The sequence below is a fragment of the Vicia villosa genome, unplaced genomic scaffold (genome assembly GCF_029867415.1).
Source record: "Vicia villosa cultivar HV-30 ecotype Madison, WI unplaced genomic scaffold, Vvil1.0 ctg.001282F_1_1, whole genome shotgun sequence".
Taxonomy (NCBI): domain Eukaryota; kingdom Viridiplantae; phylum Streptophyta; class Magnoliopsida; order Fabales; family Fabaceae; genus Vicia; species Vicia villosa.
Window position 1 is genome coordinate 44,452 of NW_026705559.1, and position 144,179 is coordinate 188,630.

At 36.2% G+C, this 144,179-nt stretch overlaps 5 protein-coding genes and 1 long non-coding RNA gene across 9 annotated transcripts; 3 read left to right on the plus strand and 3 right to left on the minus strand.

Annotated features, from left to right (window-relative positions):
* Nucleotides 1-8,169: 8,169 nt before the first annotated feature.
* On the plus strand, nt 8,170-13,118 carry LOC131634351 (nicotinate phosphoribosyltransferase 2-like). Of its 2 annotated transcripts, none has more exons than XM_058905003.1 (15): nt 8,170-8,382; nt 8,625-8,772; nt 9,108-9,227; nt 9,351-9,485; nt 9,577-9,638; nt 10,211-10,286; nt 10,470-10,571; nt 10,802-10,918; nt 11,300-11,358; nt 11,519-11,693; nt 11,897-12,031; nt 12,126-12,224; nt 12,373-12,481; nt 12,590-12,702; nt 12,781-13,118. In XM_058905003.1, the coding sequence occupies exons 1-15, from the start codon at nt 8,249-8,251 to the stop codon at nt 12,856-12,858; spliced, it is 1,662 nt and encodes a 553-aa protein (XP_058760986.1). In that variant the 5' UTR covers nt 8,170-8,248; the 3' UTR covers nt 12,859-13,118. The 2 variants fall into 2 exon arrangements, with proteins under 2 accessions (XP_058760986.1, XP_058760987.1); XM_058905004.1 differs by having other exon boundaries at nt 8,246-8,382; nt 9,131-9,227.
* A 7,824-nt stretch (nt 13,119-20,942) lies between these two features.
* Nucleotides 20,943-32,459, minus strand: LOC131634357 (DNA polymerase alpha catalytic subunit). The gene is made up of 31 exons (XM_058905012.1): nt 31,257-32,459; nt 30,666-30,833; nt 30,441-30,524; nt 30,251-30,325; nt 30,102-30,166; nt 29,734-29,824; nt 29,429-29,623; nt 28,540-28,703; nt 28,260-28,374; nt 27,599-27,778; nt 27,405-27,518; nt 26,948-27,067; nt 26,533-26,856; nt 26,292-26,384; nt 25,213-25,331; nt 25,040-25,112; nt 24,870-24,926; nt 24,661-24,753; nt 24,070-24,192; nt 23,894-23,991; nt 23,760-23,805; nt 23,349-23,462; nt 23,155-23,238; nt 22,915-23,028; nt 22,743-22,832; nt 22,573-22,649; nt 22,148-22,364; nt 21,899-21,952; nt 21,704-21,823; nt 21,515-21,589; nt 20,943-21,344 (listed from the first exon to the last, which is right to left on the minus strand). Exons 1-31 carry the CDS (start codon nt 32,388-32,390, stop codon nt 21,198-21,200), a joined length of 4,623 nt encoding a protein of 1,540 aa, XP_058760995.1. The 5' UTR covers nt 32,391-32,459; the 3' UTR covers nt 20,943-21,197.
* A 5,405-nt stretch (nt 32,460-37,864) lies between these two features.
* On the plus strand, nt 37,865-49,261 carry LOC131634352 (uncharacterized). The gene is made up of 2 exons (XR_009293524.1): nt 37,865-37,988; nt 49,004-49,261. It is a non-coding gene; the product is annotated as an uncharacterized LOC131634352 (long non-coding RNA).
* A 14,408-nt stretch (nt 49,262-63,669) lies between these two features.
* On the plus strand, nt 63,670-66,263 carry LOC131634354 (probable serine/threonine-protein kinase At1g01540). Its single transcript, XM_058905007.1, has 7 exons — nt 63,670-64,502; nt 64,612-64,716; nt 64,823-64,945; nt 65,032-65,202; nt 65,287-65,416; nt 65,494-65,703; nt 65,820-66,263. The coding sequence occupies exons 1-7, from the start codon at nt 63,793-63,795 to the stop codon at nt 65,976-65,978; spliced, it is 1,608 nt and encodes a 535-aa protein (XP_058760990.1). The 5' UTR covers nt 63,670-63,792; the 3' UTR covers nt 65,979-66,263.
* An 875-nt stretch (nt 66,264-67,138) lies between these two features.
* Nucleotides 67,139-114,593, minus strand: LOC131634355 (PI-PLC X domain-containing protein At5g67130). 3 transcript variants are annotated; one of them, XM_058905010.1, is made up of 10 exons: nt 114,438-114,593; nt 114,002-114,186; nt 113,833-113,910; nt 113,623-113,736; nt 113,402-113,539; nt 113,038-113,136; nt 112,583-112,886; nt 112,255-112,478; nt 112,052-112,138; nt 67,139-67,452 (listed from the first exon to the last, which is right to left on the minus strand). In XM_058905010.1, the coding sequence occupies exons 2-10, from the start codon at nt 114,005-114,007 to the stop codon at nt 67,264-67,266; spliced, it is 1,239 nt and encodes a 412-aa protein (XP_058760993.1). In that variant the 5' UTR covers nt 114,008-114,186; nt 114,438-114,593; the 3' UTR covers nt 67,139-67,263. The 3 variants fall into 3 exon arrangements, with proteins under 3 accessions (XP_058760993.1, XP_058760991.1, XP_058760992.1); XM_058905009.1 differs by lacking the exon at nt 67,139-67,452 and adding an exon at nt 111,561-111,934; XM_058905008.1 differs by lacking the exons at nt 112,052-112,138; nt 112,255-112,478; nt 112,583-112,886; ... (4 more) ...; nt 114,002-114,186; nt 114,438-114,593 and adding exons at nt 67,555-67,641; nt 67,728-67,954; nt 68,152-68,455; ... (3 more) ...; nt 69,224-69,328; nt 69,458-69,592.
* A 21,888-nt stretch (nt 114,594-136,481) lies between these two features.
* Nucleotides 136,482-137,417, minus strand: LOC131634340 (mitogen-activated protein kinase kinase kinase 20-like). Its single transcript, XM_058904994.1, has one exon. The coding sequence runs from the start codon at nt 137,415-137,417 to the stop codon at nt 136,482-136,484; it is 936 nt and encodes a 311-aa protein (XP_058760977.1).
* Nucleotides 137,418-144,179: the final 6,762 nt, after the last annotated feature.

The window sequence follows — 144,179 nt, forward strand, 5'->3', positions numbered from 1 at the left end:
TAATTAATTAAACATCATTCAGTTATGTCATGCATTCACTGAGGCAATCATCATCAATTAAAAACATTTCATGTTAACACAGCGGAAATTAAATCATACGGATTAAGTTTAACATCTTTAAAACTTATCCTCCAAAACATCAAAACATAGCCAGAGTTATAAACCACAAACTCTAAACATCGCGTCCCCAGTGTTACAAATATCAGAGCATGACACCTGATGCTAACCAAACAACTGACTCATGAGCTAATCATCACCGAGTCGAACAGCCGCTATCCTCAATCTGAAAATGACAACATGTAAGGGTGAGTCTCATCGCAATTAACAAATATTATTGCATCATAAATAAACACGTCATAGTCATATCATTCACCCAACTGTATTCATAAACAGACATTCAGACAAGTTTTATCATCAATAGCAACCAACCAACACATCATCAATAATTATAACACTGGAATACATCCAATCATGTTATAAAAATATGCACATGTATGAACTGACACTATGCATGTGGTACCAACATCATCAAATAGGAATAACCCATGACCGATCCAACATCATCAAGATACGGCCTTGCCAGCACAGATTCCACACAATGGGAATCATGCCCTTTGCTGATCCAACACATCATCATGGATACAACATCATCAATGAATATGAATGAATGCAAACATATATGAACATACTTATACCATCGTCAAGTCAATGAGTAACATCATCCAATACTCAATTCATCATCATCATCATCAAATCATGTTTACATATGTTAACGTCATTCAAATATTATCCAATCATCATCGTCAAACAACCAATAAATCGTCACATGATTATTGCTTCCACATAGCATGTATTATCACATTTCATCACATATATACACAATACATCATTCATCAAGCAATAATTCATGGTTCATCAATAATCAAAAGTTACCCTCATTTCTTCATTTAAACGCATAGGGTATGTTATGAAGTCTATCATACTCAAAACGGCACTCAAAACAGGCCAACGGTTCAAAAGATACATCATTTTCAAGTTTGGACAATTTTCTACACAGCAAGGTTTGCTCAGCGACGCGAATTCCTTGAGACCTCCGCTTAGCGGACCTCTAGCGATGTTAGACAGAAGCTAACTAGTTCGGGTCCTCCGCTCAGCGGACCCCCCTCCGCTTAGCGGACCTGCGATTTTACCAAATCTCAAGTCTGCGACAGACCCTGCGATTTCACACATTCAAGCCCCAAAATCAGCTCTAAGCACCACATACAGTCATACAATCACAAATTACATCATTATACATCATCATACATCAAAACAACACATTTTAATCCAACAATTCATGAAATTTCATCGATCATAACATCCCTAACCTAACATAAAAATCAATTGACTCAAACGACATCCCTAATCAATATTATCATCTAAAAATGCGATAATAGATGCTAACAGGAGAGTCCCCCCTTACCTTAGCCAAATTCTTGAATTGGGTCTTCTTCCTCTTTGGTTCTCCTTCACGTTCTTCAGCTCCCCCTCTTTCAGCTTCTCTTTTTCACGTTCTAACTTCCTTCCTCTTCTTTTCCTTATTTCATGAAAAATAAAACTTAACCTTAGTAAAAGGCCTCATGACTAACACCCGTCCTTTTACTAAACATTACCTTGGCCCAATTCTATTATTTTCCATAATTTTCAATGAAATGCCAATTAATTCCAATAAATAATTTAAATTCTAATTAAATTAATTTAAGGAAAAATATGGATGTTACAGGTTTCCCGTTGAAATACCCAAGAAGAGGTGTCAAAGGTGGTACAAGTGTGAGGGAGAGCATTGTTGGCTCACACTTGAGGGGGGTGTTAGAATAATAGTGCAAGTGTGAGTAAGTGGAGAAATAGTCTTACATTGGATAGGAATATGGTGACTTAAATATTTATAAGTGGGAGAACCCACTCACCTATCACCTTAAGGTTTTAGGTGGATAAGTGGTATACCTCTCACAAAGATGCCTAGCCTACACTATATATCAATGCCCCTAGTAAAAAAACTCCCCTAACAAATTTTATTTGATTTCGTCCAAAATTGATGCATATTTTGTTGGATATGATTTGGTCCACGAATATCTCAATTAAAAAGATATGATTTAGTTTGTTTCAAATTCAAATTTCCATTTAAATCTGATTTGATCATTATATTTGTCCAACAAATCATATAATCATATTGCTAAATAAATGCAATAAAATCTTTTGCAAAATCTCCTCCAAAACGCAACAGCGAGGCCTGTTGAGCAAAGGTCTAGATGTCGTACCACATATTGTGACATCGTGTCCAGCATGTGTCCCCTCTGCAATCTCATAGAACTTAAGCTATCTAGATCAATCTTGAACACTTTGAACACTTCTCCATGTTATTCTTTTGCAAAATGCAGCCAATCCAAAAGACCAATTCACAAAGAACTTCAATCTCTCCCTTTACTAAATTGTGGCAAAAAAACTCTTACAGATATAGCACTTTGTTCAACTTCTTCAAGATATAGCACTTTATCCATATCAGAACAAGTGAAATTTAGTAGAATCACTGGACTTTATCAAAGCATCCATCAACAGCAACAACATTCTTCTAGAATTAGAGCTAAGCACAACATCAACAGAAGAAGTCAGTAGAATCAAGATTAGATGCTTACACATAATATATCCAGTTGCTCCAAATCAAATAAACAATCCAACATACAATCATTCATAGACTTAGTCATGCATGAACCCAGTTAGCACATAGTTAGAAGCATACAATCCTACTAACTAAAAATCATTAGCATGCAATCATTCACAACTTAGTCATCCACAACACAAATAGTTAGTATTTAATGATTAGGATATGTAAAATCTACTAACATAAGTATACTAAGACTTATATTTGTTTACAAAGAAACAAGGGCCAAATGTCTTGCCTAATGCTTCAGCATGGAGCACAACATTAGTACTTCCTAATTAATCAATACTAAACAATCACCAAGTTTACCTACACACAGGAGATACACCACTTCTCACCATTACTCCCCCTTTTTGCCATAATTTGGCAAAGGGTTATTCTTCAAAGAAATCAACATGTATAGAAGATCGCATGCACAAGGTTAGTCATGCAAGGTTAGCATGTTAGAACATACACACCAGAACATGAGAAAAGTCACCAAATCAGCATCAAAAGATGCACAAGAATTATTTCATAATCCAGTATCAAGAGATCTTTGAAACCAAGAATAAAACATGTCCAGATAAAAGGACAAGACAAGAAAACTTGAAACATCTCCCTTCACTAATTAAGTCTTTAGTCTCCATGCCTAAATGAACTTGAGTAGTTCTCAAGGTCTTCATATGATTCAAAATCACTTATATCTAAATTCATTAGTTCTTTCACAATAGCCTCTATCTTCCTTATCTTTTTCAGGATTTAGATTCTTGATTAGAATCTTCTTAGTGCTTGTTCCACCAGACAGTTCAACAATTATGATTTTATTCCTAATCTCTGCAGCTTCCCTGGCTTTGTTCAACCACAACTGTAGCAAATTAATAACCACCTTTGAAGCCTCAATCTATTGGAAAAGTTTTCTCCCATCAGCTTGATTTCTATTCATGTTGAGAGAATGATCTGTAATTTGAGAATATGGTAAGGCAAGATGACTATTTTTTTTCTTGTTACGACAACCCAGTCATACCATGTCCAATAGATACAATGTCCAAGATATTTGCTTAAGCATTTGTCTTTGATATGGGTATTCTAGTTTCTTCATAGTTCCCCAGAGCAGCTTGCACGTCCTTCCTCTGATTTGTGATCTCAATCATCATCATGTTCCCCACGATGTCTGACACATCTAGAATGACATCTTCACTTCCCTCTTTGATTTCAGCACATTTACCTTGGAAATCACATAAGAAATTCTTTGTTTGTTTCTCTTGCCAATCATAAAGGTAGATAGGATCTCTACTCATTCTCACTTCAGACTTGAACTGCATTTGTTTAAAAAAAACTTTCTAACATCTTGATTGATATTCTACATATCACTATGGCTTCTCCAAGGATGAGAATTATCACATTCTCACTGTCTTCCATATGAATATCCTTCAAGATGTTGACACAACTGGAATCTTCCAGCTCCTGATCACTTTCTTTAATAGACAAAGTTTATCTTTGACTATTCTTTTCAGTAGATATCCACTGTAAATCCTCTCTCTTTAGCATTTGCTTGCAATGATCTTTAATGTGGTCATTAATCTTCACTACATGATCCTTTTCATGAGTTCTCTTCATTATGTTGGCACTAGGAAGGTCTTTAGCTTCCATATTCATCATTTATAAATTATGTGTTCTCTTAAAACAATTTATACTCGTTACCATTTTTAGTACAAAATCTTTCATTCAAACCTTCTCCTAGATTCTTCCCATCTTCAACACCATCAACCTCAGCATCTTCAAGAACATGAGCATAATTCTCCTTATGCACTTGAGGCTCTATCAACATGTCGTACAGGATGTCTGCCATATCCTTATCACCATCAGGTTTTCTTGAGTTTGTTTCTTGGTAATATTCATCAGTAAGTTTTCTTATAGACCCAAACCTAAGTAGAACAACACTCATACTTCCTCTAGAAGCTAGATCATACTTTTCAACAATAGAAAGGTTGAGAGAATTATCTAATACATAAATCTTGTGGATAGACCTCAGTACACCAGTTTTAGTTTCACCAAACAACCTATCATGTTTTTGGTTAATCATACCTCCAGACTTACAACCATCATTCTTCTTCAGATTCTTCTTCTGAACCAAAGTAGGTTGTTCAAAGTTGGGAGGATCTCCAGCCTGACCACCAGCCTTCTCTTTAATGACACATTCTTTCTTAAGTATAAAACCATTCTCAAGAGATGATTCAGACTCCTGAGGTAGATGTTAGACCATCTTGTTTAGCCTTTCCTTTTCATACATATTATCTTTATCAATATTGAGATCTTGCAAACCTATGATGTCTTCCTCATATATGACCTTTTTCATGAGAACTTCCTTACCTTTTTTGGTGTCATCACCTTTGATTTTGTAGAAGTTCATCCTTGAGTCTTCCCTTAGTACCACTACCTCTTGACCAGGATTGGTCAAATTCCTTAAGCCCTTGATTCTTCCCTTTGCTCTATATCCCAAACAATACATTCATTTTTAATACCCATACAAATCCAAAAGAGCATTGTAGTATGGTTGAGGGTGATTATATAATTGTTGTTGAAGTTAAGGAAGGAGAAACATAAGGACCACTGGAAGAAGAATTGCATGGTGAAAGTTACGAAGTTATCCAACAAACTCTACCCCAAAAGGAAGCATGACTTGGAGAAGTTGTATTACTTGTCTCTATAGGTATTATGGAAGTTGTAAATGCACTCTTTGACTCAGGTGTAAGTGTGAATATAATACATTTATCAGTAGCACACAAAATTGGTGACCTCAAAGTAGAGTCAATTGTAACAAAAGTGTAGATGGAAGACAAAACTTGCAAGAATGCTGCTTGAACTATTAAAGATATGCTAATCAAGATTTATAATTTCTCATTTCCTGTAGATTTTATGGTGCCATTGTTGGGGACTTGCATTAGTTTTTAAAGACTTTACTATACTTTTTCATTTTAAATTTTCCTGTTAATATTTGTGTGTGTGTGTGTCTATATATATATATATATATATATATATATATATATATATATATATATATTTATAGTCACTAACCTATTAATAGTATTAGCTAGTTGTGATTACTTGTTTATGTGAGGAAAGGATCCAGCATAATAACTTTTGTTCGATCCTAAATTCGAAAGAACCACGCATAAGGTCAAAAATGATAAGTTGTAATCTAAATTGCAAGATCTAGGAGAGTATTCTATTTCAAAACAAGAAAACATGGTTGATGTAGATAACAACAAAAATCATAACAACAACAATAACAATGGAAACAATATTTATGGCATACAATGCCATAATATCCCAAGAAGTCTAGCACACATAGCTAGACCACAAAGGAATGTGTGTCAAACAAAAATGAAAACGCGCTTGTTACAAATTCTTTATGCTAACCCTTTTGCGGGTTTAGACCATGAGGACCCCTACACACATCATGAAGTTTTACGAGATTTCTGGACGTTAGGAGTCTCAAAGACTGAAGAGGAATCAATATTCCTAAGACCATTTCCAAATTCACTAATTGTCAAAGCAAATTAGTGGTATCTAGATCAACTAACATCGACAATAACAAATTATGATATGTTGGAGGAAAAGTTCTTGAACATATTTTTCCTTATAACGAATTCATGGAAGCCAATACAACCATTTTGATGTTCTCCCAAGGCACAACTAAAACTGTTAGTGAAATGTGTGAGAGGTACTAGAGGAGGAGCATGCTATTGTAGATCATGTAGTTAATGTGTTGCCTAAATACCGTCGTATCATGGAGATTGGGCATGCATGTATAGATAGGAGAATCTTTCTGAATGTCTCTGAGGTGAGGGACGTTTTAGATGCCATTATGGGGGAGACACGAGAGGCACTGCAGTATAGGAGGCAACGTAGGAACAGGGGGCCGAGTCTGGCATATGCATTAGTATATAGTATTTGTATTAGAAGCACTATTTTTCGGCTCAATTTTATTTTGACTTCATTGTGTACTTTGAATTTGTTAACTTATATATGTCATTTTCATCTTATTCCAAAAGTGTGCGATTTAATTTATACAAAGTAAAGTCATATATGGTCAAATTCATCATAGCATCTCTAAATGAAAGTAAATAATTATTGTCTGGTGTAATTTTGGAGATGCATCTTCGAATTATGTCTGGTGTGAATACGGAGATGCATCTTCAAAACAATTTATGACAAAAGAAAATGTTCCACTGAGGAATGCATGGGGTGTACATGAAGTTGTTTTGGAGATGCATCTCAAGAATAAATTTTGTGGAAAAAAAAAGGGTGAGACTCAGTTGAAATGTGTTTGAGTGAGGCGCAGGCTGCGTCTCAAAATGCATTTCTGGAATCAAATGAGCAATTTTAAATTTTCATAGGGTGTTTTTCTACCATTTAGGATGGGATTAACAACTCCTTTTGTGTTATAACTAAAAACAAAAACCCTACAAACTCTCTTAACAAAAATCTTTATATTCTTTTCACTCTACTCTTTTTTTCAAAACAATAGGACACAGAAGTGAATAGGATACAAAAGTGAATAACTAATTGCGTATATAAAATTGCTTCATCTTACTATGATTTTTAGTTTTTTTCAATGTTCTTTATTTTTCATCTCGGTTATTAAATAAATTTTAAATATTTCGTTAATAAATATACTTTTGTTTGTAATTATTAAAATACTACATTTATTACTTTATATTTTGGTTCTTATCATTTTATTTTAGTTATTATGAAATATATTGATATTAAAACTGATTTGTCTACCATTTTTAATGATTAATTTTAATTTCTCAAAATAATAAATTAAAATAAATATTATAACACAATATTAATGAGTTTAAAGGTAGTGCACATACAGTATAAACAAATATTACACATATAATCAATTAAAATCTTTAGATTTTAATCGGGTCATATCAGTATTTTAAAATTTTATATATATATATATATATATATATATATATATATATATATATATATATATATATATATATATATATATATTTAATTAAGGAAAATGCTTATCAGTAAGAAAGTGGAAAAACAAGAAATACAAGAATAGATCACAACCATCCATTATCACCCCAACCCCATGATCCCTATTAAAAAGGAAGTTAAATTTAAAATTAATTTAAAATTTACCACTAAAATAGTGACACATACTCATTCTTGCATTTCTTCTTCAAATTGCTTCGTACTAAATAGCACCACTCTTTAATTAAATACTTGTTTATCATTGGTTAACAATTTTTTAAGTATATTTCTTTTTCTCTTAATACATATGGTAGGAATTAAAATTAAATGTAAATAACATTTAAAAGAAAATACTACAGTTACATGTCTAAATACATTGTCGATAAAAACATGTCTAAATACATAATTATGACATTAATTAATTAATTTTCATTCAAACCGTCTTCACCATAAAGTACCTGAGTCTATTACACGCGCGTGACCCCATGCTTTCTTCAAACTTTGAAACCGTTCTTATATATTATCATAGCAGAATCTACGTTGAAGAAGAAGAAAACCAACGCAGCAACAACAATGGATTCAAATGGTTCGGGTCGGGTCATACCTGGACCCACGAATCCAATGGTAACACCTCTTCTCACAGATCACTATCAATTCACAATGGCTTACGCATACTGGAAAGCTGGTAAACATCAAGAACGTGCTGTGTAAGTCATCATTATTATTAAGCTTTTAAAAAACTGTCGCTGTCGCGTAAAGGCTTTCGCGATTTCGGTCTGTGATGGAACACTAAATGCTGTCGTTTTAAAACCTTGATTATTATTATTATTATTCAAACAATTCTTCATTCTTCATTACCTGATTCAATTATTATTCAATTCTTATAGTGTGAATTTTGATACGTGATTTTATAAGATTTGGTTTATAATATAGTTTTTTTTTTTTTCAGGTTTGATTTGTATTTTCGTAAGAGTCCGTTTGGAGGGGAATATACTATCTTCGCTGGCTTGGAAGAATGTGTGAGGTTCATTTCTAATTACAAGATATCTGAAGATGAGATTCATTTTATTAAGGATAATTTGCCTGATTCATGTGAGGTAAATATATATAATCATAATCTGAATAATCTGAATTGCTTCTGATTTTGGTGTTTCATTATTTGTTTAGAAGGTTTATCAAACAAGTGCTTATGCTTTAAGTTATTTCTGTTACAAAAGATAAAATAAGTTAAACTGGTTATAAGTTGTTTTCATAAGATCTCTATGAAATAGTCTTACAAGTGATTATGACAGTAGATTAGTTCAAATAAGTCCTAATCATCTTAAACGTGCAAATTTGCTAAGATAGGTTTATGCTGCTGGCATTTTTATATTAGATTATGTCTGCAATGTGTTGAATGTGGTAATTATTATTGATTAAATTTAAATCATAGGATGGTTTCTTTGACTATCTTAGAGGAATCGACTGTTCCGACGTTGAGGTGTATGCTATTGCCGAAGGAACTGTTGTTTTTCCTAAGGTGCCATTGATGAGAATTGAAGGTCCAGTTGCAGTGAGTACTTGCTAGCTACCATTAAATACTCTCTTTTAATACATATACACTTATTACTTTTAAGTATTGTTTCTCTCGAGGATTATTCGTCTGTTACATTAAATCGACGTTTCTATTGTTCAGGTTGTTCAATTGCTGGAAACACCTTTTGTCAATCTAGTTAACTTTGCTTCATTGGTGGCTACTAATGCTGCAAGGCATCGTTTTGTTGCTGGAAAATCTAAAACTTTGCTCGAGTTTGGACTACGGAGGGCTCAGGTTACTCTGTCTTACTGTAAAAAAAATGGCAAGTTAGTTACGAAGAGACTCGTTTCTCAATATTCATTGAAAGAATGTTACTTTTATGCAGGGGCCTGATGGTGGAATAAGTGCATCAAAGTACTGTTATATTGGAGGCTTTGATGCAACAAGGTATTGTCAATTATACTCAATTTCGATTTGTTTTGCACGGTAATAGGAAAAACATGTTAATAATAATGTGTATATCTAACAGTTATGCAACTTGAGATTTTTTCTGGACTAAGCTTTTTACAGTGCCAGTATACTGCCATATTAGTATTGGTTTCAATTAAAAATATTGGATTTTTTAATACCTTGCAAGGATTCAAGAATACATAGTTAATGTCGATTTAAGATGGCAGGGCGTGATTTTGGCGTCATGGCATGTAAACTATATGCCTTATTAGTTTGTAGTTTGTAATTAAGTTAGGTTAAATGGCTTCGGTAAATCTAGATTCTTTTAGATTTTGTTTAAAATGTTCTAGTGAATCCAGGATCACATAATTTGGATTGTGGTAGAGTCAAGTTCAAACAATGATTGCCAACCTATCTTGATTAATGTATCAGCATTTGTATTGTATCATAACTATCATATTAATATGACAGTACATCCTTTAACATTTTGTTGTGCTTTATTGAATTTTTTGTTTCTTCTGTTTGATTGTATATAACTTAACTTGGCTTTTCATGTGGCACACCATTAGCAATGTGGCAGCAGGAAGGTTATTCGGGATCCCCCTTCGTGGCACTCACTCGCATGCATTCGTTAGCTCGTATATGGTGAGTGTATAACCATTTCATTGAATTTTTTTGACATATTTAGTTACCGTTTATGAAGATAGTTTCATTGAATACTGCTTGTCATTTCGTTTGTAATGCATAAATATATATAGTTTGAACTTGAAGAGATAGGTTGCTGTTTGATCTATCCATTTCCTTTGCTTACTTTTGTCTATCCTGCAGGGCGTTAACGAGATTGCAGATAAATCACTGCGGAAAAAAGATGGTTCAGGTACCTGTGAAGATTTCGCTGTTTTGGTTCAAAAGTGGCTGAATAAAATTAAGGTGACATGCATAACAATATTTTCTTGTTACCTCAGTTATTTTGGGAAGGAGTAGGGATTTGACTTGAGGCCATTCTGGTCGCAGTTAATTGTATCACCGCTTACCAGTGACGACAATAATGTTCTATCAAATTGTTACCATTCTTATTGCATATATTTATGTTTTGCACTCTTAAAAGATCAAAGATGGATTTGTCAGTGTATGACCTTTGTTATGTTTCCATTTTGCAGTGGTCAAATTCACTGTGTGGCATTTTTTCTGATACCAATCAAAGTGAGCTAGCAGCATTCACATCATATGCATTGGCATTTCCTGATAACTTTCTCGCCCTTGTAGACACTTATGATGTAAGTATTTAATATTGTATTAGGAAATTTATATATTTCATACCATAGACGTGTATAATCTCTGCATCAGTATAACATACATTGTTCCATGATTGTGGCTTAGGCCAAGTTTTAATTAGCCTCTAGCTTATGGGAGCTTCTCAATTAAAATGAATTAATGGTTCAACGCTTATATAAATCCTTTTATATATGGAGAAATTAGACGAAATAACTTCGAAAGAAATTGAGATGTAGAATTTAATAGCAACTTATAGAATAAGCCATTAATTGAAGATTTACTGCAAGATTCTTTTGATATTACGTAATTCTTAATCGCAAGGTTAGGACAGAAAAAAAGCTTTATCTGTTTCTGCATTTAATCACATTCACATCTGTTGGCAGGTTGTGAGAAGTGGAGTTCCTAACTTCTGTGCTGTTGCATTAGCTCTCAGTGATTTAGGGTATGCTGATACGTTTTTCGTGTCTACCAATATCATTTGATTATAGGGTTTACTTATTGATCGAAGTCTGAACTCTTTGTTTTCTTACTTTGTATCTGTGAGTTGCGAAAATGTTTTTTATGCAACTGTTTCTTACGTTGAGAAGCCTTTACCTGTGCAGATACAAAGCAGTTGGCATTAGACTGGACTCGGGCGACCTTGCATACTTGTCTTGTGAGTCAAGGAAGTTCTTTTGTTCCATTGAGAAGGAATTTGAAGTGCCCGATTTCGGGAATATGAGTATCACTGCTAGTAACGACCTTAACGAGGAAACATTAGATGCTTTAAATAAACAGGTAAATTTTATTTGGAAGCTGAAACTTCTAGCATATTTCTTAAATCAAAATTATACCAGAAAAGTATTTGTTGGTTTAAAATTCATACTAATTTTAACTGTTTATTCAAGCATATACTTATTTTAAATGTAACATTAATAGTTACATTTAGTTTCTCATAATATCCTACATTTCTTTGTATTGGATTGCATTTTGCATTGTAGGGTCATGAGGTTGATGCCTATGGAATTGGGACATATCTGGTAACATGTTATGCTCAAGCAGCTTTAGGTGTTGTTTTCAAGCTAGTTGAGATAAACAAGCAACCTCGAATCAAACTTTCTGAAGATGTCTCGAAGGTTGGAACACATCTACCATAAACGGAATCATCTATTCGCGTTTAATCATAAACTTATAATCTCTTTATCCTTTGTTATTTTATCTGTTTTTCAGGTCTCTATTCCATGTAAGAAGCGGGTTTATAGGTTATACGGCAAAGAAACTTATCCCTTGGTTGACATAATGAGAGGAGAAAACGAACCCCCTCCAAAGGTAGCTTTCGACTTAATCTGTGTGATCAACTTCAAATTACCATAATAGATTTATCATTACTGTTTCAATCAATTATTGAAAAATGGACTTTTGTTCTGAAATCAAAACCTTATAAGTATATGCATTTGCATTTTCTTTATTATGATAGGTAGGAGAAAGAATATTGTGCCGTCATCCCTTTCAAGAATCTAAGAGAGCATACGTAGTGCCACAGCAAGTTGAGGAGCTTCTAAAATGTTACTTTGCTGGGAGTTCAGGTAAACAGTTACAGAAGCTTATTCTGATATATTCAATAAATGTAGCTTATGACAGTATAAAAAAAAAACCATTTCTCTCTTATATAACAAGCTCTTTATTTATTGAAGATAAAAAGAGTGAAACTTTACCACCTTTACAAGACATAAGAGAGAGATGCATCAAGCAACTCGAACAAATGCGACCTGATCACATGAGAAGACTTAATCCAACTCCATACAAGGTATGTTGCTGTAAATTGTTCTATACTTTTCATTTTATACAACTATTTTTTGATATTTTTTCTTCAAATTTTTGCTAGGTTTGTGTCAGTGCGAAATTATATGACTTCATTCATTTCTTGTGGCTGAATGAAGCACCTGTTGGGGAGTTGCAGTAACAGGAAGATAAAATTTTGGGTAGAGACCTCTTTAAAATGTTTCAGAAATTTCATAGTGATAGTAGAAGTTTCATACAGTCATAGTGTACGCATGTGTACCATATATTCAAAATGTTCAAATTATATGTGTATGTATATTAATATTATGTTGGAGTAATCATTATTCTTTCAAGAATTTTTAGAAATATATTTTGGTTACACTTTCATGTACTGTAATAGGAGATGTAACAGGTGCAACCGGTTTTCCTTGCATGTTTTCCTCACATGTTATAGAAAATATGTCACTTTAAATTTATATATCTTCATTTATTTATGGCTAGTTTTTCTTTTTCATAAAAGATAACTTTATGTTCGATGTAAAATACTAGTATTTTAGAATATCTAAAAAAAATCAAGTATTTTTTATTATGGAGGGTAAAAATAAATTATTTCAATAGTTACTTTAAGAATCACGTTATGTTTGGTCGGCTCTGGGCCCAAGGGCTTAGCTTTTTAGTTTAGAACTTTAAATCTTAAAATTTACTCCATTCACTCTTTTTTTTATAAATAAATTTTGACTTTTTACGTTTATTGTATAATAATCTATTTATACTATATTTAAGTTAAATACATCAATTATTTAATAAATTTAAAAAATTAAAATTTACTTATAAATAAGAATGGATGGAGTAGGAGTTAGTCATCACACATCCCATGTGTTATTAGAATTAGAACCACATAGTTTTCAAACTGATCCAGTTTCCAAAGTCCAGATTTATTGCGAAGATTGAAATCCAGACGCTTATGTTTGAATAATCTGCGGCTTTTCTTCTCACTTCACATTTTCATTTATACAAAAGAGAAAAAATAGAGAATACAAAGAGAGGGTACTCATAAGCGATTAAAGAGCAATTTCTCCTCATTTTCAAACATTCTCATAGCTTATATCAATTACATTGAACTTTCTCTCCATTGCATTGGTAAATTGCTCATTCTCTTTCCATTTTTGATTTCACAGACATGCGTTACCAAAATAGACTATTGATATTATAATTTAGAATTAAATGCAATAAAAATACTTGTTGTGCTTGTCTTAAATCTTGAATTGTGTTTTTGAGCATTATAGCTTATAGGGTTCGCATGCTCAATTTTGTGTTCTCTGGTTCTGGTTCATACTCAGTCTGAATTGTACAATATAAAGATTGGAATTTGAATTTTCCTGCTATCTAATTTTTGGTTTGGCATCTTGTTTCTATTTTATGCTATGACATATCCCTGTTATGATTGTTTAATTGCAGAAAAATGTTTGACAACCAAGAAAGATTGAGACTTGGTAAAGTGTTCCAACATGCTTCTGTTTGTATGAAGAAAGTTAGACCCTCACGACCAGTTGTTGGAGAAACTTCTTTTACTGGTGAGGAATTGTCTTCACATGTTCACAAGTCTCTAACACCGTCTTCCTAGATTGACGTGTTTGTTGTTGTCCTAGAAACCACTCCTGCCCCAAAAGACGTCGCTGCCTCAGAAGGTTTCTCATAAGAACTTTGTCGTCCATTATGGTCCTCCCCGATTCGAGGAATTAGGGGTGGAAATAGGTTAGGCTAGGCTTTAGAAAGCATGAGTCTGGCCTGCGATAAACTTACATAGCCTGAGTCTGGCCTATGGCCTACTATAGGGTCTTTTTTTCGATCTGGCCTGACCTTTTTAAAAGTCGGGCCTGGATTGAAAGCCTATTTAAAAGTATGTTCTCATTAAGGTTTTCAATTAATCCATATTACTTAAGAAGCCTTATAGGTCGGCCTATATATATGCTTATATCGACAGGCCTATTTAGCTTTTTTTTTTCTAATATATATGCATATATAGGCCAATCTATTTAGCCTTTTTTCTAATATATATGTATATATAGGCCAATCTATTTAGCCTTTTTTAAAAATATATATGCATATATAGACCATCATATTTAGACTATTTTTAATATATATGAAAATATAGGTCGGGCTATAAGGTTTTATAGGCTTTTTTAATAGCCTAAGTCTGACCTATTTGATTAAATAGGCTTTTAAAAAAACCTAAATCGGACCTTTTTGTTAAATAGGTCCGGCCTGACCTGGCCTTAAATAGGCTAGGCTATAGGCCCCTGTAGGTCGTCCTGACCTATTCTCATCCCTATTTGTAGTTGCGCGCAGAGGCTGCCCGATTTCTACCTGGAAAAAAGTCTCTTAAACAAAATTAGTAAGGTATATATCCTTCTTTTTTTAAATAAATTATATATTAATTTGTAATTTTATTTTAGAATATATAATTGTATCACGAGCTTCTGGTTCTAGGAGTTTTGCTTCCACTTAAATTCTAATTGTCGTCATTGCGATTTATTTTGTTTTGTCAGCCTTAATTGAAACTTCTTTTGTTTGTCTTTCCTTCATTATAGTATTTTTGTAATTCGTAAACATTGTTCAAGAGACACAATTATTAACTGTTATAACTACTTATTACACGCATATTGTTTATTTCAACAACAATGTTCATCAAAAAGAATTATTCACTACGCACACATTGTTCATCATATAGGTAATGTTCACTCAACGTGCAGGGTTCATTACGCGCAGAATCTTTGTTATTATTTGCTCGCCTTTTTCCTTATTCTCTCGAGAAACACTTTTACATGTATCAACCAATATGGTTTAAAATAGAACTATTAATTGTGGTTTCTGATTATAATGTTGTTTATACCAACTCTAAGAGTACTTGGATATTTGGTTATGATGTCACTCATCACATAATATTTGATTTTGAATGTTTTTGAAGAATATTTCTCCTTCTGGAATTCCTTATATTATTCTTGTAGATGTGGTTTTATGTGTTGTGCATGTTATAAATTTATTTGAGGTCTCAAAGTCCAATCGATTAGAGCTTGCTCTAATCTATTTAAGAGAGAGCTAACCACCTAATCGATTAGAAACCATTTTAATCGATTAGGATAGTCTCCTGGATAAGTTGTTTTCTTATTGGTTTGGTCTAATTGATTGGGACCGCATGCTAATCAATTAGAGAGTTGTCAAAGCCCGTGGATTATAGGATATGGAGTATGTTTTTGGGTGTTTGAATTCTATAATGTGAAACATAATATGAATCCAATCAACAAGAAGTCATCATAAACACTCCCTTAAATCAAATTCAACAATAACATAATACATCATCCTAAATTAAAAATATCAACACATAAATAAGACCATGAACGAAACAAACTAGTTTCTTCATTTGGTTCAACTATGCAAGATGAGATTTTATCTGATTCCAAAAATATCCTCAGGTTCCATATTTTAAAATTCGGATGCACCTAAAATACACAACATACTCTGAAACACGCAGAAGCCAATGTTAAAAACAAATTGGGATTCTTCCCTGATACCACTACTTAAACACACCATAAACTCATCCATGAGTTTTCTGGATTTTGAAATTCAAAATATACCCTATTATTAGAAAATCATAAGAAAATTTTGACAAGATATGAAGAAAACATAATTAACATAAAAATTTGTTATCACGTACACAAAATATGTAATATTACATAGATCTTTGTTAACATAAAATATAACGTCACATTTCATGATCTAGAGATGGTTGAAGAATTTTCAACATCTTTAATTAGAATATCGTCGGTCAATTTCACCATTGTCGCATCCACTTCAATCAGACCCTTTCTTTTGTATGGTGAAATGTACTCCACATAACTTTTAAATCTTCATCTGTCTTCAACTTTAAGTTGTTGAACTTCACCTTTCCTTCGTTATTATTCGAGTGTGAGTGGTACTCGATCTAAACCACCCTTCAATTGTCTGGGTAACTCAAGAGATTATCTAGTTTGGATTTCATAACTTGAAGAGAAGTGTCATTTATGACCCTAAATTCAAGAGGAGAACTCGCGTCATTGAGGTAAACAAATGTGAGATACCATTATTGATACATTCTGTGGTGTTTTTGGTAGTTACATGTACATAAGAGGCATATTTATACAAGTTTTAGATAAATAAGGACCATACAAAAGTTGTTATGTCTCAGGTATCATTCCGTATTTTGAAATATGGATTCAATTAGGCGCAAATAACTGTTTCTCCGCATATTGAATTTTGGAGTGACCCTTTTATAACACAGTAAATATAGTTTGTTCAAATTTTGAAATCCATAATCATCCAATATAAAAGTTAATTTTTGCAGTCAGGCGATTTTACAAACAAACTTTCCAATACAAGTAATGTTAGATATACATTAAAACACGTCAAAATTTATCTGAATTACATTGTTGAATATAACATCTCAACATTACATACAAAAATGTGCCACCACCTAAAATACATGTTAAGGTAAAACTAAAATGCATCAAAACATGGGTCACCATCTAAATCTATATATGTTGGTGGTTTCGCATTTGACATTTTCTAATTTGATTCTCTTTCAATTTCGCTCAACTTGGAAAACTCTTCCATCCTATCCAAAAAATTATTCTACTAACTTTCAACATCTTTTATGGAATGTTCGTGGTATAGGACATCCTAGTTTTAAATAAACTTGAACAAAATATTGTGATATTGAAAGTTACCCAATACACATAATGCGTTCGACTCAATTTTAAGGTGTACCACTTCAAAGTGAGGAAATGTTTCTGAGAAACCATATCTTGTCAGATCGATACACATCCATGTTATATGCACTTGTTATAACATGACTCATTTCAGGGAAACACGCTCATTTTTTCACAAGTGATAGCTTGCTAACACAAGGAATGAGAGATGTATGAATTTTATCAAAATTTGTTTTTTTGTATAGCATTGTATATGATTCCTTATGCTTCTTAAACTCTTTTATAAGATATTGACAAATAAGTGTGTGATTCTCCTCTCTATTATACAACAAAGTTGAAACAACGTGATAACCCTATTTACTCTCACCCTTGACATTTACAGTCCGATCAATATATTTATTCATAAAAATGGGGACCTCTTCAATGTGTATCATTTTTTAGAAAGGTGGTGGCGATGGTTTACCGATGCGGGCACCTTTGAAAGAACTTCTTTTGGATTCTAAAATCAGTAAGTCTAGAAAAAGTGTGTAGACATGTTCAAAATAGGATGGAGAATGTTTGATTGAATTTTCAATCAGTGTTGGTTTGACTTTCTTAGGAGCACCCTTTATTTTTAAGCGGTTTCACTAATGGTTTCAAATTTGTTGTTTCTGGATAGGCAATCTTTCTCATTTGCTCTTTAAAGTGAAGTTCCATGTTTATCACCAACTTTGAAAAATCTCTTGAATGACATCTCATTATGTCATGGTAGATATATTTTACTTACTCTCTTTCACCACTTCATCATCATCAAACTGGAGCCTTTTTCAGTGCGATCAAACATTATCTATGTGTATGGGCCTATCAAGTTTCATCTTTTTGGAAATTAAAAAATCACACGGAAGACCATATGTCCTCGTAAGTGTACAATCATACTTTAAGCTATTTAAACATATTTTCTCTGCTCGCCTAGTTTGATGATAAATATAATAAAATCCCGCTCAAGATATAATGTCGACCAATTGTGAATAAATATTTTGATATTTGAGTCTATGTTTTAATATTGTGATGTTTTGGCCAAATGATGTTGGAATCTCGTTGTGTTCATTATGAATCATTTTGTTCACTAATTCTCAACTTGTACACAAATCCCTTTTACTATTTCCCAGCCGGTTTTTCATTGTGGCGTGAGCATATTCAACTCTAATAGTTGTAATACTTTCAAAGTGTTTAACCTGATCGACCCAAACACAAGCAATATTCTCTTTCACCTAGTAAAGAATTGTGCTTTCAACATATTTTAACAAAATCGGATATGACACACTCACCCTTTTGAATAATATGCCATATTCGGCATATAACTCTTCTGAAAAAGAATTTATTATAGTTTTCAGATATCCATTATGCTTTACAATATCACACTAGGTTTGATCATTTTCACATATTCACCCATGATTTATTTGGTTCCTATCGCATGTTTAAGCCTACCTCTCGCATTTTTGGTTATATGACCTACACAGTAGAGCATATGATGTAGGAAACATCTTAACAATTGAATTCACCAGTGCGAGATCGGTGACAATCACATGTGGCATGTTTTCCTGGTTTTTCAATATAGTTTAACACACTTCCAAAACCCACGTGAAATTTTCCTCTTTTTCACTTTCCAAAAATCAAAACTCAATTGAAAAAGTTATATTTGTAGAAGTAACACCGACAATTTCCAAAAATGGTAGCAAGTAATTGTTAGTCTTATATGTTGAATCAATTATGAGAAAAATGGAAAAAATATTGAACAACTTGATAGAATCAGAATGAGTCCAAAATATATGTTGAGCAGTTTTTCCATCCTCACAAACTCTGAATCTAGATACATAACGATCATCGTCCAAAAGTTTCAACAATTATTGCATTTCTTATCTTGGATCTTTTTTCGCCTTATATTTGTAACATTTTTTGGGTTTTTCCTTTTCAAAGTTGACAATATGTTTTTGGGCTAAACCATGTTTAATGTCATGTGAGAGACAAGTTTCTTCTCTTCAGAATTCAAACGACATAAAATGCATAACACAAATCATAATTATGTATACCACAAATCACATTAAATGTCAATGTATTCACCTTGAGGTACTCACGCAACGTAAAATGGTACTTGCATTTCCTCGTTCCAGTGCCATCGTGTTTCAACTTTCGGATAGGTGTTCTATACTTGTCCCTTCTTTCACATCTTGTCGTCACAAATGTTTGTATTCTATCAGAACAAGAATTCAGTCTCCCGATTACAATGTTGAACCCTAGTTTGGCAGCTTTCATGCCAACTCATTGAAGCATATATTCACGTATAGCAAACTCATGGTTGTTTGTAACTTATTTTCCTACATCTACAAGGACATCACCCAATTTAACATTCATAGATAGAGTAGTGTCGAAAACAACATATGAGGCAGCATTCGGGTGCACCATAACTACAATCAATCATAATAGAAGCATATTCAAATTCCATAACAATTCAAAATGCATTTTCCGAACACGCTATGAACGTAATTTGGATTTTGAAATTCGGACGCAACTTAAATATTTGAGCTCAAAAAGACACGTGATCTAAAACAATGAGCAATGTAATGCATATACATTGCCTGAAATTCTAACTTCTTTTACACCTTTTGATGCCAAAATAAAGTGTGTTGATCATGAAAAACATAAAGATAGAGATTTGAATCCAGACCTATGATATAGAGATTGGAATTCAAACACATTTTAGGGACAAATAGGCACTCTTCAGTCATGAAGTGGTTTAGTTGTAAAATAAGCGCGTTCATATTTTTAAATTCAGATAATAGAAAAAGCATCTTAAGATTTTTAATAAAGTGTGTAATCATCATGTGGATGTGGATGGAGTATAATAAACAACACCAGTTAATGAATTGGTGGACATTAGTAAGAGAATTTATAATAACTACAACCAAAAATATATAGAGAATACCATAAAAACTTTTCAATAGCAAAACTAAAATTTTCAGGAGGTTTTCCAATCAACTTTGCTAATAAGATAGCAAAAATTTTGAAATTTCTAATGTTTATCTAAAAAAAAAAACATACCAAATTATAAATATTTCCAATATCGAAAATTTCAAATTTTCGAATGTTTCAAATTTATTGCGGTAAAAAAAGTAATTTTTTTAAATTTTTCAATATATTCAATAATTTACAGTATTTTTAAAAAATTCCAATTTTTAATGGACGGTTTAAAATAAAAGCACTATAAATGTAGGCGTGTCAAAAATGTGTGAAAAAATGTGAACTATTTGGACTAACTATTTTGACAATTTTGTTTTTCAATCGGATGCAGGACTTGATTACGTAGTTTCACTTTTGGTTCTATTATTTTCATTCCTAGGCTTTGTAATTCTGATGCGCACAATATGGTGTTGCTAGGAAAATTGTATGATTCACGAACCTAGTTAGTTAAGTGGTCTTCCGATGGTGGACTCTTGTTCCGGCAGTATCGACCTCTCTACTTTAATGAAAGTATTATTTTACCGTAAAAAAAAAAAAACTATTTTGATAGAGCTGAAGATAAGCCTATTTTAGTAAATTCACGGTTTGGATACATTTACAATATAACATTCTATTGGATAATTACACAAATCATTTATGCTTTAATAAACCGAGGATGATAGGTCAGCCACTTCTCACATAATAATAAGACTATGACTCTCCTTATAACCCCCTTGTTGGTGTGGTGGACTCAAATGTGAGCATCTAGACAAACCGATTTTGGCATCAAACCTACACATTAAATTGCAACAACCAGGTCTTGCAGCTTCACCCACCCAAAGGCACAACGGTCTCTGATCTTTTGTATTGTTGATGCGGCAAGTTCCACAATTGGCCTAAGTTTGATCAACTCCTTTTCTATCGGTATCCTAGCCTTTGCCTCCATCTGGAGCAATAAAAACATAAACCAGAAAAATAATTAGTGATTAATCAAGTTGAATGATCAGTTGATCATTATTCATTTATATGACTTAGATAACACAATTAACAAATTCCCTTCAAGACTTAAGGGGTTTGCATCAGCTTTTTTTAAACAATCACCCTTAAGTAACATACCTTTTCTATACAGCTAAAGGTATCAAACACATGACAAAAATATGAGAGCTGCTTGTACAAGTCAGCTTCAGTGTACTGAAAAATCAAAGAAATATTTTGTTAAATAACCCAAAAAACAAAGCATTAAAATTTCATTATTATAAATCACATGACATAAATGAAAAGGCTGTTCGCAAAAAGGAGTGAAACCTTTCTATTAAGATGCCCGTTGCAGCGAGGATAATTTGGACAGACAGTTCCTCGCTCAGAATCACCAACCAAACGAAAGCTGACACTTCGAGTTGTATGCTTACATGTTTCATCATCACACTGGATGCAAAATAAGATGATCAGAGGCATTGCAGGCTATTAATATTCACAATTTACTTTAGAGTAGTGACTTACCATTAATAAACCTCTATAATACATTAAAACAAACTTCTCTGCTTGCCGCTTGACCTGACATGAAGCAATAAGCATATGATCAGGAACAGTATTCTAAGCCAATTTGCCAAATCAAACAATCATGTTACTAAATATAAATGATAATCTTCTATTGAACCATGTTCTGAAATGAGCATAATAACCTTCCTAGCTGCTCTGGCAGCTGAACAATGCAATTTTAGAGAGGACTTGATCTTAAACTAATGATACCTGATTGGCTATCATTGCAGGGGATATTCTACCAACACCATTTTCCAAGCATTTGGGACAGCCCAGCTTGCGCCAGAAATTATAGTCAGATTCATCCACACCTAAGCTGGCTGGCTTTTCATTTCCCAACATACACATAGATTTAAACACTGGCGGGCAGTCAAATGTACTAGAGCAGCTGGGGCATGACAAGACCAACGACTCACATTCCCGATATCTGCATTTAGTTTGATCACATCCAATCCATCAACTAGTTAAGGCTAGAGAAACTCATTAAAGAATATCAAAAACTTCAGAATTTATTAGTACTGTAACTTGCATGTCTGCAATAAATGCTATGCTAGTAATAGTTAACAAAAAGAAAGATGCCCCGGCAGCAAATTAACAGTCACATTTAACTGATATACTAAAGAAACAAGATGTACCTCTCCTCATCATCACCAGCAAACAAGAGTGAGCTTGCAGGATCATCCTTTAAAGCTTCACTTGATTTCTGTTGAAACTGCAAATGCCAATGAAAAAGAATAGTTGATATAAAAAACAATCAACATAAATTACCTGCCTCTGAATGCTGAGACAAACCAAGAAGGTTTACCTTTGATGTGTCAAGCCCTAAACAATCAGCTAGTCTTTCAGGGCTTGTGCCCTGAATTGATGCACAAAGGCGTGATACCACAGGATGAATCTGCACAGGTAAAGAAAATACTTAAGCAGATCATTAAAGTAATAACTGTTATTTATAAAATAGGTACTAAACTACAAAGCACCTGTTGTGACAAATAGTAATCAATGTCAATCAGCCATGTCCCCTGTTCTTGTTTTAGTTCGTCAGGATGTCTGGCACGTTGAGCAATTCCCGTTCCACTGCCTGAACTACCACCCTGCTCAAAGAACATAATAAAACATAAAGATGCAAAACTTCATATGACAAAACATTAATTACCCAATGCAAACATATTTCAAAACTATCCCAGTTGACCTTTGATTGAGAGCACTAATTGACAAACCTGCTCACAGCAAATTATATAAGGGATTGCATCACCAACAGAGCAACCAGAGGTGTGACCTTGTTGTTTCAATCTTTGTGCCACCTGTATGTTGATCAAGAAAACTATCCTAAGAATTGAGCAGTCCAGAGTAAAAGAAAACACAGATTGGATCCTTTAAAGTAAAGGAAAATAAATAAATAGTTTGTACTCACAAGAACATGTGGCTGGTTTTTGGCATCAGGATATGCCTCAGGTGGTTTAGTCAATGTCTTTGTGATGACATATTTTTCCAATTCTATTTGTCCATTCCTCATTTCTTCTTGTACCTGCATTACAAAACTAACAGTCAATGATTGGCTGGAAAAATAACCCTCAGAATCATTCTCCAATTTTATAAAAAATTAAACGGTAGGGAAAAATCAACTAGAACAAGGTGTAGGGAATAATCAAATTTGGATATGCAACAAGGCATCTGGGCGACAAACTGCCATGCTATAGCATTTGACTCTTCAGCGAGGTGTAGGGAGCTCAAAGATCCAAGAAGCGTCTTCATTTTAAATTCCACAATCGCATGGGAGTTTACTATAAGCAAATGTCTGATACTATGAGACATCACAATTTACCTTCATGAGAGAGTTGTGAATTGATTCAATGACATCTTCACATGATCTGTAAGCAAGGAAACCATATATTAAGTTACCAGACAAATGAGTAAATATTGCATCTAGAATAGCCAAATGGTGTTATAGAAACCAACCCTCCCGACAAAATTTGAGTCAAGCAAAAATCTCCCAAATCTTTGGATAATAAGCTCCAGTCACGGCGGACAATATCAAGACCTTTGCGTTCAATAACCTGCACCATATATTAGTTCCACTGGCATGTGCTTCTAAGATGTTAAGTAAATAATGCAAAATAATAAGATAAGCATACCTCATATGGGGTGCCATCTTTAAACTGCACCTTAACAGCTGCATATTTCTTTTTCTTGAGAAGTAGCATCCTCTTATACAAACCGTCAAGATCAATTTCTAAGCATGTATATTTCTTGTTGACCTGATAACAAATTAAAGGAAATATCAGAGGTCACAAGATCATTAAATACAAAACAAAAAACTGTAAAGGAAAATCACCATATATGCTTGAAACATGCCAAAACTATCTGTAATAGCAAATAGCACAAAAATATGGTTTACATCAACCCCACCAACCCCAAAACTTATCTGTAATTGCAAATAGTGCAAAACAAGAGGATGCAGATGTTGAAAAGTTAGATAAGCAAACTCGCTGATGGCAAGAAACAGGAAATACAGACATTTTAAACATCAAGTGCTCTTTCAAATTTGAAGTATAGAAAAAATCACTTTCATATCACGGGAGGGATAACAAGGCTGGAAAACTTTTCTAAAATACCATGTTGCAAAAGATAAGCAGAAAGATGACATAAACATCAACCCCATCATGAGTTCATCATACAGGTTTCAAAGGAGCTTCGCATAGTTAATAGTAATAGTCAAACCTTACCTCTTGAATAACTTTCTTAGCTATTGAAGTTGCTTTTGCAATATCATCTAGCCCACTGTAAATCATTATTGAATCGGTATCCCCATAGATCACCTATAAGTCAGTACAATAATTAAGAGCTAATACAACAACCAGTCAAATCAAATTATTCATTTCATATACATAATAGAATCGCACAATACTTCAAGAAACAGTGCAGTAGAAATAACCTCTAAGTTCAAGTTATTTTGAACAAGATCAACAGTGCTTTGAAGTATCTCCCTTCCCTGTATGACATCAGACATGTAAGTGAATATGCATGTGTATGAAACTATATTTTGAGATTATGGTAATCACTGGTTGTGCACTTGTGCTGAACAAGTCATAATATGTTTCTTACTTGTAGGGTTATGAGTTCAGCCAGCGGCTTTGCATAAAATCTTGAATTGGAAAATCCCAGGCATCCATACATACTGCATCACACACCACAACATTTGTTTAATGCAGAAAGACGAACATAAATGTCAACTTTGGGAACTCAAAACTAGAGGCTAGGAAAAACCAGATTAAAACCTGTTTGCAGTAAGCTTCAGTGCTTGCTGCTGAATGTCCAGTTGTTGACGTTTAAGACCAGATGCAGTCTTCATCCTTGTCTTTGCATCTCGCCTCCACTTAACAAGCTTTTTCAGCAACTGGCATAACAAACAAATAAAAAATAAACATGTGCTTCTAATCTAAGCACTCTCTAGGATGGGGAAGAACATTGCCGCATATAGGTTACAAAATTATTAAATTTTTTATGCATTGATACAACAAATGAAAAACAGACATGATATTTTGACCAATGTAAATCCCTGTAATACCATTCTTGGTCAATGTAATCAAAAGAGGTGCATTCTGACAGAATTGTAATGGAAGACACTTTTTTAGAGAAGTTAAAAAATAAAAAAAAAATAAACAAATTTAAAGTTATTTATCATCTCTCTTGGGCCAAAATCATGAATTTGAAATCACAGTTCTGTATCTGTATGTGAAATTTCCAAAACCTGTCTCTCAACTCTCCAACTCTTACCAGGACGGCCTTAACTTTACCTTATAGTGCTATACCCTGAAGTGACTTTCTTTAATTCTTTCTTGATCAATCACATTCCCCATAAGAAATAATGAGGTAATACACCATATAAAAGATGGCCAAATCCTATTTTGATGCTAAAAAATATCAGCCGAGGTACTAGAAAATAGTAAAATATAGATGTAATAAATAATGTCTTTCTCTCGCCAATTTTGCACCACCTAATGTAGCATCTTACATTGTATCAATCATGGCAACTAGATTGTGAGTCCTTTTCTATTTTTATGGGTATTTCAAACACTGGAAATTCTGCAAATACTCACTAAAAAGCTGCAAATAAACAAGATGGAGACAACTCAAAATAATCTAATCTCAGGCTCAATTCTCCGAGCAACAAAATCGTGTGAGTCTCAAAATACTTTTCCAAATGCAAAACCGAAGACAACTGAGTTGTGAAAAATCCCATCTAATCAAATACAATAACACCACAGTAGTTGGACACATCAAACTAGAAGTTCAAGACAAGTCCTATAATACTGGAAAAATTATTTTAAATGTTTGCACTTCTGTGCATTTTTACCTCTGGCAAGACTCCGGTTGTTTTACTAGATGGCAGACGGGGGAAAGATCCATCTGACGATTTCTCAACAGTTGTGAAGCAGATATTATATTCCTGCAATGCAGTTCCGTAAATTGCAAATAGAAGAAACTGTACTACACCATTAGAGGCAAAGCAGACAAGTAAATAAAATAGAAAAATGCCAAAGGAGCGAAAGTGTCACCAAAATCAGAAGCATATATTGAAGGAAAATATTATCAACCTGAATGATGGATGGGTAGAGACTGTTGAAATCCAGAAGTAATATATATTTGTCATATAGACCCTTCTTTGGCTCTAAAACCAGCCCTCCAGCATATGAAGAAGCCTTTTTGTTTTTCTTATGATCACTTTCAGAAGCATCATTATGAGAGTTAACATCATTAATATCTGCTTCATCAAAGTTGCCACCTTCAACACCATTAGTTACTCTGCGTTTTGTCAACTTCATTTCTTTTGCGTTATTAGAAAATTTGTCTGGAACAATATATTTCTTTTTATGGAACTCATGCAACAAAAGATACTCCACCCTCTGTGCCCGGGCACCCTGAAATAGAGAACATTAGGCATGGGCCTCTAACTTCTACATCATGTACAATACCAAAACAAGCCCGCAAATAAATGCTGTCAGGGCTAACCTGAAGAGTTTTCCCCCACAGATTTCCACTTATATTAGTCAACTGGCGTGTGAGAGGAAGGACACTCAAATAAAACATGAGTTCCATAGACAACCATGCATCCGTTTCACCATATTCAATCTGACCAAATCAAACATAGGCATGTCATATAGCTATCATGTTTGATAAATCAAATATGTCAAATGAAAGTGGTAAATTGCTCGACCTACACCAATTTTTCAAAACAACTAGATTCTGCATTTTTCATTTTAGTCATAAGATACTCAGCAGTACAATATTTCATTATCTATGAGTACAGCTTATTGCATAATGTATCTAGATTTATTTTGATGCAGAAAAACAGAAATGAAAAAAGCTTCATAAAAGAGAAATGCTATTCAATAGAAAAAGGAACATGTGTATAACTAGCATAATAATAGCTTGTCAACAATACTTATTGGAGGACAGTGGCACCTACTAGCTCCATCAGGGATTTTGCAGATTGGAACATTTTTGGAATGTCATGTGGAGCAACTTCCTTCCGAGACTGGTTCAGCTGTGTTTTTGCAAGGTGAGTTAAAGAATAACTAACCTGAAAGAAGCAATGAAGGTAGTTAGCATGAAAAAAAAACAAAATCTCTGATTGGCAAAGTTTCTCAACAAATATTTTACCTCCTTTAATAGGTCACGGGAACACAAATATGTATCACAAAGAAGCCGACCGGCAACGCAGGACATGATAGCAGGATCAGCTCCAAAACCAAATGTTTTGCCTCTTCTATCGAGCTTAGGCATTGTGGATCGGTTGAGACGGCCAAGTTTAGACCACAAGCTGCTTGGGACCTTGCAAGCCTGCACAAGTTTTTATGTTTAAAGGAGTAGAAGCAGCAGTTTCTTCATATTATAAAATGTGAATTGGATATATGATGAAAAGAAAATGAGCAATTATAGTGGAAATGTGAAATTCAAGATAAAACTTTAAGGTATGAAGATTAAAAAGTCAGGCCCGGATTCAGTACTCCTTATGAATTGTAATGCGTCAATAATTAATTGTCTGAAGTTTCACTTTCAACCAGCTACCTTCCCAGTATATCCAACATAATCAACTCTAACAACAAACTTTGGTCTTAGGTGAAATTCATGCTACTTTTTACCAGACCTAGTCCAAACAATTTGAACCAAATGTTTATCGTCGAGATGTCATCCAAGTGAAAGCAAAGAGTAATAAAAAAGGCTATAAACTGATATGAACAATTCAGTTAATTTTTATTCAATGTGAAAAGGTCATATAATTGGACAAGAAAATGTTTTAGAGAAGCAGCCAAACTCCTACCTGAGATCTGTGGAGAAGAACATCCAGGTCGAATCCTGAAATATTATGTCCAACAAGAACATCACTATCCATCTTGTGTAATTCTATCATTAGACGATTTAACACAGCTCTCTCACTGAAAACAACGTAAATAAATAGTCAATCCTGGAAGCAAGCATATAATATTCAAGAAAAATATTGATATTACTGAATAGCATAATATTTGAACTCTAAGCACAACATGTGGTAGTGCATATAAGTAAAACGCTCAAACTACTAATAAGTCTTTTATAGTTTCCACCTGGTTTCAAAACACAGAACTTGGGACCCAGCTTTTAAGTTTCTATCTGTGACCTCCTTGCTGAATCCCATTGGAAATATAATCCCTTCAGGTTTGCGAATAACAGTAAAATGGGTCAGCATTCCAGGTTTCTTCCACTCTGAAGCCAGCATAGGAGTGTCAATCTAAGAAGTCAAACAGGAAAGGTTAATGTTGATTTTAGTTCCACCTTAACTACTAACTTATATAATGTAGAAAAACTAGTGCATATCTTTTAAAGTTGATCATAATATTCAAGCTGTCAGTGAGGGAATAAAGTGATATATTTACATACAGAACCTTTACAATTGCATAAAACTTATTGGTTTGTATAGGCATAAGTTTGCATAACAACAAGAAAAAATGAGATTAAATTGAGAAGATACCAATTCTGAACACCCATGTGCATATTCAATAACCACATCAACAGAATAAAAGATTGTGGGTCAAGTAAATCCATTTGCAAAAGTTGTTAGTGAGCAGTTGAGCACTAGTTTGGTATTTCATTCACAGTATGCATCTTTACCTTTCAAAATAAACTAAATCTACTAAAATCTGAGTTAGAAATGTATATGTATGCATGTATGTTGCTCTCAGTATTCCTATCACATGAAAATAAATACCTAACATATATAAGTGGCAAGGCAATGATAATTTTGCCAGTCATAACAAACCCAATTGACATTAAATCGAACCTTCTTGAAAAATAGATTTGCATATAAAAATATGTATTCAAAAGTGCTGATATGATATGAATGTGCATGTATATCAGTGCACTGTAAGCTCATGAAAATAGATAACCTATGTTATACATAACAAAATCAAAGTGAAGGCAAGAAATCTAAACACTAATAAAAGAACAGTAATCAACCTTAACCATATTGCAACTGACAACAGATGCAGATACAATTTCATTTATGTTTTGTTTTTCATTTATGATAGTTTTCAAGTTTATCGCCGTGACAACCACAGGAGGAATCACAAGAGTGATTTTTGAGGAAGATGAAGAAGAAACCCTGATGTCTTTAGGAGAGTCAACAGTCACTTCAAACTTGCACCAGCTAACCTGTATGCACAAATAAACTGTTAAGATTTAAAAAAGAAGATGATGCCTCGGTAGAAAAAAAACTATATTATACACATTACTTATAGTATATGTTCATAATGAAATCTCACCCTTTGGGAAGATGAACAGGTAGAAAAGTTTGATACTTGTAGCCATGAAGGCCCCTTAATCTTTCTTTTAATCAAAAATAGCTCAAGTGCACTGCAGGTGGGAATAAAGTCAGTTCATCTGTTTTTCTAAGAAATCATTGTTCAATTTAAGAACACTTATCAACACGAGTTCGAGAATTGTAGCACCAATAAATCATTTAGGGAAAGCTTGGAATTGCTAAACAAAAATCTTTCAGTGAAACAAATGACAGACAAAAATAAACACATCCAAAAAATAGAGTTCCTAAGTTTCATATAATCTAATTCAATCAATTTCCCTCAAGACTGCATGCTTTAATTATAACCAAAACATTAGAGGATGGCAATACCTGGTTCGAGCTCCAAGAATAGCACGGAAACTTTCTCCTTTGAGGTCTACTGGAAGTGCTGTATCCTGCAATGGTTAAAATTGTGGTAAACATTGAAACAAATTACACATATAACAAGCTTCAGAATATTAATAGATTTAACAGTGTACCTTGAACGGATAGTTTATTTTCACCACGTAATTTTCACCTGCAGGTATGTCAGATCGTTCAAATGCATAATTCCTCTGCCAAAAATTGAGCAAAGAGTCAAAATAGAAATACAAACAAAAAAAAATGTATACAAAGGCATCACATAAATTATTTATGCATTCATGGCATTAGAAATTATTAATAAGCAACCTTAACAGGTGCCATGCTAAAGGTAGAAACGCCCAGATCCACAAGGTGTTTTGCTATCTCTTTCTTTGTATCAGATACTGCATCCTACAGTTTTAAAGAGATGAGGGACAAAATAGATTTGATCAACTCTGAGCAAAAGAAATTAGGTAACAAATTTAAACTATCATAAAATAAGAACAAAAATCATATACACTTATGCATGATGTCAACAGAGTAAAAACTTACTTGCAGCTTTTTACGGAAATCTGCAGGAGTAACTTTAGACTCTTGAACATATTTCTCAAGCTGTATCATCTCAGTGGAACGCAAAGGAGTAGTTGGAATAGCATAGACACACCTCTGCATGTTCTTCACAACAACACAGCAACTCTGATATGAATTCCCTGTTTTGACCTAAATATCAACAAGTATAGTTATTACCCCAGCTTTCTGTTGGCCAAGCACCAAAAAAAAAGGTGAAAAACTCAATTCCAAAATATGACTCGACAACTAGCCCAGCTGATGAGACTTTGACCCAGCTGATAATTTTTGCTCACTAACAAAACAATGGCTATTAGGAAAACCATATGAAAGACAAATAGATATATGTGAATGGGAAAAATAAAATCATGTACACATTAGATCAAACAACTACGAAGTATTAACTACTTTGACTTGGAGAATATATAGACAGTAGTTAAAGCACAAGAAGAGAGCAACAAATAGTGGGGGAAATCATTAAGTCTCACAATCTTCTCAAAGTAATCAATAAAAACGTGACAATGAAATTACTAATTCAAATTAACAGAACACTGAAATTCAAAACCACAAAATTACCTTCCCAAACAAATAAAGAGTACCCATATTGGCTCCATAATACTCCTCATAAGCATCAAGTATGTAGAAAGGCAGTGATCCCTCCGGCTCCAACTTGAGTTCAGACTGTTGTTGATTATTCAAATCAGCAGTTTTTATCTCGCCACCACCACCACCATTCCTTGCAGCCTGCCAACCAGCAGTGGCGCACAGTTTCGGATCCACCACCTCTTCAGTAACTTTCGCATTCAAAATGAAACCCTCCTTTTTCACAGCAGGTTTAACTTCCATTTCAGCTTCTTTCACCTCCGCAACTTTCTCTTCAACTAAATTCACATCCCTTGGAGAAGGACAGTCATTAGGTTCCACATTCATCTGTGCCACTTCATTTCCCAAATCTCCATTCACTTCTGCTTCGCACTTTGGCTCTAACACTAGGCTAGATCCATTAGCATTATCCTTAAAATCCTTATTAGCCATAACAGATTCAGTATCAACTTTCGCAATCGCGATATTTTGAAGTGAAGAATAACTTCTTACAGGTTCAACCGAGGGCTTAATCCGTGATCCTCCATTGGCAATAGAAGACGAATTCGTCTGCAGTTTTCTCCGGCTGAGTCTATCATTCTCATCCGGCGCAAACTCTTTGAGAACATCATCAACAATGCTATCAGCAACTTTATCGTCTCTATTCTTCTTGAAAACCGCCGAAGTAAACATGGACGAAACTCTCTGTGGTCCCATCATAGCAGCAGCAGCCGAAAGCGCAGCAGCAGAAGCAGAAGGACGTTTACTCTGCGGATTCTCCTTCTTTCGTTTCGGTTTCTCCGATTCACCGTCAGATTCATCTTCAGAAAGTGTAACACCAGCTTTAGACCAATCCTCCTCTTCGCCTTCATCGACATAACCGAGTCCGTCGTCGTCAACGATGAACGAGAGCGATTGATCACGGCGGCTAGCGACTAGGGCGGTGTACTCTTCCTCGGGGATTGTGTCGTAGATAGGGTTTTCTAACCTGATTTGAGGTTTGGCGGCGTCGGAACGACGGTCGCCGGATCGGCGGGATCTGAGAAGTTCTAGTGCTTGGCTGTGGGAAGTGGATTTGGGATCTCTTGTAGCTCTTCGCTTCCTGCTTGAGCCTTCTTCATCTGCCATGTCTCTATTTCTCTCTCTAACAGTTACTTTGATCTCAGAAGTGGAAATGAGAAAAAATGCGGCGGTGAGGGTTTTTAGTTTTTAAGCACAGCGCGGGAAATTGTATTGATTTTGGCGCGCTTTCACAACTAGAAAAATTTTGATATCGTCTTGTGAAAGGTAATTTGCTTATTGCGCAACCAAAAAACACTTATTACACCCTCTTTTTCATTGAAAAAATTGAAAAAGAAAAAGAAATACTTATAGCAATCAAGATTCAAATGCACTTGGTAAGCAGTGTTTAAAAACCAAATCGGTCGGTCGGATTGGAAATCGAATGGGTCATCGATTTGGATTGATTGTGTGATTGGATGTGATGTTGAATCGGTGAGAATCAACCAAAATCGGAAAAAACTAGTGAGCCAAAACATGCTTTTTTTTTTCTACACAAAACAACATCGTTTTTATAATTTTTTAAAATATAATTAGACTTTATTCAAAATGTATTTGAAATAACTTTTTCCCTATTTGCAATTAGATCCGGTTCAAAATTAATTTAAATTTAAATTTTGTATTATTTTATTCTGAGTGATGATTATATTTATAATTTTGAATATAAAGAATAAACATGTGAAATTATGATATTTTGAAATTTTGTAGGTGTAGTGATATTTTTTAGAGACCGAGTCATCTAGTTTGATCGATTTAATAAATATATAGTTTTACAATAGACAGTGGTTTATTCAACCGAGTTATCCGATTTAATCTGATTTAGTCTTGCGGTTCGACCAATGACCCAGTAGTTCGACCAATGAGCCAATGACCCAGTACTCTCACTGGTTTGATGACCGGTCTGATTTTTAAAATACTGGAAATAAGTATTCTTATCAACATTGTCTCAAATAATTTATATATATATATATATATATATATATATATATATATATATATATATATATATATATATATATATATATATATATATATATATATATATATATATATATATATATATATATATATATATATATATATATATATATATATATATATATATATATAATTTTTTAAATTAAATCTCGAATAAAATGAAGTATAGGAAATTTTAAAAATAATTATAATTTATTTAAGTTGTAGATAATATTAAAAACTATGAAAAATAGAAAGTAATGTATAAATATTTTGGTAAAAATTTTATTAATACAAATATGGTTTCCGTATATTCTTATACCATTGAATTCATCCATTAAAAAGATATTTGTCAAGTTTCACAACTATTAAACTAATTTTAAGAGTTACCTCACGTGACGAGCACGTTACTGCGTCTGACACATACCACTTTACACGGAATGAGGGCGTCCGGCCCAACACATCATGGATCTAGTTGAAGACATATGAATACGTGACATCTCATGTCTATGAGTAAATCATTTCGTTATCACAATTTCAGGGGAAAAATTGTTTCTCCTAATGAAAAAGGGAGGATTAAGTATTTCTACCCTCAGATTACATCCAAGTAGTTGCGATTGAAATAGGTTCTTCATCCACAACTTGTCTCATAAATTGTGGCTATAAATATTCTAATTTATAAGATTGTTGGGGATCATTCACTTTTCATAAACTCTAAATCCAAACGCCTTTTTGCATTTTTCTACACAAGCAGGATTCGCATCATTGTATTTTTCCCAAGTCTAATTGATGCTCACGATGGTGCACCGGTAAAACTAACATAGGTCACACCTTTACTTAACACCTAGTCTCTTTAATCACTTTTCCATCGTGCTGAGACGAAGCACCACACCCACCAGTAGTTGTACAGGAAATGACAACGAAACCATAGCGGAGATGTGAGAATGGTGCCTCTCCAACCAAACCTTGCAAGGTAACATCTTGACCATCCAACAACGGCAACACGAAGACAACCCACCTAAAAACAATGAGATTGTGCATCCCTAACCTATCCATGAGAAAATATAGTGCGCTCTAGCACCAAAATACTTCAAACTTCCATTAGTGATGACCTTCAGGGGGGAAATTAACCCATTTGGGCACATTATTGTCATTGACACTCATATGACAATAATTGGTGTTGTTAACTCCTTGAAATGCAAGTTGTTGTATAGTAATTTTGAGGAGACAACTCTGAGGTGGTACACGAACATCCCTGTCTTTTGTGATCGATTATCAAAACCTCTTAAGAAAAATAATTAATCAATTATCGGCGAGTAAACACTAGAAAGTTTTGACAAATTGCCTATTCAATGTTAGTTAGGGGCAGTTTGAGTCCTTGAGAGAATACCTCGGGCGATTAAATGATGTGACAATAAAGATGCTACATCCAAACAAGTAAATATTCGTTAGAACCTTTCAAAATGACTTAAAGGTCAGACATTTCAACTAGTCTTTTATTTAATAAATTGTTGGGTTGAATATGGGAACATAATGGTCTAAAAGTGGGTTGGATTTCCCCTAATAAAAAATCTTTCAAAAAGGTTTTAAAAATCAATTTTTCAAAATGTTTGGGATGAAAAGTTTTTAGAAAATATGTGTTATGGAATGAGTTTGTGTATTGCTTAATGATTAGGAAATAATGAAATGGTGAAACCGACATATAATCTGTCAATTAATAGAACTCAAATTTACAACGAGTTGTTTTAAATTGAATTTTATTAATCAAATGAGCATCTATTATTATTAGTGTGTGCAAATATAACCAACAAACATAATGTTTAGCAACCAAGATCTAACACAGACCCGCGTTTAAACATTAAAATGTTATGAGCAATAAATCTAACAACAAACAATTATAGAAAGCGATAAAGCCCTAAAATCATACAATGCAATAAACCTTGTGAAGATGCAAACTATACGTAAATTTAAAAGAGAATGATAGAGATAATTGTGCATCAGTGCTTATACATATTTGGTGCATCATCCTCACTTGCACCTAATCCAGTCTAAAATGATAAACAATTGAAATTCGCTAGTCTTCCGCTATTTTGAGAATCATAGTAGATAATTGCAGCCAAACTGAAAAACTAACTTAACTACTAAGTAACTCATATCTAAATATTGATTCTTAAGCTGCAAATTCCCCAAGATATTCATTTAACCTTGAAACAATTCATCTTATCAAAACTAAAGCACTTTAAGATTTCATATGTAGCAATCTTTAGTTGATCCTACCTAAATTTTTACTTTGGAAAATAAGCTCTTCAAATTATTTCTTGAATATTAGTCTATAGAACAACCAAAAAAACACATTGAATCTTCAATCTGAAAGAAAAACTTCCCAAGACATTAGAACACCAATGAACCTCCTCGCACTAGATATTCAAACTATCTCTTAGAGTTGGAACTAAAACATACAAATGGAATTTTGGCCAGAGGTTGAAGATAATGATTTTCAGAAAGAAACTCTCATACACTTGTTAGAACACTCACAAAATCAACGCAAGAACAATTTTTTTTAAGTATGAATTAAGAGAGAATGTTGTGTTTTAGAAATATGAATGGATATGCAAAAACTTTGAAAGTAATGCACAATTTTTTTCCAGTTTTTTGTTGTGAGAGAAAAAAATAGTTTATATGTGTGCTAGAGAAATGCACTAAAAATGAGTTAAATTTGTCCCTTTAATTTGGGAGCAAGAATGGTGATTCAATTCAAATGAGAAAATGACTTTAGTCAAGAACATAAAAATCATACTTTGTACCCTTGATTCTAGTATGTGATTTGAGTCAATAAAATATCTAATTAGAGTCACATCATCATCGTTGTTATTCTTGGAGAACAATCCATCTATATTTTGTTGCATATCCATCATCCAGATTCTAATCTTTTCAAAGGTTAAACTCCCTTATTTGTTTAAGTTGAAGCAAAAATGATTTTTTGTACTTGCAATTCATCATGGAGAACTTTTCCAACCTTCTTTAACTTAAAGCAAAGATTTCATTATCGTGAGAAAATGCTTTCACAAGAAAGAGAACAAAATATATAGTGATGGATGTAATAGTTTATTGTGGATTGATGCCTTGGCAATATCTTGAGCATTGTTCCTTTAAGAATATAGGGTAGAAATTTGTTGTTGTAGATATGGGAAAAGTATTTTTTTTAAATAGAAAAATAAAATAAAACAAGTGAACCCCTTGTTTTTAGAAGAAATAAACGAGGTAATAAGTTTCAATAAAAAAAATGGTACATGACAAAGAATTGAAAGTAACATGTCGTGTTTCAATTTCAATTTTTCACCAGGCACCATTTTTTGGTGCAATTTAAACATGTCTGAGAATAAATTTCTCAATGTTGTTAACTTAGGAAAGCATCGTTGTTTTCTTTGATTGAAAACATAGGAAGGTTATTCCAAAAATAAACAACAACAACATTAACACCATTATGTGAGATAGGTTGCAAGGGTGGAAAAATTGTTTTGTCCAAGATAGAAGAATATAGAATATTGAAGATTTTTTTCTGTCTTACAATTCATTCCAAAGAATGATGCATACAAGTTTGGGGTGGCTAGATAAGTTAGGATTAGGATAAAATTAATTTATAGTAAAATCTTATTATTCTATGCTTTGGTTGTTATGGAAACTGACGGGATAAATGGCGGGATAAATCAATAGTTGGGATTTGAAAGATGTCATGAGTTGTTTTTCCCATCGGTTATATTAAACATCGAGGGAATGGGTGGTTTTTATTTAAAAATAATAAAATATGACGCTCCTTGCCATTATACCTCGGTTTTTTGTTGGATGAGGTGAAAGTTTGTCATGAAATATATTATTCGTAGTAGTGTAAGGAAAAACCGAAAAAGGAAACGATCTATGGGCCTTCTTAATGTCCTAATCGATTAGATGATCTAAAAAATTATTTTTCTTGGCCCAAAATGGAAATATTTGATAAGGAGCCATTGCCAGCCATTAAGGCATATCATGTAACATCCCAGTTTTTTTATTAATATTTTTATTAATTATATTAGTAATTATATTATTTGGTGTTTTTAATAATTATTTGCTTAATTAAGTCATTTATGATGTTTATTGAAAATTTTGCGTTTTGGGACGATTTAGTCGGTATAAGTTCGGGATAGCGGATCAATATTTAATCGGAAATTTTAATATTTTTAGTATTAGAAATATCAAAGAGTTAATATTTAGAGTTTTGGGAATTTTCCGAGTAATTAAGATTAGACCGAAAATATAAGACATTGAGTTATTAGAGGATTTTAGCAGCATTTATTTTATTATTTATTTAATTAATTTGGTGTGCTAATTATTTATTTAATTAATTGGTGTGTTAATCGATATATATTAATTAACTTGGTGTGTATATTTGTGTCTATTTAATTATTGGTGTTATTTGATTAAGTAAATAAAAATAGAAATAATAAATAGTATATATTTTATTGGGCTTAATTATTGATGTTAGGAGTAAATATGGGGTGTTATAATTAGGCCCATATGGTGTAGTTGGTAAAGGTTAAGGAGAGAGGTACCACATTTTCTCTTCATTTTTCTTTTTCAATTTTCGGATAGAGAGAAAGAGGCAGAGAAGAGAAAAAGAAGAAAAAGGGAAAAGAGAAAGGGGAAGAACAAGCTAGGGTTGAAGAAATTGAAGAGGTAAGGGGGAGAATCCCTATTATTATGGGTTGGTATAATTTGGTCTTTGGGTAGATTAATGTGTTAGAGTTTATTAATTAAATCCATGAAATTGCTATGCTGAATTATCGTTGTATATTAAGTTCATTATTGCTGGAAAAGTTTGATAATTCATCATGAATATTGTGAAATGGTGGCTCTCCATTTTCGTTCTTGACTGGATTAAGTAGAATCTTCATTTTCATGGTTAATTCTTATTGTTACTAGCTGCAAGTGAATTTAGAAATGAAAGGAATTTCATATGCCTAAAGGAATTTCATTTGCCACTATGAGCTCTTCCTCATGTGTCTTCATTTCTATGGGTGAATAACTTGTTGCAATTATATACCACAATCCTAATCTCTAAAAATGATAGTGTATATATATTTATGGCTTATAGTTAGTATAGAAAATAATCCTCATATCAGTGTTAGTTTAGTACACACTCACCATTTGGAGTCTCATATTAGGATAATGGTAGACTAATGATAATGTCCTGTTTTTCTCTCTCAGTAGCAGAAGATGTGTAGCATTTAGAGAGAGAATTAATGGATAGTGGAACATTAATTGAGTGATAGATTAATAGTGGAATTAATGGAAAAGAGTTAATTGACTTAAAATATAATTGAAATATAATAGAAACAGTCTCGTTTGATCCAATAGTCGAATTAATCGGTATAATTAGTTGTCCAGAATTTGATGAAAATTTACGTGGTAGCTAAGTTTAATTAGTAGACTAACGTGGTGGCATTATTTTGTTGAAAATATGATATTTACAAACCGACCGAAATAGTGTAGATTTGAATATATTTTATATTTAATATTGGTTTTGGAATAGAAAAATAAGTGAATAAAAATTAATATAGGGTGATTATTGATTGATTGATTAAATTAATTTCAATAAATCTATTTAATTTGAATATATTTGAACTTGGATAAATTATTCGGTTTATCGGTAAATTGCGGTATTTTATGAAATGAACCGAATTTGTATATTGCTTGAATATGTATGTTGAGAAATATATATTGCTATGCCAATGATGATGTTCCGGTAATGATTCTCTTTGAGTAGTTGGTTAGTATTAATTCTAATAAGTAATTGCTTGGTGTTGAAAGTGTATATTCTTATATTTTGGCAAATAAGAATTAACATGAGATAGTATGATTTACTAGTGTTAATTGGATTTTGTGAATCGTAATTGATTATTTGCTTTTATATGTGAATGATATGTATGTGTTGTGAATGTTGTGTACAATTGGTAGATAATTCATTGAGTTGGATTATTGTGATATGCTAAATATTAAGATGGTAGAGATGATCTTAATTGCGTATGTTTGTTAACATTGTACATACATTCATATCATGGTGTGCCTTGAAACAAAGGTGGTTTGCTTTGAAACAAAAGCGAGGCTTAGATTCTAGAGTGAATCGGAAGCGGTAAACTATATGTTTACGTTTGGTGGGCTTTGGTCTTGTCCGGATCGGAAGCGTGGCTTGGATTCTAGATATTGAATCGGAAAGCGGTGAAACATTGGGTTCACATTACGGTACCGCATGCATATGAAGGATAGAAAAACACTTAGAAAGGGGGGGGGGGTTTGAATAAGTGTAGCTTTAAAAACTTGACAGATAAAAATGAATTGCACAGTTATTTTTATCCTGGTTCGTTGTTAACTAAACTACTCCAGTCCACCCCCGCAGAGATGATTTACCTCAACTGAGGATTTAATCCACTAATCGCACGGATTACAATGGTTCTCCACTTAGTCAGCAACTAAGTCTTCCAGAGTCTTCTGATCACACACTGATCACTCCAGGAACAACTGCTTAGATACCCTCTAAGACTTTCTAGAGTATTCTGATCCACACGATCACTCTAGTTACAACCTGCTTAGATAACCTCTAAGACTTCCTAGAGTATTCTGATCCACACGATCACTCTAGTTCCTTACAACTTAATGTAATCAATTCTAAGAGTATTACAATTGCTTCTTAAAAGCTATAATCACAAACTGTGATATTTCTCTTAACGTTTAAGCTTAATCTCACTAATATATTACAACAGCAATGTAGTGAGCTTTGATGAAGATGAAGATTCTGAGCTTTGAATAGAACAGAGTTTCAGCAAGTTAATATGAGTTGTTTTGTTCAGGATCGTTAACCTTGCTTCTCATCAGAACTTCATATTTATAGGCGTTGGAGAAGATGACCGTTGAGTGCATTTAATGCTTTGCGTGTTCCGTACAGCATCGCATTTAATGTTATACGCTTTTGTCAACTACCTCGAGCCTTGTTCACGCTGTGTCTACTGACGTTGCCTTTAGTAGCTTTTAACGTTCCTTTTGTCAGTCAGCGTAGCTTGCCACTTGTACTTCCTTCTGATCTGATGTTTGTGAATACAACGTTTGAATATCATCAGAGTCAAACAGCTTGGTGCAAAGCATCTTCTGATCTTCTGACCTTGAAGTGCTTTTGAGCGTGATACCATCAGAACTTCAGTGCTTCTGATCTCATGTTCTTCTGATGCTTCCATAGACCCATGTTCTGATTCTGCTTCGACCATCTTCTGATGTCTTGCCAGACCATGTTCTGATGTTGCATGCTGAACCCTTTGAGACAAAGCTTCTGAGCGCTGAATTATGCATACTCTTTATATATTTCCTGAAAAGGAAATTGCATTGGATTAGAGTACCATATTATCTTAAGCAAAATTCATATTATTGTTATCATCAAAACTAAGATAATTGGTCAGAACAAATCTTGTTCTAACAATCTCCCCCTTTTTGATGATGACAAAAACATATATAAATGATATGAATTTGCGATCAGAAAGAGCAGACGGCAAAAGACAAATTACACAGCTATAGCATAAGCATATGAATATGTCTCCCCCTGAGATTAACAATCTCCCCCTGAGATAAATAATCTCCCCCTGAAATAAATACTCGAAGAACTTTAATAAAAGACTTCCCTGATTATTTCGGTAGAGACGATCACATAAGCTTCTGTCTTTAGAGAATTCATAGCTTCTGACTTCTGCTTCCATTGGACAGCTTCAGAACTAGAATTTCTTTAGATCCTTAGAACACTCACAGCTTCTGATTCCTGCTTCCATCTAGGACAGCTTCAGAACTTGAATTTCTTTGATCTTCAGAACATTCACAGCTTCTGATTTCTGCTTCCATCTAGGACAGCTTCAGAACTTGAATTTCTTTGATCTTCAGAACATTCACAGCTTCTGATTTCTGCTTCCATTTAGGACAGCTTCAGAACTTGAGTTTTCTGGATCTTTAGAACATTCACAGCTTCTGATTTCTGCTTCCCTCGGATAGCTTCAGAGCTTTGAATTTCTACCAACATCACTTCATGCTAGATTTGTATCAGAACATTGTTGAATGTACCAGAGCATCATCAGAGCATCTCTACATCCTGAAATGTTACAGAACAAAAACTAAACGACAAAAGTCAGCATGAACGAGTCAGAACATAAAATGTATATTAGAACACATGATATGTATCAGAGCCATATAGGCTAAAATAATGTATCAGAGCAAATAGAATTTTGTCAGAGCAAATAGACAAATATGGATCAAACACTTATTATCAGTGCTTCTGATTCATTCTTCTTTCTTGCTTCTGATTTCTGAAGCTTGACAGCACTCAGCTTGCTTCAGTTTCCATGAGTTTATTCTTTTTACAGAATAACACTTCTTATGGTTTTGCTTCTTGTGTTTGCTTTGAAGATTCTCTTCACTTCTTTATACCTGCAAAACACTTAAGCCATATAGAACTTGCAGTTCTTGTTAGTAAATGTGTGGGAGCTATACCCAGCAACTGATAGATTAATCAAATCATTTATCATTTATCTTCTCCCCCTTTTTGTCATAACATCAAAAAGAATATTTCAAAAGATTCAGATGAATAAAACGGCAAATAAAATCACTGGAATGTAAAAACAAAGAAACTTTTCATTGATAATCAACAAAAAGGATTACAAGAGAGGAATGCAGGAAAACAGATGCAACAAGGAAAGAAAACTACAAAGACCAAAGGACTAAGATCCTAGCCTACGCAAAATCCGCGCCAGAACATCATGAATCCCGTCAGTGCTTGTAGCTTGCCTTGCCATGAAGGAGCGAAACTCAGCATTGGCTACTTTTTGCGCGTCCAAACGAGAAGCCAGCATAGCTTGATTCTGATGAAGAGCTTCCAAGGTCTCCATCAGAACTGAGGTTTCACCAGAAGAAGAGACACCTGAATTTCTGCCAAAAAGGGACAGCAATCTCAGCAGGGTGATCTTCTGGGAGATCTTCAGCTTGTGCATCTTCCATTTCCTCATCTGAGTCTGACTCAGAAGTAGCCTTAGCATATTCTGGTTCAAGCAGCTCAGAAGTTCCATCTTCCAACGCTTGAAGAATAGCTGCTAGGTTTGTTGGAGGAGTAGGACCAGCAACTTCAGCAGGATAAACCACTACTGGAAAGACCATGTGAGGTGCTTTTTCAGAGGGGTTCATTCTGAACCAGTTGAACAGCCACTGAAAATCTCCAGTCAGCACAGGAAACCATGGTCTCCACACCACGATGTCTCTGCAGAGATTTTCTTTTTCCAACTCACTGCTGGTATCTTCTCCTCAAGAACACTTCTGTTCCTGATGAGATGGTGATAGCTGCTTTCACCAACTTCCAACCGAAGACCACGAACACCAGGAGCTTCAGACATAATCCTTCTCTGAGTGTCTGTAACCTTAGCCAGAAAATCCTGACGAAAGGTATCCCAAAGGTTGCTTGTAGCATACTCATCCAGATGGTTAAGGTGTGCAGCACCCAGAATCTCCAACCAGCCATTTACATCAGAATGTAAAAGCTCCAGAAATGATTGAGTGGTAGGAGTTGGAGGGTTGACAGTGAACCTGGAGTCGGGAAGAACAACACTATAGGGATTAGGTGTTCTGGTGGGAAAAGGGTGTGAGAGAGATGAAGAAATATCTGATGGATGGGTTGAAGGAGAGGAGATATCAGATGGTGAAGAAGGTGGTTCCGAGAGGATGAATGAGGAGGAAGAGGTGGTGGAGGTCTGTGAAGAGGGAGGTGATTGAGGGGTACCGTCAAAGGGTTGATACACACGTCTAGAGTAATTTCCAGACATCATAGCTTCAAACGGGTTCACTTTGAGAGGGTCATAGGTGATCCTTACTCTTTTTGGTTTGGTTTCTGGTTCAGCAGTTGCCTTTCTCTTTTGTTTCCGATCATTATCTTGATTCCCAGAGCTTGACGATGGATTCATGATGAAGTTGCAGATATTGGAAACTGCTAGGGTTTATGATATGAATGGAAAGAGAGAGAACGAAAAAGAAACTGAATGCAAAGTGAGAGAAATATAAGAGGGAAAAGAAACGTTTGAAGAATATAAAAAGAAAACTGAAAGAGAGTAAATGATGAAGAGCATTTAATGTTACGTGACGTGAGGAGAGATAATAATGACAAAAGACGTGATTTGCACAGTTACCTAAGTAGACGTCCCCTCAACTGCACGCACGCTTGTCCAGGAATAGTGAACACGTGTTTACCATCTGGATAGCCAGTTACAGCCTTTTTGCTTTTAAAGAGATTCTGAATCAACTTAGACAATGAAACGTTAGTAATAACTGAATCACAATTTCTAATTGATTTCAATCAGAACTTCTTATAAAAGAAATTTCATTTCAGAAGATACTCATACATAAGAACTTCTCATCTTCTCATTCTGGGCTTGTTTCTGAAGACCCATTTTGTACCGATTATATTGAATCCATCTGGTCTAGGAACAAGATCCCAAACATCATTCCTTGTAAACTGATTCAGTTCTTCTTGCATAGCAATTATCCAGTCTGGATCTTCTAGAGCATGAACAACAGAAGTTGGCTCAATCAAAGATACAAGGCCTAATTGACAGTCTGCATTGTTCTTAAGGAATGCTCTTGTTGTGATTGGATCATCCTTCTTTCCAAGAATGACATCTTCTGAATGACCAGAGATGAGTCTGGATGATCTTCTGACAGATGGTTCTTCAGAAATGCTTAGATTCTCCAGAGAAGCTGATACTTGATCTTCAGATTCTTTGCTTCTGAGAAGCTCTGCTTCTGATGCGTTGCTTCTTGGCTCAACAGCTTCTGATATATCAATATCACAATCTGCAAAATTATCAAACTGCTTTGGTTTTTCAGAACCAAGCTTATCATCAAACCTGATATTGATTGATTCTTCTACAATCAATGTTTCAGTATTGTATACTCTGTAGCCTTTTGAGCGTTCAGAATATCCAAGAAGGAGACATTTTTGTGCTTTGGAATCAAACTTACCAAGATGATCTTTAGTGTTCAGAATAAAGCATACACATCCAAAAGGATGGAAATATGAAATGTTGGGCTTTTTATTCTTCCACAATTCATGAGGAGTCTTATTTAGAATGGGTCTGATAGAGATTCTATTCTGAATATAACATGCAGTGTTTATTGCTTCTGCCCAGAAATGCTTAGCCATATTGGTTTCATTGATCATGGTTCTGGCCATTTCTTGCAGAGTCCTATTCTTTCGTTCTACAACTCCATTTTGCTGTGGAGTTCTAGGACAAGAGAAATCATGGGCAATACCATTTTCTTTGAAGAATTCTTCAAAGGATCTGTTCTCAAATTCACCACCATGATCACTTCTAACCTTTATGATTTTAAACTCTTTTTCAGATTGAATCTGAATGCAGAAATCAAAGAACACTGAATGAGACTCATCCTTGTGTTTCAAGAATTTTACCCACGTCCAGCGGCTATAATCATCTACGATGACTAATCCATATTTCTTCCCTCTGACAGATGCTGTTTTGACTGGGCCAAACAGATCAATGTGCAAGAGTTCTAATGGCCTTGAGGTAGAAACAACATTCTTGGACTTGAATGCAGGTTTGGAGAACTTGCCCTTCTGACATGCTTCACAAAGAGCATCTGATTTGAATTTCAGATTAGGGAGTCCTCTGACAAGATCCAGTTTGTTAATCTGAGAAATATTTCTCAAACTAGCATGACCTAATCTTCTGTGCCAGACCCACTGCTCTTCAGAAACAGACATAAGACAAGTCACCTTCTGACTCATAAGATCTTGCAGATCTGTCTTATAAATGTTGTTCTTCCTCTTGCCTGTAAATAGGATTGAGCCATCCTTTTGATTTACAGCCTTGCAAGACTTTTGATTAAAGATTATATCATAACCATTGTCACTCAATTGACTGATAGATAAGAGGTTATGTGTTAATCCTTCTACAAGAAGTACATTAGAAATGGAAGGAGAGTTACCAGACTTTATAGTTCCAGAGCCAATTATCTTGCCCTTCTGATCTCCTCCAAACTTGACTTCTCCTCCAGACTTAAGCACCAGGTTTTGGAACATAGACCTTCTTCCTGTCATGTGTCGTGAGCATCCAGAGTCCAGGTACCACGACATGTTGTGCTTTATCCTTTTTGCAGCCAAGGATATCTGCAATAGGAATAATCTTATCCTTAGGTACCCACATTTTCTTGGGTCCTTTCTTGTTAGATTTTCTCAAGTTCTGATTGAACTTGGGTTTAACATTGTAAGCAATAGGAGGAACAGCATGATAATTTTTAATGTGAGTTTCATGATATTTCCTAGGTTGTGTCACATGCTTTTTGATGTGTGTTATGTGAAAGCTTTAAGCATGTGAAGTGTGCCTAATATCATGGGAGTGGCCATACTTGAACTGATCATACAATGGCTTGTATGTGAATTTCATTTCATCAACAGGTTCAAGTTTGTATGGGGTTTCACCCTCAAAACCAATGCCGACTCTTTTGTTTCCAGACACAGCATATATCATAGAAGCTAGCTGACTTCTGCCAATACTTCTAGATAAGAACTTCCTGAAACTTAAATCATATTCTTTCAGAATATGGTTTAGACTAGGAGTGGATTTTTCTGAATCAGAAGGAGATCCAACATTATTGGATAATTTTAAAAGTTTTTCTTTTAATTCAGAATTCTCCAACTCAAGCTTCTTTGTTTCAAATTCAAATAGCTTTTTCAGCTCTTTGTATTTGAGACTAATCTGAGACTTGAATTCCAGAAGTTCAGTTAGACCGGAAACTAACTCATCTCTAGTAAGTTCAAAAAATACCTCTTCAGAATCTGATTCTGATGTAGATTCTGATCCGTCATCTTCTGTCGCCATCAGCGCACAGTTAGCCTGCTCATCTTCAGAGTCTGAATCATCTTCTGACTCATCCCAGGTTGCCATAAGACCTTTCTTCTTATGAAACTTCTTCTTGGGATTTTCCTTCTGAAGTTTTGGACATTCATTCTTGAAGTGTCCAGGCTCATTGCATTCATAGCACATGACCTTCTTCTTGTCAAATCTTCTGTCATCAGAAGATTCTCCACGTTCAAATTTCTTTGAACTTCTGATGCCTCTGAACTTCCTTTGCTTGTTCTTCCAGAGTTGATTTAGCCTTCTGGAGATCAAGGACAGTTCATCTTCTTCTTCAGATTCTGATTCTTCAGGATCTTCTTCTCTAGCCTGAAAAGCGTTAGTGCATTTCTTGATATTGGATTTTAATGCAATAGACTTACCTTTCTTTTGAGGCTCATTTGCGTCCAGCTCTATTTCATGGCTTCTCAAGGCACTGATAAGCTCTTCCAGAGAAACTTCATTCAGATTCTTTGCAATCTTGAATGCAGTCACCATAGGACCCCATCTTCTGGGTAAGCTTCTGATGATCTTCTTTACGTGATCAGCCTTGGTGTATCCCTTGTCAAGAACTCTCAATCCAGCAGTAAGAGTTTGAAATCTTGAAAACATCTTTTCAATGTCTTCATCATCCTCCATCTTGAAGGCTTCATACTTCTGGATTAAAGCGAGAGCTTTAGTCTCCTTGACTTGAGCATTTCCTTCATGAGTCATTTTCAAGGACTCATATATGTCATAGGCCGTTTCCCTGTTAGATATCTTCTCATACTCAGCATGAGAGATAGCATTTAGCAAAACAGTTCTGCATTTATAATGATTCCTGAAAAGCTTCTTCTGATCATCATTCATTTCTTGCCTTGTCAGCTTTACGCCACTAGCATTTACTGGATGTTTGTAACCATCCATCAGAAGATCCCATAGATCACCATCTAGACCAAGAAAGTAACTTTCCAGTTTATCTTTCCAGTATTCAAAGTTTTCACCATCAAACACCGGCGGTCTAGTATAACCATTGTTACCGTTGTGTTGCTCAGCAGAGCCAGATGTAGATGTAGACTTTGCAGTTTCATCAGCCATCTTTTACTGAAGCGTTTTTCTCTTCCTGAATCTTTTCTAAACACGGTTAAGTGCTTGCACCTTAGAACCGGCGCTCTGATACCAATTGAAGGATAGAAAAACACTTAGAAAGGGGGGGGGGGTTGAATAAGTGTAGCTTTAAAAACTTGACAGATAAAAATGAATTGCACAGTTATTTTTATCCTGGTTCGTTGTTAACTAAACTACTCCAGTCCACCCCCGCAGAGATGATTTACCTCAACTGAGGATTTAATCCACTAATCGCACGGATTACAATGGTTCTCCACTTAGTCAGCAACTAAGTCTTCCAGAGTCTTCTGATCACACACTGATCACTCCAGGAACAACTGCTTAGATACCCTCTAAGACTTTCTAGAGTATTCTGATCCACACGATCACTCTAGTTACAACCTGCTTAGATAACCTCTAAGACTTCCTAGAGTATTCTGATCCACACGATCACTCTAGTTCCTTACAACTTAATGTAATCAATTCTAAGAGTATTACAATTGCTTCTTAAAAGCTATAATCACAAACTGTGATATTTCTCTTAACGTTTAAGCTTAATCTCACTAATATATTACAACAGCAATGTAGTGAGCTTTGATGAAGATGAAGATTCTGAGCTTTGAATAGAACAGAGTTTCAGCAAGTTAATATGAGTTGTTTTGTTCAGGATCGTTAACCTTGCTTCTCATCAGAACTTCATATTTATAGGCGTTGGAGAAGATGACCGTTGAGTGCATTTAATGCTTTGCGTGTTCCGTACAGCATCGCATTTAATGTTATACGCTTTTGTCAACTACCTCGAGCCTTGTTCACGCTGTGTCTACTGACGTTGCCTTTAGTAGCTTTTAACGTTCCTTTTGTCAGTCAGCGTAGCTTGCCACTTGTACTTCCTTCTGATCTGATGTTTGTGAATACAACGTTTGAATATCATCAGAGTCAAACAGCTTGGTGCAAAGCATCTTCTGATCTTCTGACCTTGAAGTGCTTCTGAGCGTGATACCATCAGAACTTCAGTGCTTCTGATCTCATGTTCTTCTGATGCTTCCATAGACCCATGTTCTGATTCTGCTTCGACCATCTTCTGATGTCTTGCCAGACCATGTTCTGATGTTGCATGCTGAACCCTTTGAGACAAAGCTTCTGAGCGCTGAATTATGCATACTCTTTATATATTTCCTGAAAAGGAAATTGCATTGGATTAGAGTACCATATTATCTTAAGCAAAATTCATATTATTGTTATCATCAAAACTAAGATAATTGGTCAGAACAAATCTTGTTCTAACAGCATAGTGTCACATATTTTGCATTGAGTCACATTGAAGTTATGTAATGTTTGAATATATGCATTTATGTGATTGTTATGTGTACATGAGATGTGATAATTGGATTTGGTGATGTTTGGACACATGACTTGGTAAAATATATGATCATGTGATTATTATAATTATGTGTATTATTTAGGAATATAGTATTGGAATTTAATATTATACTCCTTGAGTTTTGATGTATGCTTGTAACATGTGAAATAAATGTTGGTTAGTATTATTTACATGGTTATATAAGTGTGATGAATTCTTATAACTGTTGATTGAATCATTGTATCTTATTATACTTTCTTCATAATGATTTATATTCTCACCCTTCTGTTTTAATGTTGCCCTCATTTGGCGACATGCAGGTTCTGGAGTTTAGTAGCTCGTGCGTGATCTAGTCGGAGATTCTTCCGTGTTTGTTGGAGATTAGGTAGTGAGTCGATGCTCTGGTCATGTAACACTGGGTAGATTAGTCGTGTTGAACTCATGTTTCTATTTGGTTATGTATTATGTTTATGACTTGAGAACTTGTTATTTGGCTGCTTGTTGTTTGAGAGGCTTTCAAGCCAAATATTCTGAACTATGTTTTAATTTATGTTGATATGATTATTGAGACTTGATCATGGTATGGGACATGGATCATTTTATGAAACACATGAGTATTTAGTAGTTTCCGCTGTGAATGCATATTCTGGATAAAACATGATTAATTAAGAAGTGTTATTTGAAATGACCAGGTGTATCATATATTGTAAGTAAATGCTATCGGTTTTTAAAGGCTTTTAGTTTTTGAAAACATCGATGTGACGCCCTTTTATTATATGCATGCTTATTCTCTGATTATATGCTTATTTATTTTGGGGTATAAAAGGGGTGTTACATATCACAATTGTTTGTACACTCGTTTAATCTTCTTCTAATTAATTAGCTTATGGTTTAATCGATTAGATGCTTCAAAAAATCATCCAATTGTTTGTCTTAAGGTTATAATCGTTTGTGTAGTTCCAAAATATATTCCAATCAATCAGTTACTTTAAAAGGGATTCAAAAAGCAAAATGATAGTTTCTTAACCACTTGGCTCATGTTTGAAAATATGTTACGATATTTGATTGATAAAAAATAGGTTTCAAGTGTGTGTGTGTGTGTGTGAGAGTTTCCTTAGTATATTAGGAGTTACTTCTTTATTTTTTACAAAACTCTGATCATTCATACAAACATGACTAGGCAAGCTTTCACACTTCTTTTTTTTCACAACTCTGATGCCTTAAATATTCTTTGCCATATACATTAATCATATAATCATTTCAAATAAGTATTGATTCCCCTACTAGAAGTGGCTTGAGATGTCCCTAAGTTTGATCACCATCATCATAAAGTTGGAAACCCATTACCACCGATTTTACCAACTTCTACAGTCGTTGGCATTGTCGTCGTCAAAACTTTAGAAAAGTTTATCACTAGGATCATCAACTTCATAACTGCAAGCACATAGATTCATAAAGGGCGCTTAAGTAGACATTCAAGAAGGATCTCATGACGAATCCCATCGTCTTGATGTGAGACAACCAACAGAAGATCATGCACAGCATCAACTCTCTGATCACCAATAAATAATGGAGGAATTTGCACTTGGGTTGACAGATGGGGCAACCACAGTCTCACCTAATATCTACACAAATTTGGTCCAAAATTTCAACAATTTTTTCAAATTTCAAGGGAACATCTCCCTCCTCAAAATTTGAGGTAACAGTTTCCTACACAATTGGCGTTGGAAAATTACTTTCAAGAGCAAAATTGTATGATTGTTCATAGACAAGAGGACGTGAGATTTACTTATGTTAGAGAAGGTCAGAATATGATGGAAACCTTAGCAACTATGGGTCATTTCCCACCGTTCCATCCTTCCAACGACTAGTGATTCGAGCGCTTCATAATCATCCTGCTTATTTTATTATTTCTCTTTTGTTTTTTCAATTCAGCAATTATACTTTGAATTTCCAAATAGGAAATTTATTTTCAACGCTTTCCCTGTTTGTAAGTTTCTTGTTCTTTATTTAAATGGCAAAAACTAACCCAAGAAGGTTGACAAGAGTAAAACACAATGTTGGAATTGTCAAAAACTTGGTCATAATGCAAGAGATTGCAATGCAAAACAGGGGGAAACTCAAGGGAATGAAGCCAGGGTTGCATGACAAGATGTGGATGAAGAGAATACACTCTTAGTCATGATTACGAAAGGTAATTGCTGCAGCACTGGGCTGCGGGGAAGCAGCAACAGCAGTTTTGGGAACGCTGTAGAAACGCGATCAAAAGAAAAAATTATGTTAACCGTGAGAGATGGAATCCTATACAGTGAGGAATGGTACTTGGATTCCTGATTTTCTAAACATATGACAGGTAGAAAGGATTGGTTTGTCAAAATCAACCAATCCATGACAAATAAATTGAAATTCGCGGATGACACCGCTTTAGCGGTCGACGGGGTCAATGATGTTTTAATCATGAGAAGGAATGATGGTCATTCCTTAATCAAAGATGCGCTATACGTTCCTGAAATCAACTGTAATATTATAATTATCGGCCAATTACTTGAAGAAAATTACAAGATTCATATGGAATATAAGATTTTGCGCGTTTTGGATGCAAACGGGGTTTTGGTCCTTAAAGCTCCTATAGATGCTAATAGAACTTTCAAGATTGAGTTGAAGGCGACGGAGCATATGTGTCTTGCTACAACAGCAAGTCGAGATGAGTGGTTATGACACTACCGTATTAGGCATGTCAATTTTTGAGATCTCAACGCGTTGCAAAGGAATAATATGGTAATCGGGTTGCCATCCATTAATATTCCAAATGAGATTTGTGAAGAGTGTGAACAAGGGAACCAGCACAAGAGTAAATTCAGTAAGGATGCGGTTTATAAGACCAAGCATCACCTTGAGATGGTGTATCCGAATGTATGTGGACCGATGCAAGTTGATTTGCGGGGTGGCAATAAGTACTTTGTCACTTTTATCGATGATTTCAGTAGGAAACTATGGACATACCTAATCAAGAGGAAGGATGAGGTATTCGAAGTGTTTAAGAAGTTTAAGTCCATGGTAGAGCGACAAAGTAGTCACAAGCTCAAAGTTCTCAAAACAGATGGTGGAGGCAAGTATGTCTCAAATGACTTTGGAAAGTATTGTAATGAAGAAGGGATAGTACATGAGGTAATACCACCCTATACACCACACCAAAATGGTGTTGCCGAGAGGAAAAATTGATCGATTATGAACATGGTGAGAAACATGTTAAAAGGGAAAAAATTGTCAAAAGTGCTAGGGAAAAGCGGTACCCACAACCACCTATTTGTTGAATAGGTGTCCTACAAATAAGCTGGACAAGGTAATTCTATAAGGGGCATGGTCTGGATTTAAACCAAATCTAAACAAAATCTATAAGGTGAGGTGATGATAGTTGTTGGTTATCATCCTACTGGTGGCTATATGTTGTTTGACATTGGAAAAAATAGGATAATGACCAGTTGAGATGTGATTATTGATGAAATAAAGTTATCAGAATAGGGCGTAACCGGTTAGCAGCAGACAAAGAAGGGTGTAACCGATTATAGGAATGGCGTAACCGGTTACACGTTTAATTTTTTCAATTCTGAGGAAACTGACAGTGCAGAACAACCGCGTGTCAAAGCCAAAACGGAGGAAAATGTTAGACGACTAACTAGGCAAAGAGGTTTGCCTTAAAGACTCCAAGACTATGAGATATTCCATGATAATGAAATCAATAATGATGGTGATTTTGTCCACTTTGCACTTATGGCCAAATTTGAACTGGTTATCATGGAAGATGTAACAGCCCGAATTTTATTATTTGGCTAATTAAATTAAATAAGGATTTAATTACTTAATTTGGATGAAGTTTGATAATTAATTAGATCGTCAGTGTTATTGAGAAACGTGTTCAAATTATTAAGTGAAGTTAGAATTTATTCGGTTAATCGAAGAATTAATAAAGTGGAGTATGTAGAGAAATAATATTAGAAATAATATTATTATTGGATTTTACTTATTTGAGATAAAGTCGGATTTAATTGGATTAATTGAAAAATAATATTAAGGGTAATAATATTATTTGTTGGAGCATAATTATTTATTTGACTACTCTATTTTATGATTGAGCCTAATTAGTTAGGAAGTGGAATTATTTGGGTAAGCCCAATTTGAATAATATAGTAAGGGTTGGAAGAGTAGAGGTATCATAATTTTCATTTGCAAAAGAAGAGGAGAAATGAGACTAAGAGGAGCAAAAAGGGGAAGAACAACAAGGGGCAAAAGCTAGGGTTTGAAGCACATTGAAGAGGTAAGGGGGAGAATCCCTAATCATTGTGGGTTAGTATAATGGGGTAATTGTTAGATTAACATATTATATTTGTTCATAGTTAAATCTTAGAAAGTATGTGTTTTAATTTTTGTTTAGTATATTGAAATTTGTAGAAAAATTGGGATTTGAAACCAAGGTTAAATACTGGAACAAATACCCTGTGTTCATATAGTTCAAAAAGGAAACGAAAATGGGGGTGGAGTAATGGTGGGTGACACTGAATGATGTCACCATATGCTAGAAAACGTGTTCTGGGCATAATTTGTATCAGTTGCTACAGTGGCTAATATTGAATGAAACACGCTACAGTCGCTACAGTGGCTAATAAACATTACTCCCTCCGTTCCTTTATAATTGTCAGTTTTGTAAAAAAAATTTGTTTCTTTTTAAGTGTCACATTTCAAAGTTCAAGAAAGTATTTTTGTTGTTTTGTCAAAATTACCCCTAATCATTATGATAGAGAGAGAAAAAGTTAAATAAAGTATTAAAAAGTTTAGGGTATTATTGGAAAAATAATAATCATTACTTAAAAAGTAATAATAATCATTGGTTGTCTTGGTATGTGGAAAAACTTAAAAAGTGACAATTATAAAGGAACGGAGGGAGTAGATGTGAGATGATATTATATTTGACTACTAGAATGTATAAGTGACAGATTTTATAGATTAATTAGTATACTAAAAGAATTAATATAATAATGTTCCTAACTTACTGTAGCATACACCAATATGAAGAAACAAGAAATAAGTAGTGCTATATATAATTCAAACAGTCCCGTTGACCGAATAGCGGAATTAAGCGGTATAATTAATTGTCCGGAATTTGATGAAAATTTACGTGGTAGCTAAGTTTAATTAGTAGATTAACATGGTGATGTTATTTTTGTTGAAAATGTGATATTTACGAACCGTCCGAAATAGTTAGGATTTAAATATCTTTTATATTAAATATTAGTTTTTGGAATAGAAAATGAATTAGAAACTTGGAACTAATGTAGTGTAATTATTAATTAGTTGATTTACTTAATAGTTGAATTAATTTCAATAAGTATAATTGATTGGATTATAATAAGTATTGAAATTGATTATTCGGTTGTCGGTAACTTACGGTATTTTGGAAAGTTGACCGTAATTGTATTTTGACCAAATACTAATGAATTGATACTTGGTTTAGAAGTGTATTCTTATATTTTGTTACGATATGAATTAACATGAGATAGTATGGTTTGCTAGTGTTAATTGTATTTTGGTGAATCATAATTGAATATTGTTTCTATTATGTGGATTGATATCAATGTGTTGTGAATGTTGTGTACAATTTGATATATAATTCATAGAGTTGAATTATTATGGGTATGCGATAAGTTAAGATTGATGAGATAATCTTAATTGCATATGTTTGTTAACATTGTACATACATTCATGTCATGGTGTGTCTTGAAACAAAGGTGGTTTGCTTTGAAACAAAAGCGAGGCTTAGATTCTAGAGTGAATCGGAAGCGGTAAACTATATGTTTACATTTTGGTGGGCTTTGGTCTTGTCCGGATCGGAAGTGTGGCCTAGATTCTAGATATTGAATCGAGAGGCGGTGAAACTTTGGGTTCACAATTCGGTACCACATGCATAGCGTCACATATCTTGCATTGAGTCACATTAAAATTATGCGATAATTGAGTATGTGAAGTTGATGTAGTTGTGATATGTGTATGAGTTTGATAATTGAAACGAGTGAAGTTTGAATATATATTTGATAAAATGTGTGAATATGTGATAACTATGATTGTGTACTTAATTGAGAATATAATAGTAGAATTGAAATATTATACTATTCGAGCTTGTTGTGTACTCGATAACATGTGAAATATGGGTTGATTACTATTATCTACATGGTTATACATAGTATGATTAATTACTTGAAGTGTTGATTTAACCATTGTATTCCGTTATACTTTCTTCATAATGGTTCGTATTCTCACCCTTCTGTTTTAATGTTGCTCTCGTTTGGCGACATGCAGGTTTGACGATTAGTAGCTTGCGTGTGACCTAGTCGGAGTTTCTTCTGAGCTTGCTTGGTAATTAAGTAGCGAGTCAATGCTCTGGTCATGTAACACTGGGTAGCTTAGACGTTGAACTCATGTTCTAATTGTTTATGTATTTTCTTATAACTTGTGAACCTGTTTAATTGGTTACTTGTTGTTGAGAGGCTTTAAGCCAAATATTATGATTATGGTTATCTTATGAGTTGTTTATGGAGATATGATCATGGTATGGGACATGTATCATTTATATGAAACACATGAGTATTACTTTCCGCTGTTAACGCATATTTTGGATGAATTATGATTATATGTCAGGTGTTATTTGAAATGACCAGGTGTATTGTATTTTGTGGATAAATGTTGTCGGTTTTTAAAAGCTTTTTAGTTTTTGAAAACGTCGATGTGACGCCCTTTTTAATTATATGCATGCTTATTCTCTGATTATATGCTTATTATTTATGGGGTAAAAAAGGGTGTTACAGAAGAGGCATTGAGTGATTCAAAATGAGTGTGTGCAATGATAGAAGGGCTCAAATTTGTAGAGAAAAATAATACTTGAGAGTTAGTCGATTTGTTGGAAACAAAGAAGCCAATCGGTGTGAGATGAGTCTATAAAGTAAAGGCAAATTCAAAAGGTGAAATAATCAGGCATAAGGCTCGATTAGTTGCAAAGGGATTCTTGCAAAGAGAAGTTATAGACTTTGATGAGGTATTTGATCTGGTTGCTATGACTGAGACCATTCGACTAGTTGTTGGTATTGCTAGTAGCAACAATTGGTCTATCTATCAAATAGATGTGAAATATGCATTTCTTAATGGTCCGCTTGAGGAATAAGTGTATGTAGAATAACCCTTGGTTTTGTTGTGAAGAAACAAGAGAGAATGGTCTACAAGTTGAGAAAAGCATTATATGGTTTGGAGCTAGCTCCGAAGGCTTGGAACAATCAGATAAATGGTTTCCTAGTTGATGTTAGCTTCAATAAATCCGTGTATAAACATGGAGTTTATGTGAAGTCGGATACAAGTGAATGTGTGATCATACTTTGTCTATATATGGATGATTTGTTGATTACGGACAACAATGAGATGGGTATTTCTAAGTTCACTTTGAGATGAGCGACCTTGGTATTATGACATACTTCCTTGGCATAAAGTTCCATAAGTAAAAAATGGGTCTGCTAATGCATCAAAGAAGATATGCTCTTGAAATAGTGAAGAAGCGTGATATGAAGCATTGTAATGCTGCCACTACACTGGCTGAAGCAAAGTTCTAGCTCTCCAAGAGTGAAAAGGAGCAGAATGTAGATTCTACTCAATACAGGAGATTGACTGGATCATTAGGTTACTTGTGCAATATGCGACGAGATTTGGTGTTTAGTGTAGGTATTGCGAGTAAATTCATGGAGAGACTGAAGGTGTCTCACTTGGCAGCAGTCAAAAGAATCCTAAGATACGTCAAAGGGTCCATTGGTTGCAGAATTATTTTTCCTGCAGCGGATACAGGCAGAAAATACAATTTGCTCGCTTTTACCGATTCTAATTGGTGCAGAGATAAAGATGATTGTAAGTCTACAACATGATACATCTTTATGTTTAAAGGAGCACCAATCTCATGGCGTTAGAAGAAGGAACCAATAATGGCACTCTCGTCTTCTGACGCCGAGTATATTATCGATTCGTTATACGTGTGTCAAGCAATATGGCTAATGAATCTGCTGGAGGAGTTGGACAGTAGTGAGGGTGAGGCTGTTACACTCCTTGTTGATAATGTTTCTGCTATTAATCTTGCTAAAAACCCAATTGCACATGTAAGGAGCAAGCATGTTGAGACGAGGTTTCACTACTTGAGGGATCTTGTGAGTGAAGGCAAGTTAATATTGAGATATTGTAGAAGTGGAGATCAAGTTCCTGATATGTTGACAAAGGGAGTCACAAATGATGTGTTCTAATATTGAAGATGGGCACGAGCATAGAGAACTTGGAGCACTTGAATTAAGGTGGTGTGTTAGTTGAAAATAAATAATTCAAGTGATGTAACATATTACTAGAAGTGGTGTAACAGGTTATAGGGTCAATTAAGCACTTCTGAAAAGCAAATAAGTTGTATCGGTTCAGTGGTAACCGGTTACACTAGCAGTGGTAACCGATTACAGTCACGACATTTAGTTTTATTTTTTATTCAACTTCATTGTTAACCGGTTACACCAAATATGGTAATCGGTTACCAGCCTGAGTTTTTGTTTTTACAGCTTGTTTAGTTACTTGTTTTATCTTCTAATAATTGTAACTTACTTGTATAAATACTCTTTATGATATATTGTGATATAATGTGATTAATGAAAATTTGATTTTTCACTCTTAATAATTCTCTCTTACTCTAATTCTCTTATTCTCCCGCTTCATCTTCTCCACAAACACCAAAACCTCAATTAATTTGCCAATTCAAATTTTATGTTCTAACATTCTAGATCCCAATAATTCACCATATTTTTAAAATGCACAACTTGAAATGTTAGCCATCTTACAAAATTGATCTCTCGTTTAAGTCTCATCCGATTATTCAACATTTATCGTTCAACTTTCTTGGATAAAATATTGTCAATGTGAAAAAATGACTCTTGAATTATTTTATTTTCTTCAATTTTCAATTCTATTTGAAGTAAAAATACTCGACTTTTTAGAAAATAAATAACATGAAATATCAAAATTAATAAAGTCTGAACTTTATATATGTTCTATAAATTTTATCTTGTTGATCAACGCAATAATTATATAGTATTTGCGAACGTTTTCTAGGATCATATATCAAAGTTGCAATATTAGTTTTTTCTTGTTCAATCCCTGAAACCTTGATATGATGTGATTGAGAAAATTGCTCCATCTCTTGCCACCACAATACCTCAGTCGACACCCCTTGAAACTCATACCTTGGACCTTTGCTAAATTGTCAATGTCTTTTCTAAGTTGGATCTTTGTGAAAAATGCTCTGTGAGAAAGTGACCCATCACCAACTTTCATCGTAAGCAACTTATAGCCAAACACACCACCCTTAATATTTTTATCTTGCAAGTGTCTTATTTCAATTTGCAAGCAAATAGCAAATGCAATATAGTAACATAGAGAAAAAATATTTTTAAATGAACGTGAGTACAAAATTATAATAAATTTAATATGTATTATTTTTGTGTTTCACACTTATATATGGTGACTGCATCTAATGGTCGGTTGGTCAGTACTCCGTACTCACTAGTCACTAGTCAGTATCTTTAGCAGTCAATATGATTATTTAATTATTTTTAAAAATACTAGTTATGCATTATTTTTTCTTGGATACAAATACTATATAAAAATTGATACAGTATATGAGAACATAAACTACTTTGTTCATTTTCATTTTAGTTCTAGACTTCTAGTTATTGGCGGAGTGAAAAATTCAACTTGAAATCAAAGTCAAAAGAAGTTATTTATTTATTTTATATTGAATAAAGACATAATTTATCGAAGAAAAGATAAGTTTCTAAATTTATATGTTGATATTTTTACCTTTATTCATATTCTTAATAAAATTAAATTTATGAATTCTACTTTTTATATAATTTTAAAATTTTAAAATATTCAAAAATTCAAAAATTTTATTATAAAATTATGAAATAAACAAATATTTATATTAAAATTCATTTAATTTATTAGTAATATATTTTTTAAAAATTATAAATATAATTTTTATAATTATATATATTAAAATATATAAATATATATTATGCAAATATGAGATGAAATGAATAATAAAATACTCATACCATCACTTATATTTGGTTTTTGGGTATGTAAATATCTTTGCACACACCAACACCCTATTTATTTTAGGAATTTTATCCTAATTGTTATAAATATTTCATGAAAGTGGCAATTATGGAGAAAATAAACTAGGTCAAATTAGACTTTGTCAAATTTATGCATGACCTGTTAAATTCTATGCACACACCCACACCCTATTTATTTTAGGAATTTTATCCTAATTGTTATAAATATTTCATGAAAGTGGCGATTATGGTGCAAATAAACTAGGTCAAATTAGGTTTTGTCAAATTTAAGCATGACCTGTTAAGTTTTTTAAAATTTAAGTCTGACTTGTAGTCTATCATTGACTTATTTTTTAGTCTGAATCTGATCTTTTTCAGACCCTACTTAGTCTATTAAAAAGCTTATATAGTCTAAATATATGTAAATAGACAATTCAATTAATATTTAAATATACTAGAGAATCAAAAGTACAATGAGATTAAATGTTGATTTATATTGACTTATTTGAGCTTATATAGTAACATAAGTTTTGTGAGATTATTTATTTGGGAGAACTTATTAAAATTCTTTTTATGATATTATTCATAAAAATTTAATTTATTTTCATAAGTTCTTTAAGATAAATAAACTTTGCTTTTTTTATTTTAATGTAAAATATAAAATATAATACAAAAATTAATAAATTTATCCATATTTATTAAAATAGACCGACTTCAAAGACTTAAAAGATTTTTTTATGGTCCGTAGTCTAACTATTTAATTAAATAGGTTTATAAAAAAGTATAAATATTTTCTATTTAAAAAAAATTTGATTTGACCTGAGTTAGTGTAGGCTGAACCGTAAATCTCTATTAATTGACATGACATATTCTCTTCTTTCGTAGGGATTGAGTATTAATTCAATTGTCATCTCTTACAAAATCTCAAGAGTGTTTAATGCTTTACTCTTATTTATAATATTTTTTTGATAAAGTTAGTTTGAAATTTAGTCAAAAATGTATTATCATTTTATTTAATTTTTCAATGTTATATTATTTTTAATATTAATTTATTTTAATTTTTAAATAGATTTTACTTAACATATCAATATCAAACCAAAGTTCAAAGATATTTAAGAATTTACTAATTTTTATTTACTTAAATTAAATAAATAAAATTAATTAATGACACATTTTGTGAAATTTTAAATAAAAAATAAAAAGTTAATTATAAATCTTTAATCAAATTAATTTACATTTTTAAAAATAATTTTTTAACCAATATAATCTACAATTTTTAAAATAAATTATTAATCAAATTGTCTACGAGCTTTTTTACTTATAATTTTTAATAAATACTTTTAGAACACGTAGTGCCCAAAGAACATAAATAACTCATCAATCAATTCTGCTTGAACACAACATAGAGAAAAAAATACAGCATACTAAAATAAAAATTGGTGCATAAAATAGATCACCAAAGTGCTCAAAAAATAAATGTAGATGTTTCCTCCACTCCTCATTTTATTTGAGCATAAAATTTTATTGATAATTTTATCAAAATCATTTATAAAGATTTATTGGTAAATGTAAAACAATAAGTTTATCAAATTATTTATAGTTGACAATCCATTATTGCATCCACCAAGTTAACAATTAATTGTATATAGATAATGCGATCAGACCCTCTTAAATAGCTTCATTCTAACTGAAAAGGTCTCCATTGAACTCCTCATTCTTTAGTTTAGAACACTCACCTACACTTTTCCACTAAACTTCACTAATTAACATCAAAACATAAAATCATATTCAAAGACAAATTAATCCCACTTCATTTTTTTTTACTATAAATCATTTTAAAATTTTCACATATATTAAAAAATATAGTTAATTTTGTTATAAAAAAAGAAAATTACATGTAACACCCAAATCAAATATATGTTTAGAATCATGTTACGCGTTAATATTTGATACTAAGAAAAGTCATAATGTCTAAATGACATTAAAGTATATGTATAATACAATTATCTCCAAAATAAAGTACATAATACATCTTTATGCCAACACAACTAAGATCAAGAAAAGAAAAAGATCAAAACAAGCGATGAAGCAAGATACAACAGAAGAACCAAATCTTCAGCATCTTCAAGACATTTTCCTTTTACCTTTGCCCTAGCCTAAGCTACTTGAGAAAAAAATATCAATATGAATGAGGTGATATACAACTATTTCAATAGAGCCCATTTTTTCTATGAGTCCGCTAGACTATAAGGTTATCCATAACTATTATATCACTAAGTCTTAACTCTTTAGGGATAAAAGAATCTAATAAAAGATTCGAGGTCTTTAACCTCCAACTATGCGAGAATGTTAACATATCACCTTTATGGCCAATGCTCACCAATGAGACAAACTCTCGCTTATGGGCTCGCATTTTTGGGATAGGTATATTATTAATCATTCTTTACGCGCATAAGAGACCCCATTCACATTACGTCCCAGGTCCCACTTAAGGAGTGTGAAGTGATTCATAGTGAATCATCTCACTGCATTACAATCCATTCAAAGTGTGAACATCACATTACGCCCACTTAAGAAGTGCGATTTCACATTCCCCAATTCGGATCGCGAGTGTCGCATTGCGTCCCATTGGAGTGCGAATACCACATTACGCCCCACTTAAGAAGTGCAATTTCACATTTCCCCATTTAGAGTGAAAAAATTATATTACACCCCATTAGAGTGCGAGAGGTCATGTGCACATTACGTCTCACCGCATTACGCCCTATTTCGAAGTATGAACTTCACAATACACCTCAATGGTGTGTGAATATCACATTACGTCCCACTTAAGGAGTGTGATTTCACATTACGCCCCATATAATGGACTACTACGGTTCCCACTTAGTTTTCTATTTATCTTTTTTTAAACATTCATTTTAAATCCATTATACAAGACAAACCCACCTTTAAGAATACTCATATTTCCACATGTTATTTCAATCTCAATTCATTAGAACATAACATTCTAGTAAAATAGACAAGTTTCCAATTAAGAAAAGTCATAATTTCACAACAAAATAAGGCATGGAATAGAAAGAATGATAGTCGGTCCGTCAAGAGGCTGACAGTCATTACCTGACCCTTTACCTCATGTGATGCTCGTCATTCCAATATGGGCAGCCAAGGCACTCGTCAAAAGGGCATGACGTCCATCATATGGGCTTGAGGCCATGATGGGTTGACATGCATCATTTGGGTTCAAATGTTGTGTTTTTCTTGCATTTTCAATCACAGCAGATCATTCTTGCGAAATCCAAACACAACATTTCCTAGGATGAGAAAAATCAAGCAATGCATTTAACCAGGACATACATAGACATCACTTGAATTTACAACTATCCATGAAATTCTTCTACAATCAAGCACAAACAAATAGGTACCTAATATATATGGCAACACAACATGAAATCATAAATACTCATCCCGTTTCTCTTTCATACAAGATATATAGGTTAAGCTCTACCCAATATATTATAAGGACCCCACCTTTGATTGATAGAGCCTAGATTTTGGAGATGAGGGGATGACGATGTTTTACTCTTCTAAGCCTCCAAGACTTCAATAAAAATGAACATGCAAGAAGTTCTTTAGTAAAACTCAACTTCTTTGTTTCTTCTTCAATTTCGCCACTCTATCTAGCCTTTTTTTCTTCTTTAAAAACCGAACTTTATAGAGAGGATTGAAATGAGCAAATGAGACATTCTCATCCCTTTGGCATTTCTACTAGCCATGAAGATTAACCACAATGCCCTTTCTACTTAATCAAATTTACTAATGCATGCCACTCCTATGGCTTAAGCTAAGCCCAACATGAGATTATACTACTAATCTTTTCATTAGTTAAACATTCAACATACTAATTATACTTAGACAATCTAGGGACATTACATCCTCCTCCTAAATAAAATTCGTCCTCAAATTTAGAAATTTACCTAAAAAGCTGAGAATACATCTCTCGCATCTCTGACTCTAGCTCTCACATGGCTTCGCCTAAATGCAATTCTTCTTATAGGACCTTTACAAGGGGATCTCTTTATTTTTTAGCGCCTTGACTGCGTAATCCACCACGCGACTAGGTTGAGGTTGAAAAGAAAGATCAAATTCAACTTCAACCGTATACGGTAGGATAGGTTGAAGAGAATCTGGAACAAATTGTTTGATTCGAGACACGTGGAACACGTCTTGAAGTCCGAATAATGAAGACAAATAAGCTAACTGGTAAGCCACTTCACCTACCTGACTTATGATCTGGTATGGTCCAATGTACCTCATACTCAATTTGTCTTGAACAGTCTCTTTAGCCTTACCTTCAGGGTGACCTTCAAGAATATATGATATCCCTTTTCGAACTCCAATGACCTTCTGACGATCTTAGACTATCTTCATTTTAAAATTGTTGTCAATTAATAAATTATTAAGACTCAAAGACAACTTATAAATGTATTTATAGATTATCTAATAAAGATTTAAACGAAGACAATAGAAGTTAAAGTCATGACGTATCGAAATTAATCTCTCTTGATGTCATTTATAATTTATTAGTATAAAAAAAACACATGTATTTTAATAAAAATATTTTCTTTAAAAGTACTAATTTATAACACAATCAAAAATAAAAGAGGAGGGGAGTATAATTTTGTCACTACATTAAAGCCACTTTAATACACTTTTCCAAACGAGAATTAAAGTCCAAAGAAGCACTTACCTCACCATCTCTTTTATGTTTGACTAAACTAGTTAAACTCAAACCCCAAAACCAACAGTATTTCCCACTCACTCCCTTCCAAACAGACAGCAGCAATTCATTATGGCCCCACCATGCCAGCTGCCATGTCCTTCTTCTTCTCTTCTTCTTCTTTCTCATCCATTCATCTCTCTCTCCACCTCCAATGCACAACCCTCCCACCGACACCACCATGTCCGACCAACTCTCCAACCAAACCTCCATCTTCGGCCTCCGTCTCTGGGTCGTCCTCGGTGTCTCTGTCGGTGTCGCCATCGTCCTCCTCCTCTTCCTCATCTCCATCTACCTCGCTTACAAACGCAACAACAACAATTCAAACTCCAAAACCTCCAAAACCTCAAAAACCTCAAAAACTTCCATTCCAAATATCTCCAAAGAGATCAAAGAAATCAAACTCGACATCCTTCCCTCAAATAATCCTCAACCCGACCCGTTTCCTGAACCCGACTCACTTTCCTCCACCGAACATGCTCAACACCAACAACAGCAACAACATCACATAGAAGAAGAAACTCCGTTGAGTTACAAGAGAATTCAGCTGGAGATAGGAAAAAACCATAGAATCTCTTACCCGGAACAACGTGCTACTTCTCGAGCTAGTAATAATAATAATAGTAATAATAATAATTCTCATGAAAATAGCGGAGAATCTAGACCGTTGGATCAAGTTCCTACTGTGATTCCGCAAGTTTCTCATCTCGGTTGGGGTCATTGGTATACTCTAAGAGAGTTGGAAGATGCTACCAATGCTTTTGCTCCTGATAATGTTATTGGTGAAGGTGGTTATGGAATTGTTTATCATGGTATTTTGAAGGATAATACTAATATTGCGGTTAAAAATTTGCTTAATAACAGGTTCTTTTTCTTTCATGTTTTCTTTTTTATTCAATGATCATTTTGTTTATATTCATGTTGTTATGTTAAGTTAAATTAAATTAAGTATGGGTTGTTTGTGATTAATTAGGGGACAAGCTGAGAGAGAGTTTAAGGTTGAAGTCGAAGCGATAGGACGAGTTCGGCATAAGAATTTGGTGAGGTTGCTTGGTTATTGTGCTGAAGGTGCTCATAGGTAGTGCTACTGGTGTTCTTTTGTTTGATTTAATTTACGTGTTTTTGATTTTTTTTCGTTGTTATGATAGTTACTGATAAGTGTGTTTTTATTATCCTCCTTGTAGAATGCTAGTGTATGAGTTTGTTGATAATGGTAACTTGGAGCAATGGTTACATGGTGATGTTGGGCCGTGTAGTCCTCTAACATGGGAAATTCGAATGAACATTATTCTTGGAACAGCGAAAGGGTAAGACACTAAGCAACAACAACATTATTCTTCAATTTCTAAATTTAATGGCAAAATATTATTTTTCTGATATTGTTTTTTGATAGGTTGACTTATCTTCATGAGGGGCTAGAACCGAAAGTTGTTCACCGTGATATTAAATCAAGCAACATTTTGCTTAGTAAGCAGTGGAATTCAAAGGTTTCTGACTTTGGTCTTGCTAAACTCCTTAGCCCTGATAGCAGCTATATTACGACCCGTGTCATGGGAACATTCGGGTTTGTACATTCTTCTCCGGCTAGTTTTTGTCCTACTCTATGCCAGAAGGATTATATACAAATTATGGATTCTTGTTTTTGCAGATATGTAGCTCCTGAGTATGCAAGTACTGGAATGTTGAATGAACGAAGTGATGTATATAGTTTTGGAATTCTTATTATGGAAGTGATTACAGGCAGGAATCCAGTTGAATATAGTCGTCCTGCTGAAGAGGTTTGGTTTGGTTTATTTTTGAGCCTCTCGGTTATTGCTTGTTTATTACGCTTGAATCTAAAACTATAGATTTTCAGGTGAATTTAGTTGAGTGGCTCAAGAAGATGGTTGGTAACAGAAATCCAGAGGGAGTGTTGGATCCAAAGCTTCCAGAGAAACCAAGTTCGAGAGCACTTAAGCGAGCTCTTCTTGTAGCCTTACGATGCACCGACCCTAATGCACAAAAGCGACCCAAAATGGGACATGTAATACACATGCTTGAAGCTGAAGATTCCCCTTACAAAGAGGTAACTATAATTTATGCTTCAATTAATTCAACCTCACTAGTATTAGTGTGTATCATAGTTAACGAATGTCTCTTTGGGAAATCACGTGGCTAAATATTTGAACTATAATGATATAGGATCGTCGGGCCAGAAGGGAGGCAGCAGGACAGTCACCTATTACCAGAATAGAGGATAGATCGAAAGAGGAGGCCACTGTATCCGTTGATGATAGTATACTTGCAAACGAGAATTCAATAAGTGAGACAAGTTCAAATCATGAAATACAGAAGCAATAAATTTGCATCACTGTTTCTTCAATGACAACAACAAAAACTCGTACTACTCACCCTCCTTTTACAACCTATCATTGCAAAATGCAAACACGATTTTCATCCACGGGGCCTTAGTGTTTTTTGCTTTAGATTGTTGGCATCTTCTATACCTCGGCGTAGAGATTTCTTCACTTTCTATGTCCCATGTCATTTTTTAAGGGGATGATTGCATTGTAGCTATAGGTTGGTCATGTAAATTATAGTTATATGATTCAATTCATCCAATAAAACTATTTTGATTTCCTTCAAGTGTTAGTCCATGTTTTTAGTATTTCGGTGAATTTGTCAGAATCACGGTGATCCACCCTATCCTAAACACGCACACGCACTTACATGTTGCTGGACTGTGCGTGCGGCTTTTTCTAGGTTGACAGTTACTCCTATGATGCACACAAGTGAGACACACAACAACACATTCATGTTAAGTGGTTGGCATTATATGCCAGACTATCTTCACATCAATGCCGTGGTCCAATAGCCCCCCATGTATAAATAAGTGGGGGAGAATTTATGTTGTTATTTAGAGAAACCCTGACAGCTGTGTAATGAAAGTTTCATAACTCAATTCATCTTTATAAGGCATCTCATGCGTGACCACTATATGTTGTCTTATGAGAAAGAGAAGCCCCACAATTGATTCACTATCTCATTTCACATATATTCACTAGATCTCACTTCCATTCCATCACCTGAAAACAGATATTTTGGCATTGCTTGCACCATCTCAAATTTGGAAATTCACTAAAGAAACTTGAGCAAGGTCATCTTTAAGGGCGTGCAAGACGGTCTTTGGACGTACAAGACAGGTTACCGTACATGATCTAATTTGACACATGGTCGTCTTTGAGGGCGTGCAGGACAGATTATCGTACATGGTCTAAAATTTGACACGTTTAAACTGTGATTAAAAAGAATCTCATGAAATATTTATTACTATTGAATCATGGTAAAATAGGATTCCTATTTGATTTGTGACACTTGAATCGTGGTAAACCCTACATAGAAACTCTTGCAAACTTTAAGACGTGGTAAACCCTACATAGAAACTCTTGCAAACTTTAAGACGACACTGTCACTAAAAAACATGTGGTATGCAAATGCAACCAACCAATAGATGTTAATCATTAAGGAAACTAAGTCAAATAAGATTCCATTCAATAAATACAAAGAATCAAATGACTCAATGTGTACAATATTACACATACATACATATTTTACATGATTAAAAAACAGCGAAACTAGTGACATTTTATAACAATGCCAAGAAAGTTGTGGCAACCAAAACTAACATAACTAGTTCCATCATCTTTGTTGTTCTGCCAATATATGCACTGTTTTTCTTAAGGGACTGTTGGTTTCCATCTGGTGCAACTTCTGCAGCACCAGGTGGAGGTGGAGAAATTTGAGGAACTTCACATTCACCAAACGTACCATTTACCTAAACATATATTAATACACGTTTAAATACACATTAAGGTAAAGTTTTATGGTAAAAGTTTCCAATGAATATGTATATGCCATAGTTTAATCAAAATCAAACCTTGCAATAGTTAATGTTGTCACATCCGCAAGCGAGATGACCATTTGCTTCATCAACAGCTTCTGCTGCTCCTCCTCCATCATTTCTCTATAGCACCATTATCATCATTAATGAATTACTATAAACTAGCCTTTGTGATTAATGATTTAAAATTTAAACAAATATATAATTACCAGATAATAATCAACAGCGATGAAATTTGGCCATCGATTGTCGCCGGCTGCTTTATGGCAAGTCCTTATCATGTTAAGTAATGGAGCCGAATTATCCGCACATGATTGAGAACGATTCGGTGTTGAATGAAAAAAATTAACCAATACCAGTGACCTAGACTTTAGGTCAAGTGGTGGCGATTCTGGTCGTCTTGAACAAATACCATCTTGCATACCTTCATTTCCATCTACAATTTTCACACATATATACAACCGTCATAAATTAGCTTCCAAATTCGTATTCTACTATTAACAAAACAAAATCCACTTATTTACACGATGTCATACGTCACATGACATACGACGTCGTACGTGACAACATCTTCATCTATCTTTTATTTGTTTTGAGTTGGGTGACAAAAAGAAGTGGAATGCAATTGCTTACATTGGTTTTCTACGACGTATTTCCACAAGTAAGGAATGCCTTCAGATTCTTCCTTAGATTTTTTCGAAGTGAAAGCAATGAAGCGATGATTCTTCTGGATCATCTCATCAACAGTAGGCCAATCTTCACCCTTCGCGGGCATCCGAGCAAGTGGGAACAAGTACTTGGTAATTCCAGCATTTTGGAAGACCTTAGTTATACCTGAAGGAGCTGTGACATAATCCTCAATGAAGATGGTAACTATTTCAGAAGGATTTGAGTCTAAAAACGCACGTATTGCATTAAGCGCATCTACTGCAGGTATCTGCAGAACATAGATTGACACATGAATGTTACTAAATGAACTAAATTCATTAACGTTTATGTTATAGTAGAGTCACACACTTACAAAGGAAGTGAATTTGAAACATTTGTTTCGAGCAGAATGACACAACCATACATCATTTTGAAAATCATACATATCTAACATGAATCCTCGAACACCATTCTGTAAATACAAAATATATTACAATACATCAATTCACATTCATATGTTACAATACTGTAATCTATTCTAACAATAAATAAATAAATAAAGAGAAATCAAATCTTACTTTAAGTTGTTCATCAATTGTGTCGTCTTGGTTCATAGGGGCAATGACAATGGACCCCGTGGCCGATCTTGCCCCCGCTAAAGCAAACGAATTATGTGTTGTTAACCATGAATATCGATTAAATGGTAAACCTTTCACCTTCATAATGTTATTATAAAAAATAAATAACTCGAACAAATTTCATAAAAAATATTGAAATAGAACAAAACAAGAAGTATAGAAAAATTTTCAACTATAATTTGAGAAACAAAACTAACTTTTGTAATTGGGTTTAAAGTTTTTATTCTGCTACATCGGGGTCTTGTATTTCCATTCGCAGGACATGTTTGACATGTAAGACCATCGTCACATGTCCCACAAGTTTCTCCAATCTGTTACCTCGTACTTGGTCAGAAAAACCAAAGACAATAAAAAACAAGAATGCTTGCAAATATTATAAGTTAAAAAAAAAAGAAGTTAAATTCATAATTTAAAATTACCTTGGAGCTTGATGAATAGGTGAAGAGACACATAGCGATTAACACATAGATATACACATGGATATGAGTTTTTAAATTATGCATGCGAATGTCGCTATGTAACCTCTGCAGAAAACAAAACATTGTATGAATTTCAACAAGACACAAAATAATGATTAATGTATAGAAACAATTTAATAAATGCAGTAATGTATGATTAATAGAAATAGAAGAGGAATAACATTATCATCTTGCCTTCATTTTTTTTTTATTTTTTATATGAGAGTCGCGTCTGGCGCTCTCTATTTCCTCTTAATGTTAGTTTTGAGGAATGAGACTTTTGTTTTGTGAAGACAAAAAGTCTGTAACCATTGAAAGAAATGGTTTTGGTGAAGGAATGAGAAGTTTTTACATAAATAGATTAGAGAATAAATAATAAAACACCATTCATCAACTAAAAAAAGAAACAAACATGTGTTATATTGACTTCACAAAACAACTCCTTTCACCTTTATATACATCATCCTACAAAAAAACTATTATATTAATTATTGTAGTATAAATTTGTATGGTAAAAATAACTAAATATTAATAAAAAATTATTATGAAGTAAAATTATAAGACCCAATACAAACTTATCTAAAGTATTATTATTGGAGATAAAAGTGAATGAGTTGTTTTAAAATGAGATGACTTAAAATAACCTTTAAAATAATTAAAAAATGACATTTATCATTGTAGATGCTCTAAGCAAAGAGCAAAGTATTATGATCACATTGAAGATGGTTGACTCACCCAACTCACTATAGAACTCCTTAGAGTATCTTCAATGAGAGAACTTGTTTTTGGTTGTTTGAGCTATTTTTTATGTGACCAATTGTCACATTGTATTTAAGTAATATCTAAGCAATTTAAAACAATTTCACTCCAATGGAGATTTGAATAAGCAATCTATATGTGGTCCAATTAATTTATATTTGACCCCACCAATTATCAAGATTAATATTATTAATTGTTAAGTAGCCTATTTTTTGGATTGCTTCATGATGTAACTTACACAAATATTTAAGCAACGAGAACGTCGTGTGTATCTATTCCAATGGTAAAAATACTAAATTCTAGAACTTATGAATCCTAGTTTACATTAAGCAACCTCCATTAGAGATGCTCTTACGATACATTCCGAAGTTCAAAAAGGTTGTATGACAGTAGGTCATATGATGGGATGAAAAATTGTACAAAGAATGTCATTAGATCTTTGTAAAATGAGAATGTTGAGGTGATGAGAATGTTGAGGTAATGTAGATTAGTAGTGACTCAAAGAAAAATAAAGATGAAGATAAGATTTATAATATTTTAGTGGATTTCTCAACCAACTCCATGTCTTTCTTACGCACCACTGATTTAGCAAAAATTCCCTCGTGCTTTCGTAGATGCATCTTCGGAAGCACTTTTTTTTGTTTAGCGTTGTTTTGTTCCGTAGATGCACACACGGAAAACCTCCGTAGGTGCATTAACGGAAAGGTTTGATGTTATAACTCGCGCCAGACCTTTCCCCTCCCTCATTCTTCACATTTTCAAACTCAAACTCTCTCAAACCTCATACTCTCTCAACCCCAAACTATCTTTCCCCTACCTCAAAAGTGATATCAAGTTCGGCTACGTTGTCAATATCAACTTCAAATCTCTATCAAGTTCAAAGCGATATTTTAATCGGTAAGTTTTTTGGAATTTTTAATTATTTTAGAGTAGTTTTGAAATTGAATTAGAATGTGATATTTAAGTGTAGAAATGAATTGATAGGTTTAGAAATAGTGTTTAGAGATAATGTAGGGGTTGTTTGACGTTTTAAACGGACGATCAAGCCACAAAAATAGAGTTTGTAGTGACTGTAACAGTACTCAGACGCCATTGTTGCGTTTCTGAGTTTCATTTGCTTCCGTAGATCCATCTACGGAAGAGATGGACGTTAGGGTATTCTGTAGATCCATATATGGAAGCACCTAATGTTTTTGAAACTAACATGCTTCCGTAGGTCCATCTATGGAAGCACCCAATGTTTTTGAAACTAACATACTTCCGTAGGTGCATCTACGGAAAGAATATTCTTTTTAATTTTTTGTTTATTTATATTTCATTGTTCATGTATGGTTACCTATTAGCTAAGTAGATGTTTTTACAATGCAAACATTATGACTTACGGGCCAGATAGAGATATACATGGGAGGACTACGCAACACGCATCTATGCGTCGTGAACGGGCGCGTGTAATATATCAGGTGACTGATGGAGCTGGTGTTCCACCTGATACACCCGCTCTAGCCGAGACTTCTACATCTGTCCCAGTTGAGAAGCTCTCAGCTGCTGTTCCAGTTCATACACCCCCTACAGCCGGGCATTCTACAGTTGTCCTAGTTGAGGGGCCTTCTGTAACACCCGTTTTATTTTAATTATCTATTTTATTGTGTGTTTTGTGAATTATTTGATAATTATGTGATTAGTTGGTTTTATGTTATGTTATTAGGAACTAGTAGTAATAACATGATGGGATTAATAATATTGGGCCTAACTTAGAGTTAGTATTAGCAAGTGGGAGGTGTTAATTTAAGCCCATTAGTAATAATAAGAAAGTTAGTAAGCTAAGATTAACAAAACAAGAGAGAATTGAGAAATAGAGTTAGAAGTGACATTGAGAAAGAAGAAGAGAATAGAAGAGGAGAGGAAACTAGGGCAAACCCCATAGAGTTGTATTTAATCCAAACCAAGGTAAGGGTGAAATTCTTTCATGATAAGGGTTTGTATGATGATAGATTATGGTGGGGATTTGATTATATGCTTTAATATCCATGTTTAGGTGAGAATTGCAATTGGGAATTGTTAGAGTTCATGCTAGATTTCATGAAATTTGTGTTCTAAACATGTTTTTGAATATAGATTGTTGATGGTAGATGTTAAATACTGGTTATATGTGCTTTTAATTTATGTATGAAATTGGTCTTGAGTGGTGGAAAAGCTTTTTCGTAGAACTGAGTTCTCTGTTATTTTTCTGCATAATCGCGTGTCCGCTAAGTGGGATATGTCTGCTAAGCGAAGTCTGGGAACAAATTTTGAAAATCGCGAGTCCACTAAGCGGGATTGGTCCGCTAAGCGAGCACGTGAAAATGGCCCGCTTCTGTTTTTAGTTTTGCAAAGCGCACTTGTGGTCCGCTAAGCGGACTTTGCTTTGAAAAAATTTATGAAACTTCTACTTGTTGTATCTTTTGATCCGTAACTCCGTTTTACGTACCGTTTGAACCTCCGTAAAGCTGAAATTAATTCCTATCTAATGAAATTGATTCGAATAATTTTTGATAACTTTTCTTGAGTTGTATTTTTCCGGTATTGTGATATATGGCGAAGCTGAATATTGTTGTATGTTGGTATGACATAATGACGTGATTGAGAAGTGATGAATTACTATAATTGTATTAATATTGTTGTTGCCATTGAATTTTGGTGCTGAGTCGATGGTTTTTAGCCGATGTTGTGAATGTTATATTTTGTGGATGTGCATCATTGAGTCGCATCCATTGCATAAGTGACGATGGCCTGAAAATGGCAAAGAGACGATTAGCCTGAAAATGGCAACGACGATGGCCTGAAAATGACAAAGAGACGATGGCCCAAATGGCAAAATTTTAAGTCGGGAGTTTTATTCCAAATTGTACCACATGCAAATGCATAGTAAAGAGTTGCATATTGAATTGCATTTTGAGTTGTTGTGATTATGAAGTGAATGTTATACTGTGTTGATGACATAGTTGTGAATTTGAATTCGTTAATATGATTGGTTGATAACATTGTTGTTTTACTGCAAGTTACCTTGAGTTGAGAAGTGATGAATTGTGTATGATCTTATTTTTGCTATAAGTATTATCATACGTTCCTTTATTCTATTTGATATCTCACCCCTTCTATTTGAATGTTACCCTTTATTGGTAACGATGAGGAGTAGCCGTTACAGTTAGTAGCTCGAGTTGGTGTCCTTTGCTCTGATACGTAACACTCGGGGGGATTGACGCTTGTTTTGTTTTAGTATGTTTTAGTTGAACTATGAGTTGTTTCTAAAGAAATTGTATAGTTTATTTTATGTTGACAAAGATGCTATTATTTGAAGTTTATGATTTTGTGAATTCTGCTGCATTGTTCATTAAAGTTGATTTGGTTATGAGTTCTCCCTAATGATATGTGTTATGTATCTATTATGCTGAGCTTTTATGGGATTGCTTTAAAGTTGTAATGTGACACCTCATGTTGTTTGGAATTTTGCACTCTGTTTTTATTATAAACCGTTGGGTAGATTTGGGGTGTTACACCTTCCCCGTCTACTACTAATTCACAGAGGCCCCGGGATGATGCAGAGGGTTCTTTATAGATGCCACCACCCCGTAGACGTCGTCGTGACATTTCTTCTACTTCTACTCCTGTGCCTGAGGGGGACGAGTTGGAGCAGGCTACACACAGAGAGCGGGCACTGAGATGCTACTTCCTATATTTGATAGACACTCAGCTCTTTGTGGACACGAGCTCGTCGTACACAGACGTTGTCTATCTGGCGTACTTATCAGATATAGCACATATCCATGAGTACAACTGGGGAGCGGCTCTACTGGCGTATAGTTACCACATACTTGAAGAGGGATGCATGTGGAAGACAAGGACAGTTGTGGGAAGCTGTACTCTATTAGTGGTAACAATCTTATACTCTTCTACTTTTTTAATATTTTTTTATAGTACTTTAAAATAACCGTGTTTTTTTTCTAGGGTTGAATACTACAATCTTCTCAGACATTATTGATTGGGGAGAGGTAGAGGAGTACATAGAGGTCATGCCGCGTGCCAGTGCTTTCACCCCCTTAGAGGGAACCAGGTACCGAATCCCTACAGGCGCGGTCTTGACCGCATGGCCGCAGAGGGCATCAATTACTACTGCTATGCTGAGCACCGGGAGACGGTTCCGTTTGACGAGATAGCTCTATATTCTGGATGGTTGGCCTCCAGCTCGACCATTGTTGTACGCTATCTTCCGGAGCGTGTCATGCGTCAGTTTGGATATGAGCAGACGATACCTCGCGATCCTACTATCTCAGCTCTTATCGCCATGACCCGCAGGAGATTAGATGTGGTCTTTGCAGACTGAGAGCACCAGATGATCCTGAGGAGGCACGGGTGACGCTAGCAGAGCACGACTGGAGCTGTGCCGAGGGGTACATCTCTTGGTACTACAGAGTCTCACACCCATACATGCTTCGAGCTGCAGAGGGAGGTTCGTCCAGACCAGTCCACGAGGAGATTCTCCGTTCACATCAGGCTCAGTTGGACCACACTCAGGATCTTCTTCCTCTGTGTCGTTAGATAGCTGACAGGGGCATCATAACCATTGCAGAGGGTTTATGCCCTAGGCTGAGGGGACTGCTTATAGGCGTGTGTTGGATGATATGATCAGGCTGGCAAAAAGTGTATTTTTGTACCGTCGACATCGTACTAGGACCCGTGAGACACTTGACGCTAGGGGTAGAGCCAGCAGAGCCGTTGGTGGACTCGGAGGTGGAGGTAGAGGAGACACACATGATGGTACGCAGGATGACACCCGACATACTCAGTAGTTATATTAGATGATGTATTTATATTTCATTTTTGTATGTATTTGATGATGTACTCGACACTTTGACCGATATTATTTATATATTATATTTTTATTGGTCTACCTACTGTTGTCTTTTAAATACATTACTGTTTAAATAACTCGCAATTGGCGAGAGTAAGATATGGCAGACATGCCATAAAATTAACTTCAAAGAACTTGGCATAATATTGCCACTTCTACCTGTCTCTTGGTTGTTGACTGGAAAGAGATGAGTGTGTCTCTTTTGGACCACTAGAAAAGTAACTTTAGGTAGATACCATTCCTCTGTTGGTTTACAAGCCTGATAAACATATATTGAATTCAGTGGTGTATATTTATGAACAATAATGCAACAAAAAAACATCTTTGAAAAGTCCTTAATTCCATCTACAATACATTCAAAAAAATAGTAGACAATTCCGTAGGTGGATCTACAGAAGTACCGTTGTTTCAAAAACATTGGGTGCTTCTGTAGATGCATATATGAAAGTATTGCTAAACTGAAAATAAGGTGAAATAAACTGTGTTTTTTTTGTTTTATACGCTTCCGTAGATGCATCTACGGAAGAAATCAAATTTTTTTCAAAATATGAAGTGCTTCTGGATGTGCATTTACGAAAACAGGAGGCAAAATTGAAATTTTGCGTAGTGTATAAGATATCTATGGGGTTGGTTGAGAAATTGTCATATTTTATGGGATTATCTTTATTGCTTTTAATTGGATTTGCATTAGTATAATTTTATTAACTTATTTAATTATTGTATTTTATTTGTTATTAACTAAGAATTCTCCCACTAATTATTCAAAAACTAACATTCTACAAACTACGTTCTTTTCTTTTTAATTTTTTTTTTAAAATTTAACCAAAAAAAGTTTAACGAATTAAATATTTAATTGTTCTATTTCCAAACTATTAAGAAAAAGTATTTAGTAACTGAAAAATACTCACGTTTAAAATTTTATTTTCTATTTATCTATTCAGTCTTTTTTTTTTTTCCATTATAGTTATCACTAAATTTTGTACTAAAAAAATTGAAATTTCTATTTAATATTTTATCCAAAATCACTTTATATTCTAATTTAATTATATTCTAATTTAATTATATTCTAATTTAATTATATTCTAATTTAATGACGCAATAATTTACTATTTTTTAATACTGCTTTCAAGCAACATGAGCTGAGTACATGGCATGGATTGATAATAAAATATTCAAACGTTTTTCAATTTATTTTTTAATGTGTAATTATTGAGAATAAAAAATATACATTGATAATGTAAAATTGTTTTACACTGTCATCCAATCACGATAATATTGATTAAATGATAAATTCTCATTAGATCTATTTTACATTGTTAATACAGTACCTTTTAATTCATCGGCCATATCTTTCTTAACATTGTGCATTACTATACCGTGACCGCCCAAGCAAATTTGAGTTCGAAATAAACATGAATATCCCTAGAAACATCAAATTTTGGACTTTTAATAGATCTTAAAGAATGTGAATATGGATAAGTAAATTTCTTAGAAATTTATTTCAAACTGACCTTTGAATGTGAAGATTTAGTGATCGACTTTTCTAATACACAATATGTGCGTATAGTTAGGAGTGGAAATATGTTAAGTTAGGTTAGGTTAGACTTTATAAGGTCTGAGCTTGGCCTACGATAAATTTAAAAGGTCTAAGTCTGTCCCGTGGCCTTTTTAAAGTCTAACATGACCTGAAAGCCTATTTAAAAGCCTATTTTTAATTATGGTTTTCAATTAATCTATATTATTTAAGAAACCTTATAGGTCTTCCTATATATGTATACATAGACCAACATATTTAGCCTTTGTTCTAATATATATATATATAAGCTTGCCTATTAAGTTTTTTTTCTTTCTAATATATATGTAAATATAGACCGATTTATTTAGCCTATTTTTAATATACATGAAAATATAAACCGACCTATAAGACTTCATAAGCTTTTTTAATAGCCTAAACTTGACCTATTTTATTAAATAGACTTTTAAAAAAGTCTAAGTCTGATTTTTTTTATTAAATAAGTCTGACATAAATTTTATATAAACTAGATCATAGACTCCTATAGACTGGCCTATTTCCACCTCTACGTATCACATCTTTAAAAGTAAGTTTGATGATTCCAAAAATATTTGCTTGAGAATCAGCTTGCTTAGCTTCTTGATTTCCATGCGGGCATGGAGTACCAGAATTAAAACTTAACTTCCCTAAAAAATATATGCATGTTTATAATGAGTGAATTACACCATTTTCTATTTTATAGTCAATGGTTGTTTCTATTAATTTCAACAAGTCCATAATTATCTCAACATATTAAAAATCATTTACTATTATTTTACAAATTGTTAAAATATTAGTTGCATTGAAAAAAAAGGAGAACCATAAAATTCTGATCATTATTAATATATATTTTTTTATCACCACCGATTTAGTCCGGTTCAAGAGTCAATTATAGCATCAAGTAATTCTAACCCCCTCCTGATCACAGTTGCGGAAACTAACGATTAATATTATTATTTTATTGGCCAAGTCTAAAATTGTTCCTTATATTTCTCAACCTGAATTGAGGTTATGGCGTCCCTCTAAAACTTATTTTTCACTCTAAAATTTATTTTTCTATTTGCCATTAAAAAGAAGAAAAAAAATTATAAAATACATTATTATTATTATTATTATTATTAGAACTAACCCGATTATCCGAAGGATATACATAAATATTTTGTTTAATTATTATAATTGTTCTGGACTGGGCCAAGACTAGGCCCAACATAGTTTCGGCCCACTGAACCTCAGAGGCCCAGATCCCTCTGTCACCCACATTTGGGTCTAGAATGCCCGTCTTCATTATGCTCGGCATGACCCTCCTCGTGAGCCATCTGACGCCCGGCAGAGATGCTCCCCGCGAACATCCTCTCTGCCGAGGACCCTGCTCTCCGCGAGCATCCTTTATGCCGAGGACCCTGCTCCTCGTGAGGGTCCTTTCACATCCAACCCCCCGAATAATGCGGAATCCACGTGGTCCCTAAAAGACCGCATCTCCCTTAAACTTCGGAGCGGTTAACCAGGACAGAGGGCACTCACGCACCTCCGATATTTCCGCCCAGGAAACCTGGCAGTCTCCTAGTTGGGCTTGGAAGTCCAACCCAATAGCGAGATCATGGCCCAGCGCTGGGGGCTATAAATACCCTCTTTTACTAGAGGGTCAGATATTCACTTCTTACTCACTTTAGCTTGTACTTGCGCTCCTTTGCTCCTCTTCTCACTTTGGCATCGGAGTACCTTGCAGGTACACCCCCCTCCTCATTTCTCAAAGATCCAATTCCGAGCAACCAGCGACGATTCTTCTGATCAGGTACGATCAGTGGCGCCGTCTTTGGGAACCTTGCTCCCCCTTCTTTAACAAACAAAGATCAAAGCTAATCCATTCACGATCGTCATGGCTGGCAACAACAACAACACCAACGTCCCAAACACTGATCCCTTCCACCTGCAACAGCTCATCGAGGAATCCACCCCCAAGGGGACGAATCAACCTCGTCGGGAAGTGCAGCAGCATACCACTGACGGGCAAAGGGGACAGAGGCGTGAGGCCTCACAATCCAACAGAACACAGCAGCTTCAGAACGTCGAACAGGTTCAAAACGGTGGGAACGGGCAACCTCAACCCGAGAACGGTCCCGAGCAGCCCCAGAACCTGAACGAAACTGACGCTAGAGACGGGCAGTTTGCTTCTTCATTCACCCATACCTCCGAGAGACGGAGAGTTCACTACAAAGACGAACAAGAGTAAGACGACATCCCCGAGGAAGCCGACTCCACCACCTTCCTCTTGCTCAAAGAACTGCAGAAGACAAACCGTCTCCTCCGGCTTCAAGGCAATCGCATTCACGAGCTACAGAGGAAGCGACGATATAGTTCCCCCCGCGGAGACACTACCGATCGCACTCCTACTCTTCCTCGCGCTCACCGCCGAGGAGGTACCGTAGGCGTTCCCCATCCTCTTCGCGCTCCCCACCTAAGAGGTATCATCGTTAGAGATCATATTCCCGTTCCCCAGTGCGAAAGAGCAGGAAGAATCAGAGACCTGAGACCACAGAGCCTGGGAGCCTCTCCCCCGAGCGAGATTCCCGACGCCCATCCAAAGCTGTGTTGAAAACCCGCGAGCGTTCCCCTCCCCGGGATAACCGCAAAAATCCGGGCAAAACACAGGTGAATTCCCGGCGAGGCAGACACTCGACCTCCCCGGGACCAAGTGACGAGGAAGACTTCTGCAGCCCATTGTCCGAAAGCATCCGAAGAGCTCGTCTCCTACGGGGGATGGAAAAACCACCGACCTTGGATCTGTACGACGGAACCACCGATCCTGACGATCATATCCGGAGCATCGAAGCCGTTATGGATTACCACGTCGTCAAAGGTTCCATTAAATGCCGCATATTTCCAACCACACTCAAGAAAGGAGCAATGACTTGGTACAGGAACCTTCGCCCCAGCTCCATCCACTCCTGGACCGAGCTCAAGGAACTCTTTTTGAGCCATTTCACAGCCTCCCGTCGGCAACCAAAGTCGGAAGCGAACCTTGAGGCTGTGATCCAAGGAGCCGACGAGCCCCTGCGAGATTACCTCAACAGGTTCAACAAAGAAGCCGTCCAAGTACAGACGTCCGATTACATGAAAAGATACCTCCTAGAACGAGGACTTCTCCTCGGAAGCGACTTCAAGAAGGCTATAAAAATCGAGAAGGTGCACACTATGAACGCCCTCCTCCGCAAGGCCCAAGCCTTCATCGCTTTTAAGGAAGGCGAAGCAGCTGCAATCAAAGCTTCGAGGGGCAATGATGTTGCTCGCAGCTCGAACCTCGATGACTCGGGTTTGCGTCGAGGACATGAAAAGAGGAAAGATGATAGATCCCGCGATTCCAAAGAACGCCGAGGACCAGCCGGTCGTTTCAACGACTATACTCCCCTGAACGCCTCACGCGAGAAAATCCTGGCCGAGTGCAAAAGCACCGAATTCAAGAACTCTAGCATCCGGCCCCCGAAGTCGAACCCCACCCGACCGGGGACCGACAAATCTAAATACTGCAAATACCATAAGAGTCATGGGCATCTAACTGACGAATGCATACATCTCAAAGACGCCATCGAGACTCTGATTAAAGAGGGTCGCCTATCAAAATACACAAAAAAGGGAGAACCTCCCCGAAGAGAAGCCCCTCGGAACTCTGACGAGGGCAACTCGCCAGATAGTAGACCACTACAAGTAGCGCTGTCTGTCACCCGACCAGAAGACTTCATTCCTTCACTCGGAGTGACAACCGCCTTCAACACGTGGGAAGGGTTCCCGACCGCGATGGTCATATCCAACAGCAGGGACCCCGGCTCCCTCACCATCAGCTCGGTGAAGAGAAAGTTCGATGAGTTGATCAGCGCAAACTCGGATCTCGGCCCTACCCTACAGAAATTCAAAGGGAAATCAGACCCGATCACTTTCTATTTGGAAGAACTGCCCGGCGGAGCTCCGAACGCCACGATCCCCCTACTCGTCCGAGCAAGGATGGCGAACTTTGACGTCCGACGAGTCCTAGTTGACGAGGGGAGCTCAGTCGACATCATGTACTCCCACCTTTTCCAGACCCTCCAACTAGACAACTCGCACCTCACTCCTTATGTGGGATCCGACCTCCAGGGTTTCAACGGGGCCACCATCAAACCTTGGGGTTACGTCGAGCTGATCGTCACCTTCGGTGAAGGGGAAGCTTCCAGACAGGTCAAGACGAGATTCTTGGTGATCGACTGCAAGACCCTCTACTCTGGCCGAACTCACTGCCGTCCCCTCAACCGTGCACTTGAAGATGAAATTCTACACAAAAAGAGGACGAGTAGCCACCGTCAACACCGACATCGAAGCCGCCAGAAGGATCTTCGACGCCTCTGTAAAGGGGTTGCAATTAATCGCCCCTCCATCCAGCTCCAACAAGAAGCCAAGGGCCGAAGACAAGCATCCTCGGGAAGATCAGCATCAGCCGACCAACGTCAGTTCAGTCGACCTCGATGCTCGTTTCACGGAAGAAGAGCTGAAGCATGGTGAAGACACGCGACCAAAGACAGCACACCCCGTCCGACCTGTCCTTGACGGGGACTTCGAGCTCGTCCCATTGGGCGATAACCCCGACAAAGCGGTGAAGATCGGTAAGGGCATCCCAGACCTACCGAGGAAGCAGCTCATGGCCTGCCTTCGAGCCAACGCCGACCTGTTCGCTTGGAGCGCAGCGGAAATTCCCGGACTCGACCTTGAGGTCGCCTGCCACCACCTCTCCATTGATCCAGCCGCGAAGGCAGTAGTTCAACGTAGGCGTCGACAGTCTCCCGAGAAAGCGGAGGCTGCCGAGAAAGCTGTAAAAGACCTCTTAGAGGCAAATTTTATTTCCGAGGCCAAGTATTCAACTTGGCTCTCATACGTTGTACTAGTAAAAAAATCTAATAGAAAATGGAGAATGTGTGTTGATTATACTGATGTTAACCGGGCATGTTCCAAAGATGCTTATCCATTACCTAACATTGATAGGCTGGTCGACAACTCGGCCGGCTACAAATTATTATCTTTTATGGATGCTTACTCAGGTTACAACCAAATCCCCATGGCGAGGTGCGACAAGCAGTGCACGACGTTCATGACCGAGTCGGGAAACTATTACTACAACGTAATGCCCTTCGGACTCAAAAACGCCGGAGCCACGTACCAACGGATGATGAACAAGGTGTTCCGAGGAGAAATCGGCGACACCCTCGAGGTATACATGGACGACATGATCGTCAAGTCTCGAGAAGACTCCGATCACACCACGCATCTCGAGCGGGTATTCGAGCAGGCCAGATCCTGCAAGATGCGCTTCAACCCAAAGAAATGCACCTTCGGAGTCCGGGTAGGCAAATTCCTCGGTTTCTACTTAACCGAACGAGGAATAGAGGCCAATCCGGATAAATGCCGAGCATTCTCGGAACTCCCCACTCCCAACAATAAAAAATCCATCCAAGTCTTAAACGGGATGCTCACGGCACTATCCCGTTTCGTCGCAAAATCCGCCCAACACGCCCTTCCATTCTTTAAGCTACTGCGAAAGGAAGCGACCTTCGAATGGTCCGAGGAATGCGAGCAAGCGCTATCCCACCTTAAGTAAGTGCTCTCAAAACCGCCCGTCCTCTCCCGACCTGGCGACAACGAGATCTTATATCTCTACCTGGCCGTTTCAAACGAGGCGGTCAGCGCGGCCTTGATCTGAGAGACTGAAGACGGGCAGAAGCCCGTATACTTCACTAGCAAGGCCCTACAAGGGCCCGAGATGCGATACTAACAAATCGAAAAAGTCACGCTGGCCCTAATAACGGCAGCCAGGAGGCTGAGGTACTACTTCCTCGCCCATACCATCGTCGTCCGAACAGATCAACCCATTAAACAACTTCTCACCCGACCAGACATGGCCGGGAGAATGCTAAAGTGGTCCCTCGAGCTATCCGAATTCGACATACAATACGAAAGCAGGAAGGCGCTGAAAGCTCAGGCACTGGCTGATTTCGTAGCCGAGATGACTTCAATCACTAACTCCCCGGGACAAGCTGAGAATAAGTGGACCATCTACGTAGATGGCGCCTCGAGTAGCTCGGGGAGCGGAGCCGGCATTATCCTATAAAACGATGAAGGGCTTATCATAGAGGTATCCCTGGTTTTGTCTTTCACCATGTCGAACAACCAGGCCGAGTACGAAGCTTTCCTAGCGGGCTTACGACTCGCCGAAGATGTGGGTGCTCGGGAGGTTAAGATCTACACCGACTCCCAACTCGTCGCATCCCAAATCAGCGGCGATTACCAAGCCAAAAACGACGTGCTCGCCGAATACCTCACGCTCGTCAAGGATAAGATGAAAAGATTTGCAAAGGCAGAAGTCGAGCATATTCCCCGAGAACACAACTCGCGAGCCGATGTCCTATCCAAACTCGCGAGCACGAGATAGAAGGGCGGAAACAAGTCGGTGATCCAGGAAATCCTATCCAGGCCGAGCATAGACAAGAGCGCACAACCCTTACCAATTTTCGCCATAGGCGACGACCGCTGCTGGATGACCCCGGTATACAACTTCCTCACGAAGGACGAACTTCCGACCGACGCGAAAGAAGCTTCCGCAATCAAAAGACGAGCCTGCTCGTACACTATCATCGAGAACAAACTATACCGACGAGGTTTCTCCATTCCCCTTCTCAAGTGCGTCGATGCCTCGCAAGCCCTCGAGATACTCCAAGAGCTTCACGAGGGAATCAGCGGCCAACACCTCGGCGGCCGATCACTGGCGAGAAAGGCCCTGAGGGCCGGGTACTACTGGCCGACCTTGCAGCAAGACGCCAAGGAGCACGTCCAAAAATGCGATAAGTGTCAGCGTCATGCCGACATGCACTTAGCTCCCCCAAACGAACTTAAGTCTCTGTCATCACCCTGGCCCTTCTCGACCTAGGAATGGACCTCCTCGGACCATTCCCAGTCGGATCATACCAAAACAAGTATCTGGTGGTCGCCATAGACTACTTCACTAAATGGATAGAAGCCGAAGCGCTCGCCAAGATTACCTCCCAAAACATGCTCCGTTTTTACAAACGAAACATACTCGCTCGGTTCGGGGTACCACAAGCGATTATAACCGACAATGGCACCCAATTCACTAATAGGAAATTCCAAGAGTTCGTGGTCAAGCTCGACACGAAACAGCATTTCACTTCGGTCGAGCACCCCCAGACGAACGAGCAAGCCGAAGCAGCCAACCGAGTCATCCTCCGAGGATTGAAAAGGAGACTCGGAGAAGCTAAGAAAGCTTGGGTCGAAGAACTACACAGTGTGCTCTGGGCATATAGGACGACGCCCCATTCTAGCACGGGTGAAACCCCATTTAGGCTAACCTACGGCACCGAAGCCGTGATCCCCGTGGAAATCTGAGAACCTTCTCGGCGAACCGAGTCACCTCTCGAGGAAGAACTCAACGACGAGGCTATGAGGGAAGAGCTTGATATGGTTGAGGAGATCCGAGCAGGGTCTTCCCCCCGAGAAGCTAAATTGAAACAACAGATAGCTCTACGCCATAACGCCAAAGTTATCAAACGAGAATTCGAAGTCGGCGCCTTAGTGCTCCGCAGAAACATGAAAGACTCGCGCGAGGGCAAACTAGCCCCAAACTGGGAAGACCCATACAGAGTTTACGATAAAACCGAGAATGTCGCCTATTACCTCGAGAACCTTCTCGGAGAAAAACTTGCTCGACCTTGGAACTTAGAAAAACTCAGACGCTATTACAGTTAGACACAACCTAACACTCCCCGGCTACTCACACCGAACATAAACGGAAGCCGGGCATGGACCCGCATCATGGTACGAACGCGAGTGCTCCACGACAGTAGCGATCGGAATTCCCTATCAAAGGGCAGGACCGACTACACGGTGGATTCTACACCTAGACCCTCCGTGGCAGTACCCGCACGGCAGAACCCCAGCTCGCGATGAGACCGTTCACGCCGCGAGCACTTGGCCCCGAACACGGTCTCGTGCCCGCTAATTACGCACACCTGCTCTGCGCACCCGGATCGTACACCACACACCCGGGCAACCAACCTCGGCCGAGCACAATCCAAAAGCGAAATATTCCTAAGTGTTGGAATACCTCCCCGGAACAAATATAACCCGGGCCTGAAACATGCAACAATAAAAATCCTAAAATAGATACTGGGATAATCAAAGCATAAACGCGAAATAGTAAAGCATTAACTACCGACCAAACTGATCGGAGATATCCAAATATTACAACAAATTGACGGGCACGCAGACCCCAAAAATTATCCGAGCAAACAAAAAATGGCGCGCAGGCCAATAAAGACAGGCACGCAGGCCCTAAGTAAAACTGACTATTCCTCACCGTCGGGAGATTCAGGCACCAGCACCCATCCACAATTTTTGAGGAAAGCCCAATGTTGTCCGCCTTCAGGTCCGGGTTCAGAAGCTTCAACTGACGAACTGCACAGTTGAACCCAGCTTCAACCATCTCGGCAAGGCTCATCTTCAGACCGTCTATCTTCTCGACGAGCTCGGCCCTGGACTTCAACGCAGCCACATCCGGGAACTCGTCAGCCGAGGGTGCCCATTCCAGTTGAAGGTCAGCAAGCTTCTTCTTCTCCGCCGCGATCTCCCCGTCCTTCTGCTTTAGAACCCCATCAATTTTCTTCTTCAACTTCTCACGGCCGGCCTCCATGGTTTTCACCTTATCCTCAACCTGCTTCCTGGCCGACTCTGCCTTCTTCAGAGCCTCGGTAGAACCCGAACCACCCTTAGCCAACACTTGGGCCATTCCCAAAACCCTCATCACGGCGACACCATCGCTCGCCAGCTGTTTAAGAAGGGCCGGGGAGTCCATCTTGTTGACCCGGCGGGCTTCATCCGGAGAAGTTACCAGGGGAAACTTTTCAAAGTAACCTCCATCTTTGAAGCAAGGAGGCAACACGAAGGCACGGTCGGGTCTCAGACTCGAAGGCTCCTCACGGGCCACCTCAGCATGACGAGCCTTCTTGGGGGACCTCTCATCCAAGTTCACCCGGGGAGAACCAGCCGAGCCCGAGTTATCTCCAACGCCAGTTCCCCGAGCCTTCTTCTGCCGGAGCTTCTTCGCATCCTGGGTCACCATCTTCAAGAGCTTGTCATCCTTCTCCGGCATAGCATCTGCAAAAGGGAAGCAAACAGGTTAGCGAAAACACCAAACAGAAGAGACAAAAAATAAATAAATAGCCCAAATACGACCTAACAGCGCACGAGTCTCCTCGCGGGTCCGACAAGATAACAGGGCCTTGGTGTTAATAGCCCGCGGCTCCACCTTCGGCACACCATTCTCGTCCAAGACGGGATCTCCCTTCCTCGTCACCCACTGAGACATGGTGAAACCGTCTACATACTCGCAGAGAACCGAGTACGATGCCGTATCCTGCTCGTCCAGATCTCCATCTTCCCAAGCATAATTTTTAGGGGGAGAAGAGAAGTGGCCTCTCCACCAAAAGAACGGGAACGCTGTGTAGAACTCCTTCACTACCTGCCCGTCCTCACCCCTCTCTAAGTTGCCGGCCTCATCCCGCACCTCCACTATATCAGACACAGCGGAATAAGCTGCCGGGCTGTGCGGACAGACGAGAAAGTACCGATCCTTAAAACCTTTCACCGAATCGGTATACATCCCGAAAAGTTTTCTGTCGCCATTTCTAAAGGAGACCCAGCTATATCGCCCTTCCGTCGTCTGTCTTTGGACACGGAAGTATCTGCCGAACAAGGCGGTCGTAGCACCGATACCCAAGTAGTCGCAAACAATCTCGAATGCCCGCATAAAAGCAAAGGCGTTCGGATGCAATTGAGATGGAGCCAGGGCAAGAAACGCCAACAAAGAAGTCTGGAAGCCGGAGAAGGGCAGACGAAAACCAAGCTCCTTGAACACATATTCGTAGATAGCAAAACTGTCCCCGTCAAACCGAGAACATATGTGCTCATTGTCATACCCCAAAATTTGCCCAACATATTTATTCATATTTCAAATCCATCTGACTTTCAAAGCTCAAGAACACTTCCATACAATAAAAAATGAAGGAGGTATGGCTCGCACAAGTTGGGCAAAATTCAAGAAGAACATGAAACCCTAATGGGATAATATTGGGTTTCTTGACTAATGGGCCTATGTGTTGGACTTCAAACATGATCTTGACCTAAATGAGGACCTATAAATCCACTCCCATATTTTTATAACTTTTACTTATATTTATTTGGATTTTATTTAATTAAAAAGCAAATAAATTAAATAAAAACATAAAATTATGGAACCAATTCATATGGCTTTGTTATTAATCATTTGAAGGCCCAAATAACACCATAATATATTCCAAATTTCGTTGACATGGCCATGGGGGAGATTTGAGCCAAATTTAGAAGGAAAAATATGTGTTTTTTAATCAAATTTTCTTTCTCTCCAAGAATCAAAGTATCCAAGCCCATTATGTGACCTAAATTACTCTATATATATGCTACAACATGCTCAGCACTAGGGGTCGGGATTGGCTGCCTCAAAAACACGTAGAAAAAACTTCAAAACTCTTTCACAAATTAGGGCATAACATTACTCTCCCTACAGCCGTTCTCCTTCAATTATGAGCACCTACGACGCTTCCTGAGTCTCCCAGGAGTTGATCCATGGTCTCCATCACCTTTAAACGAAGTCCAGAAAGCCCCTATCGTTTGCACCGGTCGGGTAAGGTTCTTGAATTTCAAACTCTCAATTTATGGCATATAAACGATTTTGACGGATATATTCATGTTCATAACGAAGTTTAGAGATGCTTTGAATCCTCGTTGACGAGTTTACGCGCAGGGATGAACATTCGCCATTGTTAGGGCTTAAAGGTATCGGGGTTCGTTTTTATGGTTATAGGCGTTTTTAGTTGAAACTAACGACTCCACTGAAACCGCAGCATCACATTTAGTGGAATTGGTTGGTTTTGGTTTTCGTTTTAACGCAATTTGCAGGATCCACGAAAGTTGCTCGTCGGGGAAGAAGGTGGCAGCTGGCGCCGGCGGTGGTTGGAATTCTCAGAGGCCGGTCAAACGCATGCGTGGCGCGTTCCATCATCCTTATTCGCCAGTCAACGATTACAGCCGCTCATGTAAATTTTGATTGGCCACGCACAATATCCAGGGACCCACTTTTGACCTTCTCCTTTCAAGTTCCAAAATCAATATTCGTTTGTTATTTATTTCTTCTGTTTGATTGCATATCGAATGAAACAATTGGCACAGATGGCAAAGGAGTGAAACTAGTAATCCATAGGGCATGTGTTCGAGCCCCAGCAGCGTGCAAGATTTTTTTATTTGTTCACATGTTCAGGTCACTTACAGATTCCATGCATCGCTCATGCGCCTGACCACGCTGGACCCCCAATCTCAACCATACGATCTGACTAGCGAGCAGATCTAACGCTCCTCATTCTGCAGACCATCATGGACCCTCAAGGCCCCTGCCACACCAGATCAGCGCCCCAGAGCTAAGTTTTTTTTCTAATAAATCCTATTCTCTTTTTATTTTTAAATTCATTTAAAAACTGTTTTTTTATCTTTTAATTTATTTATTTTTCTAAAAAATTTTTTGTTTCTACTAAATAAATAATGTTTTTTTCATAAATTTATTTTTTATCGATAACTTGATTTTCCCTATAATATTAAAATTTATATTTATTTTTGGAGCAAATTAAATAATTTAGTTTATGCCTTAAAATCCTTATTTTAATATGACAACTAATCAGGTAGGTGTCCTCCACTAACCATATTTTAGCCTTACAAGCCTTGTAGGTCACAATCAGTTTTCTTAATAAACCTTCAGGGTTTGTAAACCTTTTAGGGTTTATAGATCACTCATGCACTAACCTTTTTTCTCTTTCAATTTTCAGGGTTAGTCAAAGCTCCGACTACGCGCCGCCAAATCAAAAGCTAAGTTTCCATTTCCTTTTTCCTTTAAAATATCATTTTAATTTTATTTTTGCCTTTTGCCTAAAATTAATGTTGCATTCAAATATAATGAATTTCGCCTACACTCACTGCTTCTTTTTCTTTTGTCAACTCTTTAATGGTCAGGGTCAATGCTTCATGCTCAAGGCAAAACTCTGCCCATCAACCTTCATTAATCGAAGCTAAAGGTTCGTCGAGTTGCCAAAGCTACGGATATTGGTAACCCTGAACCTTAACCTTGATATTTTTCTTCGTTTATTATTACTTATGTCAAACCCTTTTAAGGGATCCGCTGGTTTCTTATTCCCTCCCCCCACTATTATGTAACTGTTTACTGGTTGTATTGTTTGGCCTTGAAGGCACTCAAAATTATGTTATTATATTATTATTGTGTGGTTAGTAATGTAGGGAGTGACAAGATTAATTAATCAAACGTTAGATCACTAACAAGATAAAATATTCGAATACAACCACGTGATTGTTGCACCCACACACCTTTAGGGTAACCCTTCTCGTTGCCTTATTACTGTTGCCTTATTACTGTTGCCTGTTGCCTTTAATTGTACTAAATAGTCAAAGTCCCTCGATTCCGAGGGTACCTGAAGCAAAACAAATGTTGCCCTGAGTTCATTATCATCATCGATTTTGTCCCTCGAAGTTGCCTCGGTAAAAACATGATGATTGTCCCAATTGCTAAGGTATCCTCGCGTGATGCCTAAATTATCAAATGACCATTATATCCTTCCCTTAGACTACCTGCCCTCTTTATGGCAAGGGACAGTCTTATGGCGAACGATACAATTCTCGATGACCCTTAAACATCCAATTGAAAGACTTCCTACCCTCTATGGTATGGATAGATCCTTTCGCCTCGAAAAGCTAAAAGAACAAATTTTTAAAACTTAGGGTAGTTGCTACTAATTGCTTGCTCTAAAAGTCAAAACTCTTTTCCCACTCTTTTCAAATCAAATTCAAAAAGACTACGCTTATTTACAAGCTAAAGTTCTTATTCAAAATTTCTATTCATACACTACTTTTCAAACGAATCAAACAAACAAACAAAGTGAGCTAAGCAATTAAGAGCCCATGGATAACCATGGATGCAAAGGGTGCCTTACACCTTCCCTTTGCATAACTTACCCCCCGAACTCAAAATCTTTTTAAAAGGTATTTTCCTGTTCTTTTAGCCTTTCCTAAACTTGGATAAAATAAAAGTCGGTGGCGACTCATGCTTAACCGCGACATTTTCAATTATAAAAAGTCAGTTCACCGTATTACAGAACTGGCGACTCTGCTGGGGACGCTTTCGAATAAAAGAGGGGTTACCTTAAAGCTAGGATCACTTTAAATTGTTTGATTTGTTTGCTTTATTCTTAAAGGTTGTTTTGGGAATATTACTTGTGTGAAAGATCCTAACCCGGATCTGAGTACCTTAGGTAAATGGCATGAGATCAAGGAGACTGCACAGCGTATACTGATGTGGTTGATATGATGGTCATCGTTAGTGTGACACATTGGTTTGTCCTGGTGTTCCTTGGGATCCGACTCGAGGAAACACTTGGCTGCTGCGTGGTGTCATCAAGCACTAATTTGCCCCTAGAACCCTAGTGGAACTTAACTTTAGCCTATTAGGAAGTAGCGAGATGGCTGGCTTTGGTTCCGACTGAAGTTGGTTGATACTCGAAGCTACACTCATATGGACTGGACTTTCGGGACCTTCTCGGTTGGTGATTCGATTACCGAACTGAGATAAGCGCCTTCGAGAAAGGTCAATGATATGAGCTCCCTAGAACCCGATCTTTATATAGGACAGGTTGAACCAACTAAACTTCAGTGGGGAGGGTACTTACCTACGAACTTCAAGCAAGCCTCTAAACCTAAGGGCACTTGTGTGACTTGTTTGTGTTTGCTACTAACCTCTGTTTCCTTGCAGGTTTTTGTTAAATTACTTGTTTGCCCTCACCATTCTATGTCGTGCCTAATGAGCTACATTCACATAACATACTAACTGTTGTTTCCTTGTAGGTTTTGTTGAAGGACGTGTTTACCCTTACTATATGCATTGCATCTGCATGACATCATAACATCATAACTAACCCTTTCAAGGATCCTAGGGATTTAGGGCGCACAATTTCAGGTACTCTTATCAAGGACTAAATTCCTATCAAGGGGCAAGAGGATTAATTTTCCTCTAGCCACATACCTTCCGATTCAAAGGTGTAGCACCTAACAAGGGGCAAGAGGATTTACTTTCCTCTAGCCATGTACCTTCAAATTCAGAAGTTCCCGAATCAGAGGCGATGACCCACTCGATATGGTGAGCTCGATTCTCAAAGAAGGACGTTCCAAAACAAAGTCCAGGATTCTTCAGACAAAGACGCAACCAAATCATTTTCTAAATGTTGCTAACTAAATTTCCTATAGATCCTTGAAAACATTTCATTTGCATTCATGACATTGCATATTTCTAACTTTGTTTTCAGGTTCCGCCATAACAATCATTCCTCTCAGATATGATCGAGCTGGAGATTCATCCTGACAAGCCATTTTACATTCCAAAACTTCGTCAAATAACTCATCGACTCTAACAAGCAAGCATTCCCTATCAGATATGGTCTAATGTATGACCCGTTCCGGTATCTTCAGTCAGATATGGTCTAGTGTATGACTCGTTCTGGCATTATTCATCAGATATGGTCTAATGTATGACCCGTTCCGGTATCTTCAGTCAGATATGGTCTAGTGTATGACTCGTTCTGGCATTATTCATCAGATATGGTTTAATGTATGACTCGTTCTGGTATTCCCCTTTAGATATGGTTTAATGAATAACTCGTTCTGATATCCTTCCTCAGATATGGTCCAATGTATGACTCGTTCTGACATTCCAACAGATATGGTCTAATGTACGACTCGTTCTGCTATTCCTCAACAAATATAGTCTAACGTATGGCTCGTTCTGATATTCCTCCTCAGATATGGTCCAATGTACGACCCGTTCTAGCATACCTTTTCAGATATGGTTTAATGAATAACTCGTTCTGATATCCTACGCCAGATACATTCCGGAAGCTCGGACCCCGGATACTCTGAATCTCTACACCAGTTCCACAACAACAAAGAAAGCCAGACGTACCCAAGCGTCAATTCACCGAGATCAATATGTCATTGGCTCAAGCATTACAACATCTATTGAAGATCAAATTGATTACTCTGAGGGACCCTCCTAAGAATGCTAACACTTCCACTCCTGGCTATAAACTCAATACAAGGTGCGCATACCATTCCAACATTCCTGGACATTACACAAACAATTCCTGGACATTACACAAACGATTGCTGGACATTGAAGAATAAGATTCAAGATATGATTAATGACGGAGATATCAAATTCAACCCTCCTGAAAATCCTATGGTGATCACTGCTCCTATGCCTAGTCATGACAAGACTGATTGACGTCTAGACGGACGAACTTTTGGATCATTAGATCTACTTTTATTTGCATGTTCCTTTTCTATTTGCTTAAACATTCGAATTATGATAGACATTATTTGCCTTAATAATCATCATCAGTGCATTGCATATGCTTGTCTTGAATTCATTATTTCGCTATCACTCATTTTAAATTACGTACTTACTTTGCATATGTTTTGTGTTTATTCAACTCCTGCTAAGCTGTAAGCCTTTTAAGGGAGGATGACGAAAATGATACCTCAACCTCATACAGTGATGCTTTTGAGCGGACTATGCTGACGATGTACAGGCATTGTTTCAATTCCTAAACAGTGGAGATATAAGGATGATAATCCCTCGTCAACCCTTTTGAGCCTAAGAAGTAGAAGTTTCTTTCTTATACTAATTAAAACCCTTGATCATAACCTGGGGCAGGGTAGTTCTCAGTTAATTTGATTGTGCATTCTATTTTAAGAGAATCATTCAGTACACCTTTCAACAAAGGTTTCAATCACAAGCGTTCATCCGCACACATCAAAGAAGTGTTGGAGATGTCGATCAAAAGTCAATGATGGTTCATCAAACATTAAGCAAGGCAGTCAATATCTTTCCAAAAAAAAAAAAATGAAAAAATGAAAAAACATATATACAAAGAAAAGCCCGCTAAGTCAAAAATCAAAAGAAGACTTAGGCAAAAATCAAGGTATCCCGCTGACTGTAAGCTCAAAATAGACAGTTCAAGCAAAATTTATCAAAAAGATGAAAAAGGAGAAGTCAATAAACGCCTGAACAACTCAAAGTTGCGACTACCACAAGGAAGAAGTGACTGCCATCTCAAAAGTTCTCTTTGCTTGTGAACCATCTTTGTAACACCCTGGATTTCCGCTTACCCCGCAGGGCTTCCGGCCTACCAAGCATGTCACCAGCTTAATCAATAATCCCCCTAGGTCCGCTTATCGGCTGCCCAGGAAATATTGTTTTTGCCTCCCGCAGGAATCGAACCACGTACCTAGGGGTTAAGTACGTATTCATAGCAATTCCTGCTACCAATTGAGCTACTAGCTCAAGTGGTAGCAGGAATTGCTATGAATACGTACTTAACCCCTAGGTACGTGGTTCGATTCCTGCGGGAGGCAAAAACAATATTTCCTGGGCAGCCGATAAGCGGACCTAGGGGGGATTATTGATTAAGCTGGTGACATGCTTGGTAGGCCGGAAGCCCTGCGGGGTAAGCGGAAATCCAGGGTGTTACATTAAAAGGCGCCTTTTTATGTAACACCCTGGATTTCCGCTTACCCCGCAGGGCTTCCGGCCTACCAAGCATGTCACCAGCTTAATCAATAATCCCCCCTAGGTCCGCTTATCGGCTGCCCAGGAAATATTGTTTTTGCCTCCCGCAGGAATCGAACCATGTACCTAGGGGTTAAGTACATATTCATAGCAATTCCTGCTACCCATTGACCATATGGTCAAGTGGTAGCAGGAATTGCTATGAATATGTACTTAACCCCTAGGTACATGGTTCGATTCCTGCGGGAGGCAAAAACAATATTTCCTGGGCAGCCGATAAGCGGACCTAGGGGGGATTATTGATTAAGCTGGTGACATGCTTGGTAGGCCGGAAGCCCTGCGGGGTAAGCGGAAATCCAGGGTGTTACAATCATCATTATCAAAGGTGCAAATCCAAAAGTCTCTTGGAACCTGAATGCATGAGTCGAATTAACTGAGTTTAGGACTGAAGATCATCACGAAGAGGGGTGGGTACAATCAAATTTTGAGCCTTTATCCTTTGTTTCTTAAACCGTGAACCGAGCCACGTTACAACCCTCGAAAGTCCTAATTGAAGCATGGTTAGTTCGAAAGCATACTGTCACCAAAAAGGTATCCTGACTCCTTAAGGTTTACCAAAAATGCTGAGTTGATATTTCTTCTACAAACATCATGTTGTTACAAAAATCATGTTTCTATAAATATCCCTCTTTTACATCTCTTGTTTTAATGTGTTTTCAAAAACTCAAGACAAACGTATGCATTGCATCTCATGAATACGTTATTAAACATATTCTGCTACATAATTTCAAATGTTAGCAACAGAAAGAATTTGCACAGGGTACAACTAATGACTGAAAGTTATCCCGACAAACAATATTACTCCAAGAAGCCATGTCTCTTACGTATACAAGGGGCATGACATGTTTTGCCCAATCAATCTGGGGCAATCAAGTCAAGATTCCGAGAATCTCTCATGGATGCTCGAACAATCAGGGGCATGCATCCAAGTATATCTAAAGCTACTCCCCAATCAACGTGAGACATTGTCATGAGCCTATGATTACTGGGGGCATATCGCCCATAGTAAAATCTCATAAAGTCCTCGCGAGGCGAATCTTTCCAAAGTTCCTGCTAACTGGGGCAAATCTATGCAAGTCCAGTTTGACATCTTGATCAACATTCAGTGACATGTCCTAAATCCAGGAATGACATGTACTATAATGCTAGAGGCAATATTCAAGACACCCACGTCTTCCCACAGAGCCGGGTTCACGAGATCATATCCCCACAGAGTAATCATCAAGAAGATATCTTCAAACATACTATCCTCCCAACAAAGACATGGCTTCCCAACAGAGTTTACCTCTCCGACACTACCGTTTCTCCAACACTTTGCTCTTCTCCAACATGGGTTACTAATACTTTTTATCCCCAATCAGGGAACATCAAGTTACTGATCATCCCCAAGCAGAAATTATAAATCCCCAGCTGAGCATCTTCAAGACGAAATCAAACATCAAAAACACAAAGACCTGGAGATTTATTTTCTCGACTAAGATAACATAAATCATATTTGCATACCATATGACACAAGCATATTCATACATCGCATACATCATTATATAACAAATCCATAACAAACGAAGTTTCTCATTTATCTTGAGATACTCATCACATAAACGCATGCATCATGACATAAGAAAACTAACCTCTATTTTTCAGGATATTACTATCTCTATCTGCAAGAGTTAAGTCGACACCTTTGACGGTTCCTTAACAATCTATTCTCAAATATTAAGTCGACACCTTTGACGGTTCCTTAATACATCAAGAGTTAAGTCGACACCTTTGACGGTTCCTTAACAACACACTTCAGATATAAGTCGATACCTTTGACGGTTCCTTATACAATCTATCTACATATCTGAGTCGATACCTTTGACGGTGCCTCAATGATATGCTTCAGAGTTAAGTCGATACCTTTGACGGTTCCTTAACAACCCACATCAGAATTAAGTCGATACCTTTGACGGTTCCTTAATCCACTTCAGAGTTAAGTCGACACCTTTGACGGTTCCTTAACGACCTACTTCAGAGTTAAGTCGACACCTTTGACGGTTCCTTAACGATCTACTTTCAGAATTAAGTCGATACCTTTGACGGTTCCTTAATCCACTTCAGAGTTAAGTCGACACCTTTGACGGTTCCTTAACGACCTACTTCAGATTTAAGTCGATACCTCAGACGGTTCCTTAAAACAATCAATTATACTCCTCAGTCTAATTCAGTTACTACGAACGGTGCTGACACGACCAACTCTCAAAGATCCAGTTCATCTACTACGAACAGTAATGACACGATCAACATACAAACAACTACTTCTCAACACTTCAAGTTCAGATATAGTCTAACGCGAGACTCATTCTAAACATTCAAAAAACATCTCAAACAACTGGATGGCATCTTTAAGCCCATCTCCAACAAAAGTCCCTACTTCAGCGAGGGCAAATTTCTGGGCATTCTAGTGTTCAATCCTCTTCTACCTTCAGATTCCGACTGGCATACAAACCACTCTACATCTTCAGGTTTAAGAAAATTGAACAGGGGCAGCTGTCATACCCCAAAATTTGCCCAACATATTTATTCATATTTCAAATCCATCTGACTTTCAAAGCTCAAGAACACTTCCATACAATAAAAAATGAAGGAGGTATGGCTCGCACAAGTTGGGCAAAATTCAAGAAGAACATGAAACCCTAATGGGATAATATTGGGTTTCTTGACTAATGGGCCTATGTGTTGGACTTCAAACATGATCTTGACCTAAATGAGGACCTATAAATCCACTCCCATATTTTTATAACTTTTACTTATATTTATTTGGATTTTATTTAATTAAAAAGCAAATAAATTAAATACAAACATAAAATTATGGAACCAATTCATATGGCTTTGTTATTAATCAGTTGAAGGCCCAAATAACACCATAATATATTCCAAATTTCGTTGACATGGCCATGGGGGAGATTTGAGCCAAATTTAGAAGGAAAAATATGTGTTTTTTAATCAAATTTTCTTTCTCTCCAAGAATCAAAGTATCCAAGCCCATTATGTGACCTAAATTACTCTATATATATGCTACAACATGCTCAGCACTAGGGGTCGGGATTGGCTGCCTCAAAAACACGTAGAAAAAACTTCAAAACTCTTTCACAAATTAGGGCATAACATTACTCTCCCTACAGCCGTTCTCCTTCAATTATGAGCACCTACGACGCTTCCTGAGTCTCCCAGGAGTTGATCCATGGTCTCCATCACCTTTAAACGAAGTCCAGAAAGCCCCTATCGTTTGCACCGGTCGGGTAAGGTTCTTGAATTTCAAACTCTCAATTTATGGCATATAAACGATTTTGACGGATATATTCATGTTCATAACGAAGTTTAGAGATGCTTTGAATCCTCGTTGACGAGTTTACGCGCAGGGATGAACATTCGCCATTGTTAGGGCTTAAAGGTATCGGGGTTCGTTTTTATGGTTATAGGCGTTTTTAGTTGAAACTAACGACTCCACTGAAACCGCAGCATCACATTTAGTGGAATTGGTTGGTTTTGGTTTTCGTTTTAACGCAATTTGCAGGATCCACGAAAGTTGCTCGTCGGGGAAGAAGGTGGCAGCTGGCGCCGGCGGTGGTTGGAATTCTCAGAGGCCGGTCAAACGCATGCGTGGCGCGTTCCATCATCCTTATTCGCCAGTCAACGATTACAGCCGCTCATGTAAATTTTGATTGGCCACGCACAATATCCAGGGACCCACTTTTGACCTTCTCCTTTCAAGTTCCAAAATCAATATTCGTTTGTTATTTATTTCTTCTGTTTGATTGCATATCGAATGAAACAATTGGCACAGATGGCAAAGGAGTGAAACTAGTAATCCATAGGGCATGTGTTCGAGCCCCAGCAGCGTGCAAGATTTTTTTATTTATTCACATGTTCAGGTCACTTACAGATTCCATGCATCGCTCATGCGCCTGACCACGCTGGACCCCCAATCTCAACCATACGATCTGACTAGCGAGCAGATCTAACGCTCCTCATTCTGCAGACCATCATGGACCCTCAAGGCCCCTGCCACACCAGATCAGCGCCCCAGAGCTAAGTTTTTTTTCTAATAAATCCTATTCTCTTTTTATTTTTAAATTCATTTAAAAACTGTTTTTTTATCTTTTAATTTATTTATTTTTCTAAAAAATTTTTTGTTTCTACTAAATAAATAATGTTTTTTTCATAAATTTATTTTTTATCGATAACTTGATTTTCCCTATAATATTAAAATTTATATTTATTTTTGGAGCAAATTAAATAATTTAGTTTATGCCTTAAAATCCTTATTTTAATATGACAACTAATCAGGTAGGTGTCCTCCACTAACCATATTTTAGCCTTACAAGCCTTGTAGGTCACAATCAGTTTTCTTAATAAACCTTCAGGGTTTGTAAACCTTTTAGGGTTTATAGATCACTCATGCACTAACCTTTTTTCTCTTTCAATTTTCAGGGTTAGTCAAAGCTCCGACTACGCGCCGCCAAATCAAAAGCTAAGTTTCCATTTCCTTTTTCCTTTAAAATATCATTTTAATTTTATTTTTGCCTTTTGCCTAAAATTAATGTTGCATTCAAATATAATGAATTTCGCCTACACTCACTGCTTCTTTTTCTTTTGTCAACTCTTTAATGGTCAGGGTCAATGCTTCATGCTCAAGGCAAAACTCTGCCCATCAACCTTCATTAATCGAAGCTAAAGGTTCGTCGAGTTGCCAAAGCTACGGATATTGGTAACCCTGAACCTTAACCTTGATATTTTTCTTCGTTTATTATTACTTATGTCAAACCCTTTTAAGGGATCCGCTGGTTTCTTATTCCCTCCCCCCACTATTATGTAACTGTTTACTGGTTGTATTGTTTGGCCTTGAAGGCACTCAAAATTATGTTATTATATTATTATTGTGTGGTTAGTAATGTAGGGAGTGACAAGATTAATTAATCAAACGTTAGATCACTAACAAGATAAAATATTCGAATACAACCACGTGATTGTTGCACCCACACACCTTTAGGGTAACCCTTCTCGTTGCCTTATTACTGTTGCCTTATTACTGTTGCCTGTTGCCTTTAATTGTACTAAATAGTCAAAGTCCCTCGATTCCGAGGGTACCTGAAGCAAAACAAATGTTGCCCTGAGTTCATTATCATCATCGATTTTGTCCCTCGAAGTTGCCTCGGTAAAAACATGATGATTGTCCCAATTGCTAAGGTATCCTCGCATGATGCCTAAATTATCAAATGACCATTATATCCTTCCCTTAGACTACCTGCCCTCTTTATGGCAAAGGACAGTCTTATGGCGAACGATACAATTCTCGATGACCCTTAAACATCCAATTGAAAGACTTCCTACCCTCTATGGTATGGATAGATCCTTTCGCCTCGAAAAGCTAAAAGAACAAATTTTTAAAACTTAGGGTAGTTGCTACTAATTGCTTGCTCTAAAAGTCAAAACTCTTTTCCCACTCTTTTCAAATCAAATTCAAAAAGACTACGCTTATTTACAAGCTAAAGTTCTTATTCAAAATTTCTATTCATACACTACTTTTCAAACGAATCAAACAAACAAACAAAGTGAGCTAAGCAATTAAGAGCCCATGGATAACCATGGATGCAAAGGGTGCCTTACACCTTCCCTTTGCATAACTTACCCCCCGAACTCAAAATCTTTTTAAAAGGTATTTTCCTGTTCTTTTAGCCTTTCCTAAACTTGGATAAAATAAAAGTCGGTGGCGACTCATGCTTAACCGCGACATTTTCAATTATAAAAAGTCAGTTCACCGTATTACAGAACTGGCGACTCTGCTGGGGACGCTTTCGAATAAAAGAGGGGTTACCTTAAAGCTAGGATCACTTTAAATTGTTTGATTTGTTTGCTTTATTCTTAAAGGTTGTTTTGGGAATATTACTTGTGTGAAAGATCCTAACCCGGATCTGAGTACCTTAGGTAAATGGCATGAGATCAAGGAGACTGCACAGCGTATGCTGATGTGGTTGATATGATGGTCATCGTTAGTGTGACACATTGGTTTGTCCTGGTGTTCCTTGGGATCCGACTCGAGGAAACACTTGGCTGCTGCGTGGTGTCATCAAGCACTAATTTGCCCCTAGAACCCTAGTGGAACTTAACTTTAGCCTATTAGGAAGTAGCGAGATGGCTGGCTTTGGTTCCGACTGAAGTTGGTTGATACTCGAAGCTACACTCATATGGACTGGACTTTCGGGACCTTCTCGGTTGGTGATTCGATTACCGAACTGAGATAAGCGCCTTCGAGAAAGGTCAATGATATGAGCTCCCTAGAACCCGATCTTTATATAGGACAGGTTGAACCAACTAAACTTCAGTGGGGAGGGTACTTACCTACGAACTTCAAGCAAGCCTCTAAACCTAAGGGCACTTGTGTGACTTGTTTGTGTTTTCTACTAACCTCTGTTTCCTTGCAGGTTTTTGTTAAAGTACTTGTTTGCCCTCACCATTCTATGTCGTGCCTAATGAGCTACATTCACATAACATACTAACTGTTGTTTCCTTGTAGGTTTTGTTGAAGGACGTGTTTACCCTTACTATATGCATTGCATCTGCATGACATCATAACATCATAACTAACCCTTTCAAGGATCCTAGGGATTTAGGGCGCACAATTTCAGGTACTCTTATCAAGGACTAAATTCCTATCAAGGGGCAAGAGGATTAATTTTCCTCTAGCCACATACCTTCCGATTCAAAGGTGTAGCACCTAACAAGGGGCAAGAGGATTTACTTTCCTCTAGCCATGTACCTTCAAATTCAGAAGTTCCCGAATCAGAGGCGATGACCCACTCGATATGGTGAGCTCGATTCTCAAAGAAGGACGTTCCAAAACAAAGTCCAGGATTCTTCAGACAAAGACGCAACCAAATCATTTTCTAAATGTTGCTAACTAAATTTCCTATAGATCCTTGAAAACATTTCATTTGCATTCATGACATTGCATATTTCTAACTTTGTTTTCAGGTTCCGCCATAACAATCATTCCTCTCAGATATGATCGAGCTGGAGATTCATCCTGACAAGCCTTTTTACATTCCAAAACTTCGTCAAATAACTCATCGACTCTAACAAGCAAGCATTCCCTATCAGATATGGTTTAATGTATGACCCGTTCCGGTATCTTCAGTCAGATATGGTCTAGTGTATGACTCGTTCTTGCATTATTCATCAGATATGGTCTAATGTATGACCCGTTCCGGTATCTTCAGTCAGATATGGTCTAGTGTATGACTTGTTCTGGCATTATTCATCAGATATGGTTTAATGTATGACTCGTTCTGGTATTCCCCTTTAGATATGGTTTAATGAATAACTCGTTCTGATATCCTTCCTCAGATATGGTCCAATGTATGACTCGTTCTGACATTCCAACAGATATGGTCTAATGTACGACTCGTTCTGCTATTCCTCAACAAATATAGTCTAACGTATGGCTCGTTCTGATATTCCTCCTCAGATATGGTCCAATGTACGACCCGTTCTAGCATACCTTTTCAGATATGGTTTAATGAATAACTCGTTCTGATATCCTACGCCAGATACATTCCGGAAGCTCGGACCCCGGATACTCTGAATCTCTACACCAGTTCCACAACAACAAAGAAAGCCAGACGTACCCAAGCGTCAATTCACCGAGATCAATATGTCATTGGCTCAAGCATTACAACATCTATTGAAGATCAAATTGATTACTCTGAGGGACCCTCCTAAGAATGCTAACACTTCCACTTCTGGCTATAAACTCAATACAAGGTGCGCATACCATTCCAACATTCCTGGACATTACACAAACAATTCCTGGACATTACACAAACGATTGCTGGACATTGAAGAATAAGATTCAAGATATGATTAATGACGGAGATATCAAATTCAACCCTCCTGAAAATCCTATGGTGATCACTGCTCCTATGCCTAGTCATGACAAGACTGATTGACGTCTAGACGGACGAACTTTTGGATCATTAGATCTACTTTTATTTGCATGTTCCTTTTCTATTTGCTTAAACATTCGAATTATGATAGACATTATTTGCCTTAATAATCATCATCAGTGCATTGCATATGCTTGTCTTGAATTCATTATTTCGCTATCACTCATTTTAAATTACGTACTTACTTTGCATATGTTTTGTGTTTATTCAACTCCTGCTAAGCTGTAAGCCTTTTAAGGGAGGATGACGAAAATGATACCTCAACCTCATACAGTGATGCTTTTGAGCGGACTATGCTGACGATGTACAGGCATTGTTTCAATTCCTAAACAGTGGAGATATAAGGATGATAATCCCTCGTCAACCCTTTTGAGCCTAAGAAGTAGAAGTTTCTTTCTTATACTAATTAAAACCCTTGATCATAACCTGGGGCAGGGTAGTTCTCAGTTAATTTGATTGTGCATTCTATTTTAAGAGAATCATTCAGTACACCTTTCAACAAAGGTTTCAATCACAAGCGTTCATCCGCACACATCAAAGAAGTGTTGGAGATGTCGATCAAAAGTCAATGATGGTTCATCAAACATTAAGCAAGGCAGTCAATATCTTTCCAAAAAAAAAAAAATGAAAAAATGAAAAAACATATATACAAAGAAAAGCCTGCTAAGTCAAAAATCAAAAGAAGACTTAGGCAAAAATCAAGGTATCCCGCTGACTGTAAGCTCAAAATAGACAGTTCAAGCAAAATTTATCGAAAAGATGAAAAAGGAGAAGTCAATAAACGCCTGAACAACTCAAAGTTGCGACTACCACAAGGAAGAAGTGACTGCCATCTCAAAAGTTCTCTTTGCTTGTGAACCATCATCATTATCAAAGGTGCAAATCCAAAAGTCTCTTGGAACCTGAATGCATGAGTCGAATTAACTGAGTTTAGGACTGAAGATCATCACGAAGAGGGGTGGGTACAATCAAATTTTGAGCCTTTATCCTTTGTTTCTTAAAACGTGAACCGAGCCACGTTACAACCCTCGAAAGTCCTAATTGAAGCATGGTTAGTTCGAAAGCATACTGTCACCAAAAAGGTATCCTGACTCCTTAAGGTTTACCAAAAATGCTGAGTTGATATTTCTTCTACAAACATCATGTTGTTACAAAAATCATGTTTCTATAAATATCCCTCTTTTACATCTCTTGTTTTAATGTGTTTTCAAAAACTCAAGACAAACGTATGCATTGCATCTCATGAATACGTTATTAAACATATTCTGCTACATAATTTCAAATGTTAGCAACAGAAAGAATTTGCACAGGGTACAACTAATGACTGAAAGTTATCCCGACAGACAATATTACTCCAAGAAGCCATGTCTCTTACGTATACAAGGGGCATGACATGTTTTGCCCAATCAATCTGGGGCAATCAAGTCAAGATTCCGAGAATCTCTCATGGATGCTCGAACAATCAGGGGCATGCATCCAAGTATATCTAAAGCTACTCCCCAATCAACGTGAGACATTGTCATGAGCCTATGATTACTGGGGGCATATCGCCCATAGTAAACATCTCATAAAGTCCTCGCGAGGCGAATCTTTCCAAAGTTCCTGCTAACTGGGGCAAATCTATGCAAGTCCAGTTTGACATCTTGATCAACATTCAGTGACATGTCCTAAATCCAGGAATGACATGTACTATAATGCTAGAGGCAATATTCAAGACACCCACGTCTTCCCACAGAGCCGGGTTCACGAGATCATATCCCCACAGAGTAATCATCAAGAAGATATCTTCAAACATACTATCCTCCCAACAAAGACATGGCTTCCCAACAGAGTTTACCTCTCCGACACTACCGTTTCTCCAACACTTTGCTCTTCTCCAACATGGGTTACTAATACTTTTTATCCCCAATCAGGGAACATCAAGTTACTGATCATCCCCAAGCAGAAATTATAAATCCCCAGCTGAGCATCTTCAAGACGAAATCAAACATCAAAAACACAAAGACCTGGAGATTTATTTTCTCGACTAAGATAACATAAATCATATTTGCATACCATATGACACAAGCATATTCATACATCGCATACATCATTATATAACAAATCCATAACATACGAAGTTTCTCATTTATCTTGAGATACTCATCACATAAACGCATGCATCATGACATAAGAAAACTAACCTCTATTTTTCAGGATATTACTATCTCTATCTGCAAGAGTTAAGTCGACACCTTTGACGGTTCCTTAACAATCTATTCTCAAATATTAAGTCGACACCTTTGACGGTTCCTTAATACATCAAGAGTTAAGTCGACACCTTTGACGGTTCCTTAACAACACACTTCAGATATAAGTCGATACCTTTGACGGTTCCTTATACAATCTATCTACATATCTGAGTCGATACCTTTGACGGTGCCTCAATGATATGCTTCAGAGTTAAGTCGATACCTTTGACGGTTCCTTAACAACCCACATCAGAATTAAGTCGATACCTTTGACGGTTCCTTAATCCACTTCAGAGTTAAGTCGACACCTTTGACGGTTCCTTAACGACCTACTTCAGAGTTAAGTCGACACCTTTGACGGTTCCTTAACGATCTACTTTCAGAATTAAGTCGATACCTTTGACGGTTCCTTAATCCACTTCAGAGTTAAGTCGACACCTTTGACGGTTCCTTAACGACCTACTTCAGATTTAAGTCGATACCTCAGACGGTTCCTTAAAACAATCAATTATACTCCTCAGTCTAATTCAGTTACTACGAACGGTGCTGACACGACCAACTCTCAAAGATCCAGTTCATCTACTACGAACAGTAATGACACGATCAACATACAAACAACTACTTCTCAACACTTCAAGTTCAGATATAGTCTAACGCGAGACTCATTCTAAACATTCAAAAAACATCTCAAACAACTGGATGGCATCTTTAAGCCCATCTCCAACAAAAGTCCCTACTTCAGCGAGGGCAAATTTCTGGGCATTCTAGTGTTCAATCCTCTTCTACCTTCAGATTCCGACTGGCATACAAACCACTCTACATCTTCAGGTTTAAGAAAATTGAACAGGGGCAGCTGTCATACCCCAAAATTTGCCCAACATATTTATTCATATTTCAAATCCATCTGACTTTCAAAGCTCAAGAACACTTCCATACAATAAAAAATGAAGGAGGTATGGCTCGCACAAGTTGGGCAAAATTCAAGAAGAACATGAAACCCTAATGGGATAATATTGGGTTTCTTGACTAATGGGCCTATGTGTTGGACTTCAAACATGATCTTGACCTAAATGAGGACCTATAAATCCACTCCCATATTTTTATAACTTTTACTTATATTTATTTGGATTTTATTTAATTAAAAAGCAAATAAATTAAATACAAACATAAAATTATGGAACCAATTCATATGGCTTTGTTATTAATCATTTGAAGGCCCAAATAACACCATAATATATTCCAAATTTCGTTGACATGGCCATGGGGGAGATTTGAGCCAAATTTAGAAGGAAAAATATGTGTTTTTTAATCAAATTTTCTTTCTCTCCAAGAATCAAAGTATCCAAGCCCATTATGTGACCTAAATTACTCTATATATATGCTACAACATGCTCAGCACTAGGGGTCGGGATTGGCTGCCTCAAAAACACGTAGAAAAAACTTCAAAACTCTTTCACAAATTAGGGCATAACATTACTCTCCCTACAGCCGTTCTCCTTCAATTATGAGCACCTACGACGCTTCCTGAGTCTCCCAGGAGTTGATCCATGGTCTCCATCACCTTTAAACGAAGTCCAGAAAGCCCCTATCGTTTGCACCGGTCGGGTAAGGTTCTTGAATTTCAAACTCTCAATTTATGGCATATAAACGATTTTGACGGATATATTCATGTTCATAACGAAGTTTAGAGATGCTTTGAATCCTCGTTGACGAGTTTACGCGCAGGGATGAACATTCGCCATTGTTAGGGCTTAAAGGTATCGGGGTTCGTTTTTATGGTTATAGGCGTTTTTAGTTGAAACTAACGACTCCACTGAAACCGCAGCATCACATTTAGTGGAATTGGTTGGTTTTGGTTTTCGTTTTAACGCAATTTGCAGGATCCACGAAAGTTGCTCGTCGGGGAAGAAGGTGGCAGCTGGCGCCGGCGGTGGTTGGAATTCTCAGAGGCCGGTCAAACGCATGCGTGGCGCGTTCCATCATCCTTATTCGCCAGTCAACGATTACATCCGCTCATGTCAATTTTGATTGGCCACGCACAATATCCAGGGACCCACTTTTGACCTTCTCCTTTCAAGTTCCAAAATCAATATTCGTTTGTTATTTATTTCTTCTGTTTGATTGCATATCGAATGAAACAATTGGCACAGATGGCAAAGGAGTGAAACTAGTAATCCATAGGGCATGTGTTCGAGCCCCAGCAGCGTGCAAGATTTTTTTATTTATTCACATGTTCAGGTCACTTACAGATTCCATGCATCGCTCATGCGCCTGACCACGCTGGACCCCCAATCTCAACCATACGATCTGACTAGCGAGCAGATCTAACGCTCCTCATTCTGCAGACCATCATGGACCCTCAAGGCCCCTGCCACACCAGATCAGCGCCCCAGAGCTAAGTTTTTTTTCTAATAAATCCTATTCTCTTTTTATTTTTAAATTCATTTAAAAACTGTTTTTTTATCTTTTAATTTATTTATTTTTCTAAAAAAATTTTTGTTTCTACTAAATAAATAATGTTTTTTTCATAAATTTATTTTTTATCGATAACTTGATTTTCCCTATAATATTAAAATTTATATTTATTTTTGGAGCAAATTAAATAATTTAGTTTATGCCTTAAAATCCTTATTTTAATATGACAACTAATCAGGTAGGTGTCCTCCACTAACCATATTTTAGCCTTACAAGCCTTGTAGGTCACAATCAGTTTTCTTAATAAACCTTCAGGGTTTGTAAACCTTTTAGGGTTTATAGATCACTCATGCACTAACCTTTTTTCTCTTTCAATTTTCAGGGTTAGTCAAAGCTCCGACTACGCGCCGCCAAATCAAAAGCTAAGTTTCCATTTCCTTTTTCCTTTAAAATATCATTTTAATTTTATTTTTGCCTTTTGCCTAAAATTAATGTTGCATTCAAATATAATGAATTTCGCCTACACTCACTGCTTCTTTTTCTTTTGTCAACTCTTTAATGGTCAGGGTCAATGCTTCATGCTCAAGGCAAAACTCTGCCCATCAACCTTCATTAATCGAAGCTAAAGGTTCGTCGAGTTGCCAAAGCTACGGATATTGGTAACCCTGAACCTTAACCTTGATATTTTTCTTCGTTTATTATTACTTATGTCAAACCCTTTTAAGGGATCCGCTGGTTTCTTATTCCCTTCCCCCACTATTATGTAACTGTTTACTGGTTGTATTGTTTGGCCTTGAAGGCACTCAAAATTATGTTATTATATTATTATTGTGTGGTTAGTAATGTAGGGAGTGACAAGATTAATTAATCAAACGTTAGATCACTAACAAGATAAAATATTCGAATACAACCACGTGATTGTTGCACCCACACACCTTTAGGGTAACCCTTCTCGTTGCCTTATTACTGTTGCCTTATTACTGTTGCCTGTTGCCTTTAATTGTACTAAATAGTCAAAGTCCCTCGATTCCGAGGGTACCTGAAGCAAAACAAATGTTGCCCTGAGTTCATTATCATCATCGATTTTGTCCCTCGAAGTTGCCTCGGTAAAAACATGATGATTGTCCCAATTGCTAAGGTATCCTCGCATGATGCCTAAATTATCAAATGACCATTATATCCTTCCCTTAGACTACCTGCCCTCTTTATGGCAAGGGACAGTCTTATGGCGAACGATACAATTCTCGATGACCCTTAAACATCCAATTGAAAGACTTCCTACCCTCTATGGTATGGATAGATCCTTTCGCCTCGAAAAGCTAAAAGAACAAATTTTTAAAACTTAGGGTAGTTGCTACTAATTGCTTGCTCTAAAAGTCAAAACTCTTTTCCCACTCTTTTCAAATCAAATTCAAAAAGACTACGCTTATTTACAAGCTAAAGTTCTTATTCAAAATTTCTATTCATACACTACTTTTCAAACGAATCAAACAAACAAACAAAGTGAGCTAAGCAATTAAGAGCCCATGGATAACCATGGATGCAAAGGGTGCCTTACACCTTCCCTTTGCATAACTTACCCCCCGAACTCAAAATCTTTTTAAAAGGTATTTTCCTGTTCTTTTAGCCTTTCCTAAACTTGGATAAAATAAAAGTCGGTGGCGACTCATGCTTAACCGCGACATTTTCAATTATAAAAAGTCAGTTCACCGTATTACACTCATCTCGGGACGGGCAGCCTATTTGGTAGTTCAACTCATCACCATCTCCCCGGACCTCAATCTCCCTACAAGCTCCGTTTAAGAATTCGGTGTATCGAGAGACAACCGACATAGGTTCGTCGGCCACCCAGTCAAGATCGACCGTGCATTCATAACTAAAGAGCGGCATTGGAGAAACCCCTCCCTCGGCGTCCGAACCGGAGGAATCTTCATGGGTCTCCTCGGCTGTGGCGGGCATGTTTTGAACTTCGACAACTTCAACATCAGAGTTGCTCGCTGTCGTGTCCTCCGACTCACTGGCCCACGAGCCAGATTCCGAACTGGACCCCGAACTGGCGCTCGAATCAGATTCACCTGCATGCAGAAGGAAAAAATGAATTCGACAGTTCATCAAATCCACCCTTCCACCGCAACGCAAGCGAAAGGGTAGAGCAGGAGCAGTAGAGCCCCCAGCTAAACCCCCATCGAGGAAAAACGTCCGTCAGCCGAGGACTCACGCCAAACTTAGCAAAAAGGAACACGATTGCGGCAATCGGATCTAACCAGGAACGTCGTCTAATTCACGTACTGACCCCCGTGCATCGCTTGGATAACCCGAGGAGAAAGTAACGACTGTGCGTAGAACTCAGCCGATGTAGATGGCGAGAACGGCGATAGGACGCAGTCGCGAGCTCTCGTAACCCTACGAAAAAGACATAAAAACGTCGAAGTGATTCGTAAGCATACCTGAAGACATGGTAATGGATGCTAAAATAAACTCCTCGGCGAACGACAGCTACTACTACAAACGATGGGACGAACAGCTGATTCCGGGAATAGTTTACCTGAAGACGAGCACGCGAGCAGAGAGAAAAGAATGCCTGAATGTGGGGACTCACCCCTTTTTATAGGGAGAAAGCTCGGAAGGCAAAACATCGCGCCCCCTGACAAGCGCCGCCATCTAGACCCTAGGCAATCATTGCCATTGCCACGTCAGCGCGTGTTACACACGCGCGACTTTTCGTTTTCAACCCACAGACCACTCCATCCGAGCACATCCACTCGACGAGGATCCATCCTACCAGGGCCGGGCATCATCAAAGTCGCAGCTCCTTGACCAGAAAACTCCGACTTGGGGGGCTCCTGTTCTAGACTGGGCCAAGACTAGGCCCAACATGGTTTCGGCTCACTGAACCTCAGAGGCCCAGATCCCTCTGTGACCCACATTTGGGTCTAGAATGCCCGTCTTTATTATACTCGGCATGACCCTCCTCGTGAGCCATCTGACGCCCGGCAGAGATGCTCCTCGCGAGCATCCTCTCTGCCGAGGACCCTGCTCTCCGCGAGCATCCTTTCTGCCGAGGACCCTGCTCCTCGTGAGGGTCCTTTCACATCCAACCCCCCGAATAATGCGGAATCCACGTGGTCCCTAAAAGACCGCATCTCCCTTAAACTTCGGAGCGGTTAACCAGGACAGAGGGCACTCACGCACCTCTGATATTTCCGCTACGGAAACCTGGCAGTCTCCTAGTTGGGCTTGGAAGTCCAACCCAATAGCGAGATCATGGCCCAGCGCTGGGGGCTATAAATACCCTCTTTTACTAGAGGGTCAGGTATTCACTTCTTACTCACTTTAGCTTGTACTTGCGCTCCTTTGCTCCTCTTCTTACTTTGGCATCGGAGTACCTTGCAGGTACACCCCCCTCCTCATTTCTCAAAGATCCAATTCCGAGCAGCCAGCGACGATTCTTCTGATCAGGTACGATCAATAATAAAAAGTGCATAAAAATAATTTAAAATTTAATAAATATATTTTTTAAAATTATTTTTATTCTTTCGATTGAAAAGTAAATGAAATAAAAGAGAGATAAATAAAAATAAATAAAATAAAATAATACGTTACATGTTTGATGTTAAGATAAATAATATAGATTTATCACTGGTAATCAAAATTTGTTGAAGGATTTACGCCCTCTTAGTTACTATTTCGGTATTTCTCTTTCCAGACACGCACGAGGTCTTTTTATGTCACAAAAAAAAATATGTTGAGGAAATTATTGAGTGTCCGAATATGTCTTTTTTAATACTGCACTAGTGGACATACAAGTCAAATTAGCCACATCTTCTAGAAATTCATATCATGATTCCACTGAATAATATAGTGTTACTGAAGCACTTCAATACTTGACATTTACAAGACCTGATTCACTTATGTCGTGCAATAAGTGTGTTTTTTATGCATGATCTGGAAACACAGCATGTGTCTGCCTTGAATTGCATCATTCGATATATTTAGAGCACTCATGATTCCAGTCTACATCTATATCCTTTCTCAATTGATAAACGCATCACATATACTGATGTAGACTCGGGTGGATGTTCACACACCAAAAGGTTAACATCTAGGTATTGTTTATATCTTGGGGACAACCTCATCTCCCAATTTTCCAAACGACAACCAACCTTATCTCGTTCCAACGTTGAAACTGGATATCGTGGAGTCGCTATATCCGAGTCATGTTGGCTTAGAAATCTTTTTTTGAAACTACGTTGCCATGTCTTGAAGGTCGCATTAGTCCATTATCATAATTTAAGCGTCACATATCTCTGAAGAAATCTCGTTCAACATTAGCACACTAAGTACATTGAGATGAGTATTCATTTTGTGCGTGAGAAAGTTAGTTATGGCCAAGTTCATGTGATACATGTCTCCTCACGATACCAAATGGCCGACATTTCCAATAAGAACCTTCTACGACAACTCTCTCATGATTTTCAATTTAGTCTCAACATCAGGCAACCTCCAGTTCGATTACGAGCGTGTATTAGAATATATAAACACCTTTCATACATAAAAAAAAAATTTATTTAATACATTTATTTGTATTTATTAAAAAAATCAATTTTATTAATTGAGAGATTATCATTACAATTTAGTAACATCTTGATATACATGATTATGCAATAAAACAGGCAAGACAAATATTCTGTACATGTTGGCCTTGTAGTCCTCTAACTTGAAAAATTCAAATGAACTTTTTTTTAAGACGATAAAAGAGTAAAGAACCAAGCAAAAACTAAAATCAAAGTGATGTATATAATTTTGGAGTTGTTATCATGGAAGTCATTCCATGAATGAATCGAGTTGAATATAATAGTATTGTGATTTGTAAACCTTTGGTCTCTTTAGTGTATTTAGAAGAAAAATGGGTGTTTAAAATAAACTATTTTGATGAATGAGAAGGAAGGGTTAGACAGAGACAGTCACCAAAAATACCACCATATTTTAGAGGTAGCTATTCCTTATCCGTGAATTTAATTGATTGGCTCAAGATGGTTGGTATAAGAAATCCAGAGGACTTGTTGAAGATTGCCCCTAATGCACTAAATCAGCCTAAAATGGGACATGAAGTACAAATGCTTGAAGTTGAAGATTTCTCTTAGAAGGAGGTATTTATCAATTATGCTTTAATTAACTAAACCTCAGGGTAATAAAATTGATTTTAACATAATTGAACTTACCAAAATACTCCCTCCGTCTCATAATAAGTGTCCAATTTGCAGTTTTTCCTTGTCTCAAATTAATTGTCCATTTACAATTCCAATGCGTCAATCATTATTATTTTTCCACTATTATACCCCTATTTATTAACTTTCACGTTATTCAACTACTATTAATAGGGGTATTCTAGTAAATGACATTAACTTTTTTACTAAAACCAACACATCCAATCATTTTCTTAAAAACCGCGCATTACTCAAATGGGACACTTATTATGAGACGGAGGGAGTAGATTTATATTTAGATACATTTACGTAAAAGAAAGTTGAACGATAAATTTTAGTGTAAATATTACATTTAAACTTCAAAACTATAAATTGTAGTTTCAAGTAAAATCAATTCTGAAAGCAGAATCACTTCTACTTTAAAAAAACCTAACACCTCAAAACCTCAAAATCACTTCAAAATCAAATCTTCAACTCTAAAATTGTTTTTGGTCTTCCAAAAATCAAATCAATCATACACTCTATACAATAATCCTCATAATGAAATGACTCAATGGGTACAATACTGGTTACATAAATACATATTTTCACATGATTATTAACACTGCCAAACTAGTGAAAATTTCATAAAAATGCCAAGAAAGTTGTGGCAACCAAAATTAACACAACTCTTTGTATCATCATAGCTGTTCTACCAATACATGCACTGTTTGTCTGATTATTGTTAGGGGTCTGTTTGTTTCCATCTGGCGCAGCTTCTGCAGCAGGCGGAGGTGGAGAAATTAGAGGAACATCACATGCACCAAACGTACCATTTGCCAGAACCTATATTAATATACAGTTAAATACACATTAAGGTAAAGTTTTAAGGTAAAAGCTTCCAATTAATATGCAGCATATCATATGCTATAGTTTAATCATGTTAGGATGCAGAAATCAAACCTTGCAATAGTTAATGTTGTCACATCCACATGTGAGATGACCATTTGCTTCATCAACAGCTTCTGCTGCTCCTCCTCCATCACTTCTCTATAACACCATTATCATCATTAATGAATTATCATAAACTAGGCTATGTTTAGAGTTATTATTAATAACTTTTGTGATTAATGAGTTAATCAAAATTTTGACAAATATATAACTACCTGATAATAATCAACAGCGATGAAATTTGGCCATCGGTTGCCTGCTGCTTTATGACAAGTCTTTATCATGTTAAGTAATGGAGCTGAATTATCAGCACAGGATTGAGAACGATTTGGAGTAGAACGAAAATAGTTAACCAGAACCAGTGACCTAGACTTTAAGTCAATTGGTGGCGATTCTCCACGGTTCGAACAAGAACCCTCATGCATGCCTTCATCTCCATCTAAAATTTTCACGCATATATACAATCACTATTAAAAAAACATAGTCCACTTACTTACACTATGTCACATACGCGTGACAGAGAAGTGCAATGCAATTACTCACAATGGTTTTCTACTACATATTTCCACTGGAAAGCAATGCCTTCAGATTTTTCCTTGGAAGCTTTCGAGGTGAAGGCGATGAAGCGTTGATTCTTCTGGATCATGTCATCAACGGTAGGCCAATCTTCACCATTCGTGGGCATCCGAGCAAGAGGAAACATGTACTTGTTAATCCCTGAAGCTTGGAAGAGCTTAGTTAGGCCTGAAGGAGATTTGACATAATCCTCGATGAAGATTGTGATTATTTCAGATGGATTTTTGTCTAGAAACGAACGCATGTCTTTAAGCGCATTTATTGCAGGTATCTGCAGATCATAGATTGACACACGGATGTTACTAAATGAACCAAATGCACTAAAGTTTAAGTTATGTTATTAATGATTAACAAAGTAGTCCTTATGTGACAATATAAACATAAGTGAAGTAATTAATCTGATAGCAGAGTCACGCACTTACAAAGGAAGTGAAGTTGAAACATTGGTTTTGAGTAGAATGACACAGCCATATGCTATTTTGAAAGTCATACATATCTAACATAAATCCTCGAACACCGTTCTGTAGATACACAATAGATAGATATAAAAGTGACAAAAAAACAAGAGTTTAATCAATCATATATATGATTTTAAAAACAGTTATGATTAAAACTATACATTTAAAATACATGATTTAGTTGGGACTATTAATATTTTACTTATTTAAGTAATATATTTAATTTCATAATGATTAGATACATGAAATAGGCTTATAAATTGAGACAATATTACATTATAATCTAATCTAATAATAAAGAAATATGAAAAGAGAAATCAAATCTTACTTTAAGTTGATCAGCAATCGTGTCGTCTTGGTTCATAGGAGCAATGATAATGGACCCTGTGGCTGATCTTACTCCAGCTAAAGCAAACGAATTATGCGACGTTAACCATGAATACCGATTAAACGGCAAACCCTTCACCTTCACAACAAAAAAATATTGAAACAGAACAAAACAGAAACCATAGTAGAATTTTCAATCATAATTTGAGTAAAGACACTAACTTTGGTAATTGGGTTTAAACTTTGTATTCTGCTACATCTGGGTCGTGTATTCCCATTTGCAGGACATGTTTGGCATGTAAGACCAACATCACATGTTCCACAAGTTTCTCCTATCTGTTACCTCGTACTCGGTCAGAATAACCAAAAAAAACAAGATTGCTTGCTAATATTAGAAATTAAAAATTTTGATAACTCAAAATTGAAAATTACCTTGGAGCTGGATGAATAGGTGAAGAGACACACAGCGATTAACACAAAGATATGAATACAAATGTGGCTACGTAACCTCTGCAGAAAACAAAACATCCTATGAATTTAAAAAACAATAATCTAAAATTGATAACTACAAATTAGAAGAGGAATAGCATTATCCTCTTACCTTCATACTACTATTTTTGTTTGGTGAAGATAAAAGGTTTGTGACGGTTAAGAGAAAAAGCACTTAGTTAAGGAACAGAAAAGCACTTGCTAACAAAGGATTAAGGAACAAACGCACGTTACATTGACTCACACGACAACTGTCACACAACAACTCGTCTCTTTAGGTAGTTACATCACCTAACCCTGCTTAAATAAATAAATAAATAAAATATTAATAATGAGTAATTAAAAAAACTTAATTAGAAAATCTGATTAAAATATATAGTTTCTTTCCTAAAAGAGTAAATCTACAGAGTATGTAAATTACATTGTGATTTCATAAAGAATGTTTGAATTAAGAAACAGAAAATGGTGAATGTTTCTATAATAAGGAGCAGTGAAACAAGTGGATTAAGCAAAAGAGAAGGTTTGGAAAAATGAATACTGATGCTTACCTGAATGTCAATGGTGGAAATGGTGAAATCAGTTACGCGGCGACATGGAATCTGAATCGGTAGAGATTTGAGGTTTGAATAGTAAGATGAAGCTTGATAAGGTAGCGTTTGAGAGTGAGTGTAAGTGATTTGTTGATAAATGATTAGCTCTTTTCTAGGGTTTGGGACCCACGTGTTACTGAGGATTAGTGTACATTATGGGCTTTGAGAATAATTTTATTCGGCCCAGGATTGTCAAATACGGGAAGTTTTACTTCCAGGCCCAACACCGGATCCAGCTCTCGCTCCCCCGCCAAATCGAACCACGGTTCTATAACCACTGTTAGGGAGTCTGAGAGAGTCGGGAGCACCAATGAGACCAATGTTCCAGGAACACAAGAGAGCGAGACACCTCATCTCAACCCTAAACCTTAAATTGATAGGTAAATGATCCTTCTCTTATAAATCCAACATTTCACTCATTCATAAATAACATGAGACTTTAATTACTCACACTTGCATTCAAGAGTTTCGGCACTGGACCCTACTATACCATTCCACTACTATATTTATTTTCTTTCCTCTTTTATAAATCACAACACACATATATATTTGACAATGAAAAGTACAAACGTGTTACATATTAGCTAGACCTTATAATTAATTAATCTTGTGGAGTGGTTTGGTGGAGTGAATGAAGAAGCAAGCTAAAGTGATTGGTGGCACCTGACAGCAGCTTAGTGATTACGTACTTCTCTCATAATTTTCACATTAGTATATTGGAACTGATTAAAGCAAATTCAATTAATTAACTTAGCAAAGAAGGAATAAATAAAATACTATATAAAAATGAGAATCAATCAAAGATAGAAATAGAATATAAATAAGAGCTAGTTTAATATTTCTATATTAGAAAAATTAGGGTAGTGTGTCTTCGAAATCTCTCATAAATTTATTTTCAGACTAATTTTAAATAAAAGAAAAATTAGGGAAGTGTGTATATTTTAAATGCATGTAAAAATACATTTTTATAATTATGAGATATTTTTTATTTTTCACCGTGGTAGCTACCAGCTCATAAGGTGGATAAAGTAACCTCATAAGGTATTTTTTGTCCAAATAAAATAAGTGAAGAAAAAAAAACAAGATTATGAAACCCACACATTATTTTCTTTAGTTCGTAAATATATCAATATAAATAATGGTGAGTTATTTAAATGGAGTACTATATATACATAATCTAAATGTGACTAAACGATTCATCATAATAGAATCTAAACTTAAAATAGGATTGTTTCATTTAATAAAGAAAATTGAAAAAGGCATATCAATATTTTGCTTTTTAAAGTAATATATTTAATTTTATAAGGTTTTTTCTTCACCCACCTCCTAACCTTCTTGTCCACCCCTGGTGAATTTACCACAATACCCCTTGTTTCGGAAGTTCATTTCCGAAACGGTATTTTTTTTTGGAAAAAAGGTGTTTTCGGAAATGAACTTCCGAAAGCGTGTTTTTTTTAATATAAAATATTGATTTCGGAGATGCATCTCCGAAATAAAGTCACTTTTCAGAAAATGTGGTGTTTCGGAAGTTCATCTCCGAGCGCATCCCCCTTGGAGGAATTCGGAAATGCACTTCCGAAAATAGGTCTGGACAGAAGAAAATGAACAATTCGCTTTATTTAATCGGGTGAAAATTACAACGATAATATTACATAAAATTAAAGTTACATATTGTTAAACACGGGTAGGTGGGGATGAGAGAGTGGTGGGGAGAAAAAAAGGCTTCCAAATTTCAAAAGGTTTATTTATTATTTTAATAAAAATACGTACAACTGAAAGTAACAAATGACGGAGGAGGTGTAACCGGAGCCGAAACATATGACGGAGGAGGTGGATGTCCGGAGGAAGAAGACCCGGAGGTACGTCCACCGCGAGACAAAGGAGCCAATCAATGTAAGCTATAATTTATCATTATCATCAGGGGACGTCATTACAAAAAATTGGAAAAAAAATCTTATTATTTTTAATCTTGATTTTTTAGAAATGACGTCCCCAGATGATAATCATAAACTATAGCTTACATTGATTGGCTACTTTGTCTCGTGGTGGACGTATCTCCAGTTCTACTTCCTCCAGACATCCACCTCATCCGTCATATGTTCCGACCCCGGTTACCACTTCCAAAAACAAACATGATAAATCCAATACAAATACACTGTGCGATACAATCCGAAATCAGAACAAAACAAAACAAAAACATGTTATTCTGCCCGACGAGCGTTACAAAATACACATCAAACAAAAAAAACACGTTATTCTTCCCGACGAGCGAACTCCTCCGAATGAAGATAATTATACCAATCCTCATCCCACTCAGTCTCAGAACCATCAGCGTTGATCACGACTCTCACGCCTGAAGACTGAGCTTGAGCATCCGGGCCCCGGGCCCCCTGGGAACGAGAAGTAGAGCCGGTCGAAACCTTCTTCTTCTCCTTCACCTCCTTCACCTCCTTCACCTCCTTCACCTCCTTCACTTCTTTCACCTCTTTCTTTGAAGAATCCTTTCTTCCCTTAGCGCCCTCTCTAGAAGACATGTTCCTGTAAACAATTGAAATCGATTAATATGCGAGACAAAATAAAAAATAAAAAAATTTGAACTTCTGATATATTTCGGAAGTTCATTTCCGAAAACTGGGATGGAGGTGTTTTCGGAAATGAACTTCCGAAACACCCCTGCGATGCAATTTCCTGCAACTTCCATGGCAGACCCCTAAATCAACCTTCAAACCAAATCAAAATGCTTCTAAACAACCTAAATACTACTAACAACCTAGCCATATATCATTTATGCAATTAAAACCCTAAATAACATGCATTTGAATAATAGATCTAAAAATTTCAAAACTTACAAAGTGTTAGGATTGAGGGCTTTTGAATGTTGTTTAGCAGTGTGATTGGAGCCTTGATGCAGCTTTGGAATTCTGTTTGCACAAATTTTCGCCTCTGCCACTTTTTGTTTTGATTTAGGGTAAATGATTGGGGGAGGGGGAGTGTTTTGATAAATCTGCAGAAATCGCAGTATTTCGGAAGTGAACTTCCGAAATAATTGTTTCGGAAATGAACTTCCGAAGTAAGTCAATTTTTTAAAAAAAACACGCTTTCGGAAATGAACTTCCGAAGCAGGGGTAGTTTTGGTTTTTCGCAGGAGGTGACCACCCATAGGGAGGTGGGTAAAGAAATTTTCTTAATGGTTGTTTTCCCTTTTTTTTCCTAAATAAAACAATAGAGACAGCTACTACATACATGAATTATGGTGTAGTTGGCACATGATGATTCCCACTCAATAGGCATATTGTTCATAACACGTAAGCTGCATGCTTTGAAAGTTGTTCGTCTATCTAAAACAAAATTATTGTCTATACTTTCTTTTTTTTAATGTTAATCTCCCATATTTTTTATTAAAGAAAGAGAGCTTTGATACTTCATAGTTTTTTGTTACAAAACCAAAGAAAGAAATACATAAACAAGAAAATAGGAGATATAAGAGTGGCGGATCTTGTCCAATATATTTAGGGGTGCGATAAATATTTTTTAAAAAATTATTATTTTTGTTTTTTATACTATTATCCTTAATGCATTAATAATTTCTTAACCAACATGATATCTATTTATGATACTAAAAAATTGTTTTTTAATAATACTCTCCTTATGCATTAATAATTTCTTAACAAACATAGTATCTATTTATTAATTTTAGTCATTGTACATATAAAATTATTATTTTTGTTTTTTATACTATTATCCTTAATGCATTAATAATTTCTTAACCAACATGATATCTATTTATGATACTAAAAAATTGTTTTTTAATAATACTCTCCTTATGCATTAATAATTTCTTAACAAACATAGTATCTATTTATTAATTTTAGTCATTGTACATATAAAATTGTTATTTATAAATAGGATTAAATATGTTTTTATCCTTATAAATATTTAAAATTTTATTTTTAGTTTTTATTAAAATAATACATATTTTAGTTTCTACGAAATTTTTATGCATGCAGTTTTAACCACTGTTAATTTTTAATCGACTATACGCTTCCTTCCTATTGTTAATAATATCGGGATGCAAAGCTTCTATCTCACTTTCCAACCTATCATCCCCCAAATTTATATCCCACGCCTTCCTCATCTTCTAAATCAATTCTACCGAACACTACCTTATTCCACAATTTGAGTCTATCTTTAAGAAGTCTTAACTTCTCTTTTAGGACAAAATCCCCTCTTACTTCCACCTTAAAATCTTTCCACTCCTTCTCCGTAAAAGGAACAAAAGAATCGAACATAAACCATTCATTATTAAATTTAAAAGGTTTTGGTCCCCAATTAACGTCATTCTTCACGATCCATATAGGGCAATGATCCGAGATATTGCTAGAACCAATGTGTTGGCCAATCACACCCCATCTATTCACAATGTTCTTCGACACTAGAAACCGATTAATTCTACTCATAAATTTTCCATCCCCACTATACCACGTGAATTTCTTCCCTTTACAAGGAATATCCATCAACGAACTTTCCCCGATAAATTCTACAAAAGACCTCATCTCGCCACTACTCTCTATCATCACCCTTCCCTTCCTCTCTCTACTATTTTTTATTGCGTTAAAATCACCTCGAATGATCCACTCCTCATCCTTAAAAGACTCCTTTAGCTGCAACAATTTACTCCACAACCGCTTTTTTTACTCATTCACATGAAGAATAAATATTTATCACTTAATAAAAATTACTCTTCCATAAAACTTTGATCCATAGGCAACCTTTTCCTTTGAAACTATTCAACACTTCCACCCCACCAAGTCTCCATATTGTTAAAAGGTCACCCGACATACCCCTCAAATTGGAAAAGGAATATCCTACTTCAGTATTACTCCAAAAACTCTTTGCCAAAGAATCTTATAAGCTGGTTAACTTTGTTTCTTGTATCATGAAAACATCTGCACTACCCTTTTTTATCAAAGAACTCATTCTTCTCCTTTTAAGAGCATTGCCTCCCCCTCTAATATCCATAGATCCACTAATCATTTTACACGATTTTGTAACTCCTTCCTCTCCTCCTTTCCCTTTCTATCGTTTTTCTCCAATTCCTCAATCCTACTACTAACATTTATACTCCGCCCATCCGAATCCACCACTCCCAAAGCCATTATAGCCGCCCAAAGTTTGCTTCCAACATCTCTATCCAAAAACTCCCATTGCCTCCCATTATTCCTAAGAATATTCGAATCCTCCATCTGGTCCCCGTATAAAACCCGAGAGCTGCCCCTTTCTTGCTTCATTGGAAGCGAATGGAAAGAGATGATAGGGCCTTTAGAAGCAGCCACCTTCAGAAAAGACAGAGACATAAGAGCCCTCTTTGGTAAATATGAACTTGTACTCTTCCTTTTGATCCTCTTAATAGATTTTAGAGCTCCTCTAGAAAGATAACCTCCCACCTCTACCATATATTTTTGATTCAATATTTTGGTTCTTTTCCTCATATTAGAATTTGCTAGCGAACAACTAACAGCTGATACAGATTCCGTTAGATCCGCTGAGTTTTGTGTTCCAGACCCTACCGTCACCTCAAAAGAAACCAACTGTTCCTTAGCATTTGAAACCACCCTATCGAAAGTTCCATCCTTTTTATCCCCCAAAGAAATACCAGCAACTCCTAAATACCCATCTGTGTTCTCTCCATGCGAACAGACTCCCAAAACCTTACCAACTGTCCCGCTAATCGTGGAACCCAAACTGTCTGACTCACCATGTGCCGTAAACTCCTCTATACTATCAAATGTCTCGTCCCTTTCAGAAACGTCCCTCCCCTTGAAAAAATCATTCGACCATACATCATCAGAATCTGAATGTCCTGAGCCAGTAATTTGAGAATTAGAGATACTTGATACAAACCGGAGCAATCCAAAAGCATCTTCCCTAAGTACCAAACAAAAAACCTTACCATCAATCTCCACAATGAGAGTTTCCGCAAGCTTGAATGACAAAGGAACTCTCACTAAGATACGAACAACCTCATCATTATAGCCATTTGAGGTGTTCTCATCTAAACTAACAAATAATCCTAGAGAATTCACCAGAGCCACGAAGAAATCAATGTTCCACACATGCGCAGAAACTCCAAATATTCGAATCCATATCATTCTCCCTTCGTCTATCTCTTCCGCATTCCATTTCCTCACAACAGAGAACCAACTTTTCCATCATGACTCCTCCTCACCTAACAAATCTTTGAAAACGCCTTCCTCCATTTCTTCTAAAAGACAAAGGTTCGCTCTGAGCGGAGTAACCTTGATTGTGAAAAGCCCCTCCATCTCAAGGAATGTTTGAATGTTGTATGTTGATCCCGAAATGATAACCTGCCCAATATAAGCTATTGTCAGTCTTTTTCTATCCTCCTCCTTAGAGACGTATGAAAACCTAAATTTCTCCTCTCTAACAACCTTCGGTGTGGCATTCGACACCACTTTAAAATACGACCTGTTTCCCATTCGTGCGTTAAAGCCTTCATTGTTTCACTGCCCTAACTCTTATCAGTGACCCATCTCATCCCTTTTGTTCCTTCCTCCAATGAGACTACCTACTTCAGACATCTTCTTCCTCTCGAAACGAGGCACATTAACATGGACCCCCCCCCCAAATTTGGACATTGTCCAAACACAGTGACATTAGCCTCGCATCCTCCACCTCCACGAATCTTGCAAAGTCGAATTTCCCCCCAATGTTGTTTCTTCTTGGAGAAATAGCAACCTCCACCACCTTCCCAATACACTTAAATAAGTCAAACAACTTATTTGCTTTGAACTCTTCAAGAAACTCTGAGAAATAGAAAGATGTTACTCGTTCGCTACGATCTGCACTCGATCCGCTACCTTGCTGAAAAACGTCCCAACACGGAACCCAGTGCCTGAATACCTTCCGCCTCGCTTCCAACCAGTCATATTTCTAGTGCGACGGACCACCGAACATGACAGAATTCCCCAAATCCTTAGCCCCTTTTAGGTTGTGTAATAACTACACAATATGAATTGCAATCTAATAACTCATAGCAAGATGTAAATAACTAATATTTTTTCTCTACATTCAAACCAATTGCGCTGCATGTTCCTATTATAATTAATTTTTTTTATTATATATAATTATATTTTTAAGATATTATTTTTAATTATTATAATTAATATAATTATATATATTTTAATATGTCTATTTTTAAAATTAAAATGGGGCCTCCGAATTGATCGGGCCGACACTGATGAGGAGGCTAATAAACATTGGATCACCTCTAGAAAACAACAAAAGATCGTCCGCAAAGTTGAGGTTGAAAATACCCAAATTTTCACATTTCGAGTGAAAGTTGAAATTGAGATTATCCCTTAGTTTTTGGAGCAGCCTATGAAGGTTATCCATAATTAATACAGACAACATAGGGGAGATAGGGTCTCCTTGTTTGAGCCCTCTCTTAGCCACCAGAATTTCTGATAATTCGCCATTAACCTTGTATCAATAGGAAACAATGTTGATGGTTAGCATAATGCAATTTATAAAGTTGTGGGGGAAATTCATTTCCTTGAGGACATTCACTAGGGTATTCTAGTCGATAGAATCGTATGCTTTCTGGAGATCCATTTGAATCATGTATTTATTATTATTATTATTATTATTATTATTATTACTATTATTATTATAATAATTATTATTAGGGTTTATAGTAGTTTATCCCCCTGTAATATGAGCGTGTTTTGGTTTACCCCCCCTACTGTTGCCAAAGGCAGGTTTTGGCAACAGTTTTTTTGAAAAAAACGTTGCCAAAAGGCAGGGAGGGGGGAAAAGCGAAATTCGCTAACATTACAGGGGGATGAACTACTATTAACCCTTATTATTATTATACAAATAAAGTTCTAAATCTAATTCAATAATATCCACTTATTTTGATTAAAACTACTTCAATTAACACACCCTTAAAAAAATAGGGATTGTTGTTTTAAGTTTAAAATTGACATTTTCAAAATTACCTAATTGAGAAATTATTACGTTAATCTTTGTTACAAGATTTTAAGAAATATATTTTTCATTATAAAAAATCTCAATTGAAATAACTTTAAAAAAATTTCGTGAATTTTATGATTTTATTATGATGTAAGAAGGCAAAAATGTTTATTCTCATAAAATTTATATAATATTTTTAAATTTATAATTTTTTTAGAATTTTTTTTAAAATTATAATTATCAAATTATATATTCAACACGTTTTTAAAAAAATAAATTTAGAAATAAATAAACTAAAGCTAAACTAAATTAAACTCAAATTTATAAAATAAATAAATATTATAAATCAATAAAATAAAATTAATTTATAAAAATGACGCTAACTGAGTAAACTCCTTTGTTTTACTTTTTAATTAGGTCATTAATTATAGCGTCGTCTTTGACTGACGCTAACATTGATGAGAAATAATTTCATTTCCCCGTCGAATCAAGTGTGAGGGTGAAAAAGGCTTACGACGAATAGGCTCTTTGAAATTTCGTTTGCCTCCTATTTATTAATTATTTTAAATACTTATTTAAATTTGGTATTAACGCTGGTATAGACCGACACTAACATTGGTGCGAAATTGTTTCATTTCCTCCACCAGTTTCGTTTGCCTCCTTTTTATTTATTGTATTAAATAGTAATTTATTTTAATATTAGGGACGGTTTTGGCCGACGCTAATATTGGTGTGAAATAATTTCATTTTCACCCACCAATTTCGTTTGCCTTCTTATTATTTATTTTAAATAATTAGTTATATTTGGTATTAACGACAATTTAGGTCTACGCTAAAATTGGTGCAAAATTATTTCATTTCTCCCTTCAATTTCATTTGGCTCTTTTTATATATTGTTTTAAATAATTACTATTTTTAATATTGGCGAAGATTTAGGCCGACGCTAATATTGGTGACAAATAATTTTATTTAATTATTTTTAACTATAAATTAAAAATACCAAATAAAATTAAAATTAAAATTACAACTTAATTTATAAAATAAAATTTAGAAATAAATAAACTAAAACTAAACTATATTAAACTCAAATTTATAAAATAAATAAATATTATAAATCAGTAAAATAAAATTAACTTATAAATATTTATAAAATAAAAGTATAAATTTTAACTAAAACTTAATTTATAAATTAAAATTTAGAAGTTAATAACATAAAATCAAAACTATATTAAAATCAATTTTAAAAAATAAAACCAATATTATAAATTAATAAAATAAAATAAATTTTGAATAAAATTAATAAAATTAAATTATAATAAAATTAAAATCTAATATAAAATAAAACGTAAATTATATATTAATAAAATAAAATAAAAATAAATTCAAATTGAATTAAAATCTAGGGTTAAATATACGATACCTCCTTCCATTACAGCGAGTTTTGATTTTTTGCCCTATAAAAAAAAATTGGATTTCCCACCTGTAATATTTTTTTATACACACATTCATTAGATTTGCATGTCTCATATAGTATGTATGTATGCACCCACTTTACCCATAGATTGTCAGACTTACCTCAGAGGTTCCAAAGCAGCTTCAACATCGTCGCTTTGTTCAAAACCTGTAGATCAATGATGTTTAGACCCCCATAATCCTGCGGTTTACACACCGTACTCCAGGAAATAGGACTTTTCCTACTAATATTTGAACCACCAATCCAAAAAAAGGATCTGCACAAAGCCTCAATTTTGCGAATAACCTGTTTCGGGATAGCAAAGCATTGCATCCAATAACTCACAATGGAAAAAGTCACACTCTGGATAAGCTGAGTCCGCCCTGCATAACTCAAAAGATTAGTACTTCAATGCTTTATTCGCCCTACAATCTTATCCACCAAAGGCGTGTAATGATGTATAGATAGTTTTTTACAACTAAGCAGAACACCCAAGTATTTAAACGGGATAGAGCCTTCTATGAATTTCGTTAAGGATGTAACTGTCATACCCTAATTTTGACCCCCCTAAGATGTCATATCACTTGGCATGTCATAATCTCCTAGTCAAATTAGCATGGATATCCAGAACAATCACCTATTCACTAGGTATTCTATTAGGGTTTTTAGTCTATGAGATTCAGGCAAAAGATCAATCAATGGTCAACATGATCCTCAAACACAATAATAGGGCCAAAGATGTTTCATCCATCCACCTATGATCTCCCATCCCCAGGCATCAGGCCTCAGATCTACCCAGGTCACCAAACTAGGGTTTTGAGCCTATCAAGGACTGAAGTCAAGGATCATTTTTGGGAATACTTGCAAAGCCTCGGGACATGATCTCAAAGATCCCATAATCTTCAAGTAGTCCCTACATCAATATCCAATGGAATTCGTACTTCAATTCAAGATCCACAGTCATCAATTTCACCTAGTCCACATTTAGGGTTTTTGACCTAATTCTTCTGGAAAGTTGACTTTTAATCAGGAAATGGCTCCACATCTCAGACCATGATTCAAAGACCTCTAATACTTCAATAAAATCCATTCACTTCATTCATTTGAGGGGGAGGTCTTAATTCATCACAAAAATCCAAGATTATCCTTCATCAGGAAAAAGTCAATTGTACAAGTTTGGCTTTGACTTTTAAGAAATTCGGTCAACCCTGGACTTTTAAGGATTAATGTCATCAACATATGATTATTAAAGTCTTTTGACCAAGAAAAATCAAGGAAAATCAATCAAGAATAAAAAAGTCAACAAAAGTCAAAGTTAGGATTTTTCTAGGGCATTTTGGGAACTCAAGATTTTGCCTACGCACTCAAAAATACCAAGGGTTTTCCAAATTGTGCTCAACCATCTCCAAATTCATTTTGAGCAGAAAGTTATGCATGTTCAAAGTTGGGCATTTGAAGTTGTTTCAAGCCATAACCAAATTTTTGCATCTTACCAATTTTATGCAAATGCTCATACTAAATGGTTCCACATGACACATAACATATCAGTAGAGATGCCATGCAATCATTTTCATCATTGCATAAGGATTGGAGAATATTCCCAAAAACAAGAACATGTGATTATGTAATGATTACATGTGAGAATTTATGGCCAAGTGGAGAATCACCAAAGGAATATCTTCCCAACCAATGGGAGCTCACTTCTGAAACATAATTGTCCCCTAAGATCGATGGCTATGGAGTTGATCAAGTGGAATCAAAATTGTCATCATTGCATTTTAGATATTCTTTGAATTTCTTCATGGCTAAGTAACTCAAAGTGACTACACTAAGCTAGCTCACTCCCTCAACTACTCTGATCTTTTGCTAATAAATAGAAGTGCATACCTCAGTATTAGACACACCAAAGCAACTACAATTCTTGCTTTCTCCTTCTCTCCCTCTTGCTTATTGTTTTCTTAGGCTCTTTGGCAAGAAGAATCGAATTCTTCAAACCAAAGCTCTTCCTTTGAAAGTAAGCTTTCTAACATCTGAAAGAGGTTCATTAGAAGTGATCCAAGCACCTGGAACACTTCTGAAAGTGCAGAATCACCATATCCACTTTCAACTTAGAGCTTAAGCAAGAGAGGTCGTGCAGAGCAATTCAGAGTGTGTCAATCCAGTCTAAGCATTCCAACACGTTCCTTGGAGTGTAGTTAAGCTATCAAGATACTTACGACACATCTATAAGTGCAAAATTACCATATTCCATTTTCACTTGGAGCTCAAGCAAGAGGAGTCGGGTAGAACAACTCAGAGGCTTTCAAAGGGAAATAAACATCCAGTTAGCAATAGTGAGCTTCCAGGAAGCTTTTGCAATCATCAATTCATTATTGGGAGTCGTCTGCCATAGCCACGACCTTCACTTTCAGAGGTAAGTTTTTTTGTACTTCATCTCTTTAATTCATGCATCTATTGCGTTATAACTCAATACCAGTTTATTCAGCATCATCAGAGGATTAAAAACCTCTATCACCATTCATTTATTCATCGTATTCATCATTTAATTTTAATTATAGGGTTTATGTGTTATTAGTGTTTATGCTGAAATTCTTTAGATACACTTAGAATAAATAACTTCTGAGCCCATAATCATGTTCCTTGTCCAGAAACGAGCAAGTTTGATGTTTGAATCATTTGAATTGGTTAAGAAACGAGTGAGATAGAAATTCAAAACCATAGGGACTAGAGGTTGAAGACGAAGATGGTTTTGGCGCGCCATTTTTGAATTTCAGAAACAAATTTGTTATATTTTGAATGGTAGGCGTGTTTTATCTTGAATCCATCGTTAGCCCAGCTGGTCATAGCGCGCGTCCCATGTTCTTGCCATAAGGTCTGGGGTTCGATCCCCCCTCAGACCTTTTTGCTCATTTATTTTCCAAGCATTTCCAAAATGAGTTGTTTTCACATATTATCAAATGGAGGCATTCCTTTAAGACACTGGCCGTGTAGCACAGTTGGCTTTGATTTGTGTTGACCCCCCATGTGACATGGGTTCACCTCTTGCTAAAAACTAAAATAAACATTTATGCTTTTTTTTTCCCTTCATTTTTTTACAACTTCACTCAATCATTTCACCTATCAAAATTAATCATTTTCACTTGATTTTTCACACACTTTTCATTTATCATATCTATTTTTATGAATACCCAAAAAATCACAAAAAATATTATTTATTTGATATATTTTTATTAGGTTTAAAATGGTGTATTTTTAAGATTTTTTAATACTTTTAAAACATAGTTTTCTTTATATTTTTCAAACCTAATCACTTTGTAAATATTTTGTGATCGAACCTTGTTCATATTCAAATATTTTTGGGCCTCTTGAATATTAGAGAATGCAAGACCCAACCCATTTTGTTTCCTTTCTTTTCAAATAAACAGTAAACTCCTCATCTGTTTTGCGAAACTTTCTTCTCGGTATTGAAGGACATTATTCCCGGTGAAACTCTTCATATACCTATGTGACCTAGTGTCCATCTTCACTTCTTCTGTTTTCAAAAACAAAACTTCAAAACTGTTTTCAATAAACAATTCAACTGTTTTTCAATCAACTCTCAATCTGTTTTGAAAACAACTTCAATTTCAAATCAATTTCACATGGGCCTCTCCTTGAGTCTAAGTCCCAACCTTTTTCTTTTTTATACTGTTACCAATAAACACCAAGCTGATGGTAAGGCTTTGTACATACACCTTTCAAAGGTCTCCTCTTCATCCAGGTTAGGCTTTACAACTTTCAATTTACAGCTTTCATTTAAATTACTATAAAAAATAAACTGTATATACACTGTTTAGAACTCCTTCTGAGAAAAACCTTAGGACAAATAAACTGTATATATATATATATATATATATATATATATATATATATATATATATATATATATATATATATATATATATATATATATATATATATATATATATATATATATATTATAGGACTATGACCTAGGATTGAGAATGTCTTCCCGGTGAAGGCTCTTTCCTAATTATATTTCCGTAGTTTCAACCTCAAGATGAATTATTCCCGGTGAAACATCTTGAAAAAAAAGCCTTAGAACAAAAATAAGGCATATCCACCCAAGAGGAATTATTCCCGGTGAAACCTCTTACCCATTTGCTTAGAGCCAAACTAAGTTCAAAGCCAACATAGCTTTCTCTTGTGCTATAACAAGGACCCTCGATTAGCCTCCTCTTAGGATTACAATACAAGGACCCACGGGCTTCTTAAAAGCATATTCACAGCTTCCTCTTGAGCTTGTATACAAGGATCCATCAGGTTTCTTATAAACATAGGAACATGTCTTTAGTTACCTTTTAGCCTACCCTGGTGAGATTCTTCTATTCTTTAAACCAGACTTCAGTAAGCCAAGTATGTCTCAATCTCAGTATTGAGTTCACATTTTGGAATGAGAGACATGGATAGTCTCTATCACCGATATTTTCAATCTCCAGTGAGTCTTCTCCTTAGTAGAGTCAAGATGTCAGATATGTTTTCCTCAACAATGTCAGCCGTAATCTTGGGCTTTAAACAAGAAGTACAAATCAATGAATCCCCTGGAAAGGGTTAGCCTCCATTCATAAATTCATAAGTCCATAATTTCTCAATAGAGTAACATCCCTAGTAGGGTCAACCTTCAACTCTGGGCTTTCATTAATCAGTTCCTGCTCAATATGAGAAAATTCCTCAGCAGGGTCAACATTCATCAATCTCTATTCAATAGAGAAATCCTCAGTAATTTAGCCACAACCTTGGGCTTTGTACAAGGCAGAAGATAATGTCTCCCTAGCTAGAGTCAGCCACAATTCTGGGCCTCATATAGAACATAAATTCCTTCATTCAAAGTCAATCCCTAGTGGAGTCACCTCCCAGGGTCAATTAAAACTCTTTTATGCCTCAAGCTTGGGCCTTGTACAAGCCAGTCAAAAATCTAAATCTTTCTTACAGAGATGAGACATGATTTATCTCTATGAATATATTTTTTAATTGTTATACCACATTCAAACATAACAAACATCATTTTCATAAAAAAATTTCCCATTTAGATTAATATAAGACTGCCTGCTCTGTTGACTTCACGTCCAGACTGCTGTCTTCCTCTAATGGTTGAAATCTTTTACTTTATATAAGATGATACTGGCATACTTGCACACACACAAGTAAGGTCCCCCTCTTATGATAAAATAAACCTTTCATTATGATTGTTCTTTCATATAAGATGATACTGGCATACTTGCACACACACACAAGTGAGGTCCCTCTCTTATCATGAAAGAACCCTCATTTTCATTCACTTTTAAAATGTTTGTGGTAAAACAATTGAAATATCTCTCCGTTAAGATGACGACTCGTCTCTTTTCTGCAAACAGAGATTTAATTCAAACTTCAACCTTGAGTTCAAACAAGGAACCCAAAAATCAATTCATTTCCCTAATTAGTTCTTGAACTGCAAAAAGATCTGACTTCCATTAGGGATATGTAGGCATGAGATTCACAAGGAATCTCAGTGAGCTAATAAAAAAACCAAAAATAGTCAGTTCATCTGTCTTTCAATTCAATTCAATTCTCTCTCCTAACGCAAAGGAGAAACTTTCCCAATCAAGCAACAAACACAAACACATAGACACAGAGAAGGTTCCCGTAGAGTACTACGGATATGTAGGGTGCTTAAAACCTTCCCTATGCATGACCGACCTCCCGGACTCCAGAACATCTGTTTAGGTGAAATCCCCACACCTAGAAAACTCTTAGGGTTTATTTGAGATCTTTTTCCCCTTCCTCCTCGTAGGATAATTAAAAAGTTCGTGTGCTATCGTAGGAAAAACTGAAATAAAATTCCTCCCACAAGGGCGCCTTTCTCCTTCAAAATTTTGCGTGAAGGGTCCGACGTGCCGTCCTCCCAAATGAAACGGGGAGGTAAAAAAACGACACCACAGTAACAAGACCATTAGTCATGGAGAACGATTGGAATGCATTCATCATAAGCTTCACACATATGTACTCACCCCTAGAGAATAGGAGAAGATCATCTGCAAAGGCCAGATTAGTAATTTGAAGTTTTTCACATTTCGCATGATGATTAAAGTCAGGGTTTTTCTGCATACTATAGAGGATTCTATTCAGATACTCCATTATGATAATAAATATAAGTGGTGACATGGGGCCCCCTTGTTTAATCCTCCGCGTGGCCTATAAGATATCAAAGTAGTAACCATTAGTATTGAATATATAAGATACAGTGGAGGTAGCCTACATAACCCAATTGATAAATTGAATTGGAATTCCAATTTCTCTCAAGATACATTCAAGAGCAGTCCAATTAACCGTATCATACGCCTTTTGAAGGTCAATTTGCATTTGCATCAGGCAGTCCAATCAACCATATCATATGCCTTCGTAAGCCATAAGAATGTGATTATGAATATGTTGACCCAACATAAACGCAGCCTGGTTCTGACCAACGATACTCCCAAGCACCCTCCCCAACCTTGCCATGATGATTTTGGAAATAATTTTATACACAGTAGAACACCCAACAATCGGTCTGTAATCTCTAATGGACTCTGCCTCCTCATTCTTTGGAATAAGAGTCACCAAGGCACAATTAAATGCTTTATAAAGTCTTCCATTCTTAAAATAATCCATGACTGCAGTAAACACATCACATTTTATAATATTTCAGCTAGCTTTAAAAAACTGGGCCTCAAAATCATTTATGCCTGGACTTTTAAATCACCTATACCATTCAGGGCTTTGAAGATCTCCTGCTCAGTAATAGGTGCCACTAGGCTTGCTCTTTGATCCATGTTCAATTGCGGTCCCTTTCGCATAGCCATAATGTCGAAATGTTGTATCGTGACATCCTTCGCCCCCGTACGACTGGCATAATAAGTTAGAACTTCAGCCTCAATATCACGTTGGGAAGTGATAACCGAGTTATCTGTTTTATACAGAATTCCTAGATTCCTAGCATTATGCTTAGTCTTTATGGAAGCATGGAAATAAGAGTTATTTCCATCCTCAATCGAAACCAATCAAGTTTAGATTTTTTCCGAGGAATCTTTTCTTCAATGTCATTCAATTCAAGAACCTCTTCAGTACATCTTTTGGTTCTCTCAATCAGCAATGCATTCATCCTATCCCCACTAAGAGCTTGTTGTGCATCCAAAAGGTCATGTCCAGCCTTTTAAATATTATGTTTCTTCAAAGGCTGTTGTACCCCAATTTTTGACCAATGAGATCCCACCTTATTTCTAAATATTAGGATCATCATTATCATCATGCATATTAATTGCTAACCAAAAATACAAAAAATTGTTGTTTGTTGCTTGCGTCCTAAGATAGGAGACTGATCAAAGAGTAGACTGAGAAAATTAGGGTTTTGAGGCCCACAAGGAAGTTCAACATTCTTCTATGTTTCAAAGGATTCACCCATCAATTTCAAGGCCCAAGGATGGCCTAATTCAAGACCAACCACTTTCAAGATCACCTGAGGTCCAAATTAGGTTTTTGACCTAATTCCACTGGAAGGTTGACTTTTATTCAGTACATGACTCCAAGAATCAAACTATGATTCAAAGGCATCAAAATAAACATTAAAATCCAATCACATCATTCATTTGAAGAGGAGACCTTGATTCATGTGGAATATACAAAACTGCAGCTCATTTGGAAAAGTCAACTATGTGGGTCAACCTTTGACTTTTGAGAAAAATGGTCTACCATGAACTTCTAAGGATTCAAATCATCAACATATTACTACTGAAGACATTTGACCAAGAGAAATCAAGAAAATTCATCAAGAATCAAAAAGTCAACAAAAGTCAAAATTATGGTTTTTAAGTGATTTTGACCTCATTTTGTGAACTTCAAATTTCACCTACACACTCAAAGATCTCCCAATATGAAAGTTGTAGATCTTAATCAAATAAACAACTTTGTCTCTGCTCATGGTTTCATCAAAAGTGATTATTTTGAGAGATATGGAATTATGAAGATTATGTTCAAAAAAACTTAGAAAAATTTCAAGTGTTTTCACTTGAATTTTTCCTAACTTTATGGCCATTTTTCTCCATGATCCCAAAAGAGTTTGAGGAGACTTTAAACAAGTGAATTGAATTATGTAGCAAGGGCTTTCCAAAGAGACCAATAGCATGAAATTTCATGGCTTGAGCTAGGAGATATGATTTTGTCAATATGGCTCCATGACACTTGAAATGGAAGTTATGAACATGAAGAACAAGTTTGAATCTTGATCCAAATCTGAAAAATCCTTGAAGTACAAGTCCTCTAACTTGTTTAAGAGGCCATAATCAGAGATTTACACACTCGTTTGAGCTATGATCCACATGCTTAAGCCATTACACAATGAATCATTCCATTTCAAGCATAAAGATCACACTTCCATTCTTGTAAAGAGGCTTTAATCCAACCACTCTTTAATTGAGCCTCTAAACATGTTTCTTTTGCAGCAAAAACACTCCTAACATCACAAGCAACCTCTCCATACTCAGAATAAAGTCATGGAAGCATGCTTGAGCTTGTACCTTGCTCTTGGAACCACAATCTTTTTCCTTTCTTCATGAAGAAGCAATGTGGTACAACTATCACATGTGAATGCCAAATTATGAGATTCCTTCACCCAAAAACCCTAATTTATGCCTATAAATAGAGGGTATCACTCCCTTGATCAAACACACAAGAAATCCTAAAGTCACTCTTCATTCCAAAATCCATTTTTTTTGTGTCATTTGTATTTCCATAGAAATTTTTAGTTAGAGAAGTTTTGGGTGCAAACCAACCTTTCTAACATCTTCCATACATCATTTGGAAGCTGTTGATCACCTCCAACCACTTACCAAACTCCTCAAACTCAGAATCACTTCCATACCTCCGTTAAAGCTTCACCAAAGGCCTTATCATTCCAAACTTTGTTCCATAAGCTCACTAGCCAAAATATCCATTCAAACACCTTCACTATGTCATATGGAAGTTGTTTGAATAATTCATTTGGAGCTGTAACACGTGGGACATCAAATTCCATTTTTATTTTCTTGTTTTGTAGGTACAATCGAGTTCCAATTTCCAGAGGTCCTAAGGAGCAATTAAGCATTCATTTAGCTTCCCTACAACACAAGGAAGCTATTCAGATCAAGAAAGAACTTCTGGCTTTTTAGCCTTCTTAAAAGCCTAAGTCTGGCCTATAGCCTATCGTAGGCTTATCTTTTTAGCCTGAGCTTGGCCTTTTTGAAGGCCTGATTGGCCTATTAGCCTACTTAAAAGCCTATTTCATTTGAATATTTGTAAATAAGTCATTCAACTCTACTTTATATAAACTAACAAATTAAAAGATCAATGAGATTAAATGTTTGTTAGCATTGACTTATTTGATTTTACCTAGTAGCATAAATTTTGTGATACTATTTGTTTGAGAGAACTTATGGAAGAACTTATTGTTAGAACAAAGTTTGGTTCTACATCTTTGAAATAGTTTTGATGATAACAAACACATATTTTTAATAAAAACATATATGCTCCCTAATCGGTTATTTGTGTTTCAGAAGTTCTGAAGCAGAAAACGTAGCAGAAGGCTGCCTTGAGGGAAGCTTATAAGAAGAAGAAAGTCTGAACAATAGTCTCTCAGAATCAGAAGGCTTCATCAAGAGAGAGAGGTTTACAAGAATAAGAAGATCTAATCTCTGAAGGAAGGTTATAAGAACAAGTAGTTCTGATGACTTTGAAGGAAGTCTACAAGAACAATAAGTATTTGCCACTTGATCTCCGTCTAAAGAAGATCATGTTCTGAAAGTAACTACAACAAGCTCTCCAAGATCGAAGTAGTAAAGTTATCGATTTCTCAGGTTTTGAATGTGATTTCTCAGAAGCAGAAGTTCTGAATCAAGCTCTAATAAGAGAAACGCTTCTTGCACCAATGCACAATGCTCTGATACTCTTTTCTGTTACAAAGTATTAAATTAAAGATCTTCTATTAATGGTTGGATCATCAATTCTATGGACAAAATCTCTATCTTTGGAAAGGTCTCAAATCATATTATTTCAACATTCCAAAAGTTAAAAATGTGTCTCTCAAACAGTTCAAAAGCTTCACAATATATTTAAGACACTACTGAAGTCAAAGTAGAGAACACTAATGCACAAACCATTACGAAAAACTCTCAATTTACTATTCATTCTTTTATTGTTTTTGTGCATTGTTCTTAAATATTGTGTATACATCACAGTTATGATACAACTTATTAGAAGCTCTTTTGTAAACACATAAGATTAAGTTTTGTTTTATTGTTCCTTGAGAAACCGGATTGTGGTTTATCTCAAGAAGACTTTGATGGTTGTCATTGTGAAAGTTGTTGTAATCAAGTTTGATTTAATGGATTAAGTCCTCGTAAGAGAGAGGCAAAATCACCTTGGCGGGTGGACTGGAGTAGTTTGAGTTCAAACGAACCAGGATAATCAAACATGCCTTAAGTTTTTTATTTTATCAAAAACTCAATCCAACCCCCCTTATTGTGTTTTTCGAACCTTCACTTATGACATTGTTCATAAGATTTATTTTCATCTTATTTTCATAATTTCTTCAAGATAACTAAGATTTATTTTTATAATTTAATTTAAAGTACAAAATACAATATAAAGTACAATACAATATATTTATTTAAATAGGTCGGTCTCATAGGCGTAAAAGGTTTTTTATATGGCTTGTGGCCTAGCCTTTTTAGTTAAATAGGCTTATAAAAAAGCCTAGGCCTTTTCTATTTATATAAAAAGCCTGGCCTGACCTAGGCCTATGTAGGCTGGACTGTAGGCCCCTGTTAGTCGGTCTGGCCTATTCCCACCTTTAGCTGTGTTATTATATTGGCTTTTCATGTTAATTTTTATAGGAAGGATGACTGTAATTTAAATATTAACACAGTATTTAAGTTTCAACAAAACTGAATGTCAAAATTGAATGTCTTATTTTAATATAATTATGAAGCATGAATGTTTATTATAATTTATGAATTTTTCTGCTATATCATTTCTAATATATGAATGTTTTTGAATGGTCAAATAATGCAATTATTTGACTGTCATGTAATCCGATCTAACTGATTCATACAAATCGGGAATCCGATAAACTGTAACCCGACCAAACTGATTTTTTTGGTTGGAATTGGGGTTTGGTATGACACCCGAGGTTTGGACTAGATTGCAGTTTTGGGCCCGAATTCAAACCTATCTGACCGCCTGTCCACCCCTAATTAACTATATATGTTTTTTCAAGAATAAAATTTCAGTTTAACGTTTTCTTAAACTTGTGTGCCATAAATATAAATCATCTATATATTATTATTATTATTATTATTATTATTATTATTATTATTATTATTATTATTATTATTATTATTATTATAAAGACTTAAATCTAATTCAATAATATCCTCTTTGATTAAAACTACTTCTTCAATGAACAGATCCTTAAAAAAAAAAGATTGTTGTTTTAAGTTTAAAGTTTACATTTTCAAAAATATCTAACTGAGAAATTATTCCGTATGTTTGTTACCACATTTATAGGAAAATACTTTGTTAAAAACTAAAAATAAAATTATTTCTCTCCTTCATTATCCTAATCACCCTAATTATTCCAATTAAAAAGGAAATAAAATTTAAATAAATTTGATTTATCCCTTTTGTTATTGGTTGTTCCTAAAAATATGGATTTAAAGTTTGTATCCATACAAGTATTTTTCAAATATATATTCTTTATTATAAAAATGAAATAACTTTCAAAAAATGACTTTTATGATTTTATTATAATGTAAGAAGGCAAAAATGTTTATTCTCATAAAATTTATATAATTTTTTTTAAAGTTAGTTTTTATTTTGGAATTTTCTTGAAGTTATAATTATCAATTTTAGTTAAAATGTCAAATTATATATTCAACACTTTTTAAAAATAAATAAATTTCCATATATTTATTTTCAAATAACTTATTCTTAAGAATATTTTTGAATCCTTCAAACAAGCTCAATAACTACATTTAAAAAATTTGAATTTGATGCAATCATTAAAAAATCTTCAAGCACTCTATCACCACAACAAGCATATGAATCTGTAATTTACCTTAAATAAGTTAAAATTTATCATGCCTAGAACTACAATTGTTTAAGACCTTCATCCTTGTATTTGTTACCCATTCGTGTTTGGCATGATCAATACTGATTTAGCTTTATTTGACACTACTTTTTTTTTATTGTTGGTTTAGCAATGTAGTAACATAGCTTTATTTGACACTACTTTTTTTTTATTGTTGGTTTAGCAGAGTATCATAGTTTAACTTTATCATTTCAGAATATTGCAAAAACTTTCATTCATTTCAATACTCAAAACAGATTGCAAAATAGAACAAATTCAAACATATTAAAACAACTTTCATTCATTTCATCAAAAAGAATTAATTAACATCATTTGATACATTACAATGTGATTTATCAAAATTCTGATTCTAATCAATCTATGTAACTAATTGTTGGAGTCTCTCCGTCGGTAAAGTCTTCACAGTAGAAAAAGCCCATTGAATAAAATCAAAGTGAGTTCTGGGAGACATTAATGGCAATGAAAACTCTTTCAAAGATAAAACAGTTTCATCATAAGAAATAAAAGGATGTTTCAAAAGCATCTCAGCACTCCATCTTTTCATAGGATCTTTAACAAAACACTTTTTAAGAAAATCTTTGCCTTCTTCTGATAATTCATGTGGAATCAATGGTAATTCTTCTCCAATCCCAATACGAATCATCAACGACCACATATTTTCCTTGCTACTCATAATCCATGCTGGTTTACCGGTAATCATTTCCACGACGGCGCAACCAAGAGCCCAAATATCCACCGGAGATTCATAAACACTATCGTTAACCGACTCCGGTGCCATAAATATAGGAGTTCCTCTGAATTCCAACTTCTTCTCACCATGTTCTAAACCTTTCTCCTTTGCAAGACCAAAATCTGAAATCTTAACATTTCCATTGTCGAATACGAGAATGTTTTCTAGCTTCAAGTCGCAATGAACGAAACCGTTCTCGTGAATGTGTTTAAGTCCTTCTAAAACAGATCTCGTGTAACTGCGAACGAGAGATTCCGAGAACTTGCCTCCATGATTCTTGAGCCGGTCGGAAAGTGTTCCACCGGCGGCATATTCAAGAAATATATTATAACAGTCTTCGCCATTTTCAAAAGTATTATCGTGCCCAAAACACTTGATAATATGTGGGGATGAACCTAAACGATCCAGTATATGTTTCTCCTTTTGAAGAAAATGTGAGGTGTAGTTTTCAGAGGATTTAACAGCGGTGATAGACGGAAAGTTAACCGAATGTTTTGTGTGTGTGGCTAAGTAGACAGTGGCGAAGCTTCCACTACCTAGCATACGACCGCGAACCCAATCCATGTTTGTGTTTCTTTGTTTATTGAATGGAGAAATAAAATAGTAGTGCGGAACAATAGGTTGAAGAGTTGTGTATATATATATGTTGATATTTCACAGACCTAACACGGAAATATTTGAATATTTGAAGCACACTTGGTCAAATGAAAGATTTTGAATTCTAACATCTTTTAAAGTTATTCTCAATCTCAACCGTGGAATTTAGGATTATATAGTAAGGTTTAGTAAATGAGTACTTCAAACAGAAATTTTATTAAGAAGAGAGATACAAATTAATTTCAGAACAATAACTAACTACATTACGATAATTAGGGGTGTTTGCAGTTCAGTTTGGCTTTGAAAGAATCCGATATCCAAACCGATTAAAATTAAATGGATTGATTTAGATTGGATTTGCAAATTTTTGCGATAAAGCCCAAACCCAACCAAATCGAAAAACAACAGATTGGTTTTGATTAAATTGATCGGGTAGATAAAAAAATATAAAAAATATTTGAAAAAAAATAACTTATTGACAGAAATTAATTTTCTATAATAATATAAAAAATATAGTATTAATAGTGTTGAATTATAAATATTAGATTAAAAAAAATAAAGTAAACTAATGAGTTAATTATAACAACTTCTTTCTTAAAATAAAGTATACTGTATAAATATTTTCAAATATTAAAAATAATTTTAAAATATAGCCAACTTAAATGGTTAACAATTTAGAATGGATCCTAAATACTGGAAAATACGTCTAGTCCAAAAAAATTGCCTAGCCAAAATTACATTTCTCACTGTCTCAAACATTCATACATAAACGTGGTTCAAGGCATCACAATAAAACTCATGCCTGCGGGTACCCATCCGAATTCGTCCGGAAGTTGACAGGAAAAACCTGTTATGACTGGATTTGAATTTGGGTATGGGTTTTCTCCGATTAATAAATATGAGAACGAGCCGGATAATGGGGACACTAGTATCCACCCCGAACCCACTCTAGAACCTGCCCCGTATATTTTATTACGTACATTATTATTTATTTTTTATAAATTAGAATATCAAATATGTGACCAATGTTTTGATCATTTGATTTGTATTTATTATTTAAAATATTTGAAATATATCTATAGAATTTTGTGAGATTATTTTATTTTATTATTTATAATGTAATTTGATTTTGGAAAAAATAAATATTTCTATTAAAAAGTTTATTTTACTAAATAGATGGCGGCAAGACGGGGATACCCAAACCCAACCCGAACCCGTTTGGAACAGGTTTGGGTTTTAATTCTTCATCCCCATTTAGGTTTGGGGCGGGGAACGAAGATTGTTTGGGGATTCAGGTTTGGGTTTGAGGAGGTAAAAACCGTCCCCGACCCGTCCCGTTGCCATGTCTACGTGGGTCACTGAGTTTCACCGGCATACATTTCTCATCGTCTCTCAAACTTTGCTTGATCCTCACAAATATCCCGCCGTCTTTCAAACTCCTTCAAACTCTGTAATTCTCACAATCTCTTACCGTATCAATGTTTGTCGCTAAAAATCTGAAAATCAACAATAACTCATTCCTCTCTCTCGCCAGGGGAAATCGTCTGTTGGTATCTCTCGAGGAACATGAACTTTTCAAGTTGATCCTTTATTTGTTCATCTCTCACATAATATGAAAAAAAATTGAAAAATCTGGTGTGGCTACACTCTGTCTATGAATAGGTCCGCCCTTGGCCATCATTAAGTATATTTATCTTTTCAAATCCAATCTTTATAAATTCACATTCATAAAAAATTTGAAAATTTCTTTATAGACCTCCCAACCTTCTAGCCCACCTCTAATGAAAAACCCAAACTACCCCTGACTTCGGAAATGCATCTCCGAAATGCAAGAAAAAGGTGTTTTCGGAGATGCATCTCCGAAAGCGCATTTTTTTTTGAAAAAATTGTCTTATTTCGGAAGTTCATTTCCGAAAACAGCATTTCGGAAGTTCATTTCCGAATTACTGGGCGTTTTGCACATTAAGCAAAACAGCCCCCTCCCCCATTCATTTACCATAATCTTCTTCCAAACTCATCCTCTTTCAAAATTTCTGCAACAAGCAAGTGTGAAGTCAAATAGATTGCCAAAGTCTTCTTCCAATCTCAACCTAAATAATCTCAAACACTAATTGGTAAGTTTATCATTTTATTTCAATTTTTAGATCCATTATTCATTACTCTATTAGGGTGTTTAGAAATTGAAAAAATCACATTAAGATAGGTTGGTACTGATATTAGGTTGTTTAGTAGGCATAAAAGTAGTTTTGATTTAGGATTTTGGGGTCTGCCATTGGAGGTTGCAGAGATCTTCTGCGCAGGGGTGTTTCGGAAGTTCATTTCCGAAAACACCTCCATTCCCAGTTTCGGAAATGAACTTCCGAAGTGTATCAGAATTTCAATTTTTTTTAGTTTTTTCTGTTGTCTCGCATATTAATCGATTTCAATTGTTTTCAGGAACATGTCAGGCAACCAACCAGCACGCATCAGACAGGGTAGAGAGACCCAGACTGCGTCGGCTAGACGCGAGCGGGCGGCGGCGCAGCTGGCGTCGACACAGGGACGGGGGCAGGGCCGGGGACGACGTGTGCGAGTTCCCGTGGAGATGGACGAGGGTACCTCTACATCTGGATCGAGGAGTCGGCTGGCTCGGGTATCTTCTTCTTGCCAGCGAGAGGAGGAGGAGGAGGTGGCAGTGCCATACCACGAGGCGGAGGGGGTACCAGATGTTGACCCTCCACTCGGGGAGGAGGATGAGCAGGAGGACAGCTACCCGGGAGGGCCCATTGACACTTCAGTGCTGATATCCTACCGCGATCACGTCGCTCGGCGGATCTCGGAGGGAGAGGTATTGTTTATAATTTTCCCGACTACATTATTTAACCGTTTATAATTTAGACATTTATTCAATATTTTATTAACCGTCTATTTAACATACTTTTTTATTTGTTTTTTTTTGTAACAGGAGAGAGAGCCGTTGAAAATGGTGAACCATGCCCGAAAGATTTTCAGTCTGTTTAGACCGACTGCCGAGTGGTTTAACGACGCTGTGAGAGGTTCAGGGCTCAGTGGGCTCTGCATGACGGGGTACACCACCATCAGCCACGACATGCAGGGGGCTTTTGTGGAGCGGTGGCACAAGGAGACGTCTTCTTTCCACTTGCCGGTTGGGGAGATGACGATCACCTTGCACGATGTGCAGTGTCTTCTCCAACTGCCGATCAGGGGGCCACTGTTGACCCACTCCCGGATCCAGAGGGTCGTAGCCACTAAGTGGATGGCACTCTATTTGGGTATGGAGCCCGAAGTTGCTGACTTTGAGTGCGCCACGACATCTGGGCCTCATATCCGGTTCACCACACTGAGCCGCTATTTCGAGCACCACCTGGACGCGGCGGCCGATGCCGAGGAGGCGGGTGAAGAGCTATTTACACAGTATCACCGTGGCTGCGCTCTCTGGTGTTGGTACATGCATGTGGTAGGCGCTGCAGTCTTTGTGGACAAGAGTGCAAGGTACGTCGATGTGACCTACCTCCGCTACTTCATGGACCTGACTACCGTTCACCAGTGGAACTGGGGGGGCAGCTACTCTGGCATATCTATACCAGAAGCTGAATGAGGCTTCCAACTGGAGGATGAGGCAGTTGACCGGATCCTGCACACTACTTACGGTACGTTTCATTTTAATTGTTTTGTATTTATTTATGTTTCGTATTTATTTATGTTTCGTATTTACTTACGGTACGTTACATTATCGTGTTTGTGTTTCAGATCTGGATCATCTCCTACTTCTCCCGCATCCACGGCTTCCATATCGATCCTGCGTACGTTGACGTCATGCCCAGGGACGCCAGATACGTTCTCCAGAGGGGGAACAATGCGGTGGGACCATACCGTGGGTACTTGGACCGCACGATGCACGATGACGTCACCTGGAGGCCGTTCAACGACTACACTCAGATTGTCCCCTTTGACGGCATATCTCTATATTCTGGCTGGTTGGCATGCGGGACTACCATCATGGGTTGGTATCTCCCTGAGCGGTCCATGCGGCAGTTCGGATTTGTGCAAATGATACCCAGGTCACCCTTTGAGGCTGCTCCCGACACAGTGACCAGAGTGCATCTCACTGCCATGTTTGAGGATTGGGAGCATCATGTGATACCGGAGGAGTATCGTCGCATGCGGGTCACCCAGGACTGGCACAGTGTGGAGGGGTACGTCACATGGTTCTATCGGGTGTCACATCCTCTGCTGACACCCGACGCTCCCAGCGCTCCTAGGCCAGCACACGAGGAGATCCTGGAGAACCAGCAGGCCAAGGATGACCACGCCATTGATCTCCTGCCGATCTGCCGGCGGATAGAGATGCTTGGGCGGGACGCGTTGGATCGAGGTGTCGTTCATCAGGGCGGTCCAGAGGCAGTCGCCGTGATGGAGATGATCGTCACTGATGCGGGCCGTGCGGCGGCATACAGGTGGCAGAGGAGGGCCCAGGGTGAGAGGGTTAGGCATACCCAGTAGTGGTCGGGTTTATTTTTTGTTGTTTTCAGATTGTATCTTTCGTACACTATTATTATTTGGATTTGGATCGGATCAGTTTGTATATATCACTATTCTTATCATATTAGTATTTTAGTATTTTCTGTTTATATATCGCTTATTTTATTTGCCGTCTTTCTTTAATTAAAAATACGAGGCTGTTTCCAAAATCATAAAAAAAAACACAATTTCTGCATAATTCGGAAGTTCATTTCCGAAACCCCCCAAAATCTGAAAAAAGGTATTTTCGGAAGTTCATCTCCGAAAACACCCCCCATTTGGTGTTTTCAGAGATGAACTTCCGAAGTCTGAGAAAATTTAAAAAAAAAAATACTTCGGAAGTTCATTTCCGAAGCAGGGGTAAATCGGGGTTTTCGCTGGGGGTGACCCCCATAGGGAGGTGGGTAAAGAAAAAACCAAAAATTTCAGCCCACCACAAAAAAATAGAAGGTAAATTCTTTTAAAAATAATTAGAATCTTTAATTTGACATATATATATATATATATATATATATATATATATATATATATATATATATATATATATATATATATATATATATATATACCTTGAGAGGAGCACACTCTCAAGACCCAAGCGTTTCACCGCTAGATCACACACACGCACACGAAACATTTGTCATCTTAATTTTAATTAAACTATTTATATTTAAATAATATTATTTTTATTGGGACATATATCAAAAATTAAATAAAAGCGACGCACTCTCTCAATAGAACTTTATTAATTTAGTATAAGATTAATAAAATTATCATATATAGTAAATTCACTAAAACACTTTTAAAATATATATTTATCACATTGATTTTAATTCTACTAATTGTGTATAAATAATATTATTCTTAAGGCAACATATAATAAAAGCCTCAAAAAAATATACACATTTATTTTTCTCTGCTGTGCGCATTAAAAAAAGCGGACAAACGGGCACGGGAGTTCCCGTTTGAACGCTAGTTTTAATAATTTGTTTAAGTCCTCAAAAGTCAAAATCTTCCTGCATTACAATTTTTTTATTTTTTAAATTAAAAAATTTTGATTTTAAAAAATAAATAAATTTGTCAAAAACCCTCTGCACCTAAATCTTTCTTATATTTCAAACTCCTTCTCTCTCTTTTTCTCCAAACTCCAAAACAAAATCTTAAAAGTAAATAAAATATTTAAAAAATTCTCTCAAAAATAATTTTGGGAAGAGTTTTAGAAAATATTTCAACTATTTAACATTTAATTTCTTTTTAAATTTTAGTATCCAACTTTATTGAGCAAAGTTCTGGCTAATCTGACCCAACAAAAAGATTATTAGCACATAATAGAATTCAAACTCAAGATTTTGAAAGGAGCGTACTCATAAAATCTAAGCTTCCACCACTAGACCAATCTTTAAGAGTTATTTAACATTTACTTTAGAACTTATAAAATAAACTAGTAGAAGGATCCTTCCTAAAAACTTTTTCGATATGATCGTTACAAAGAGTCAAAAGTTGTAGAGACTTTTTCGATTTGAATTTGTAGAGGTAAATTTTGATCTCAAAACTTGAGAATAAAGAATAAGTTGCATAATCTTAAATCTTTAAAGGATAGATACTTTTAACATAGTGAAGCATCCGTATTCAGAGGGTCGGTGTTCAAATAAACCGTGAAATTATAATACTGTATATATTTTAGGAATTTCATAGTACACCCTATGTACTTGAAAAACATCCTATGAAAATTCAAAATTGCCCCTCAGATTCTAAAGATGTATTTCAGGACACACTTTTATTTATTAAACGTTAAGAATGGGTACGAAGATGCATCTTCGGATTAATTTTATGTATACACCAAGAATAACTCTTTAAAACGCTCACTTTTGCCATAATTGTTTCGGAGATGCATCTCTGTAGTCTCACCAGACAGAATCCGGAGATGCATCTCCGCATCCAATCTAGACAGTAAATTTTAAGTTTTTTAGTAATTCTCAAATGAATTAGTAAGAAGGTATACTAAGATGAAAATACGATCCAAAATGGCATATATATAGTTCTAAATCAAGACTACACAATGAAGTCGAAATAAATCTAAATAAAATACAATCCAAAATAAATCCAGAGTACAAGTATTATAATCTAGTGCGCATGACAGACTCAGGCTCGGTCTCGTGACCCTCTGTTCCTATGCTACCTCATGTACTATAGTGCCTCTCGAGCCTC

Bases quoted from the DNA above. Each gene is read 5' to 3' on its own strand.
- LOC131634351 (XM_058905003.1), top strand. From the start codon at position 8,249: ATGGATTCAAATGGTTCGGGTCGGGTCATACCTGGACCCACGAATCCA. The intron at 11,359-11,518 runs GTATGCTGATAC...TTACCTGTGCAG, and splicing joins TTAGCTCTCAGTGATTTAGG to ATACAAAGCAGTTGGCATTA. The intron at 12,032-12,125 runs GTTGGAACACAT...TCTGTTTTTCAG, and splicing joins TTTCTGAAGATGTCTCGAAG to GTCTCTATTCCATGTAAGAA.
- LOC131634357 (XM_058905012.1), bottom strand. From the start codon at position 32,390: ATGGCAGATGAAGAAGGCTCAAGCAGGAAGCGAAGAGCTACAAGAGAT. The intron at 29,624-29,733 runs GTGAGATTTCAT...TTGTGCATACAG, and splicing joins CCTGTTCATCTTCCCAAAGG to GTTAGCTGGTGCAAGTTTGA. The intron at 25,332-26,291 runs GTAAAAATGCAC...TTGTTATGCCAG, and splicing joins CAACCGGAGTCTTGCCAGAG to TTGCTGAAAAAGCTTGTTAA.
- LOC131634354 (XM_058905007.1), top strand. From the start codon at position 63,793: ATGCACAACCCTCCCACCGACACCACCATGTCCGACCAACTCTCCAAC. The intron at 64,717-64,822 runs GTAGTGCTACTG...TCCTCCTTGTAG, and splicing joins TGTGCTGAAGGTGCTCATAG to AATGCTAGTGTATGAGTTTG. The intron at 65,203-65,286 runs GTTTGTACATTC...TTGTTTTTGCAG, and splicing joins CGTGTCATGGGAACATTCGG to ATATGTAGCTCCTGAGTATG.
- LOC131634355 (XM_058905008.1), bottom strand. The intron at 69,116-69,223 runs GTAATTTTAAAT...ACGAGGTAACAG, and splicing joins CCTATTCATCAAGCTCCAAG to ATTGGAGAAACTTGTGGGAC. The intron at 67,453-67,554 runs GTTTGATTTTGA...ATATATGTTTAG, and splicing joins ACAACATTAACTATTGCAAG to GTAAATGGTACGTTTGGTGA.
- LOC131634340 (XM_058904994.1), bottom strand. From the start codon at position 137,417: ATGGATTGGGTTCGCGGTCGTATGCTAGGTAGTGGAAGCTTCGCCACT.